The sequence below is a fragment of the Cibotium barometz genome, chromosome 10, assembly GCF_041138505.1.
Source record: "Cibotium barometz isolate CiBa-2024 chromosome 10, ASM4113850v1, whole genome shotgun sequence".
In the NCBI taxonomy this organism is placed as follows: domain Eukaryota; kingdom Viridiplantae; phylum Streptophyta; class Polypodiopsida; order Cyatheales; family Cibotiaceae; genus Cibotium; species Cibotium barometz.
Genome location: NC_141055.1, coordinates 49,615,145 through 49,759,323, shown reverse-complemented (window position 1 = coordinate 49,759,323; position 144,179 = coordinate 49,615,145).

Genomic DNA, 144,179 nt, shown 5'->3' with positions numbered 1-144,179 from the left:
AGGAGCTGGAGGTGCAGAAGAATAATCTAGCGGATCGTGTGCGCACAATAAATCAATTTACCGATAATTATGTTCGTCTTCAACACTCCACTCGTAATCTTCGGCGTCGTGTTCACCATTTCACTCATCTTCCCATGGGATATCACGCAAGGCAAAGAAAACGTAAAGCTGTTGGGTTGCTTTCAAAGACAGCAGGCGCATGCAAGAGGCGTAAACAAACAACCAGGTAAAAATTTTTGTAGGAATTATAGCAGCTTTGAGAAGCAATTAATGAATAAAGCATCTCTCATGGTTGACCATTGTGATTGTAGGGCTTGTGCAACAGCTATACTAGGATGTAACAACGCTGAGGACAATGTTAATGCCTCCCTTCTTCAGCATGTCCTTCAGGAGAAGGATATTATGGAAATGATAACAGGTTCTGGTAATGATAAGCTGCGGGAGACCCTTCGTCAACATTTCTTGAAGGAAATCAAAGAAATTGTCACCCCCAAAGAGATGCTTGATATATGTGACTCAGCAGGTATTAGCCAGAAAGGTTACAGAGCAATGTACAGGTCAATCACTTTAGGGTTGCGAGCAAAGGGAGTTACGCAATCCTTGCTTCCAACACTTTATAGCTTACAGATGGCAAAGAAGTGTGCTAATGGTGATATTGCATCCATGTTCGAGGGTGGGTACAAGTGGGTGGAGGATATTATGCCAATGCCAACAATCAAACCCTTTCAATACAATGCATATAACAATGTCTACATCGACATGGAAGTGCTACAAAAAGCAATGATTCAGTACTATGGCCTCACACTTGAAGAGACAGGTGGAAATGCCGTGTTTGTCTTGAAGCTGGATGAATGTCAAGTGGTTAAAGGTCAAAGACTGGAGCGTGTTAGTTTAACCTTGATGAGCCGAGCACTTAGAGGAAGGCCTTTAGAGACCCAAGAGTTGGATGCAACTGAAGACAGCAACAATAGGGGTCAAGGGCATAAGCAAGACTACTACGGCATTCAATCAGAGAAGAACATCTGGTGGCAAGCAGCATGGGTCCTCCCAAAAGAGAACCATGATACCTTGAGGTGGTATTTTGAACGGTCTGGCATTCAACATGTCGTCTCTTGTCAGGTCAATGGTCAGAAGCTTGATGTTCCCGGAATAGGCTGCTTTAACGTTGAATGGCACTTGGGTGGCGATCTAAAAACCTTAAAGTGTATGTTGGGTTGTAAAACAGGTGCGAATACTATATTCTCATGTGTTTACTGTTGTCATTCCAAGACAGCAGTAGACTCAAGAGTAAAAGGGAAACAACCTAGCAAAGGCAAAAGTCAAAAACAGGTGGGTGCAAAAAAAGCAATCGTTTTTGATGCTGAACAGAGGAAAGGATCAAAGGTATGGCATAATGGCATATTAAGTTGTGACCAGAGCAAGCCACCTAGTCGTGACCAGGAGGACAATGCTTGGAACCCAATCTTGGAAATTCCACTATGTCAAGTGCATGTGTGCACATTACATGCAAGACTGAGGATTTTGGATAAGCTATTGATGCTCCACATAAACTATGTCTGGAACATGGAGCCCGAAGATCGACGAGAAGAGTCAATACGTGCACTAGAGGGTGTACTTTCCTCTATGGGATTACATGCTGGAGCAGTGGTCTTGACAAAGGACAGAAAATCGAACCCTACACAAGACAACCCTAATAAAATTTGCATGGGTGGATCAAAGGCAAGACACTTGCTATCAAACCACTTGGGTTCTCATAGCCACACTGACTTTGAAATTTGGAAGAAGATATGTGATGTCACAACATATCGAGGAAATGATGCCAGGCTTGGCCTAAAACGTGCACATGTATGGGAGGTGTGTAATAAAATGGTCGATCTTCTAGAGCGACCTCACCTGGATGACCATGGTATTGAGGCACTTAAACAAGCCACTTGTAGATTCACAGAAGAAATGGTCGAGGCCTGGGGAGAAACACACATTACTCACTACATGGTAATGTTGTATTTATTGTGTCCTTGTAGTATGTTCTTCATACTGTTTGTTGACTTTTTGTAATTTTCTATGCAGCATATATTGTATGCACATGGGCCATACTTTCTCGATAGATATGGCTCTTTAGCACTTTGGAGCAATCAAGGCATGGAGAAATCACATTACCAAGCAAAGGCCGTGTATTTTAAGGGCACTCGCCATGGTGGTGGCAAAGTCAAGAGTAATGCACTCCATGAAATGTTCAACTGGTTCTATCGCGTTCTGGTTGGCAAAAAAAGGCAGAAAAGTCGCGGTAATTTGTCTCTTAGGCGTCAAATAATGAAAACTGTTAATGCAAGAAGAACTGAAGGATACAACAGATCAAATGCTAGGGAGAGACTACGGCAGTGGGTAGCAAGCAAGCGTCGGTGTGGTTCCTCATGGGCTTAAACTCTCTGATTATAATCTTTTTGTGTTTTTAAATTTTCTAAAAGTTTTAAAAAATTATATTTATAGACATATTTAAGTCATTTTTCATTTATAGAAACCACATTTCAATTTCTTCTTTGTGCTCTACTCTCTCTTGCCCTCCCACTATCTCTTGCACTCGTAAATACCTAGGCCATGCCAGAAGAACAGGAGCAAGACTTGCGGTTTTTCGATCAACTCGGCCCACTACCTGCTACAGCAAAAAGGACAAGTCTACCCATCGTAACAGAGCAAAAGGCAAAGGAGATGAGAGAAGAAGAGCGCAGGAAGGAGGCTGAAGAGGCACAACGCAGGAAGGAAGCTGAAGAAGCAGGGCCTAGTAGAGAAGCAGAAGAAGAACGGCGTCGAAAAGAAGCCGAGGAAGGTCAAGGGCAGCCACCGGAGATTGTTATTGAGGCCGACACCCTAGAACAGCTAGAGGTTATCTTACAGAACAGGGAGGTCGAGCTCTTGTCCTACGGCATCACGAAAGATACCATTGACAAAGAGTTTGCTCTTGTGAGGGCAGCTTGGGAGACAGAAATGCAAAAGAGACAGCAGCCCAAAGAGGACGCAAGGAGGGCAAGCCAAGCACAGCCACAGGCAGCCACAACATCCAGGCGGCCAGTCAAGAAGTGTGGTAAAAGAATGGAGGGCAAGTTTCGGGACCAACAAGAAGAGGAAGAGCGTGCACAAAAGAAGAAGAAGTTCAGGTCTGAACGACCACCGTGGGAGAATCAAAGACCACCACCGCCTCCACCAGTTACAAAGAAGAAGAGAAAATGGAGGCCAGGGACAGTCGCGCTACGAGAGATTAGGAAATATCAGAAAAGCACAGATCTTCTCATCCCCAAGGCACCATTCTCTCGACTGGTGAGAGAAACAATGGAAAAATATTCTGACAGGGTTGACCGCATACAGAGCACAGCTCTTGAAGCTCTTCAAGAAGCTGCTGAAGATATTGTAGTTTCTGTTTTTGAAGACTCAGTGCTGGCTATGGTACATGCCAAGAGAGTTACTTTGAAGCCTGTAGATATGTCCCTAGCCCTACGTCTACGTTTAGAGCGTAGCCTTCTACCTCAATAGGCTAACCCATTTTGTAATTCTCCCTACAAAATTTTGTAATGTTCCCAGATTCCTTTGTAGCTTTTTCACACATTAATGAAAACTTTGTGAGTTGTGTTACATTCTTTGTTGAGTCCATTTTTTTTGTATGCTTAGTGCCAATGAACATTTCATTTAAAAATTATAAAAGCACTATACACACAGGACAAAACACACACAAACACACACACACACAAATATATATATATACACACACAAACATATATACACACATATATATACATATACAAATATATATACATATGCACATATATATATATATATATATATATGTACACACACACACACATATATATGAATATTTATATATACAAAAAATGTAGATCCTATAAAGTCAACTAGAGAAACTTATAGAGTGCCTTATGAGCCTCAAGGCAAAAAAAAAAAAAAAAAAAATGCCATGTGCGCTACGGCGCGTTAATCTCTAGTTTGACCAGGTCAAAATGGAGATTTACGCGCCGTAGCGCACATGGCATTTTTTTTATTTTTTTTGATATATATGGTCTGGTGACCATTATAAATGCACCTAGAGACCCTTATAGAGTGCCTTTTGAGCCTCAAGGTCAAAAAAATAAAAAAAATAAAAAAAATTTACCATGTGCGCTACGACGCGTTAATCGGCACTTTGACCAGGTCAAAATGCCGATTTACGCGCCGTAGCGCACATGGTATTTTTTTTATTTTTTTTTGATATCAAACGGTCTGGTGAGGCTCATAAGACACTTTAGGTGCCCTAACAGCCCTAAAATCTTATATATTTATATAAAATATTATATATATGTATATATATCTGATAATAGCCTTAAAATCTTATACACACACACATATACACACACACATATATACACACACATATATATATATGTATATATATACATATATGTACATATATATATACATATATGTACATATATATATATACATATATGTGAGTGTGTTTACATCTATAAATACAATATTTTTTCATACCGCTCTAACCCAATCTCGATTACTTTTTTTAATCACGATCACAATTAAAAAAAATCCTAAACAATTTTTCCTATGAACACATGAACAAAATCTTAAAATTGCGAGGCTTGAAATGGTATATCACAAGTATGCCAGGAAAAATCACAACTTACAATGCACAACAAAAAAATTTTATTAAACTTGGAAGAGAAGTTTGCATTACATCTTTTTAATAAGCTCTTGGAAGAGCTCAGGAGAGAGAGTTCTAGAGGCTGGTTTCTGGCCTAAGCTTTGGAATACATCACTCGGCTCATTGATTCCTTGAGCCTGAGAAAGGGCACAATGGCCTAAAACTGAGCCGGGATGGTTGCCCGTGAAGCAATACAAGGCAGCTTCCCTAGCTACCAAAATACATTTATTTATGTTCAAGGCTAGGGGGTTCTCTGACAAGACAGCACTAAGTGCTTTACATTTTAGGAGCTCGGCATAGGCGATCTCTGCATATTCTAAATGAAAAACCCGCACTATGTCGGCCCTCAGGGCAGGTATGTAGTGCCAAAGGGATGCATCTCGACCCTCTGACTTTGGCCGCGTTCCTCCTACGCGCATAGCAAACTTGTCCACTTCAAAAGCAGTCTGTCAACATGTCAATATAGAAGTTAGGAAGCGTGAAATGATACAAAAAATAATTTGCTTTACAACTAAGAAGTAAGGACATACCTCAGTTGCCTCGTCACTTGCAACTAGTTGCTCATTCGTCAGGTTTATGCTTCCTTGGTCTTGAGCATCGCCAGCAACCAAGGGCATGTGTGGTTCAAAGGCAGCTACGCTCTCATAGAATTGCACTTCATTCTTTATTTCGACGAGCGCTTTGGCCACTACAACTTCCAAGGTACTGCTACCAATATCATATGCAAGCGCTTTTGTGAGGTTGTCATCTTCAAAAGAAATTTTTACTTTTCCTTTGTCTTGACCCCCAACATTCACGGCAATAATAGAAAGTGCCTCATCCTCACGTAACCCGAGTGTCTTGGCAATGTCATCCAAAAACAAAAACTCTTTCCCATCAATAATGATTGGATGCAAAGACATGATAACAAGGTCTGGGACCTCCTCGAGTACTTCATCGCCCTCTAGAACTAGGTCCGGAACCTCCTCGGGGACATTATCTTGTAGAGCCACCAATGCCATTGAGGCCTCCCATTGTTCTGTAACATTCTCTTCCTCAGCATGGGCCTCTTGGACCTGCTCCATTAGCTTTACTTTTCCCTTTTCTTTTTCCTTGCCACTTTCTTTCGCCACACCCTCTTGTAACAGAAGGACCAAAACCATGTCCCAGCTTAGGAAAGAAGTGCCGATGTTGCCCATCTGTAGTTCCAGGAGTAAGTCTTCCTCCTCATTTCTGTAGTCCTTTTCTGTGAGGGATTTTAAAAACCTGGATAGGCGAAATCTAAAATTCTTCTCTTCCCTGAATATGTACCTGATGAGGTCAACTGGAACCCATAAGCCCTCATCACCCTCAAACATGATGGAGTACGTGCTGACGTGTTCATCCATATACTGAATGACATCTGTAAAAGCATCCGCGTGTAGATGCATTGTTGCACGTACATCAATTGCCCCCTCAAACATAGGGACGATCTCATCAACCCTATGAAGTAACTCAAGCTTTCCTAGCTGTGCAATAAGTGCATCAAGTAGAGGTGCCATGCTATGAGTGATTGGAGGAAATAGAGAGTGTGCGATACAGAAAGGTGTGCGAAATTGAGAGCAAGTGTTAGGAGAGAACGATAATTGTCAATTGATGTAAATGAGTAAAGTATCGTTTATATATGGGCGACCTTGTTATAAAATTTTTAAAAACTTTTAAAATTTGTAAGTACCAAAAAATTTTAAAAAATGGTATGCGAAAGCAAGAACGTATCCTTCCATCGCAAGGTCATTTCCAATTTACTAGTGGCTCACGCCACAGATGCTTCTGTGACCAACCTTACACTATCACAAAAAAATAAAACTGCACAAGACAATTGAAAAACCTTAATAAGACAGTGAGGCAAAAAAATTGAAATTGTATTTACTTCAATTCAAGATTACATATCCAGTGGTTATCTGATAGCTACACAGCCAGGGAAAGTAATTTCTCTACAAAGAAAAGATCGTTCCTGCCTTTTACGCACTACTCTACCATTGATTATCAAAGCAAAATCACCACTGAGTGAGAATCGAAGAACTAAGTAGTCACGTAAGTTGGCAAGGGACCAGTCATCATTCACAGTAACATCTTCTACATCCCCACCTTGCATGGATATATGTAGCACACCCTGTTCTGTAGAGGTTGTGTCGGAGTCTAACGCCTCCCATTCTCCATTTGTAAGCTTCCATCGCCTGTAAGGAAACGCAATGGACAACTGTTGCTTAGCAATATGATAGCGCATCACAACCTTCTCAACAATTACTCCGCATCTGATGGTGTCTCCATTGTGTTGAACAACTTTTTTATCCCATGCAGGTGATAAGAAACAAGTCAGAGCTCTCTCCCCCTTTGCAATCCATAAAGTTGGGGTACGATGTGTGTCACTTGTACGGAACAGGTACACAAAGAGGTGTAGAGGTATGAAGCAGGTTATGGTTGCTCTGTGAGATCCATATGTGCACTTCATAGCATTTTGCACCTTGCTTTCGATCTGCAAACAAGCCATGGCCACTGAAGCATTGTCTGGAATTGGCCATTCAATAGATGTGAGAGTTGGCGTAGGTTTTGGAACTAATTTTCCAGTACCATTTGCTGTCGTGGGAACCACATATGTATCCTCATAGAAGAAGATGTTTCGTGCAAGAAGTTGTGCAGCTGGACACCCTCCAAAGATTAAACTACCAAGCTCCACATGGTATGCTTCAAAGGTTCCTGAAATTGCCTCCATAGGCTCCCATTCACTATAGTTTGAGGGAAAAATATCTACGCACAGGAACCCAAGAACAATCAACGCAGTGCTCAGTATACCATTATTAGCACACAATTGATTTAAAAACAAGAATATAAAGTGGTGAAATAACTTACAATTTGCAGGAAATCGTTGACGTTGGTCATGGTCTGCTAGTTTCAGCTCTGTTGCCTTGTAAACATGTTGGACCTTAGCTAGCTTTTTTCCATCACGATTTTGTTTGAGCTCCAATATCCGCCCTTTCCAATGGTGACTTTGTATATCAACGTATCGCTTTGACACCTTGTGGCTTCCTCTTGTACTAGGCTGCATCGTAATCCAGTTCCACTTCTCGTACTGTTTGATGTTCCAGTGCCCATCCTCATCTTGACCACTGCTACAAGAGAGAGATTGAATACTGATCGGAGGCCTTCGAGCTCTAGAAGAAGACATCAGATGTATATATTAGAGAGATTATAAACCTTGATGGCAAAGAAAAATAGAATGGTGAGAAAAAAACTTAGACTAGGGAGATGTAAAAAAGAGAAGGAGTTGTAGAGCAAGTTCCAAGGGCTTGGCTGTGCTATTACTGCACTTTGAAAGAGGATATTGGAGGGGATGAGAGGAGACAATGAGTAAGATTATGAGAGCCAAAGCATTTGCAACTCAAGCTTCCATAGCTTGGCTCCACTGTTACACTCTGTAAAAGGAGGTTGGACAAGGTAGAAGGATGTAAGTGAGGATCAAACTTCCCTAGCTTCTGAGAGGAGGTTGCAGATCAAGCTTCCATAGCTAAGCTCTGCTGTTACACTCTGTAAAAGGAGGTTGGACAAGGAAGATGGATGAAGTAAGGAAATGTAAGTGAGGATCAAACTTCTATAGCCTCTGAGAGGAGGTTGCAGATCAAGCTTCCATAGCTAAGCTCTGCTGTTACACTCTGTAAAAGGAGGTTGGACAAGGAAGAAGGATGAAGGAAGGAAATGTAAGTGAGGATCAAGCTTCCATAGCTTCTAAGAGGAGGTTGCAGATCAGAGGATCAAGCTTCCATAGCTTCTAAGAGGAGGTTGCAGATCAAGCTTCCATAGCTATAGATCTGGGTTTCTGAGTGAAGAGAGAGGTAGATCAAGATGTAGATAGCTAATAGAAGTAGTCTAGAGAGTGAACAACGCCTTGCTATGAGAAAGGGGGAAGAGAGAGCGTTTTGGAGGGAACGTGGGAGAGAGGGATAGTGGAAAGTGAAGGGGAATGTGCATTGAATGCATGGGAACTCGTTTTTGGGCCTCTATCACTTTGGAGGCCTTAGTTAATGATGGCTGCAGGCTGCTGGCAGGTTGTAGCTATCTTTTTCTATATAAAATAGGGGAAAAATGCATATACGTTTTGAATTTTTGAGTTTTAGTTGATTTTGAAAATTTAAAAAGAGCCTATTTAGCCTATTATTCTAAGTTTGACCACTACCTTCTAGGCTCTTACAAACCATTGGTGTCAGTCCACATGTAATCTCCCTATTTGTCTATTTCTTAATCACCTCCATTAGGCAATGGCAAATTAAAGGGCCCAAAAAGACTCCATTGAGTTCCTAATGTGGTTGCAAGAGGTGTGGATATATTGCCCTACGAACCACTTATGCTGTCGTCTCTCAGTTGGGTTTGGAAAATATAGCTCCTCGAAATGATTAGCAAGACTTGCCCTGCTTGTTCGAGTCGTAGTAGCGGAGGAGAGGATATGCTCAAAAGCAAAAGCAGTCATATCCTAATTTCGGGTAAGATCCGGGATACCATATAAATACGAGGCGTCCATCTATAAAATCCAATTCATGATTTATAAGTCTTTATCAATTAAACTTAATCTAAATGAAAATACAGCATGTGAATGCATCTTTCTAGGATTTTATTATAAAATTCAGACAAAATTCATCTTTGATTCTTGAGCTTTCAACAAAGCTCTGATACGAGCTATGAGACCCCTTCCCACTTTGCGCACCAGACTCTCGAGTTCTAGCAGCGAAAGTAGCAACCTCTCGCGCCATGGGACAGGGTTTCCCACTCAAGGCCTTGCCCACGGATGTTCGAGCAAGGGACTAGTCCGGCGGCTCTCCCGAAAATGAGATCAAAAAAACTTTCCTCGCCCAGAAAGTACAGATTCCTCCAGGAAAATCTTCTAATGAGCATCTATCTAACGGGGTCAAGAGCCTTAAGCTATCCTTTCTATTTCGATCCAACCTGTAGGTCACATGGCCAAATCAAGGAAGGGACTTGCACTTGGTTCATAGAAATCATTGCTTTTTTTCCCTTAAGTGAGGCACAGTTGTTGATTCTTTCCCATAGAAAAAGAATCTCCCTCGGACTTACTTTAACTATCGTAACTTAACCCTAACTGAATTTTGTTATAGGAATCCCACTGATATAGCCCATGGGTTAGCCAACCGCCCAACCACTGTATTGGTGGGATCCCTCTTTATAAAAATTAAGTTGTGTTTGTCCTAGGTACCGGGGGAAAAGAGTTCCCAGGCCCCCTAGCCGGCACTCATACAAAAATATCAATTAGACACACCACTTACGCACCCAATATGAAATTACCTTTTTCTCAGATTCAACTATCTTCAAGACAGAATTGGAATGAAGCCACAGTGTTTCCATCATAATCCTCAAAATCCCAGTTCCATTGTTTTTACAAACAAGTGTCATCCGGACTCTCTCTTGGTCAAGACCAGCTAGTCAACCAACGAGATCCAATTTCAAGTTTCTAGTTCATTTAGATAATTTCTTGCCAATCCATGAATATCTTCCTTGACATACGCATGGGTGTCCTAGCAACTGCCCCCGCGAGCGCGTGCATTGCCTAGTCATAACCCTCTAGGATCCTCCTTAGGTGTCCTAGCACTTCACTCGGGGACCGCTTCATCGGCCCTCACCCATTGTACTAGAAGCGCACCATTTTCAACCGTACCTGAGGCTAGTCAAGACCCTTCGCAAGATTTGCCACAAGAGACATCCTTCGATGACTCCCCGTAGCCGGTGCAACGTGAACTCTCCTTAGCTTAACAATAAGCCAAATGCTTTCTCCATCATTCTAGCGTAAGACAGTCGTTTACAAAAAATAAAGTTTCTATGCAAGTAAGAATTTCCCATTGAGTTTGGTTTCACCAGACTCCCTTATTTTCCACCTAGGCTTTCTCAATGAAAATCATGAATCACGTATCTCGATGATCCGTCCATTAATTACAACAAATTTCTAACTTGTTTCTAGACAATTTCAGGTCTTAGGGAAAACTTCTCTAAATTAGTATCCATTCTTCGTATACTCAAGAATTGGAATTGGTCATAAGTCTTTATTCAAGAGATGGGCAGGCATCTTACTGACCCACCTTTCTCACGTGGACATGGTCTAGCACCAAATTACTCGATTTTATTCCTAAAGATATTCTCTAAAAATAATTCTCCATTTATCTGATAAATTAACTGTGATTTCTAATCATAAAGGTAAATATCAAAATTATGAAAATTCATTCTTCCTTGGACATAATAGAATTATAAATAATTCTATTCGTGAATAATGGGATTTAAAAAGGATATTTCTTTTTCCAATGATCCTTTTTATGAATATGCATACATCATTTATTTAAAATATTCACATAGAATTATTCTAAAATATTCTTTTCTCCAATTTGGACCTAGGCATCAACATGCCCTAACTATCTATACAAAATATGGTGAGACTTTCTCTTTTTGATACCAAAATTAATTTATGCATTTTCTTATTTAAGAATACGATGAACATTTCTCTTTTGATAAATAAATAAAAATACCCATGTATATACATACCATGAATATACCTATTTTGAAATATGATAAAAATTTCTCTTTTAATATTTAAAATGTTTGTACATAGAATATCATGAAATATCCTCTTTTTGTATCTAGATTTTTATGCATGCACATATAATATACAAATATAACAAAAATCTTTCTTTTAGCATTAAAATGTTTATGCATAGAATATGATGAAAATTCCTCTTTTTGCATTATCAAATTTATGCATAGAATTACATTAGGAATTTTTTGGACCCAAAGAGGGCTTGTTGGATTAACTTTTGATTAGGAATGGACCAATAGGAAGAGGGCTGGGTGCACATTTTTGACTTCTTTGACCCTAGGGGGCCTAGGCTTTGGTTTGCTAATGGGGCCTAATTATTACTCTTGTCCCCCTACCTCTTGGGCCCAAACTTAGAGGTCCCCCCACCTAGAATCGCACAGATTAAAACCCTAAAATTTAAAAAAATTTATTTTTTTCCCAAAAGTGTGTTTTCCCTCTCAAACTTCCCCCCAACATACTCTAGGTTTGGAAAGCTCATTTTGAACCTCTTTCTTCCTCTTCTAAGCTCTCCATTGCTGTAGAAACTCCAAACCTCTCAAGCTCTCCCTCCTTGTCAAGCTCCCTCAGTCTCAAGCTCCCTCTCCCTCTTTCTTCCTTTTCTAAGCTCTCCATTGCTGTAGAAACTCCATCCCTCTCAAGCTCTCCCTCCTTCTCAAGCTCCCTCCCTCTCAATCTCCCTCTCTCTCTCTCAAGCTCCCTCCCTCTCCATTGCTGCAGAAACTCTATCCCTCTTTAGTCTACTCTAGTTTCAGGAAGCCTATTCTTAAACTCTAACCCTCTTTTAGGCTTTCCATTGCTGCACTGAAAACCCTAAACTTTCTCTCCTCTCCACTCCTCTATTGTAAAACAAGCTTTTCTTTTCCCTTCTTCTCTTTTCTTACCACCATGGCCTCTTCGAGTAATGTGAGAAGACCTAGGGAGAAGGTGGAAGAGCTTGTGCTGCATAACACAAGAGATGAGAATGGAGTTTGGGCTCCAACAAGATTAAGGGTTGGGGCTTGGGTCTACATGCAGCCAAGCTCTAAGGGACCACATCGAGTGTGTCAACAACTGGGAATATGCTACATCATTGGAAGGGGTGGCTACAAGGCTTCAAGCATACTAAGAAGGAACGACTGGTTGCCACCATAGTGCAACATGTGTATACCCTTGGAGACCTGTACATTCAAGGCCAACGACCAAGGTTTCCTTCAAATTGTCAATGTAACATAAACATAAACGGAGCTTTAACAACATGCTAATATTGGATTTTTTGTTTCAAATTTTCTTATGATTCTCCATTTTCTTATGTCTCTCTGCAGATATTTTCCCCTCTAATTATGTTGAGGAACAACCACTCCAAAGCCTCACTGGAGTTTTCTATGCTATGCATGCATCCATTGGAGAGGCAATGTTTGTATATCTCAAAGCCCCAAGTGATCTTGTACTAAACAATATCTTTTTCACCTTGTAGAATAAGATCACCTGTCTCCCACTTTTGAATTGCCTTCACTTGGCGAAGCCATGGCCTACCCAATATCAATGGGTAAGCCCTAGCATTAGGCTTTGTAGGAATGACCTGAAAAGTTGTAGGCACAGAAATACCACATACATCCACTTCCAAATTCCTGACAATTCCTAAGGTTTTTACCCTAGTATTATCAACAAGTTTGATGCGATAGGGAGAGTTGGTAGAAGACAACTTTAAATCAGCATCTTTCATTGTTTTTTCACTCATGACATTGATTGACGCACCTCCATCAATGTATGCATTAGAAATTGTTTGCCCCTCAATGATGACATCAATCACAGGCAAATCATCTCCTACATCAATATCCACTTTTTGAACCATATGAGTCCCATTATCCCTCTTCTTCTTTTTCTTAGATTCCCTTGTGCTAGCTAGCTTACCCCATTCCTTTCTGAGCTTGGGAGAGAGTGCCAAAAGCTTCCCAAATGTGATTTGTGTCGTTTTCTCCCTAAGATCTGTTAAGAGGTCATAACTAAGAGATCCTTGTCCGTTCTCCTCTTCTTCAGATTTATCTTCTTTCAACATTCTTCCTCTTCCTAGCTTCTAATTTTACGACCCCTTTTTGCCATTAATGGCATCAATGTTTCCTCTTCTTCTTCTGAGCATGTTTCCTCTAAAAGTGCTAGAGTTTTATCCTCTCTTTTCCTCAATTTCAGACACGCAGTGCGATAGTGCCCCTTCTCTTGACATTCATAGCATGTGACACTACTTCTATCCCTAGGTTTATCCTCAACTCGTGGAACCCTAGGTGGCCTTGCATTGACTAAGTGTAACTTCAAATCAGCAAATTCTGCCATAAGTTGTGCAATGTTATGATCCAAGGATGGAGCTTGTACCTGAGATGCTGAGACTATCTCTACTCGTGGTGGGGTTGGCACACTCAGAGAAGATTGGAATGTGGACTCAATATGAAGAGTGGCCTCCTTCTTCAAAGCAATACGAAGAGCCTCTTTAAAATTAGTGGGATCTTTGCTAAAAACTTTTCCATGCAAGCGGGGATCCAAATCCCTGATAAACTTGCTCATCTTAAGGTGCTCCATTGCTAAAGAACTCTTTGACTCTTCCATAGAAGGTGAAGAAGAAGAAGCAACAACATGTAAAGCAGCTTGTTGATATTTGATGAATAAGGCTTCATACCTCACTGAAAAGGCAGAAACTGACTCTCCTTCCTTTTGAAAAATTTGATCCAATTGCAACATGAACATGAATTTTTATCTTTACCCTACATGCTTCTGACATGTCTAAGCTAGGATTATACCATTCCTGGCTAGACAACGGTGGTAGTGGAATATAGTCCAAACTATGTCTCTCCACATCATACACTAAATCATAAAAGTAAACATTCTGAGATGCCAATTTGCTTGCACTCTTGTTGTCTCATATTTTTATGTAATTTTTAAGAAGAATTTTAGATAGATTTAATTTATGGTAAAAGAGGAATTCCCATGATAATTGGATTGCACTCATTAAATGAGAAAAAGAAGGATTTCAAGTTTATTCAAAAAAATAGGTATTGATATTTTAGTTAAAACAAGAATTTTTAGGATATTTAAGAAAAGATGGATTTAAATTAAATTTTAGTGTCAAAAGATGAATTTCCACCATAGTAAAGCATTTGGTGACTCCACTGTCCCAAATCTCTCCTTCATTGCTTTGGTCACCCTTTCCCAATCATTCTTGGACTCCTTTGGCGGCAAAGCCTCATACCAAGTTAAGGCCACACCCTCCAAGAAATCTGGAAGTATTTCTGCCCTCTCCTTCATAGACCAACCCGTTAAGCGGCATGCTCGGTTAAACTCTCAGAGATATCTCCCCGGGTCTTCTCCTTCCGATCCTTGGAACACCGGAATGTTGAACATCTTGCACCAAAAGATGAGTAGCAACAAGGGAAATTTACTTTTTTCAAAATAACTTTTCTTTAATCATGCGGGACCTTGAGGTTAAAATAGAATAATTCTAAGTAAAACCTGCCCACCGCCTCCACCAACAAAAGATGTGACACAAAGTTGGGGTTTTGACTTCGGTCACTTCTTAGAATCAAAACACATTTGTATGAAACCTCACAGCCTTCTCACCTCCCTTTCTCTCCCTAGGTTAAGATAAAGATATACACATCAAAGGTGAGATCATAATTCATGGAAGGAAAGATGAAAGGCTCCAGAGAAGCAAGAATTTCTGCCAGTCTTGCAGCTCCAAACAAAAGGGCGATTCTTTGTTGGAAGAAAATCTTCCGACTCAGGATTATGTGAACGGAAATATACGAGGAATATTGGTAAGGTTCATCCGTTCGAATTGGACAATTTGGTTGGAACATATTAAAGCAAATGAATATAGCAATCACTTACAAGAGGATAAGACACATGGGATTGGCCTTTTGATAAGAGATTAAGAGGAATTAATCATTAATAAGGAGAAAGAATGGCCAAAAGTCTATAAAAATAGAGATACATAGAGAAATGTAGTTTTAAATCCATATAGACTGTGCAAAAGAGGTTTACATAGCTGTGTAGAGCTTGAAGAGAGCTTCGCGTCCATATGAAAACTTTCAAAAACGGGCAACCGAGCAAAAAGTTATGAGCATTTTACTACAAGACTATAAAACTACCAAAAATCGCCTAAAAGTTATCAACTTTGGGAGAAATTCTGATCATCAATGAAGTAAAGGATTAAGAAATTAGTTACATGATTAGAAAGAGCATATAAAGAGCTTCCTAGACATATGATCAATTTTAGAAACCAATACCTGAGTGATGAGTAATTATCGATTGAAATTTGGGTATTGGACCACAAAAACTGCACTTCCCTCTCTTTCCATGAAACCTCAAATTTCACATAGCCTCTTGCCTCTCATCTCCTTCATGATTCAAGCTAGAGGGTAAGGGTTAACATTGCTCAGCACACAATCGTAAAGATTTACCTATGGTCCCCAAAGTCTTTCCAGATGCTCATTTTACCACTAAAACCATTGGTACCTCCAAAGGAGGGCGGCAATAAGGCAAGGGCTACCTTGAGAAGTCACAGGCCCGCCAAGATAATAACTCCTTATCCCACTTATCATGAATCATCAAAGAGGTCCAAAATTGGGTTAAGTATGAGGAGCTAATGCTAAATGAGACATTCACATGTAAGGAGAGTGTTTGAATAGGGGTTTGAAAGATAAGAGAATGGCAATGACACAAAATGCTCAATTGAGGAGGCTCATTCCTTGATTTGAAAGGGAGAGGAGGGCTCCTTTTATAGGTGGAAAATCACCCTCTCTTCCATTGTTACAAATTACAACATAAAATCTTCAACCCTTCAGTGACATAAGGATAGATGTCACCATCAATTGTCCTCTTAGGCTAAGTCTTCTATTGATTATTAAATTGAAGACTTTTTGACTTTGAAAGTGTGATGAGATAATAGCCAAGTCTAAGTGGCATGTAGGTGGAGATCCCACTTACACATGGCGGAATTCTCCTCTTCCATGTAGGCATTCTAGAAGAATCTTTCCCAATTATGCACCTACACACACTCCTCCACATGCCTTCCACACTCCCCAACTTGTAGCCTTATGGTGAATACCATATTAATAATACAATTAAAATCCATGTGAGCATGAAGGCCCACTTTTATTTTCCACATCACTAGCCTATCTACTATACCAAAGTATTTATCAAGCATACTTGTGGCATTTACAATGTGTGTACCCTAAATCAAGTAAAATCATTATATTTGAAGATAGAATGCTGTTATCGGGGTAGTCGCCAAGCCGCCGCATCACACGCCGTTATTCCATTGTGGGCGCCGCAATCTTCTTGGACAAGCTTCCACCTTATTACCATTGAGGAACCATCAAAATATGCACAAAATTGAAAATGAAAGATATCAATTTTTCATGTCACAGTATCACTGATCATAAACTTCCAAAATATCTAGTTGAATCCTAATTTCTAATTTTTCCTTCATCGGTGTACCTATGGCATCATTGGCAACCAGAATGCTCACCACCTATCCACTCAGGGGCCTTTTTGATAGTTTCTAGCTCATAGTAACTGGCAATATTTTCACTTATAAAAATCAAAATGGAATCTCCATTGAAGATCAGCAAGATCAACCAACAGATCCATATAAAAGAGCCATGGACTCATCCGTTGAGGATCAATGATGTCAGCAAGCAAGATGAAGACTCGCATTCGTGATTTATGCCATATAGTCTTCACCATGAATTTATGAATGCATGACATAAACTAGAACAAGAAAAGAAGGACCACATCGTCAATAAACTCAAGAGTGGCTTTAGGCCACTCCCAACAAGTAGTGAAGAGGTCCATCCCCCAGGTGGATTAAAGTTCACATTGAGAATTCCATGAAGCACTGGTGCAGTGATGTCACACACAGGGTGAAGGTAGGGGGAGAGAAGCCTTGGTATTGTCACCAAGATATTTGAGATGAGTGCAAGAAGCATAATGCAAACCCCAAAAAGTACCATGTGGATGGAGAGCACATGTGGGTATCTTCGGCGACCTAGAGCCCGAGCACCGTATGGTCAGCACCCTTTAGGTCCCCTTCGCAGGTCACCTAGCGCTTCACTCATAGGCCACTTCCTTGGTCCCTCATCCACTGTACCAGAAGCTCACCATTTAAATCGAACCCAGGCTGGTCAAGACCTCGGTCCACGACCTTGCTATGCGAGACATCCTCCATTGACTCTCCATCAACTGTTGCAACTTTATCAGATAGGTCTCCACGACCTCATCATTCACAAGATGGTCAAAATGCTTCCCTAGTATTTTTGACATAAAAGAGTCATTTAAAAATAGGTCATAAAGCAAACCAAGGTTGGTCAAGACCTCGGTCAACCTTGCTACACGAGACGTCCTCCATTGACTCTCCATCAACTATTGCAACTTTATCAGATAGGTCTCCACACGACCTCATTCACAAGACAGTCAAAATGCTTCCCTAGCATTTTTGACATAAAAGAGTCATTTAAAAACAAGTCATAAATACAATTTCTATAACAAACTCTCGTCTTTTCACATTGTTCCACATCAATCCTCATTTATTTCATATGTATTCCCATTAACATCATATCATTTTCCATCTCATCACATCTTTTCTCATTTATCCGCACGCATCAGTTCTCATCACTCTCATCTACCCATATCCACATCTCATCACATCATTTTCATTCACGTCACATAACACATCTATCCCAATTTACATCACATCTCATACACATCTATCCCAATTTACATCACATCTCATTCACTCACATCCCGATTTACATCACATCTCATTCACTCACATCCTGATTCACATGACATATGATCTCATTCATTCACATCCCGATTCACATCACATCACACCTATTCACATCCATCACATTCATATCCATCACATCCATTTACATCCATCACATCACATTCATATCCATCACATTCATTCATTCATATCCACCATCTTTATCCTCATAACCATCCCATCACATGTATTCTATCCACATTATATTACCTCACTTCTATCCACATCATTTTACATCAATTCTATCCACATCATATCTCATTCATACACATCTCATCTCATTCATCCATATCCATCCAATCCTTCACATGTACGACTACTCACATCTATCCATACATTCATATCTATCAAATCACATCCACATATATTCATGTCACATCACATTCTTTCACATCCACATCCACATCCATTCTTTCACATACATCCGCATCCATTCTTTCACATACTCATCCACATCCATTCTTCACATACACATTCACATCCATTCTTCACATACACATCCACATCCATTCTTCACATACACATCCACATCCATTCTTCACATACACACTCACATCCATTTTCATCACATATCATCCACTCACATCCCATATCAGGTGTTTGCTCTGGGGACTTGGTTGCACATGAGTTCTCTAAGCGCATGGATGGGGAGGAGAGGGGAGGCACATACTTGCTGCCACTTGAACATTTATGAATCTAGATCCATATAAATTTTTGTTATTAAAAATATAAATCCCTCATTGTTGCAATCATTTTGGGCTATGAATTTTTAGAGCTAGTAGAGCTAGTAGTAGTATAAAAAGTGTGTATTTGGGTTTAGAAAAAACTCTTTACAAGCATTCAATGTTGGGAAGTCATGGCTTGGGTGCCCACTAAGCACCATGTAAGATGACACCTAATTTCAACACAAGGAGCTTTAGGTGATTTTGAAAAACACATGTAACCTGTTAGAAATAAAGGGTTCATTTTTTTAAAGGCCAACAATAACAAGTAGGGGTTTTTATAAATACCCTTTCAACCAAGGCATACAACTTCAAGAACTACAATGATTTCTCTTACTCCAAATATGACCTTAGGATACTCATTGCACATGCAAAAGCATGCAACTTATAACAATCAAGGTGTTGATTTACTCATCTCAGCCCACAGGGTTATTGAGCAATGGATCGGGTGGTTGTTGTTTCTAACTCTACCACCTCATCAGTGATGGTTTGAGGTTGTTATATCCATTTAAAAGAGCACTCACACAAGGGTATCCTTCTCTTAGTGTTCACATCATCATTTTAATGGTTTGAGGTTGTTCTCCATTTGAAAGAGCACTCACAAAAGGGTATCCGTCTCTTAGTGTTCACATCATCATTTTAGATCTGAATTCTATAGTCTTAATATATTCATTTTATAATATTACATTTTATCTAATTTAATTTAATATAAGATTTATTATGGCTATTTTGTTTACAATTGTTTCAAAGAGAACTTGTAAAATTTACCAAGCGAAAAGTTCTCCCCAAACATTACCTTCACTTTTTCACACCCTTTCCTTTCCTCTCCCTTGCTCTTTCATTTACAAATAAACACAAACACACATGCATGGATGCATACACAACACATACAAGCTTTGATACACCAAAAACATGTCATTTTCTTAATGTCAATGTTCCTTGTAACACTTGCTATTTTCACTTTTAACATATGTCGCACTTTGATGAGTTCTCACCTATGTGATGAATTCCAATTTTCCTTAATCTTGTCTTTTTTTCCCTAGTCTTGTATGGGATTGTTGGGCCCCCTTCTATAGAACTCCCAAGATTTTTTTAGAATCATTTACAATGACTTTCATTTGTGCACAAATCTTGAGTCTTGATTTTTCTTCCTTTAAAGATGTATATGTTACAAGTTCAAAGATCCCTGCCCCCTCTGCGCAATGAATTAGGGGGTGCTAGCAGCAGAAGTAGTACTTCTTACACAGGGTAGGGCCTTTGTCTCGATGCCTTGCCCACAGATATCCAGACAAGAGACTAGTCCCTCGGTTCTTCCAGAATCCAACCCGAAAAAACTTTCCCCGCCTGAAAAGCACGGGTGATTTCTCCAGGGTATTTTTACTCTAACGTAGTCAAGAGCCTTAACTAACTGAACTGATCCGACCAAACCCGTAAGTTCCAAGTTCAGATCAAGGAAAAGACTTGCACTTGGATCATAGAGACCAACGCTTTTTCCTCATTGAGAGGCACAGCCGTTGATTCGTCATTTAGAACTTCATACCGAGTTTTTAGGCTTCATAGCCGCTTTATCCCTAGAGATAGAATTACAGCACCTCTTTCTGTAATGAATCGTGTGTACCATGGCATGTCTCCTTCACAATTTCGCTTCTTTATGCGAATACGATTGAGGCAGTGATTTTGGGAGCCGTGATGCTCTATGTATATATCGAAAACTTTTGATAATAAACGATGTTTTGCCAAAAAAAAATTCCCAAATTGTTTTCATGATTGTGAATATGGTTAATCTTGTTTCATGAAGTATGAAGAAATGATTATCTGTTTAAAGAATAAATTGTAAAAATTAAATAATCATAAATCTGTTGTCAAAGTTAAGTTGACAAAAATCTTGTTTTGTTAGAATCATGAGGCGCGCAGCCCGTGCAAGGCAACTGCATCCTCTAAGCGATGACGAAGAGTTAGATTCGGATATACAAAAAGCCCTGCATAGATCCCAAACCTGGTCCCTTCAAGGGTTAAGAGGAACAGTTAGGTGAAGTAGTGGAAAAGTGGATTGAAGCAATGGAGGAATACTTTGATGTAACTGGCTAAAATGAGAGAAGCAAGACGACTCTCACCAAGTTAAAGATTGTGGAAACAGCCAGGGTTGCTTGGAGGAATCACTGCGAGACTAACCATCTCGAACGGAATACCCACACCTGGACTGATCTTAAAGCTTACCTCAAAAAGAGGTTTTGTCCTCTAGGCTTCCTTGAAACTAAAATGAATGAATTCTTGGAATTAAAGCGGATAGCTGGAAAATTGCAGAGTAGTGTGACACGAAGTTGGGGTTTGGACTTCGGTCACTTCTTAGAATCAAAACACACTTGTATGAAGCCTCCACACCTCCCTTTCTCTCCCTAGGTTAAGATAAAGATATACACATCAAAGGTGAGATCATAATTCATGGAAGGAAAGATGAAAGGCTCCGGAGAAGCAAGAATTTTTGCCAGTCTTGCAGCTCCAAACAAAAGGGCGATTCTTTGTTGGAAGAAAATCTTCCGACTCAGGATTATGTGAACGGAAACATACGAGGAATATTGGTAAGGTTCATCCATTCGAATTGGACGATTTGGTCAGAACATATTAAAGAAAATGAATATAGCAATCACTTACAAGAGGATAAGACACATGGGATTGGCCTTTTGATAAGAGATTAAGAGGAATTAATCATTATTAAGAAGAAAGAATGGCCAAATGTCTATAAAAATAGAGATACACAGAGAATTGTAGTTTTAAATCCATATAGACTATGCAAAAGAGGTTTACATAGGTGTGTAGAGCTTGAAGAGAGCTTCGTGCCTATATAAAAACTTTCAAAAACGGGCAATCGAGCGAAAAGTTATGAGCATTTTACTACTACAAGACTATAAAACTGCCAAAATTCGCCTAAAAGTTAGCAAGTTTGGGAGAAATTCTAATCATCAATGAAGTAAAGGATTAAGAAATTAGTTACATGATTAGAAAGAGCATATAAAGAGCTTCCTAGGCATATGATCAATTTTAGAAACCAATACCTGAGTGATGAGTAATTACCGATTGAAATTTGGGTATTGGACCACAAAAACAACACTTCCCTCTCTTTGCATGAAACCTCAATTTTCACATAGCCTCTTGCCTCTCATCTCCTTCATGATTCAAGCTAGAGGGTAAGGGTTAACATTGCTCAGCAGACAATCGTAAAGATTTACCTATGGTCCCCAAAGTCTTTCCACATGCTCATTATCGCTAAAACCATTGGTACCTCCAAAGGAGGGCGGCAATAAGGCAAGGGCTACCGTGAGAAGTCACAGGCCCGCCAAGATAATAACTCCTTATCCCACTTATCGTGAATCATCAAAGAGGTCCAAAATTGGGTTAAGCATGAGGAGCTAATGCTAAATGAGACATTCACATGTAAGGAGAGTGTTTGAATAGGGGTTTGAAAGATAAGAGAATGGCAATGACACAAAATGCTCAATTGAGGAGGCTCATTCCTTGATTTGAAAGGGAGAGGAGGGCTCCTTTTATAGGTGGAGAATCACCCTCTCTTCCATTGTTACCAGGGATTTAATATTCACGTGATCACAAGATTTTTTGTGATAATAACACATGTGAACAAGTTATTCACATGTTCTCATGTTACCGTTCACAAAATAGCAGGTCACTTGCCATTTGGGAACCCCTTAAAAGTTTGGCTACACATGGGAATAAGCTATTCACATGTTCTCATGTTACCATCTTCACATAATAGCAGGTTAGTGGCCACCTAAGAAGATTTTTATGCCCGACAAAGATAAATTTTTTAGGCCCTTGTGAAAGCTTTGTGAATATAACATGTGATAAAAAGATTTTTTGTATTATTAACATATGTTATTAACATGTTCACATGTTCTCGTTTACGTCAGTGAAATCCCTGATTGTTACAAATTACAACATAAAAATCTTCAACCCTTCAGTGACATAAGGGTAGATGTCACCATCAATTGTTCTCTTAGGCTAAGTCTTCTATTGATTATTAAATTGAAGACTTTTTTACTTTGAAAGTGTGATGAGATAATAGCCAAGTCTAAGTGGCATGTAGGTGGAGATCCCACTTACACATGGCGAAATTCTCCTCTTCCATGTAGGCATTCTAGAAGAATCTTTCCCAATTATGCACCTACACACACTCCTCCACATACCTTCCACACTCCCCAACTTGTAGCCTTATGGTGAATACCATATTAATAATACAATAAAAATCCATGTGAGCATGAAGGCCCACTTTTATTTTCCACATCACTAGCCTATCTACCATACCAAAGTATTTATCAAGCATACTTGTGGCATTTACAATGTGTGCACCCTAAATCAAGTAAAATCATTATATTTGAAGATAGATTGCTGTTATCGGGGTAGCCGCCAAGCTGCCGCATCACCACGCCATTATTCCATTGTGGGTACCGCAAAATTCTTGGACAAGCTTCCACCTTATTACCATTGAGGAACCATCAAAATATGCACAAAATTGAAAATGAAAGATATCAATTTTTCATGTCACAGTATCACTCATCATAAACTTCCAAAATATCCAGTTGAATCCTAATTTCTAATTTTTCCTTCATCGGTGTACCTATGGCATCATTGGCAACTAGAATGCTCACCACCTATCCACTCAAGGGCCTTTTCGATAGTTCCTAGCTCATAGTAACTGGCAATATTTTCACTTATAAAAATCAAAATGGAATCTCCATTGAAGATCAGCAAGATCAACCAACAGATCCATATAAAAGAGCCATGGACTCATCCGTTGAGGACCAGCAAGGTCAATCAACCATATCCATGCCCGAATTCAGAAAACAACTCTTACTCCTTGTTCTCAAATCTTCCACGATGCACATGTGGGTATCTTCGGCGACCTAGAGCCCGAGCACCGTATGGTCCAGCACCCTTTAGGATCCTTCGCAGGTCACCTAGCGCTTCACTCATAGGCCACTTCCTTGGTCCCTCATCCACCGTACCGGAAGCTCACCATTTAAATCGAACCGAGGCTGGTCAAGACCTCGATCAACCTTGCTACGCGAGACATCCTCCATTGACTCTCCATCAACTGTTGTAACTTTATCAGATAGGTCTCCACGACCTCATCATTCACAAGATGGTCAAAATGCTTCCCTAGCATTTCTGACATAAAAGAGTCATTTAAAAACAGGTCATAAAGCAAACCAAGGTTGGTCAAGACCTCGGTCAACGTTGCTACGCGAGACGTCCTCCATTGACTCTCCATCAACTATTGCAACTTTATCAGATAGGTCTCCACACGACCTCATTCACAAGACAGTCAAAATGCTTCCCTAGCATTTTTGACATAAAAGAGTCATTTAAAAACAAGTCATAAATACAATTTCTATAACAAACTCTCGTCTTTCCACATTGTTCCACATCAATACTCATTTATTTCATATGTATTCCCATTAACATCATATCATTTTCCATCTCATCACATCTTTTCTCATTTATCCGCACGCATTAGTTCTCATCACTCTCATCTACCCATATCCACATCTCATCACATCATTTTCATTCACGTCACATAACACATCTATCCCAATTTACATCACATCTCATTCACTCACATCCTGATTCACATGACATCACATCTCATTCATTCACATCCCGATTCAAATCTTATCACATCCATCACATTCATGTACATCACATCCATTTACATCCATCACATCACATTCATATCCATCACATTCATTCATTCATATCCACCACATTCATTCTCATAACCATCCCATCAAATGTATTCTATCCACATTATATTACCTCACTTCTATCCACATCATTTTACATCAATTCTATCCACATCATATCTCATTCATACACATCTCATCTCATTCATCCATATCCATCCAATCCTTCACATGTACGACTACTCACATCTATCCATACATTCATATCTATCAAATCACATCCACATATATTCATGTCACATCACATTATTTCACATACACATACACATCCATTCTTTCACATACATCCACATCCATTCTTTCACATACTCATCCACATCCATTCTTCACATACACATTCACATCCATTCTTCACATACACATCCACATCCATTTTTCACATACACATTCAAATCCATTCTTCACATACACATCCACATCCATTCTTCACATACACATTCACATCCATTTTCATCACATATCATCCACTCACATCCCATATCAGGTGTTTGCTCTGGGGACTTGGTTGCACATGAGTTCTCTAAGTGCATGGATGGGGAGGAGAGGGGAGGCACATACTTGCTGCCACTTGAACATTTATGAATCTAAATCCATATAACTTTTTGTTATTGAAAATATAAATCCCTCATTGTTGCAATCATTTTGGGCTATGAATTTTTAGAGCTAGTAGAGCTAGTAGTAGTATAAAAAGTGTGTATTTGGGTTTAGAAAAAACTCTTTACAAGCATTCAATGTTGGGAAGTCATGGCTTAGGTGCCCACTAAAAGCACCATGTAAGATGACACCTAATTTCAACACAAGGAGCTTTAGGTGATTTTGAAAAACAAATGTAACTTGTTAGAAATAAAGGGTTCATTTGTTTAAAGGCCAACAATAACAAGTAGGGGTTTTTATAAATACCCTTTCAACCAAGGCATACAACTTCAAGAACTACAATGATTTCTCTTACTCCAAATATGACCTTAGGATACTCATTGCACATGCAAAAGCATGCAACTTATAACAATTAAGGTGTTGATTTACTCATCTCAACCCACAGGGTTATTGAGCAATGGATCGGGTGGTTGTTGTTTCTAACTCTACCACCTCATCAGTGATGGTTTGAGGTTGTTATATCCATTTAAAAGAGCACTCACACAAGGGTATCCTTCTCTTAGTGTTCACATCATCATTTTAATGGTTTGAGGTTGTTCTCCATTTGAAAGAGCACTCACAAAAGGGTATCCCTCTCTTAGTGTTCACATCATCATTTTAGATCTGAATTCTATAGTCTTAATATATTCATTTTACAATATTACATTTTATCTAATTTAATTTAATATAAGATTTATTATGGCTATTTTGTTTACAATTGTTTCAAAGAGAACTTGTAAAATTTACCAAGCGAAAAGTTCTCCCCAAACATTACCTTCACTTTTTCACACCCTTTCCTTTCCTCTCCCTTGCTCTTTCATTTACAAATAAACACAAACACACATGCATGGATACACAACACATACAAGCTTTGATACACCAAAAGCATGTCATTTTCTTAATGTCAATGTTCCTTGTAACACTTGCTATTTTCACTTTTAACATATGTCGCACTTTGATGAGTTCTCACCTATGATGAATTCCAATTTTCCTTAATCTTGTCTTTTTTTCCCTAGTCTTGTATGGGATTGTTGGGCCCCCTTCTATAGAACTCCCAAGATTTTTTTAGAATCATTTACAATGACTTTCATTTGTGCACAAATCTTGAGTCTTGATTTTTCTTCCTTTAAAGATGTATATGTTACAAGTTCAAAGATCCCTGCCCCCTCTGCGCAATGAATTAGGGGGTGCTAGCAGCAGAAGTAGTACTTCTTACACAGGGTAGGGCCTTTGTCTCGATGCCTTGCCCACAGATATCCAGACAAGAGACTAGTCCCTCGGTTCTTCCAGAATCCAACCCGGAAAAACTTTCCCCGCCTGAAAAGCACGGGCGATTCCTCCAGGGTATTTTTACTCTAACGTAGTCAAGAGCCTTAACTAACTGAACTGATCCGACCAAACCCGTAAGTTCCAAGTTCAGATCAAGGAAAAGACTTGCACTTGGATCATAAAGACCAACTCTTTTTCCTCATTGAGAGGCACAGCCGTTGATTCTTCATTTAGAACTTCATGCCGAGTTTTTAGGCTTCATAGCCGCTTTATCTCTAGAGATAGAATTACAACACCTCTTTCTGTAATGAATCGTGTGTACCATGGCATATCTCCTTCACAGTTTTGCTTCTTTATGCGAATACGATTGAGGCAGTGATTTTGGGAGCCATGATGCTCTATGTATATATCGAAAACTTTTGATAATAAACGATGTTTTGCCAAAAAAAAATTCCCAAATTGTTTTCATGATTGTGAATATGGTTAATCTTGTTTCATGAAGTATGAAGAAATGATTATCTGTTTAAAGAATAAATTGTAAAAATTAAATAATCATAAATCTGTTGTCAAAGTTGAGTTAACAAAAATCTCGTTTTGTCAGAATCATGAGGCGCGCAGCCCGTGCAAGGCAACTGCATCCTCTAACCGATGACGAAGAGTTAGATCCGGATATACGAAAAGCCGTGCACAGATCACAAACTTGGTCCCTTCAAGGGTTAAGAGGAACAATTAGGTGAAGTAGTGGAAAAGTGGATTGAAGCAATGGAGGAATACTTTGATGTAACTGGCTAAAATGAGAGAAGCAAGATGGCTCTCGCCAAGTTAAAGATTGTGGAAACAGCCAGGGTCGCTTGGAGGAATTACTGCGAGACTAACCGTCTCGATCGGAATACCCACACCTGGACTGATCTTAAAGCTTACCTCAAAAAGAGAGAACACACAAGGTGAGAGGCTGAAATCTTTTTCTTCTTCACTCAACACTCAACACACCATAGAATGAATTCTTGAAATTAAAGCGGATAGCTGGACAATTGCAGAGTACCGTGACACGAAGTTGGGGTTTGGACTTCGGTCACTTCTTAGAATCAAAACACACTTGTATGAAACCTCACAGCCACCTCACCTCCCTTTCTCTCCCTAGGTTAAGATAAAGATATACACATCAAAGGTGAGATCATAATTCATGGAAGGAAAGATGAAAGGCTCCAGAGAAGCAAGAATTTCTACCAGCCTTGCAGCTCCAAACAAAAGGGCGATTCTTTGTTGAAAGAAAATCTTCCGACTCAGGATTATGTGAACGGAAACATACGAGGAATATTGGTAAGGTTCATCCGTTCGAATTGGACGATTTGGTTAGAACATATTAAAGCAAATGAATATAGCAATCACTTACAAGAGGATAAGACACATGGGATTGGCCTTTTAATAAGAGATTAAGAGGAATTAATCATTATTAAGAAGAAAGAATGGCCAAAAGTCTATAAAAATAGAGATACACAGAGAATTGCAGTTTTTATATCCATATAGACTGTGCAAAAGAGGTTTACATAGGTGCGTAGAGCTTGAAGAGAGCTTCGCGCCTATATAAAAACTTTCAAAAACGGGCAACCGAGCGAAAAGTTATGAGCATTTTACTACAAGACTATAAAACTGCCAAAATTCACCTAAAAGTTAGCAACTTTGGGAGAAATTCTGATCATCAATGAAGTAAAGGATTAAGAAATTAGTTATATTATTAGAAAGAGCATATAAAGAGCTTCCTAGACATATGATCAATTTTAGAAACCAATACACGAGTGATGAGTAATTACCGATTGAAATTTGGGTATTGGACCATAAAAAGTGCACTTCCCTCTCTTTGCATGAAACCTCAATTTTCACATAGCCTCTTGCCTCTAATCTCCTTCATGATTCAAGCTAGAGGGTAAGGGTTAACATTGCTCAACAGATAATCGTAAAGATTTACCTATGGTCCCCAAAGTCTTTCCACATACTCATTACCGCTAAAACCATTCGTACCTCCAAAGGAGGGCAGCAATAAGGCAAGGGCTACCTTGAGAAGTCACAGGCCCGCCAAGATAATAACTCCTTATCCCACTTATCATGAATCATCAAAGAGGTCCAGAATTGGGTTAAGCATGAGGCGCTAATGCTAAATGAGACATTCACATGTAAAGAGAGTGTTTGAATAGGGGTTTGAAAGATAAGAGAATGGCAATGACACAAAATGCTCAATTGAGGAGGCTCATTCCTTGATTTGAAAAGGGAGAGGAGGGCTCCTTTTATAGGTGGAGAATCACCCTCTCTTCCATTGTTACAAATTACAACATAAAAATCTTCAACCCTTCAGTGACATAAGGGTAGATGTCACCATCAATTGTCCTCTTAGGCTAAGTCTTCTATTGAAAGATAAGAGAATGGCAATGACACAAAATACTCAATTGAGGAGGCTCATTCCTTGATTTGAAAGGGAGAGGAGGGCTCCTTTTATAGGTGGAGAATCACCCTCTCTTCCATTGTTACAAATTATAACATTAAAATCTTCAACCCTTCAGTGACATAAGGGTAGATGTCACCATCAATTGTCCTCTTAGGCTAAGTCTTCTATTGATTATTAAATTGAAGACTTTTTGACTTTGAGAGTATGATGAGATAATAGCCAAGTCTAAGTGGCATGTAGGTAGAGATCCCACTTACACATGGCAGAATTCTCCTCTTCCATGTAGGCATTCTAGAAGAATCTTTCCCAATTATGCACCTACACACACTCCTCCACATGCCTTCCACACTCCCCAACTTGTAGCCTTATGGTGAATACCATATTAATAATACAATTAAAATCCATGTGAGCATGAAGGCCCACTTTTATTTTTCACATCACTAGCCTATCTAACATACCAAAGTATTTATCAAGCATACTTGTGGCATTTACAATGTGTGCACCCTAAATCAAGTAAAACCATTATATTTGAAGATAGAATGTTGTTATCAGGGTAGCCGTCAAGCTGCGGTATCACCACGTCATTATTCCATTGTGGGCGCCACAATCTTCTTGGACAAGCTTTCACCTTATTACCATTGAGAAACCATCAAAATATGCACAAAATTGAAAATGAAAGATATCAATTTTTCATGTCACAGTACCATCAAGCTTTTTTACTTCTCCTCAAATATTCCCCTCAGTTGGATGAAGAGTAGCTGATGGCCAAGTTCATTCGAGGAATGAACGAGCCATTGGACACCTTAGTAAAGAATGTCAAACTTGTCTCAATTGCCGAAGGAATAAGAATAGCTCCCCCAAAGAGGCAGCAAGGCCCAATTTAAAATTAGCATGCGAGAAGATTCAGAACACCCTTCTGCCATAACACTTTCTCAGGAGCCCCACCTATTTCAAGGATTCAGAGGAATGAGCTCAGAAGTGAGAAATAACCGGTGTTTTGGATGCCAGGGTTTTGGTCACCAGCTGAAAGACTGCCTGACTCCTACCATGTCAAGGGGACAGGGAAGTCAAGGACCGAGAATAAAAGACCAACCCCTTCCTATCAGTCAAATCTAGGTCCATTTCACCCAAATGAGGGAAATCCCAGGAGAACTCCAGCTCAGCTGTCTACTGCCTCTGTCCAGAGTAGCCTCAAAACTCCTTCCCAGAACTGGGGCAGCTAAAGAGAAAGAGTCCCGCCTCAAACTGCACAGCAGCCCCACAGCAGTCACAATTGCAGAAGTAGTGGAAGAGGAAAGAGGACAGATTTATGCTGCAATTGAAAACCAAGGGCCAAACCACCAATTCCGTCATTCATACTCCAGCTAAGTATGAGGGTAAGCCTTTTAAGATTTTGATTGATTCAAGCAGTACTCATTCTTTCATTTCCCCTGGATGCTTGCATAAGCTAGTCTTGGATCAGAAATTAGGGAAACCTATGCAAGTTAAATTGGCAAGTGGGAAGATTCTTTTCACTCACCTTGAGACATATCGTATTCAGTTCAATCTAGATGGGAATTTAACTGACTGTCAGTTCAGAGCTACGGGATCCTTAGAATGGATTGGCTCCACAAAAATCAAGCTGACATTCATTGTCATAATGGAACCATCTCCTTCCGTGATCTTCACGGAAACAAAGTTCAAGGAACCGAAATTTCAGGATCCCCTATAGTCTGCAGTTAGTAAAAGCTTCTAAGTTACTAAAAGGACTTAGAAAGAAGCAGCGCATTTATCTTGTCAAAATGAATCCGGTAGACTCAAAGTTAAAAGCTAAAGAACCTGAAATTTAAGACAATATTAGATAATTTGGGAAAAATCTCACTTTGGGAATCAACTTTTCAATATAGTTTTGGACATATCTTGATCATATTAACTCCAAATTTGTCGGATATTGTAGATTTAGATTCTATTTATAAATATCTTTCCAATGATATGTCACATGAGGGGGTTTTAACAAAATCTTGGATAGGTTCACCTTGATCCCATTTTTCAAATGGGAATGGGATTTTTCCCAAATTATCTAATATGGTGTTGAATGGTTAAGTGAATATGATGATTTATTCCCAGGCAGAATTAACAGAGATGCCCTCAATATTCGGGAAGTAGATCATGTGATAAAATCAACCCCCGGAGCTCAGCCAGTAGCCTTGCGGACGTACAAAATGCCAGTTCTTGAAGCCATCAAACTCAAGGAATAGCTTAGATAGCTGTTCGAACAAGGGTTTGTAAGACCCAGTGTTTCGTCTTGGGGTACACCAGTTCTCTTTCAGAAAAAGAAAGATGGAACGCTAAGACTCTGTGTGGACTATAGAGGTCTCAATCAGCTGACAGTTAAGAATAAGTATCCTATCCCCAGAATTGATGAGCTTCTAGACAGGCTAAATGGAGCCCAGATCTTCACAAAGATAGATCTCAAATCAGGGTATTATCAGATCAGGATTAATGAGCAAGATATCCCAAAGACAGCCATCAATACTCGGTATGGGAATTATGAATTCACTGTCATGCCGTTTGGATTGAAAAATGCCCCAGTTACATTCAATCGCTTAATGTAGGACATTCTCAGAGAATACTTGGATGATTTCGTTCTTATTTTCTTTGATGATATTCTGATCTACTCAAAGAATGCAGCTGACCATGAAGCTCATGTCAGAAAAGTTCTTGAGATTCTAAGCACCAACTCTTTGCAAAAAAGAGCAAATGCACTTTCTCTGCCGAGACCATGTTGAATACTTGGGCTTTCTGGTATCCAAAGATGGAATTTCTCCAGACTCCGCAAAAGTCCAAGCAGTCATAGATTGGCCTGAACCAAAGACAATGAAAGAAGTCAGAGGATTCTTGGGATTGACTGGTTGGTATAGAATTTTTATACCAAAGTATGCTCTCATAGCTTCCTCCCTGACTAATCTTCTCAAGAAGAATATCCCGTTTCAATGGTCTGCCAGGTGCCCTCAGTAGAAAAGCCTCCTTGCTTGCAATTACTGTAGTGTCAAATACTTTGATTATTGAAGCAAGAGAGAAGATCATGCAGGATAGATTCTTTGGCCCTATTGCTACCCTACTTATGCAGGAAAGCAAAACTCCACAGGAGCTGAATCGAGTTCAAGGGTACAGCCTGGATGATAGAATTATGTATTATAATCGCAAGCTATGCATTCCCAATGATGAGGGAACTAAGGGTCGAATTCCGAATGAAGCCCATGACAGCCTTATTTTGCAGGACATCTAGGTTTCATCAAAACCTACATGTTTGTGAAGAAAAGCTTCTTTTGGCTTGGTCTAAAAAAGGATGTGCTTAATCATGTACGTCAATGTCTGACCTGTTAGAAAGTCAAAGCCAAGAGAGTAAAAATGCCTGGGAAGTTACATCCTCCAGATGAAGTGGGAATGCATCAGTATGGATTTTATTACTAGATTACCTTCAATGTCTGACCTGTTAGAAAGTCAAAGCCAAGAGAGTAAAAATGCCTGGGAAGTTACATCCATTAGTCATCCTCCAGATGAAGTGGGAATGCATCAGTATGGATTTTATTACTAGATTACCTTCACTGCAATCAGGTTACAACTCCATCTTTGTGGTAAGTTGCCCATGTGATTCCAGTAAAAGAAACCTACACTGCAGTGGATGTGGCCAGAGTGTTCCTCAAGGAAATCTTCAGATTACATGGCCTACCCGGAAGAATAGTAAGTGATCGAGATCCCAAATTTACATCAAGATTCTGGACTGCATTTTTTGAAGCAGTAGGAACTTTCTTGGATCTCAGCACAGCTTACCACCTGAGACCGATGGTCAAAAGGGTAAACCAAGTAATCAAAGATATACTTCGGTCATGCTGTGGTGGCAGGGAACCCAAAAAGTGGCTAAGCTATCAGCACCTAGTCGAGTTCGCCTACAATGCTTCTTATCACAAAAGTATTGGGATGAGCCCTTTCAAAGCTCTGGTATGGACAAGATTGCTTAACTCCATTAACTTGGTTCGACCCATTGATTAGGGTCGAGATGTCCAGACAGATGCTTGATGACATGGAGCAGCAGATGCAGTCAATTCGCAAAGATACAAAAGCTGCCCAGGATAGATAGAAGCAGTATGCAGATAAGAAGAGGATAGACAGAGAATTCGAAGAAGCAGATATGGTCTTTATTTGAGTATGCCCCAAAAGAAGTTCTCTATCTCTTGGGAAGTACAAGAAGTTATCCCCGAGATATTGTGGACCATATCTGATTACAAAGAAAGTAGGTGACTTAGCCTACGAGCTTCTTTTGCCTCCTCATCTCAAAGTACATAATGTATTTCATGTCAGCCTTCTTAAAAAGTATGTACCAAGCCCGAATCATGTGCTTGATGAGATGAAATCTTAACTTCTTCAACCCAAGGGCAGATGGAACTCCAACCTGAAGAACTCCTTGATGTTCGAGAAAAGGTTCTCAAGAACAGAATTCTGAGAGAATTATTGGTCAAATGGAAGTTCTATCCTTTTGAAGATGCCACTTGGGAAAACTTTAGAAGGTGCATTAGAAATCAAGTATAATCTGTTCAAGAGGCCTTATCCTAGGGGTCCGAATTTAATTTTAAATTAAGGTTTTGAGGTGCCAATCAGATTCATCCAAATGTGTGGAGAAGATAAATAGAAGAAATAAAGAAAATCCCCCCAAAAATGAGTAAATACTCACATAAGATGAAGAGTGGACTAAGGACCAAAGGAATTACTAAAATAATGGATTTTTGACACCTCACAATGGGAATTCCCCCCCTTAGGAAGGAGGCGCCTACTTCACATGTGTGGTGGAGTTTAAAATTATCAAAAATTGAGTTATTCTATCTCTCCTCTCTCCTAATTCAAGTCTAGTTCCGAAAAGTAAGCTAAACTGGCCTAAAAATGGTCAAAAATTGACCGAACTAATCTGAAAAATTCTAGAATCAGTTTGTTTGGTTAGAAGCTCACTTTTTCCCATAAATAGAAGCCTCCCCCTTTGTTGAAGCTTAATAGTGTTTTATGCACTGTTACTCTACTCCTCCCAAGAGCCAAGAACTGTGAATTTCTTAATAATTCTCTAGTTTTTGACAATTCCCTCTTCTAAAGAATTGGTGGCCACTCTTGTTGCAAACAAGAGTAGAACCCTCAAACCATCAAGCCAAAGGAAAGCTCCCATAATTTCATGTAAGTAAGAAATCTTACATTTTCTTATTCTTTTAATGGTTTTCTAAATTGTTTGTTATCTTAAAATGATAACAGATGCTATGCCTTCTTGGAAAGGGTTTCCCCCTCTCTCATTCTCTTAAAAGTGAAAATTGATTAGTTTAGAATGCTTTAAACCAATTGGGGATAAATCCTAAGTAGATTAAGGTTAGAAAAATTAAAAAATGGTCAGCCATACAAAGGAAGTTATGGCAAAATTTTCTAAAAATTTGTGAAATAAATTTCATCTTTTATTAATCAAAAAGAGTAATCCCCATAGAATTAAGTTCTATGCATAGAAAGATGCATATTGATGATTTTTTTATTAGAAAAGAGTGATTTTTAATAGAATAAAATTCTATGCATAGAAAGATGCATATTGATTAATTTTTTATTATAAAAGAGTGATTTTTAATAGAATTAAAGTCTATGCATAGAAAGATACATATTGATTATTTTTTTATTATAAAAGAGTGATTTTTAATAGAATTAAATTCTATACATAGAAAGATGCATATTGAAAAAAAATTTATTACAAAAGTGTTAATTTCATCAAAATGGATTTTATGCATAAATAGATGCATAAAAGAATATTTTTTTTAAATTATAAAAGTGTTACTTTCATCAAAATGGATTTTATGCATAAATAGTTACATAAAAGAATATTTTTTTAATTATAAAAGTGTTACTTTCATCAAAATGGATTTTATGCATAGATAGATGCATAAAAGAATATTTTTTTATTATAAAAGTATTACTTTCATCAAAATGGATTTTTATGCATAGATAGATGTATAAAAGAATATTTTTTTATTATAAAAGTGTTACTTTCATCAAAATGGATTTTTATGCATAGATAGATGTATAAAAGAATATTTTTATTATAAAAGTGTTACTTTCATCAAAATGGATTTTATGCATAAATAGATGCATATAAGAATATTTTTTTATTATTAAAGTGTTACTTTCATCAAAATGGATTTTTATGCATAGATAGACACATAAAAGAATATTTTTATTATAAAAGTGTTACTTTCATCAAAATGGATTTTATGCATAAATAGATGCATATAAGAATTTTTTTTATTATAAAAGTGTTACTTTCATCAAAATGGATTTTTATGCATAGATAGATGCATAAAAGAATATTTTTATTATAAAAGTGTTACTTTCATCAAAATGGATTTTTATGCGTAGATAGATGTATTAAAGAATATTTTTATCATAAAAGTGTTACTTTCATCAAAATGGATTTTATGCATAAATAGATGCATAAAAGAATATTTTTTAATATAAAAGTGTTACTTTCATCAAAATGGATTTTTATGCATAGATAGATGTATTAAAGAATATTTTTATTATAAAAGTGTTACTTTCATCAAAATGGATTTTATGCATAAATAGATGCATAAAAGAATATTTTTTTATTATAAAAGTGTTACTTTCATCAAAATGGTTTTTTATGCATAGATAGATACATAAAAGAATATTTTTATTATAAAAGTGTTACTTTCATCAAAATGGATTTTATGCATAAATAGATGCATAAAAGAATATTTTTTATTATAAAAGTGTTACTTTCATCAAAATAGATTTTTTATTATAAAAGTGTTACTTTCATCAAAATGGATTTTTATGCATAGATAGATGCATAAAAGAATGTTTTTATTATAAAAGTGTTACTTTCATCAAAATGGATTTTTATGCATAGATAGATGCATAAAAGAATATTTTTATTATAAAAGTGTTACTTTCATCAAAATGGATTTTATGCATAAATAGATGCATAAAAGAATATTTTCTATTATAAAAGTGTTACTTTCATCAAAATGGATTTTTATGCATAGATAGATGCATAAAAGAATATTTTTCTTATAAAAGTGTTACTTTTATTAAAATGAATTTTATGCATAAATAGATGCATAAAAGAATATTTTTATTTTAAAAGTGTTACTTTCATCAAAATGGATTTTATGCATAAATAGATGCATTAAAGAATATTTTTTTATTATAAAAGTGTTACTTTCATCAAGATGCATAAAAGAATATTTTTATTATAAAAGTGTTACTTTCATCAAAATGGATTTTATGCATAAATAGATGCATAAAAGAATATATTCTTATTATAAAAGTGTTACTTTCATCAGAATGGATTTATGCATAGATAGATGCATAAAAGAATATTTTTATTATAAAAGTGTTACTTTCATCAAAATGGATTTTATGCATAAATAGATGCATAAAAGACTATATTCTTATTATAAAAGTGTTACTTTCATCAAAATGGATTTTTATGCATAGATAGATGCATAAAAGAATATTTTTTTAATAAAAGTGTTACTTTCATTTTCATGCATAAAATGATGCATAAAAGAAATATTTTATTGTAAAAGTGTTACTTTCACTACTAATATTGATTTTTATGCATAAAATGATGCATAAAAGAAATGTTTTATTGGTAAAATTTTACTTTCACTACTAATATTGACTTTTATGCATAAAATGATGCATAAAAGAATTTTTTTTTTTATAAAAGTGTTGCTTTCACCAATATTGACTTTTATGCATAAAATGATGCATAAAAGAACTTTTTTTATCAAAATAAGAGTTCACTTTAATCCTATGTATAAATCCCATGAATATTGGAAAATTAAATAAGTAAATACTCAGTGAAAGAAAATTATACCGTTTTATATTCTCTAGGATGGTAATGAGGAAATTCAGAAAAATTATCGAAGTCAGAATTTTAGATAAATGACAAATAGGAATTCGTGTTTAGTTTTGAATTCAGTAAAGTAGTAATTGAATTATTACCTTCGAGAAAGATAGTTCAGGGAGAACCTTTCCAGACTCAAACCTTGAATCAGACTATGACCAAGACGTAACTCCTTCGTCAGTTTCAAGAAATGACGATGTTACCAGTTCAGTAATCTACACTCAAATCACCCACTAACTAAGTTGAGACCTTTGATTTTGATGTGAGGATCAAGAATTCAGAATTCGAGGAATTCTGCTTGGGAATCCAGAACTGTGATCTAGATATTGTTTTGTGAGAAACAAGGATTGAATGGAAATTTTGAGTTGTGACATCTGTACCCTTGTCAATGGATTGTTTTATAAATTAAAGTTTAAAGAGGAGTGTGTGAGTATCTGTATTCTAAAGCAAAAGTTAAGAAAGGCTTTCAATTATGGGTGGGTGAGTACTTATCTGGTTCTACTATTCCAGTGGTTGGATAGTGGTTGGGCAGTGGCTAACTCATGGGCCGGATGGGGTTAGGCTGGAATCAGTAGAGTTTTAATAATAAAATTGATTAATAAGATTTCGCTTAGAACTCGAATAGTTAAATATTAACCTGAAGACTTCTCAAATGAATAGATCAATGGCTGTGCCTAATTCAATTAGGAAAAAAGCGTTGATTCCTTCAAGTTAAGTCTGTTATAGTTTCCCTTCTATCTAGTTTATTCAGATGAAGGTTATATCAGTCTTGACTTTGTTAGAAAAATTCGTAAAGAAATTCAAAATGGTGGAATCATCCTCGCTTTTTGGGCATGGGAAATTTTATCGGTTTTCGTTTTCGGAATGACCACCAACTTAGTCTTGTGCCCGGACATTCGAGGGCAAGGCCCTGAGTGGGAAACCCTGCCCCGTACATGAGGGAGCTACTTCCGCTACTACCATCCGAGAATCCGGTGCGCAGAGGGGGCAGTGGGATCTCACAATGAGTGAGAGAGACTGTTAAAACTTTGCTGTTACAGGTTTAACACAAATCCGTTTTTCTAAGTATAAAATGATATTTTTGATATACAAATATACTGACATGGAGTTTTTCATCATCGATAAATTACATTTATGAGAAATTTTAAAAAATAATAATTTTTGGGGTCCCCACAATTTCGGGATCTCATGGATGTAGTGGTTTCTGACAATTAGTTATGCTTATGGGGTTTTGGGTTTCTGACAGCTAGTTATGTTTATGGGGTTTTGGGTTTCTTACAGTTAGTTATGTTTATGGGGTTTTGGGAACCTGACAGAGTTAGTTATGGATGTACTGGCTCTTGATGATGATGACAGGCTTCTGATGTGACCCTTGAATTACAAGCTTTTTGGAGGAAAAATTTATTTTCATCATACATATTGGTTGGGTGGTGTTTTTTCCACCTCAAAATGTAAAAAAAATAAAAAATAAAAAAATTTCACTTTTTGGGGCCCACCTAAATACGAGAATGTTTTGCTGATGTGGAAGGGAGATATGTTGGGAGTTAATGAGAAAGGAGATTTCAAACTGACAAGAAAGATTCAATTTGTAGAGAGTGAAGATAAAAATTTCAAAAAGTAAGAGAGAAAGTATGAGAAAAGTCAAAAAGGAAGAGAGAGAGTATGAGAATATTCCCTTTAAAAAGTGAAACTAGGGGGGTATGGCTGATGTGGCAAGGCAAAAAATAGGGGTCATCATAGCCTTTGTCTCCCTTAAGCCCACCAGCTTTTTAAGCTCTAATCCCTTAAAATTAGGAATCCTTAGGAGGCCCTTTTTGGGTCCAAACAATTCCTAATGAAATTCATTTTTTTAACGGTAAAAAATTTTGTCATAGCTTCCCCACATTTTTTGAGAATACTCCAAATTCTATTTTTAATATTTACTCATATTTACCTAAATATGGTGGGACTCTCCTCTTTTAATAAAAAAATTTATTATGTATAAACCTAAGCATAATTATATCTAACCACCTTGTTTATTTAAGAAAAATTACCCAATTATGACTTCTATATGAAAATAATAATGAGAATGTTAGCAAAAGCTCTCTTTCACTTTAGAATGAAAAATTATGAATTTTTCTAACATAACACAAGCATAAATGAATTAATCCTCCTTGTAATTAGATTAAAAATCATAAAAATGCTTAATCTCAATCTCTAGCTTGTTAGGCCTAGAGTTTTGGTTGAGAAAATGAGATCAAGACTAAGATCTATCCTTCCAAGAAGGATTAATCCATAAAGATGAGTATTCTTACAAAAAGAGAGATTTATAAATCAAAAACATTACATTTAGGCATAAAAGATTAGCATTAATCCATTTAAACAATATAAATCAATAAAAGAATGATTTTAAAGAAGAAACCATAGATTAAAATGCTTCCCAAGCATTAGAGAGGTTGGGAAGAAGATTACCATTGAAAAAGAAAGAAAAACAACATTATCTTAGGCTTACCCTTGGTTTTTGGCTTGATTCTTTAGAGAGAAGTGAAGCCCAAAAGAGAAAGCGTAGCCACCAAGAAGAAGAGGGTAATCTCCAAGAGAAGATGAGGATTAGTGAAGCTCCAAAGCTTCCCAATGGAGAGGCAAAGTAGAGGGATAATAAAATTACACTAAATTGAAGATTATATTGGCATGTAAATACACTAAGATGAAAATAAAAAGGAATGGGGTTCTATTTATAGGAGAGGGAGACCACTAACCAAGTCCAAATGGGATCTAGAGGCTTCCAGCTTCAGTTTGATCCATTTTGGACAAGTTTGGCTCACTTTATTGATCCACTTTGAGAAAGAGGAGAGACAAAATATCTCATTTTTTTGAAGTAAAAATGTAGAGTAGTGATGTGATTTAGGTGCCTCCTTCATGATCCCCCTCCCCCCTTCCTGAAAGAGGTGTCAAAATTTCTTTTTTTTATTAATAAATCTCATTTTTTCACTAACAAACCCTAGTACTAGTCAACTCTTTATCTTATGTGAGAATTTACTCATTTTTGAGAGATTTTCTTTTATTCTTTGCATTTTCGTTATTCCAACACTTGGATTAATCCTATTGGCTCTTTAGAACACTCTTTGGACCTTAATCAATAATTTCGCAAAATGTGGACCCTTAGGCTAAGGTGTTTAATACACATATTCAATTAATTTCTAATACATATTAGAAAACTCTTTTTGAACTTCTGTTTCAGGGGAATTCATCTTAAATAAAAGGGATAACTTTACATTCAAAAATATCTCAAAATTGTATTACCTCTTTCTAGAATATTTTCTCTCTCTAGACCAAAAATAAGGGAAAACAATGTTTTCTTGCATTCTGAAATAGGGGATGATTACACATGACTGAGAGGAGAGCTTATACATCTTTTAGGGCTGAGTAGGAGCCTTACATCAATAGTAAGAAGACTCAAACTTCTCACACTCAACACCACTTTTACGAATGTCGAACATAGAGTGTGGATACTATACCCTGCCCATCCGATTAGATATTTTCCGCTGCACTACATTAGCCTCCTTCTTCTCTCCAGTTGCTCTCTCCTCCATGGGAATCGTAGCCCCTATCCTCTCCAGTGCTTTCTTGATATCTACATTAAACTCAACGTGCAACACATTGACAAAGTAAATAGAATTTACCTCCAAAAAATATGAGCCAATACCCCAAACAAAGAAGAGGAAAGAAAAGGGACGTTGCTCTCACCTGAAATACAAGCTTTTGCTAAGTACCATCTACTTAAAGGGTACCAGCCTTACAGTTCCTTTCACCTCCCTCATTCTTGCATTATTTATAGCCTGACGCTCTTAGGGTCAGGGAGATCATGAAAGCTTTTGCTAATTACCACCTACTTAAAGGGTACCAGCCATAAAGTTCCTTTCACCTCCCTCATTCTTACATTATTTATAGCCTGACGCTCTTAGGGTCAGGGAGATCATGAAAACTTGAGCGTCCCATCACAAATGTTATTAGCATTTGTAAGTACATGCCTCAGACTTGGTTTGCGCATGCTCATTCAATCTACAAACATAAATTTTCAAAATTAAATGAATCAAAATTAAAGTAGACATAAAAATAAAGGAAAAAGAGAATCCTCTGTAGCCCTGCAAGCAGCGCAATTTCACTTGTCTTCCATGGGTCTATCAAAGTTCAACATGACCCAAATATGCCGTTGCTCGAGTCTCTCTGTAGGATTCTGTTGAGATATCGAGCTCATCTAGTGAGGCGGTGGACACTGATGACCCGCCTGGGGGATAGGCCCCACACTTACACCACTGGCATGGTTGGTGAGATCATGGGTGATATGCGGCCAGTGGGATGACAGGCTGTGTGATAGCCTGCCATTCTAGAGACTGGCATAGTTATAGCGCCAGCTCATTTAGTTGGGTTCATACTATAGAGAACCCTAGTATGTATTTGGTTGAGTACCTTTCATATGGTGTGTACTCTTATCTTTGTATATGGTGTGTTGAGTGTCGAGTGAAGAAGAAGATTTTCAGCCTCTCACCTTGTGTGTTCTCTATTAGGGTTTTGTGAGTGTGTGTGTGCTTGTAAGAGCTCAAGCTCTCTTCTCCCCTGCATCTTTTCATGGTATCAGAGCCTGGTTCATGCTAAGGGCTGAGCTGTAAGCAAGAGAAGCACAGGAAGTGGTAGGAGGGTAAGAGCTTCAACTACTCTTCCCTATTTGTGTTGGCCGACTACATCCTTGTCGGGAGCTCTACGGGAGGCACCGACAAACAATCTCTGATTGAGGAGCTTTCTTCGCGGGAGTAAAGCTATAGGGCAACTATATTATCCTATTAAACAAAGATTTTTTGGGCCAAAAATACGTTTCGGGCGCGTCACGACCTCCGTTTTTTAGAAAGCAGGCGATTTTGAGCACTGCGATAAGTCATCGATTCTCTGTAGAACTTTGTTTTAAGAACTGCAAGAAGAAAGATTGGTTGTGTGCAAACACTGTGTGTGCTGCAAGGAGATCAACAGTTGCCATTGGGTGTATGTATGCACATTGAGGTCACTGGTTGTGACATTTGAGTGTACTACAGTACCGCTGCAAAAAATACAACAGTTTGTGCAGGACAAACCAGAGTGCTGCTTCTGGTGAATTTGTGTGTCTGGCAAGATGTTAAATGATGGCATAAATCGGATTGTTGGTGAGAAGCTTGATAAGAACAACTTCCATGCTTGGAGATTCAGGTTGACGAATTTCTTAATGGGAAAGTGTTATTGGGACTACATAGACGGTGACCATGAAGAGGCATCGGAGATACTGGAGATCAATCCGACTACTGTAAATGTGAAAGAGTTCAAGGATTAGAACCAAGGAGCCAAAAAAGTTATGTATCGGCTCTGTATCAGTATACATGACACCATGATTAGGCACATACAGGATGCCAAGTCCCCCAAGGAGGCGTGGGGCACCTTGGTAAAACTCTATGAAACGAATACCAAGGCATAAAAGATACTGTTGAAGAATGAACTTCATACTGTGGAGAATAAGAGTATGTCTGTGAATGACTATGCATTGAAGATAAAGGGTATTGTGGCATCCCTTGCATCTATTGGTGTTTCAGTAGATGATGATGATAAGGTGGAAGTCTGTCTATGTGGTCTCGGGCCACAATACAAGGCGTTCAAGACGTCCATTCAGACTCGGGAAAACATTCCCAATTTCACAGATTTGGTGTCTATATTGATAATAGAAGAGAAGAGCTTGGGTGAAGATCAACAGTCTTCACAAAACAAAAATAGTTTAGAGCAACAGGCCTTCTACACAAGTTCAGGAAGAGGACAAGTAGAGGAGGCCATGGACGTGGTCAAGGAGGTGGCCGAACAGGTAATCAGAATTATGGCCAGCAACAGCAACAACAGTTCCAGAATTCACAGCAACAACAACAACAACACGCAGGTGGAAGAGGCCAATTCAGAGGTAGGGGGAGTCAAAGAGGTTGTGGAAATTGGCAAAGGCAGTATAATGATACATGTGGATGCTTTTATTGTGGTAAGCCTAGACATGTGCAGGCAGATTGTTATAAGAAGCAGGCTGACATGCAAAATGGGAAATTGCAGCAAAACAACTATGCATCCTCGAGCAGAAACAATGAGGATAATGAAAGGTTGTTTGTTATGTAGCATGTCGTTAATGCCATGTCTGAAAATGTTGAAGCAGCACATAAAGATGATGTATGGTACATTTTTTAGGTGCTTCAAACCACATGACAAGTCATAGGGAGTGGTTCAAGGAGATGAAAAACCTTAAAAGAACAGGTTTTGTGTTGCAGATGTACTTCATGTTCCGAACATAACAAAGAATCTGGTTTCAGTTGGCCAGATTGAGCAGGGTTTGCAGGTTCGGTTTAACCCTCTGATGGTTGTTATGTTGAAGACTTTAAAGACAAGTGCAGGCTGGTTGCAAAAGGTAACAGAGTGGGCAGAATGTTTACGTTGAATGTAAACATGCCTGAAGTGAGTGCTGCGATGTTTGCAAATGGTTCAAGAATTGTTGCAGACACAGACATTTGGCATAAAAGAATTGGACATGTCAATGTGCAGAGAATGAAGTCTATGCAGACTAAAGGAATTGTGACAGGGCTGCCAAAGTTTAAAGTTGAAGGTATGCAGAAAATATGTGAAGCATGCCAATTTCAAAAGCAAACAAAGCATGTATTTCCAGGTAACAGATATGTGATTAGAAATGCACTAGATGTTGTGCATTCATATGTATGGGGTCCTACAAAGACCATGTCTATGGTAGGCTACAGGTATTATGTGACATTTATTGATGACCACACAGGGAAAGTGTGGGTATACTTCATGAAGGAGAAGGGTGAGGTGTTCACTCACTTTCATAATTTCAGAGTTATGGTTGAAAAGCAAACAGGGAAATATGTAAAGTGCCTGAGGTCAGATGGAGGGGGAGAGTACTTCTCCAATGAGTTCTCTGAATTTTTGAAGAAAAATGGTATTCAAAGACAGTTTACATGCACATACACTCCGCAACAAAATGGAGTTGCTGAGCGGAAAAACAGGCACATTGCTGAGATTGCGCGAGCATTGATGGAAGAGAAGAATATGCCACATAGCTATTGGGCTGAGGCTATTTCTACAGCAGTTTACATCATGAATAGGACTCCAACTGCAGCCATACATGATGTAACTCTAGAGGAGAGGTTTACTGGCAGAAAACATGATTTGTCTCATCTAAAAGTTTTTGGATGCATTACATATGTGCATGTGCCAGATGAGCTGAGAACTAAGCTGGATCCAAAAGCTAAAAAATGTGTGTTTATTGGATATTCCCTTGAGCAAAAGGGATACAGGTGCTATAACCCTACTACATGTGAAATGAGGGCAAGTAGGGATGTTTTTTTTAATGAGATGAGCAGCTGGTATGCTACTGAAAAAAAGCTGTTGGGGCTGATGTGAGTGGAAATGTGGTTGCACAAAATGCAAGTCAACAATCACAGTCTTTGAATGGACCAGGAGAGTCCTCATCTAGTAGTTCAGTTGATAGACCATGGAGTGGCAAGCTGCATCATAATACCAGTCTTGCAAATGTGATTAGTACACCACATAAAGGCAAAGAGAAAGTGGTTAAGCCCCTTAGTATGCCTGACATTTCTGCATGGCATTCTCATGTTGATGGAGACTCTAGTGGCTCAGAGATGATCCTTGATGAGGAGCTTGGGATAATACCAACTATGAGAACACCTGGTGTAAAGAAGGCTATGGAAGCCATGAATGCAAAGCTACGAAGATCTAGGAGAGTAAAGAATCCTATGCAGAGGTTTACCTATGATGGTTATGTGGCACATCACTATGCATACATGGCAAAGGTTGTGTAGGTTGTAGAGCCCACATGCATTGATGAGGCTATTGGAAATGTGTGTTGGGAGAAAGCTATGGATGAGGAGATGGATGCACTATATGGAAATGAGACTTGGGATTTAGTGCAATTGCCTGAAGGCAAGAAAGCCATTGGATGCAAGTGGGTGTACAAAGTAAAATATAATAGTGATGGAAGCATAAGCAGGTACAAGGCTAGATTGGTAGCCAAAGGATATGCACAGACATATGGCATTGATTATGAGGAAACTTTCAGCCCAGTTGCCAAGATGGCAATAGTGAGAGTTGTGATAGCAGTGACTACATCAAAGCAATGGTCTTTACATCAGATGGATGTAAAGAATGCATTCCTGCATGGGGATTTGCAGGAAGAGGTGTATATGTTGCAGCCACTTGGTTATGAGAATGTGAGTCACCCCGAGCATGTTTGCAGGTTGAAGAAAGCCTTGTATGGCTTAAAACAAGCACCAAGAGCATGGTCTGACAAGATTTTTGAATATCTTGTCACTATTAGCTTTCATGTAGCCAATGCAGATTTCTCGTTGTATATGAGACACAGTGATAGAGAGGTTATGCTTGTTGTCATCTATGTAGATAACTTGATCATTACGGGGGACCATGATGCAGAGATCTTTGATGTAAAGATCTTGCTTAGACAGAAGTTTGAGATGAAGGATCTGGGGGAGCTCAAATATTTCTTGGGCATTGAGGTGATTAAGTCACCACATGGTATTGGATTACTGCAGAGATAGTATTGCTTGGACACGTTGTCCAAGTATGGTATGATAGGTTGTAAGCCTATCTCAGTGCCATTGGATCAGAATGCAAGTTGAGTGCAGATTCAGGAGAGATTTTGGAGGATCCTACTATGTATAGGCGCATAGTAGGAAGCTTGATCTACATGATGACGATCACCAGGCTAGATTTGAGCTATGCTGTTGGGTTGGTGAGTCAGTTTATGTAGGTTCCTCGAAAGTCGCATTTGGATACATTGAGATGCATACTGAGGTATGTGAGGTCTACTTTGCATTGTGGACTTTTTTATGAAACTGGGACAGAGATATGTGTACATGGATACACATATGCTGATTGGGCTGGTAGTATCTCAGATAGAAGATCTACTAGTGGCTTCATGTTTTCTTTGGGGAGTGCTGCTGTTACTTGGAGCAGCAAGAAGAAGCCTACGGTTGCTCTATCCAGTACAGAGGCCGAGTATAGAGGTGCTGATATGGCAGCATGTGAGGTAGCCTGGTTGAGAAAGCTACTTGCAGATTTGGGTCTATTAGTGTGGATAGACAAGTTGTCATTTTCTGTGACAACATTAGCAGTATACAGTTGGCCAAAGATCCAGTTTTTCATGCTCGCACAAAGCATATAGAGGTCCACTACCATTTTGTCAGAGAGAAGGTCTTGGCAGGAGATGTTGACCTTGTTTATGTCAGCACACAGGATCAGGTAGCTAACATCTTCACCAAAGCATTGGGTACAGAGAAGCTCCACAGATTCAGGGCTTCGCTTGGTGTACATGAGATGGAGTTGAGCTCGAGGGGGAGTGTTGAGATAAGAGCTCATCTAGTGAGGCGGTGGACACTGTTGACCCGCCTGGGGGATAGGCCCCACACTTACACCACTAGCATGGTTGGTAAGATCATGGGTGATATGCGGCCAGTGCAATGACAGGCTGTGTGACAGCCATTCTAGAGACTGGCATAGTTATAGCGCTAGCTCATTTAGTTGGGTTCACACTATATGTATTTGGTTGAGTACCTTTCATATGGTGTGTACTCTTATCTTTGTATATGGTGTGTTGAGTGTTGAGTGAAGAAGAAGAAGATTTTCAGCCTCTCACCTTGTGTGTTCTCTATTAGGGTTTTGTGAGTGTGTGCGTGCTTGCAAGAGCTCAAGCTCTCTTCTTCCCTGCATCTTTTCAGATTCTACAATCACGGACATCCAAGCCATGGTTCTATGGTTGCCCTCCTACACATAGAACGTCTTCCCAGAGAGGTATTCGAACTCTGGTTTAGCTTCTAACTCCTTCTCGAATAGTTCATCCACCTCTCTCCACATGGGTGACCAAGACTCCCTCAGTGCTGGTGTAGCTTGGGTCTCCTCCCCACTGCCTGTGTAGATAGAAATTATAAATCCACCCTTTTTTGGGAGGTATCCCTGATACTTGAACACACTCTTAAGTGCAGCGACATCACTTCTCAATCCCCTTACTCTAGTATAGGTAATGAGTCTACACGGGGATTCTAGGGCACTCATCTGAACTGAGTCGCCTACATCTCGAAATGATGTCATTCCCTCCCACAAGATCCAAGCTAATGTCCTTAATGAAAGAGTCTATCTCATCGACCCCCCTCCATCTAAATCATGGACATCTGTAGATGTGTCCTCTAGGCCTATAGGAGCCTCCATCTCGGATCTATCCCCACCATGATCACCATTCTCAATGTCTGCATGAATTGGAGGCTTTCTCTTTATCCCATTCTTATTTGGAGGTGTTAACGCTTTGTCTTTTCCCCTCCCTCTAGTATTTAAAGGAAGAGTTGTACTTTCTCCCATATCCATCTTTAGAAAAGAATTACATATGAAAAAAAGCCTTCGGGGGCTTTCGACGGGAGGCCGTGATATCACAACACAGTTTACCTTCAAGTATGCAATGCTTAGCCTCTTTGAAGGGCCCTAAAAAATGAGAAAAGCGGGCTCCCGGGCGGCCACAATATGCAATGCTTAGCCTCTTTGAAGGGCCCTAAAAAATGAGCAAAGCGGGCTCTCAGGCGGCCCATAATATTGTGGCCGCTCGGGAGCCCGCCGCTTTGCTCATTTTTTAGGGCCCTTCAAGAGGCTAAGCATTGCATACTTGAAGTTAAAGTGGGTTGCTATAAGGGGCTAAGAGAAGCCAGGGTTGCCAAGGCTTTGAAGGTAAAGTGGGTGAGAGAGTGGGTGCTTATTAGTGTTGTTGAGAGAGATAGCTAGCACCACCTTCACCTCCTCTTGGTTGCGCCTCATGACTCGAGAGCTTCTTTGAAGGGCTCTAAAAAATGAGCAAAGGGGGATCCCAAGAGGCCACGATATCACGGCCTCTTGAGAGACCCCTTTGCTCATTTTTTAGTGACCTTCAAAGAATCCCAAGACCCCCTTGCTGATAATGGCCCTGACTCACTTAGCCATGATGGCCCACCTTCATCTTGCTTAGCCCACGATGGCCATCACTTCTTTACTGCAGCACATTGTGTTTCTTTCTGCAAGGCATCTTCTCTGTCTCCTTACCATTCCTCCTCTTTTTGGATTTCTCATTTCTTAGCTCACAATGTCATCCTTCCTTTTTATCACTATGGTGCTCAAACTTTGAAAATCAAATACAACACTATTGTATTGTGAGGTTTTACTACTACTACAACTCACTGATTTCTTTTGTTTATAAAGTAGTGATATTGTCCTCCAAGATGATGAGACAAGACTTCAAGATGTAGGGATCATTCATCAACCACTTGAGATGGAAGCCAGAGAATTCGGATTCAAGGTAGAGCCAAAGTATGGAGAAGGTGCAAATTGGCTTCTTGCAGTTAGAACAATGTATAATGGTGGACCTAATAATGTGATGGATGTTAAAGAGAGAACATGTGGTTCTCATTGGGAAATCAGCATGATAGAGCATACAAGAAAATGCATTAGGCCTTCTTTTCAAGAAGAGCATAAGCAGCTATGTAGAAACTGGAAGAGAGTGACATCGGATGCTAGTGCAAATATTTTTAAAGATGCTTTAAAGAAGTGGTGGACACCTATGCATGTAAGATATGGTGAGTTGTCTACCCTTGAGACATGGTTGGCATAGTGGGATATACGGGTTTCCCAATGGGAGGGTCATTCATGCAACAACATAAGGACATATGATTTGTTCTTTCTATGAATTTATCAGAGACAAAGCATTCAAGTATACGAGGGTTTCTCATGGATATGCTAAACACATAAGCTTATATGAGGCCACTACTTCAGACATGGCAATGTCTGTGCTTCAAAGTGCACACTACAATACCTACATGTTTGGCAAACATTTGGGAACAAGACCTACTTTGGACAAACTAAGGGAGAGGATTATGATAGGAGATTCAAGCAATGTGTTGACAAAGAGACTAGTTGATATTGCCCACAGTGTTATAGAAGAGGCTGGTGGGCTTTAGACACCTAAAATGAAAAGGCCATCAATGGAGAAAACCCAAATTAGAAGGTGAAGAGGCTGTGCTACTCCTGCTGCAGTGATGGAGCATGACAATCATAGGCCGGAGTACATTTATGTTACAGGTAGGCGACCAATTGTTGGGAGGAGACCTACCTCTTCAAATGTACATGAAGAGGAGATTCTATGCAAGGAGAGTGTTGTTCATGACATTAATTGGGCCATCAGAAGAATAGAGCCATGTAGTGTGGGTGACATGCTTTGGGTTCATTACTGCGCAAAGGCTAGATGTGGAGCACTCATAAATACATTACGTCAAAGTACAACTGAGGGTGTCCCTGCACCTTGCTTCAACAAGGGGGGAAGAAAACATCCTAATGGTATTAAAGAGCAGTTTGTGTGGTTTTGCAACACCTTCGTAGCCCATACATGGAGTGTTGACCAATCTATCCTTGGTGTGCATGTCCATTCCCCTAGGGTGTGGAAGGTTTCTATTGGGACTTCCATTAAAAAACATGAAAAGGATAAATTGCAGCATGCAAGTTTTGTGCTTAAGGAGAATGAGAGTGTGCATGTGCAAGGATGAAACATGTAGAGGATGTGTAGCAACATTGAGTCATGTTTGCACTGGTTGAAGGGATAATAGGATTGTGAAGTGGAGATCCAAGCTAAAGAGAAGATAATAAGTCCAAATGAAATGCATCTTTTCTATGTGCTTACATAAAGTTCTATTATAAAGGGTCTGACATACACAGTGATAATATCAGAGTTTCCAGCTGCTCCTGCAAGGACTTCATGCAACGAGATGCAAATAAAGGGATGTATATTCCATGCAAACACATCTACTTTATCTTCATCGGTGTTTTGGGATTGAGTAATAAAGTGCACAAGTTTATGCACCAATCAGCTCTTACAAAGATGGAACTGTTCCAAGCACTAACTTATCGTAGAAACTAGCCAAGTATTGGCTGGCCATTTGGTTGAATTTTGAGACTGCATAGGATCATTTTGGACCAGCTTTGTGTATTTGGAATAGGTATGAGGATGCATTAGCTTATTTTGGGAGAAGAATTTGAGAAACGCTTATATATGTTCTGATGAATCTTCAATGTAATTTTGGGAATGTATAGAAGCATCAAAGCTACCCTTGATGTAATTTTGCTATTTTGAATTTGGGTAATATTCTAAGAACCCTTGCTTCTAAATGTGTATGGATTTCTTTGTATTCAATAAAATCATGTGGACTTTTGGATTTTACATTAAAGAATGGGAAATAACTATATTTGGACTATAAATGACTTAAGGATAATGAATTGAGTTGTACATATTGCCAATGATATAGATGCTCAAGTGGTTTGAGTTTTTTAATCTTTAAGATACTATTGTTGATTGAATGAAGGAAAAGTAATTACTAAAATTTTAATCCTTAAAGTTCTTGACATTAAAAATAACCCAAGAAAACATCAACCATAAATAAAGCAGAGAGGGCTATATTTAGAGATGTTTTCAATAAATAAATTTTAAATAGGGATATAACTACAATGTAATTTTAAATAGGGATATAACTACAATGTAATTTTTTATAACATATAGATGCAATCAGAGCTAACTAACCACACAAATTATACTTTTGATATTGGATATATGTTCTTAAGACCGTTGCTCCCATATTTCTATGGATTTTTCATATTCAATAAAATTCATGTACATAAGCTCTTCTCCGAAAATGAATGAGAGATACCTATATTTGGAACATAAATAACTTGCACTTTGTTGTGAAAATCAACAAAAGTCCTCACTTGAACCGCCACCTTGCTCAAACGCAGTCTCACTCATCACTCAAATTCTGCTAATTCTCTAGAAAGCTTTGTGTTCTGATCCATTGTCACTGAAATATGCTTACATATTGTCATATAATACTTGGATAAAATTTCCAAGTCATACTTCCTCTTTAGCAACAAAACTTCATGCATTGATCTCACCACCTCTATACGCAGGAAATACCTCAACTCATCAGAATCCTTCATCTCAAAATTTTACTTCAAAAGCATTCTAATATCATGTATGTCAGTATCACTATCACCAGTGATAATCAAGTCATCTACATAAATGACTAATAGCATGATGCCTCTATTTAATCTTTTCATATAATTGACTAATAGCATGATCCCTTTATGTTTTTCACATAAAGTGAAAAATCTACATTGGATATCTAAAATTCAATGATAACAATATACTGCTCAATCTTGTTTTACCATGCTCTGAGTATTTTATTCAAGCCATATAAGGCTTTGCATAACCTACAAAAAGAATATGGGTGCGCATCACTCTCATAATGTGAGACCCCTGCCCCCTCTATGCATCGAAGTCTGGAGTGCTCGCCTAAGCGAAGTAGCAACCTCACGTGCAGGGCAGAGCTTCCCACTCGGGGCCTCGCCCATGAATGTCCGGGCAAGGGACTAGTCCGGCGGCTCTCCAAAACCAAACCCGGAAAAAACTTTCCTAGCCTAGAAAGCATAGGCGATTCCTCCAGGAAAATCTTCTAGTGTAGTCAACAGCCTTAACTATCCTTTGTATTCCAACCGAACCCGCTGGATCACATGGCCGAATCAAAGGAGGAACTTGCACTTCGTTCATAGAGATCAACGCTTTTTTTCCCATCAAAAGAGGCACAGCCGCCATTGATTCTTTTCCATAGAACAATAATTATCCCGTGACTTACTTCAACTATCGTTACTTTGAACAGAATTGAACTTTATTATAGGAATCCATCAATCCAGCATCCAATCCCATGGGTTAGCCAACTGCCCACTAGTGTATTAATGGGATCCATTATAAAAATTTGGTTATGTTTTGTCCCGGGTGCTAGGGAAAAGAGTTCCCAGGCCCCCTAGCTGGCACTCATGCAAAAATTAAATAGACACACCACTTACACACCCAATATGAAATTGCCTTTTCTTAGATTTAACTATTTCCAAAACAGAATTGCAATAAAACCACAGTGTTTCCATCTTAATCCTCAGTATTCCATTTCCAAGGTCCAAGTTTCAACTTTTCCGATTTCCAACCATGAAATATAATTCCATTTATTCCTTCCTCAACGTACCTGTGCCATCATCAACAACCAGAACCCTTACCACCTGGTCAGTGCCTGTAGACTCACCTAGTACTTCACTCATGGGCCTTTTCAATAGTTCCTAGCTCATAGTACCCAAGAATATAATCTCATAAAATCCATATGGACTCTCTACTGAAGATCAGCTAGATCAACCAACAAGATCCATTTACCAAAAAGAGCCATGGACTCATCCGTTGAAGACGAGCAAGGTCAACCAACCCGATCCATGCTCATGTTCAGAAAACAACTCCAACTCAATGTTCCATTTTCTTCCTCGACACATGCGTGGGTATACTGGGTGACCCACAACCTCTGAGCACCATATGGTCAACACTCTATAGGCTCCTTCGTAGGTGACCTAGAGCTTCACTCATAGGCCTCTTCCTTGGCCCCTTATCCACCACCAGAAGCTCACCATTTTAACCAAACCGAGACTGGTCAAGACCTCGGCCAACCTTGCCACAAGAGATGTCCTTCTTTGACTCTCCATCACCTGTTTTGCAACCTTTTTCACACTTAGGTCCACGACCTCATTCTATAAGATAGCCAAAATGATTCCCTAGCATTCTTGACGTAAAACAATCTTTAAAAAATATTTTTTATATGAAAATATAGTTTCCAAACAAAATTCCTATCTTTCTATATCATTTCTCTTTGGGCTCCCTTAATGATCTGCTAGGGTGAGTCATCCCATATTCCATATGATTTCACATCATTCCTTATTATTTCTCTTTGGATGCTCTCTTAACGATCCGCCAGGGTGAGTCATCCCATATTCCACATTATTTCACATCATTCACGTCTCCCACATCATTCCACACATTCCACATCATTCCACATCAATCCACACATCAATCCACATCAATCCACATATCAATCCACATCACTCCACATCAATCCACACATCATCCACATCATTCCACACATCACTCCAATTTCTACAAACAAGATGGTCTCTTTTCGCTTTGAGCGAATCTGGTCTTATTATCAACTTTCCTTGATCTAGTAATCAGAATTTTTGTTCCATAATTAACCAGGTTAAGAGTACAGTTACTCTACTTTTCATACTAATAGAACTTTCTAAGTCTCGGCCATTACTTGGCTTTAGTTAAAGATAACTTTTTCTCAACTCAATTCAATTAAGTCTAAATTCTCGTTCATTTTTGGATCCTTGATCCTTTCAAGAATTCTAGAATCCTTTTCTCGGAAATCTAGGAATAAGTCAGTCTCACAAGTATTTACATTCATCCAACTAAGCATGTTTCTGGTTTTTTTCTAGGAAATCCTTTTCCCGTTCAGAATGTACTCAAGATTCTATTTTTTGAGACTCTAGACGTATACTTCATAATTCCCAAAGTTAAATATGTTCATGATTCCTCTTTCTAATTAAAATTTATCCATGTTTTCTCAAAGCGTTCCTATGACTATTTTCACATTCTTTTCTCTATTTTTCCAAAATAAAATATGCTCAATATTCTTCTTTTTGAATAAAAGATTTGTGCATACATCCTTATGGTATTTACAAAATCAATTATACCCATAATTCCTCTTTGAGCATAAAATTTTTATGCACATAATAATTTATTTTTATCTAAATGAATTATATTCATAATCCTTTCCATAATTCTCATAAATTGAATGAATCTAGAAAATATTGTGCATAACCTTCTTTATTTTTCTAGCAAATCAATAATTCTCAAAACTCCTTTTTTATCATAAAGTTTATTATGCATAAATTCATTTTCTAATGATAAAATTTTGGCCATAGCTTCCCCGCATTTTCTATGAAATGAGAATGCTCAAAATTCCACTTTTAGAATAAAATTTACTATGCATAAATTCATTTTCTAATGATAAAAATTTTGCCATAGCTTCCTCGCATTTTCTATGAAATGAGAATGCTCAAAAATTCACTTTTAGCATAAAATGTATTATGCATAAAATCATTTTCTAATGATAAAACTTTTACCATAACTTTCCTCTATTTTCTATGAAATGAGAATGCTCAAAATTCCACTTTTAATATAAAAATTAGTTTATGCATAAACCTAAGCATAAACATAAACATAAATCAAGAAGGGCATGGTTTTAAGAGGAAACCATGAGATAAAATGTCTCCCAAACAAGTATGTAGAGAGGTTGGGGGAAGAAGATTAACATCTAAAGAGAGAATAAACATCATTATTTAGGCTTACCCTTGGTTTGCTTGATTCTTTACCTTGCAAGAAGTTGTGTAGCCCTCAAGGAAGAGGCTTGACCACCAAGAGAAGAGGGTAATCTTTAAGAGAATAAGTGGTTTAGTGAAGCACCAAAGCTTCACAATGGAGAGGCAAGGAAGAGGGAAGAAGAAAATACACTAAAATGAAAATTACACTAGCATGGAAATACTCTAAGATGAAAATACAAAGGAATGGGGTTCTATTTATAGGTGAGGGAGGCCACCAACCAAGCCCAACTGGAATCTAGAGGCTTCCAGCTTCAGTTTGATTCAATTTGGACAGGGACTCATCCGTTGAGGACCAACAAGGTCAATCAACCAGATCCATGCCCGAATTCAGAAAACAAATCTTACTCCTTGTTCCAATATCTTCCTCGACGCACGTGTGGGTATCTTTGGTGACCCAGAGCCCGAGCACCATATGGTCAGCACCCTTTAGGATCCTTCAGAGGTCACCTAGCGCTTCACTCATAGGCCGCTTCCTTGGTCCCTCATCCACCGTACCGGAAGCTCACCATTTAAATTGAACCGAGACTGGTCAAGACCTCGGCTGACCTTGCTACGTGAGACGTCCTCCATTGACTCTCCGTTATCTATTGCAACTTTATCAATTAGGTCATCACGACCTCATTCACAAGACGGTCAAAATGCTTTCCCAGCATTCTTGACATAAAACAGTCATTTAAAAACATGTCATAAATACAGTATCTATAATTAACGAACTCTCGTATTTCCACATTGTTCCAGATCAATCCACATTACTTAATCCACATTCATTTCATATGTATTCCCATTCTCATCACATCATTTTCCATCTCGTCACATCTTTCTTCATTTATCCTCATCCACTCGCATGTACCCATATGCACATCTCATCACATCACATATCATCCATTCACATCTATCCCAATTTACATCACATCTCATTACATCCATTTCACATCACATCTCATTCATTCACATCCCGATTCATATCACATCACATATCATCCATTCATCACATCCCATATTATTCACTCCAATCCCGATTCACATGTCATCACATCTCATTCATTCACATCTTGATTCACATGACATCATATCTTATTCATTCACATCCTGATTCACATGACATCATATCTTATTCATTCACATCCCGATTCACATCACATCACATCTATTCACGTCCATCACATTCATTTACATCACATCCATTTACATCCATCACATGACATTCATTCATATCCATCACATTGATTCTCATCACCATCCCATCCCATACATTCTATCCACATTACATCACATCACATCTATACACAGCATATCTCATTCATACACATCTCATCTCATTCATCCACATCCATCCAATCGTTCACGTGTACAACTACCCACATCTATCCATACACATCCACATCCACATCCACATCCATTCTTTCACATACACATCCACATCCCTTTATATCGCATCACATCCTTTCACATACACATCCACATCCATTCTTGCACATACACATCCACATCCATTATTTCACATACACATCCACATCCCTTTACATCACATCACATTCTTTCACATACACATCCACATTCATTCTTTCACATACACATCCACATCCATTCTTTTACATACACATCACATCACATTCTTTCACATACACATCCAAATCCATTCTTTCACATACACATCCACATCCATTCTTTCACATACACATCAACATCCACATCCACATCCATGTACTTCCCATTTCACCCTTTTACATACACATCAACATCCACATCCACATCCATGTACTTCCCATCTCACCCTTTTACATATCCTCTCATCTCATTCTCATCTCATCATTCCCATTCACATCCATTTATTTCACATCTCATCCCCATTCATTTTCATCACACCACATCCTATTACATCCCATTCACATCTTATCGCATCTTATTTTCATCTTATCACATCCATTCACATCCTATTGCATCCCATGTACATCTTATCACATCCATTCACATCCTATCGCATCCCATTTACATCCATTCACATCTTATCGAATCCCATTTACATCTTATCACATCCATTCACATCCTATTCCCATTTTGTATTTTTTACTACCTTGATACCGATAATGGGACTTTTTCTAAATTTCTACCGATTACTTGGCCTAGATAAAGGTTCTTTTTCTCAACAACTGTTTTCGTATTCTTTCTCAATTTCTCAATTGAATTATATTAAATATTTCTCTTTTGGAATAGAAGAATTCATGGGATTTACAAGGATCAATTTCACCCATATTTTCACTTTTGATAAATAATCATAAATTGAATTATACTAAAAATTTCTCTTTTTCTGTAAGATTCCTCTCCAGCCTTCGAGGTATATAGGAGTAAGAATCTTCCTTTCGGATCTTATAATTATTCCCTCTCTAAAATAAAAGAAAGTTTCTGTTTAAAAAAAGGAATACCCTTTTCCTAAAATACTTCTCAGGAGTCACGCCTATTTTAAGGATTTAGAACAATGAGTTTAGAAGTGAGAATCGGTGTTTTGGATACCAAGGTTTTGGTTTTCATTCGAGTATGGCCCAAAAGAAGTTCTTTATCTCTTGGGGAGTATAAGAAGTTATCCCCCAGATATTGTGACCTTTATATCTGAATTCAATGAAAGTAGGTGACTTAGCCTACAAGCTTCTTTTATCTCCTCATCTCAAAATTCTTAATGCCTTCTATAGAAAAATGTGTCAAACACAAATTATGGAAAGACGATAAAACTTCAGTGGCAAGTTACCGTTGGCTTCTAGGTTACGCTAGCTCCTTCCTCTATATAAGTCGTAACTTTTACTTGTCGCTCACAGTAATCTTACTCCCATCAATCTCCTTTCTTTCTTAATCTCCTTCATGGCTTGGCAACAGGAATTAGTTTTATCCCTGATGATTTCTCACCTTCAAGACGCAAGAGAGTCTGTGAAGAAAGACTTTATAGAACAGTATGAGCGCTCACTTTTTCCTCACCTAGGAACTTCTGTAGCGCAGACCAAATGGCGGACCTATCAAAACATAACTAGGGTAACACCCTGGGGTCAGCAGCACTTTCGTAACAATGTCCGCTTGGCCATGGTTATTGAAGCTTTGGGTTTGGGTCCTCGATACTACTGCGTCATGAGATCAAGGCATCTTGGGTTTTCTGAGCGGGTCTTCTTACTGGCGTGTTTTCTTCCTCATGAGAAGATATGCCTTTATTCCGTTTTTGGCTTGCCTCTCAGAGGTCCTTTTGTTAGATCACCTCATACCACTGAGATAGGTGCGGCAATAACTAGCAGAATCATTCCCATAGATGAGTTACCCTATACTTGTGCAGCTTGTGAGGACTGCTTTTGTGACCATATGATGGACGGGCTTATGGAAGTGTAAAGAGTTCTTCTATCTTTACTGTATAAGTCCCGTGAATGAATAAAGTTTAAATCTTGTTCTTATTTTGAATCTTGCTCTCTTTAAGACTTTTCTTGGTGGTTAATCGTGATTAAAAATTTTTCTCTAAGTCTCATATTCGTGCATCTTGCGAAATTATTCCAAGTTGCGAGATGAGGACATCTCGCGTTTTTTAAGTGGGGTAAAATGTAAGATTCCTCCCCCAACCCCCTTTTTGATGTCTAGTATCTTCCCCCGTAATCAATCCCTCTTCAGAAATATAAAGACCTTGTTTCTAACTGTTTTAACCTAGAGAGAGAAAATATTCTAGAGAGAGAATATTCAGATTATGAATATTTTTGGATAGAAAAATAACTCATCTTATTAAAATAAGTTCCCCTGAAACAGAAATTCAAAAAGAAATTTTCAATGTGCAATTGGAATTAATTGGAAATAGGTATAAAGAACCTTAGTCTAAGGGCCTAGATTTTCATAAATCTTTAGACTATGGTCCAATTAAGGTTTCTATGGGCCAATAGCATCAATCCATGTGTAGGGAGGAGATAAATCCAAATTGTAAAAGAAGATACCCAAAAATGAGTAAATGCTCACATAAGATGAAGAGTTGAAAATGTACAAGGTTTATTAGTAAATAAACACATATGTAAGGAAGGGGAGTTCTTTAAAGGAGGTGCATATTTCACATAAGATGAAGAGTTGAAAATGTACAAGGTTTATTAGTTAAAAAAAAACTATGACACATATGTAAGGAAGAGGAGTTCTTTAAAGGAGGTGCATATTTCACATAAGATGAAGAGTTGAAAATGTACAAGGTTTATTAGTAAAAAACTATGAGCAATAAAATTTTGACACATATGTAAGGAAGGGGAATTCTTTAAAGGAGGTGCATATTTCACATGCTTGAATGAGTTTTAAACTCAAAAATAATGTGATATTTTTATCTCTCATCTCTCTTGAACCAAACCAAATCAAAATGGAACCAAACCGAATCAAAAAATAACCAAACTAGGTCCAAATCTAGTCCAAATTCAACCAAACTGACTTGGAAAATTCTAGAATCAGTTTGTTTGGTTAGGAGCTCAAATTTTCCTATAAATAGAAGCCTCCCCTTGTTGAAAAAAATATAATGTCTTATGCATTGTTACTCTACTCCACCTAAGCCAAAATATAGTCTCTTATGCTTTGTTACTCTACTCCACCTAAGCCAAAATATAGTCTCTTATGCTTTGTTACTCTACTCCACCTAAGCCAAATTATATAGAGTCTTATGCTTGTTACTCTACTCCACCTAAGCCAAAATATAGAGTGTCTATGCATTGTTACTCTACTCTACCTAAGCCAAGAGTTGTGAACTCTTTAATAATTCACTAATTTTTGATACTTCTCTCTTTCTTCAATCCCCATTGGTGGCTCCATCAACATACTAAACCAATTGATTGGTTGGGGGCCTCTACCGTGACTAAAGAATCAAGCAAATTATAAGGTAAGTATATTGAATTTTGATCTTTCTATAATTTCTCAATGATTCTCTCTTCTCAACCCCTCTCAAGCTTGAGAAGTTTAATTAGTATGGTTTTTTAAATGCTATTGAAGTTAATTGGTGAATAGTAGTGAAGAGTTACATAATTTAATAAATGCTATAGAAGTTAATTTCCATTTATGTTTAAAATTCTAATGGTTTTTATGTAATTTCTCTCTCTCACTCAAGAAATGGTCATACTCATGAACCATTCTCAATCCAAATGAAGCTTTTCATAAAGCTTTTCCTTAATCCAAGATTAAGCTATGCTTGAGGCCAAATTAATGGCTTTTTGCTATGCTTTTAGCTTATGCACATTGATGATTCAATCCATTATGGATTGATGGCCCAATTAGAGACCATTCTAATTGTTTTCTTAATGATCCAATTAGAGACCATTATGGATTGATGATCCAATTAGAGACCATTCTAATTGTTTTCTTAATGATCCAATTAGAGACCATTATGGATTGATGATCCAATTAGAGACCATTCTAATTGTTTTCTTAATGATCCAATTAGAGACCATTATGGATTGATGATCCAATTAGAGACCATTCTAATTATTTCTTTAATAATGAGCTTTATCCCTTAGAAAAAAATTGAGATTTATCAGTCATAGTAGCGGAGCTATGGCAAAAATTTTATAAAAATTACGCATAAAATAAATTCATTCAATGCATAAAAAGAGGAATTCCTACCATATTCTAGGAACTATCATCCTAGATTAATTAAAAGAATTTTATTATGCATGGAGATGTGAATGTTGCATGTAGATGTAGATGTATGGATGTGAGTGTGAATGTAGAGGTGGATGTATGCATGGGACGTGGATGTATGCATGTAGAAATAGATGTGTAGATGAGGATGTAAATGGAGATGTGGATGGATGCATGTAGATGTAGAGGTATAGATGTAGATGTGAATGGAGATGTGGATGGATGCATGTAGATGTAGATGTGGATGTGGAGGTAGATGGATGCATGTAGATGTAGATGTATAGATGTAGATGGGAATGGAGATATGGATGTATGCATGTAGATGTAGATGTATAGATGTAGATGTGGATGTGGAGGTGGATGGATGCATGTAGATGTAGATGTGAATAGAGATGTGGATGTATGCATGTAGATGTAGATGTATAGATGTGGATGTGGATGTATACATGTAGATGTAGATGTATAGATACGGATGTGGATGTGGAGGTGGATGTATACATGTAGATGTAGATGTATAGATGTAGACGTGGATGTGGAGGTAGATGGATGCATGTAGATGTAGATGTATAGATGTAGATGGGAATGGAAATATGGATGTATGCATGTAGATGTATAGATGTATAGATGTAGATGTGGATGTGGAGGTGGATGGATGCATGTAGATGTAGATGTATAGATGTAGATGTGGATGTGGAGGTAGATGGATGCATGTAGATGTAGATGTATAGATGTAGATGGGAATGGAGATATGGATGTATGCATGTAGATGTAGATGTATAGATGTAGATGTGGATGTGGAGGTGGATGGATGCATGTAGATGTAGATGTATAAATATAGATGTGAATGGAGATGTGGATGTATGCATGTAGATGTAGATGTATGGAGGTGAATGTGAATGTGGATGTGGATGTATACATAGAGATGTAGATGTATGCATGTAGATGTGAATGTACGCATATAGATGTGGATGTATGGATGTGAATATACGATATGCGATGTGAGGGAATCTGAAGTGATGAGATAGAAATGATGTGATGGGATGAGTATACATATAAATGGAATATGGAATAAGTAATGTAGATTGATGAGGGATAATGTGGAAAAATTAAAGTTAAAATAGAAATTGTGTTGTAAACTGTTTGTAAATGCTGTTTGTAAATGATTGTTTTATGTCAAGAATGCTGGGGGGAGCATTTTGACCGTCTTGTGATTAAAGTCGTGATGGTAAAGTTGCAACTGCTGACGGGGAGTCAATGAAGGACGTCTCGCGTAGCAAGGTCGGCCGAGGTCTTGACCAGCCTCGGTGCGATTAAAATGGTGAGCTTCCGGTACGGTGGATGAGGGGCCAAGGAAGCGGCCTATGCGTGAAGCGCTAGGTTACCTGCGAAGGATCCTAGAGGGTGCTGACCATACGGTGCTCGGGCTCTGGGTTGCCTAGGATACCCACGCGTGCGTCGAGGAAGATATTGGAACAGAGTTGGAGTTGTTTTCTGAAATCGAGCATGGATCTGGTTGATTGACCTTGCTGGTCTTCAATGGATGAGTCCATGGCTCCTTATATGGATCTGTTGGTTGATCTTGCTGATCTTCAACGAGAGTCCATCTTGTTAAGTGATTATATTGCCAAGTATTATGGGCTAGGAACTATCGAAACGGCTCCTGAGCGTTCTAGTTGCCAATGATGCCATAGATACTCTGATGAAGGAATGATGGGAAATTAAGAATCAATTGGATAAATTGGAAGATGGTGATCAATGATACTATGGTTTTATTAAAGGATTGTTTTAAACTGGTTGAATCTGATTGAAAAAGGGCAATTTCATATTGGGTGTGTGAGTGGTGTGACTAGTTTTATTTTGCATGAACATCCGGCTAGGGGGCCTTGGAACTCTTTTCCTTGGTACCCGGGACAAAACCTAACCAAATTTTTAATTGGATCCCATCACTACAGTGGTTGGGCGGTTGGCTAACCCATGGGATCGGATGGGGTTAGGCTGGACTGATGGATCCGTAAATCGAGACTCAAACTTTTGTTTTTACGATAGAAAAAAAATAAATCCCGGATAGTAACTGTTCTATGGATAGGAATCAACGGCTGTGCCTCTTGAATGGGGAAAAAAGCGTTGATCCCAATGATCCAAGCGCAAGTTTCTTCCTTGAACTGACTAAGTATCTTATAGATGTAATTGGATCATCTTGATCAGAAATGATCTTGACTACGTTAGAGTAAAAAGTTATCCTGGTGGAATCGCCCGTGCTTCCGGTTAAGAAAGTTTTTCCGGGTTCGGTTTTGGAACAACCGACGGATTAGTCTCTTATCCGGATATCCGTGGGCGAGGCCCCGAGTGTGGGACCCCTGTCCCGCGCGAGAAGCGCTACTTCCGCTGCCAGTACCCCGAATCCGTTGCTCGGTGGGAACAGGGATCTTACAGTTGGTATCAGAGCATTTGGTTAATAAAGATCACCTGAGAAGACAAATATATAAAAAATTTATCAAGAAACACAAAAAGGTTATAATTGTGTGATATAATTCATACAATTTGATATTCAAACTGAAACTCGTAATTTGGTAATTGGGTCTTCAGATGGAAGTACCGCAATTATATAGAATCCCCGACTTGCTTGAGGCCTAGACATGATAGTATTTACCTTATAATTCCAAGGGCCGTGACTACCCGTATATACCGAGAGTATACTGCAGCTCTTTACTGACAGTATATACGAGTAAATCTAAGACTTGAAATTATAAGCGTTAATGCTATCCAGATGATGATTTTGCATGTGATTGATATGATTTTTAACTCTGTTTGAGAATGGATGAATTGATTTGGATTCTGATTGAAAATGCTGATTGAAAATGCTGATTGAAAAATGTTGATTTTAAAAAAAAATTAGTTGAAATATAATGAAACCACAATGAGGGGGAATGGGACGAATCCCTGTGATGATATTCATAACTAGAATGATGATAATGAATTCAGCAAATCACTATGAGGTTAATGGGTGTGCTGTTAGATTGCTACTGTTAATATTTGACCGGTAGATCAAGTTAAGGGATGTCAAATTGAGAACTTGCTTGACTGAAATTTCCGTGGAGGAATGTTTCGAAGGAAACTTTTCGGTCTAATGGACCATTATCATGTTAAAGATATGAATGATATGATCTGAATGAATTGTTATTTAATAATGAGTTCTATATAAGGGATATTTATCCCAGTGTTCTGTTGGGTTGACCAGAATATAAGGAACCCCAGAATAAATTGGATCTTAAGAAAAAGAGTTGTCCTCTACTTGGCGAGATGAGGACATCTCGCATTTTTTTAAGTGGGGTAGAATGTAAGATTCCTCTCCAGCCTTCGAGGTATATAGGAGTAAGAATCTTCCTTTCGGATCTTATAATTATTCCCTCTCTAAAATAAAAGAAAGTTTCTGTTTAAAAAAAGGAATACCCTTTTCCTAAAATACTTCTCAGGAGTCACGCCTATTTTAAGGATTTAGAACAATGAGTTTAGAAGTGAGAATCGGTGTTTTGGATACCAAGGTTTTGGTTTTCATTCGAGTATGGCCCAAAAGAAGTTCTTTATCTCTTGGGGAGTATAAGAAGTTATCCCCCAGATATTGTGACCTTTATATCTGAATTCAATGAAAGTAGGTGACTTAGCCTACAAGCTTCTTTTATCTCCTCATCTCAAAATTCTTAATGCCTTCTATAGAAAAATGTGTCAAACACAAATTATGGAAAGACGATAAAACTTCAGTGGCAAGTTACCGTTGGCTTCTAGGTTACGCTAGCTCCTTCCTCTATATAAGTCGTAACTTTTACTTGTCGCTCACAGTAATCTTACTCCCATCAATCTCCTTTCTTTCTTAATCTCCTTCATGGCTTGGCAACAGGAATTAGTTTTATCCCTGATGATTTCTCACCTTCAAGACGCAAGAGAGTCTGTGAAGAAAGACTTTATAGAACAGTATGAGCGCTCACTTTTTCCTCACCTAGGAACTTCTGTAGCGCAGACCAAATGGCGGACCTATCAAAACATAACTAGGGTAACACCCTGGGGTCAGCAGCACTTTCGTAACAATGTCCGCTTGGCCATGGTTATTGAAGCTTTGGGTTTGGGTCCTCGATACTACTGCGTCATGAGATCAAGGCATCTTGGGTTTTCTGAGCGGGTCTTCTTACTGGCGTGTTTTCTTCCTCATGAGAAGATATGCCTTTATTCCGTTTTTGGCTTGCCTCTCAGAGGTCCTTTTGTTAGATCACCTCATACCACTGAGATAGGTGCGGCAATAACTAGCAGAATCATTCCCATAGATGAGTTACCCTATACTTGTGCAGCTTGTGAGGACTGCTTTTGTGACCATATGATGGACGGGCTTATGGAAGTGTAAAGAGTTCTTCTATCTTTACTGTATAAGTCCCGTGAATGAATAAAGTTTAAATCTTGTTCTTATTTTGAATCTTGCTCTCTTTAAGACTTTTCTTGGTGGTTAATCGTGATTAAAAATTTTTCTCTAAGTCTCATATTCGTGCATCTTGCGAAATTATTCCAAGTTGCGAGATGAGGACATCTCGCGTTTTTTAAGTGGGGTAAAATGTAAGATTCCTCCCCCAACCCCCTTTTTGATGTCTAGTATCTTCCCCCGTAATCAATCCCTCTTCAGAAATATAAAGACCTTGTTTCTAACTGTTTTAACCTAGAGAGAGAAAATATTCTAGAGAGAGAATATTCAGATTATGAATATTTTTGGATAGAAAAATAACTCATCTTATTAAAATAAGTTCCCCTGAAACAGAAATTCAAAAAGAAATTTTCAATGTGCAATTGGAATTAATTGGAAATAGGTATAAAGAACCTTAGTCTAAGGGCCTAGATTTTCATAAATCTTTAGACTATGGTCCAATTAAGGTTTCTATGGGCCAATAGCATCAATCCATGTGTAGGGAGGAGATAAATCCAAATTGTAAAAGAAGATACCCAAAAATGAGTAAATGCTCACATAAGATGAAGAGTTGAAAATGTACAAGGTTTATTAGTAAATAAACACATATGTAAGGAAGGGGAGTTCTTTAAAGGAGGTGCATATTTCACATAAGATGAAGAGTTGAAAATGTACAAGGTTTATTAGTAAAAAAAAAACTATGACACATATGTAAGGAAGAGGAGTTCTTTAAAGGAGGTGCATATTTCACATAAGATGAAGAGTTGAAAATGTACAAGGTTTATTAGTAAAAAACTATGAGCAATAAAATTTTGACACATATGTAAGGAAGGGGAATTCTTTAAAGGAGGTGCATATTTCACATGCTTGAATGAGTTTTAAACTCAAAAATAATGTGATATTTTTATCTCTCATCTCTCTTGAACCAAACCAAATCAAAATGGAACCAAACCGAATCAAAAAATAACCAAACTAGGTCCAAATCTAGTCCAAATTCAACCAAACTGACTTGGAAAATTCTAGAATCAGTTTGTTTGGTTAGGAGCTCAAATTTTCCTATAAATAGAAGCCTCCCCTTGTTGAAAAAAATATAATGTCTTATGCATTGTTACTCTACTCCACCTAAGCCAAAATATAGTCTCTTATGCTTTGTTACTCTACTCCACCTAAGCCAAAATATAGTCTCTTATGCTTTGTTACTCTACTCCACCTAAGCCAAATTAGATAGAGTCTTATGCTTGTTACTCTACTCCACCTAAGCCAAAATATAGAGTGTCTATGCATTGTTACTCTACTCTACCTAAGCCAAGAGTTGTGAACTCTTTAATAATTCACTAATTTTTGATACTTCTCTCTTTCTTCAATCCCCATTGGTGGCTCCATCAACATACTAAACCAATTGATTGGTTGGGGGCCTCTACCGTGACTAAAGAATCAAGCAAATTATAAGGTAAGTATATTGAATTTTGATCTTTCTATAATTTCTCAATGATTCTCTCTTCTCAACCCCTCTCAAGCTTGAGAAGTTTAATTAGTATGGTTTTTTAAATGCTATTGAAGTTAATTGGTGAATAGTAGTGAAGAGTTACATAATTTAATAAATGCTATAGAAGTTAATTTCCATTTATGTTTAAAATTCTAATGGTTTTTATGTAATTTCTCTCTCTCACTCAAGAAATGGTCATACTCATGAACCATTCTCAATCCAAATGAAGCTTTTCATAAAGCTTTTCCTTAATCCAAGATTAAGCTATGCTTGAGGCCAAATTAATGGCTTTTTGCTATGCTTTTAGCTTATGCACATTGATGATTCAATCCATTATGGATTGATGGCCCAATTAGAGACCATTCTAATTGTTTTCTTAATGATCCAATTAGAGACCATTATGGATTGATGATCCAATTAGAGACCATTCTAATTGTTTTCTTAATGATCCAATTAGAGACCATTATGGATTGATGATCCAATTAGAGACCATTCTAATTGTTTTCTTAATGATCCAATTAGAGACCATTATGGATTGATGATCCAATTAGAGACCATTCTAATTATTTCTTTAATAATGAGCTTTATCCCTTAGAAAAAAATTGAGATTTATCAGTCATAGTAGCGGAGCTATGGCAAAAATTTTATAAAAATTACGCATAAAATAAATTCATTCAATGCATAAAAAGAGGAATTCCTACCATATTCTAGGAACTATCATCCTAGATTAATTAAAAGAATTTTATTATGCATGGAGATGTGAATGTTGCATGTAGATGTAGATGTATGGATGTGAGTGTGAATGTAGAGGTGGATGTATGCATGGGACGTGGATGTATGCATGTAGAAATAGATGTGTAGATGAGGATGTAAATGGAGATGTGGATGGATGCATGTAGATGTAGAGGTATAGATGTAGATGTGAATGGAGATGTGGATGGATGCATGTAGATGTAGATGTGGATGTGGAGGTAGATGGATGCATGTAGATGTAGATGTATAGATGTAGATGGGAATGGAGATATGGATGTATGCATGTAGATGTAGATGTATAGATGTAGATGTGGATGTGGAGGTGGATGGATGCATGTAGATGTAGATGTGAATAGAGATGTGGATGTATGCATGTAGATGTAGATGTATAGATGTGGATGTGGATGTATACATGTAGATGTAGATGTATAGATACGGATGTGGATGTGGAGGTGGATGTATACATGTAGATGTAGATGTATAGATGTAGACGTGGATGTGGAGGTAGATGGATGCATGTAGATGTAGATGTATAGATGTAGATGGGAATGGAAATATGGATGTATGCATGTAGATGTATAGATGTATAGATGTAGATGTGGATGTGGAGGTGGATGGATGCATGTAGATGTAGATGTATAGATGTAGATGTGGATGTGGAGGTAGATGGATGCATGTAGATGTAGATGTATAGATGTAGATGGGAATGGAGATATGGATGTATGCATGTAGATGTAGATGTATAGATGTAGATGTGGATGTGGAGGTGGATGGATGCATGTAGATGTAGATGTATAAATATAGATGTGAATGGAGATGTGGATGTATGCATGTAGATGTAGATGTATGGAGGTGAATGTGAATGTGGATGTGGATGTATGCATAGAGATGTAGATGTATGCATGTAGATGTGAATGTACGCATATAGATGTGGATGTATGGATGTGAATATACGATATGCGATGTGAGGGAATCTGAAGTGATGAGATAGAAATGATGTGATGGGATGAGTATACATATAAATGGAATATGGAATAAGTAATGTAGATTGATGAGGGATAATGTGGAAAAATTAAAGTTAAAATAGAAATTGTGTTGTAAACTGTTTGTAAATGCTGTTTGTAAATGATTGTTTTATGTCAAGAATGCTGGGGGGAGCATTTTGACCGTCTTGTGATTAAAGTCGTGATGGTAAAGTTGCAACTGCTGACGGGGAGTCAATGAAGGACGTCTCGCGTAGCAAGGTCGGCCGAGGTCTTGACCAGCCTCGGTGCGATTAAAATGGTGAGCTTCCGGTACGGTGGATGAGGGGCCAAGGAAGCGGCCTATGCGTGAAGCGCTAGGTTACCTGCGAAGGATCCTAGAGGGTGCTGACCATACGGTGCTCGGGCTCTGGGTTGCCTAGGATACCCACGCGTGCGTCGAGGAAGATATTGGAACAGAGTTGGAGTTGTTTTCTGAAATCGAGCATGGATCTGGTTGATTGACCTTGCTGGTCTTCAATGGATGAGTCCATGGCTCCTTATATGGATCTGTTGGTTGATCTTGCTGATCTTCAACGAGAGTCCATCTTGTTAAGTGATTATATTGCCAAGTATTATGGGCTAGGAACTATCGAAACGGCTCCTGAGCGTTCTAGTTGCCAATGATGCCATAGATACTCTGATGAAGGAATGATGGGAAATTAAGAATCAATTGGATAAATTGGAAGATGGTGATCAATGATACTATGGTTTTATTAAAGGATTGTTTTAAACTGGTTGAATCTGATTGAAAAAGGGCAATTTCATATTGGGTGTGTGAGTGGTGTGACTAGTTTTATTTTGCATGAACATCCGGCTAGGGGGCCTTGGAACTCTTTTCCTTGGTACCCGGGACAAAACCTAACCAAATTTTTAATTGGATCCCATCACTACAGTGGTTGGGCGGTTGGCTAACCCATGGGATCGGATGGGGTTAGGCTGGACTGATGGATCCGTAAATCGAGACTCAAACTTTTGTTTTTACGATAGAAAAAAAATAAATCCCGGATAGTAACTGTTCTATGGATAGGAATCAACGGCTGTGCCTCTTGAATGGGGAAAAAAGCGTTGATCCCAATGATCCAAGCGCAAGTTTCTTCCTTGAACTGACTAAGTATCTTATAGATGTAATTGGATCATCTTGATCAGAAATGATCTTGACTACGTTAGAGTAAAAAGTTATCCTGGTGGAATCGCCCGTGCTTCCGGTTAAGAAAGTTTTTCCGGGTTCGGTTTTGGAACAACCGACGGATTAGTCTCTTATCCGGATATCCGTGGGCGAGGCCCCGAGTGTGGGACCCCTGTCCCGCGCGAGAAGCGCTACTTCCGCTGCCAGTACCCCGAATCCGTTGCTCGGTGGGAACAGGGATCTTACATTTTCTCATTTAATTTCTTGGACCTCAAATATCATGGAAATTTCTCTTTCTACATTTGATTATTTGCATTCCAATATTATGGGAATTCCTCTTTTATCATCAAATATTTCTCATAAAATAAATTCATCAAACATAAAATATTCATTAATTCAATATGCTAGGAATTCCTCTTTTTCCATGTAAATGATTGAATTCCAAATGTCATAGGAATTCCTCTTTTACCATTTAAATATTTCTCATAGATAAAATAAATTTATATAAAATTTATCTTTGAATTTAATTAAAATATCCAATAATTCCAATATGCTAGGAATTTCTCTTTTCCCATCTAAATGATTGAATTCCAAATGTCATAGGAATTCTTCTTTCACCATTTAAATATTTCTCATAGATAAAATAAATTTATCTAAAATTCATCTTTGAATTTAAATAAAATATCCAATTATTCCAATATGCTATGAGTTTCTCTTTTCCCATCTAAATGATTGAATTCCAAATGTCATAGGAATTCCTCTTTTACCTCATAGATAAAATAAATTTGTCTAAAATTCATCTTTGAATTTACATAAAATATCCAATAATTCCAATATGCTAGGAATTTCTCTTTTCCCATCTAAATGATTGAATTTCAAATGTCATAGGAATTCCTCTTTTACCATTTAAATATTTCTCATAAATAAAATAAATTTATCTAAAATTCATCTTTGAATTTAAATAAAATATCTAATAATTTCAATATGCTAGGAATTTCTCTTTTTCCATCTAAATGATTGAATTCCAATTGTCATAGGAATTCCTCTTTTATCATTAAATATAATTATCATAATGTTCTCATTTCTTAATTATTTAATTACACATAAACTTAAAAAATAGTTTTTCATTGAATGTGACAAAAACCATTCTTTTAACCTAGGATATTCAATCCTAGAAAAGTCCTCTTTTCACGTTGTGCATAAGAATGAATTATGCATCAATTTCTTAAAAATTTGGCCATAGCTCCGCTCTGCTATTACTAGCAGTTTTTAATTCTTATGAAAAGAATAAGACATAGTAAAATAATTATGATAGTATAACCGTTTTTAGCATTAAATCCAATTTATGGATTTATCCCATAATATTACCATATTTTTCAAGCATATAAGTATAAAACCCATTTTCTTAAAGCTCTAGCTTCACAAGCCTAAAGTTTGATTTGTGAATAGAGAATTTCTAAATGAGAAGCATTAATTGAATATAGAATAGGTCATAGGAATGTCCATTCTTTGGGGGAGAGAGAGATATGCTTTTAAACAAACATTTTAATTTAAGCATAAATGAAAACTTTATGTGTTTAATCACTAAAATCCATTAGAAAGCTTCAATTACATTAAAGAGCCATGCAATTGAATACTTCTCAAGCTTGAGAGGGGTTGAGAAGAAGTGAGAAACATTTAGAGATTAAGAAAAAGACCATGAATCACACTAGAATTATAGAGTTTTATGTACCGTGAGATTTCCTTGCTATCGAGTCTACAATAAATGAACTTGTGAGTGCTTTTTTTTTTTGGAAATGATTAAATCTACACATTGTGTATGTCTATCTAGTTGTAAATTGAAAACCAATGCACTTGTTTTGTTTTATTTCGCTTCAAGTTTGGACACCCATGCACTAGTGGCCACTAGCCTAAAAGATGAGATTATAAATTGTGCCAACATTTGTGCAGCAAGCTATAGTGACTACATGGATGGTTTGCCTGAGAGGGACATAGGAGATTGATTGGCTGAGATCAGAAAAAAGGATACATAAGGGTTGGAGCCATGGCATCCTCTTACAAGGAGATATTCGGGCAAACTAGTTTATAATATAAGTTTATGTGGTATGAACATTACGCATAATAATATTTTCTCTTGTTTCCATGACAAAAGTAGTTGATTGTTGTCAATTTTTTACTTGGTCATTTTATGCCAGGTTCAAATGACTCAAGCTCTTAATAAGAATCTTGAGCAAGCAAGGCACAATATGTCAGAGGAGGAGTAAAAAATATTGGAGGAGAAGGAGCTTAGTGAGCTTGCATTTAAGTTTGGTGACCGTATTTGGAAGGTATGTAAGTGTTAGCTTTTGCAAAATAGAAGCATACTGTGTGATATGAGAATGTGTCATAATAATGCAGACATGGTTTGTAGATACTCAACATTATTGATCCTAGGATTGGTGATGAATGGCGGAGGAAATATTGGGCTCTAAAATGGGATGCTTCAATTGAAACAAAAGTGTTTTGGTTGTCTCTCTTAGAGGCTAATAAGATAACAAAGGCAACTAATGGGCTTACTCGTGGGGTCATGTATTTAGAAAGTACGTACCTTAATCATTAAAGTGTATTTAAAAATCATTGCTTGACTTATACATTGCTGATTTCTCAATGAGTCTTTGCATTTAATGTAGTTGGTTACGAAGGGAGGGCTTTCTTGACAAAGTGTAGTAGAGAGCACAACATGTTCTTGGTGATTATGTCAATGTGCCTAGAGCAATTATTATTCCCCAAGTTTGACTATTTTGAAGAGGTGAAGCTTGAGGCTAGGAGGCACATTTTTCAAATTTTGAGGGTATAATTGAGACAAAGGAAAAGAGCCTTGAATTGAGAGCTCTTAAGAATCTTGACTTCATTCAAATGGCAACTCAAAGGCTAGTTTATAGGAACTTTTTTTCTATGGCAACCTAATGAGTCGTGTGCATCTTTATGGAAACTTAGTGGATTGTTCTTATTATTGTGCAAATTCTTTTTGTGGTTGAAAGAAAAGACCCACATTCCCTCAGTTGGGTTGTTGCAAGATCAAGGTGTCTAGTTTTATCCAGTTTATGCTGGACTGGGACAATGCTTGGAGAGCAAATTTTGGGGGCAAAGTACTTAAAATGAGATCAAGCAAATAATATAAAATACGCTTGCCCTTAAATTAACCAAATATAACTTAAAGTAATATAAATTAGTCTAATTAATTAAAATTAATCAGAAATATGATGAAATGATAAACAAATGATCTTTCCATACTTAGAGTGATCTAATTTATTTTTCCATAGATGCACCATGACAAGTACACTAGTCCCTATAGGTTTTAGATGATTCACATAAAAAATGTAATTTTACTAATTAGATTATTAATATTTACAGGCCTTCTGATAGTCTGGAAGAATTTTGAAAAAGAGATCATTAAAAATCCAACCATTGGATTTGCAATTTTTACTAACCACCACATTCTACTAATGTCTCAGTATCTACCCACTCTTTTGATCTACAAGATTGAGGATTTTAACTGGTAGCTATTGTGGGTACAAAAAGTGGTGTATATTATAACACTTTAAAGACCTTGAAATATTTAAAGAAAATAGACAAATATCTTAAAATTTTCTCAAAAAATCAAGTTAAGCTCCATATTATGTGAAGATCTAAGGTACAAAGTGGGAATCTCATATGAGTTTATATGTAAAAGATATTAGCATTTTATGGAATCAGTTCAAATTTGGGACAGGGTGTATACATTAACTTTGTACCTAAGAAAATGAGGACTTTTGACTATCTAATGCTTAATCAAATTATGCAACTATATTTCCAACTTTGAATATGATGTTCCAACAAAAGAACTTGAAACAAAATTTCTTCATTTACTAGGAGAGATTAGCCACTAAAGGTAAACAAATGCCTGTTTTTTTACTGTTTACAGGGTGCCTGAGTGGACAAAATTGGGCACCCTGATCTTGCAACCACCCAGTTCCTGTTAGAGAAAGAAAATGGCTCTTGCTCAACAATGAGGAGGAGTGTATGTATCCACCACACCCATGCACAACCTCTCTCATTGTTGGGAGTTGGATAACATCCCATGGTAGATAGATATGGTGCCAAGGCATGTGATTGAGAGAGAGAGAGGGAGCTTCATGACCAAATGACGCACAATGACTCTGTTGAAGATCCTCCTACAAGGATACAAACTCCTCGAGATACATGTTTTATAAATTCTTGTTTCGTGAGGTTTCTTGTTTCTTGTTTTGGTGTTGGCTGTATGTTCAAAAGGATGATGTGTGTGATTTCAAGGTCTTGAGGGGCAAGGTGAAGCTTGCCTTTCTTCATCTTATGCAAAGCAGCACGTCGATAATGTGCTATAGAATGTGCAGCCTCCAGATGGTATTGCTATTATGATTTATTGTATTGCTATGTGCTTATGTGTTCATTTTTCAATACTTTGCCCTTCTAGGTTATTTGGTTTTTATTTATGACTTAAAAGTCGTGTCGTTAATTCTAGGTTACTTGGTTTTTATGTGGTCCTTAAAGGCCCCATCGTTGTTAAAAAGTCCTCTTTTTTTGTATTTGTGTCGGAGCTTGCATATGGTGATCTACTACTACTTCGAGATGCGGAGTGCATAGCGATAGCCACTGACTACATTTCTATAAGCTGTGATTTTGCATCTAAAGGCCCCATCATTGTTAAAAAGTCCTCTTTTTTTGTATTTGTGTCGGAGCTTGCATATGGTGATCTACTACTACTTTGAGATGCCGAGTGCATATAGCGATAGCCGCTGACTACATTTCTATAGGCTGTGATTTTGTGTGTCTGACATGAGAAACCTTAGTTGGGTGGTGCCGATACATGAGCACATGATAAACACTAAGCGAGAAGGCAGAGAGTACATTAGGAAAGGTAGGCTAGTGGGTTGGGCTATAGATTGCATCTTCTTGGACCTCCCCTTTTTGGAGGGGTGCATCATGCACGAACCGCACACCCTGTTTGGGATGTGTGTACAAAGGACCATGTGCATTATGGTGTGGCCCTTTCTGCCTCAACACTATCATACTCCAGTTGGTTTCTTATTATGGCATCATTGGGAGATATGTATAAAACTTGTTTTTGGAAATTTAGTGTATTTGATGTTATGTCCGCACATGAATCATTGCTCCTCTCACTTATCCAAAGAGATTAGATAGGGTGGGTGGAGAGGTTCTATCAAGTTTTAGACTTGGTGATAGTATGTTGCGTTACCACAACGCATATGGTTACCTTGAGACTGTTGGGCTATGTACCGAGGTAAAATTGGTGTGTGCTTGTTTGCATCTTTTGTTAAAAATGTGTTAGTTGGAGTCATACTAATATTCATTATGTTTCATAACATTTCAGTGTGATACTTCTATGCTTTTGATGGTGCATCATCATGGGATGCATCCTCCATCTTACATTGGGTGATAGTCTGCCCTACTTTGATTTCTTCCACATATAGCTTGTAGACATGGTGCTGCATCACTATGCATACATGGATTTGGCCCCCTTAGGAGAGCCATGGCGAGGAAGTCTTGAGAGGAGCCAGAGATTTCTTAGTTGTTTTTTGGAGTTGTTGTGTCGATGAGGAGATATTTACCTTGATTTGGGATGTGGCCGCACATCTCCCATCCTCAAGGCATGTTTGCCTACTACAGGGCATGTTTGTGCATCCATTGACATACATGAGAGACTTATGACTTCTTATGTTCAGCCTTTGCTGTGCACTAGGAAGTGGCCTACGGAGGATGATTCTACATCTTTTGGAGATGAGAATGTGGACAAAAATGCGGGTGCAAACCTGTTCGGTCATTAATGAGCTTTGCATCTTCATTAGCTACACATTTCTTACTGTCTATGGATATTTATGATAGGGTTTTTATTGCCTACAAGTTTTTGATGTGATGAATGTTTTGAAATATCATGGATATATATGACACGGTTCTAGTTTTGATTCTATTAGTTTTCCTTGTGGGTGGTGATTTTTGAAAGTTAATGTATCTTTTGGTTTCTTGGAAAAGTGTGTTGTCGACGTATGTTGCTGCTGCAATGGCAAGATAAATTGGCGGATGCTAAATAGTGCAAGAAGGATTTCCAATAACATCGACTAAGGCACAACGTCTTCATTGATCATGAGTGTGACTCATCTTAGTCATTCAGATTAGCTCTTGTATTTGTGCTTCGATTTTGTTACGGGGCGATCGTTTTTCCTAGTATCTTGGTAGATTGTTAGTATTTTAATGTTAAACTCACATAAGCTGCAAATATACCAAGGGTCTTTTGTGCACAATGCATTCAAAAATAAGAAACTAAATTGTCTACTATAATCTATTTTTGTGGATGCAAAATCTTCATTGGGGCGATAGGTGCAACTTGTCTTTGTCTTTGTTTTTTGGTTTTGTTATATAACGATACAGTACCCTCGTATCTTGGTTAATTGAGCACACGCTATTTTGGCTCTTTTCTTTAATAATGCAATTTGATGAGTTATTTTGATGGGTTCCTCTAGGTTATTTTGGTTCACTCGAAAAATCTCGCTCAGTGTTTGGTAGAACTCTCCGGGCACGTGTGTTGGAGATGTTCAAGGTCTTGATAGAAATCCCTCACATATAAATGCATACATACATACATATGTACATATGTATGTATGTATGTGTGTGTGTGTGTTGTATATATATAATTATATTGATATATACTTATATATATATGTGTGATATTGTATTTATATGTATGTGTGTATGTATGTATGTATGGATGTTTGTATACATCCATACATATATCACTACAACAACAAAATTAGGGTCTAGCAATGAAAATAGCAACGCTTTTATAACTAAAAGGAAGATGTCGAACCTATTTCACTGCTAGAAACGCTGCTATTTTCACTGCAATGGGATCACTACTCCAGCAGAAAAACTTAGCAGCAAAAATAAACCTGCAAAAAAAAAAACAAAAGCTAGGACCAAGAGAACTCCACACTTTGTCCCAACTTTAAAAAAAAGTTGTCTACCTCAGCTTCATAAGTTTCATGAATCTACCGGCATACTTAGGTAGAACCCACCATGTATTAGATTCTCTTGGTGCATATGCCCATAGCTACCGGCATACTTAGGTAGCACCCAACATGCATTGGGTGCTCCCGGTGAATGTTAGTAGTTACTGGCATGCATTAGAAGCTATTAGCATGCCTACATAGCACTCCACATGCATTGGTGCTTCCGGTGTATGTCAGTAGTTATAAGCATGCATTGGAAGCTATCTGCATGCCTAGGTAGCACCTGGCATGCATTGGGTGCTCTTGGTGCTACCAGCATATTTAGAGGGAGCACCTGACATGGGAGCTCTCGATGCTGCATGATGAGTTACCGGCATGCATTGAAAGCTACCAACATGCTTAGGTAGCACTTGACATGCATGTATTGGGTGCTCCCAATACATGACGGTAGCTACCGAAATACTTAGGTAGTACCCAGAATGCATTGGGAGCTCCCGATGAATGTCGGTAGTTACCTGCATGCCTAGATAGCACCCGACATACATTGGGTGCTCCCAGTGTATGTCGGTAGTTATCAACATCATGCATTGGACGCTACCAGTAATGCTTAGGTAGAACTCGACATGCTACCTAAGTATGCCGGCATACCGGCATACTTAGGTAGCACCCAATATGCTACCTAGGCATGTTGGTAGCTACCAACATGCTTAGGTAGCACCCGGAGAGCTCTCCATGCATCCCGGTAGCTACTCACATGCCTAGGTAGAACTTGGATAATGCATAGGCCTTATGCATACTATGCATAAGGCTTATGCAAAGCATTCATAGCTTGCACAAGGATATGCATTCTTAGCCTGCATAAAACTATGTATAAGTCTCATGCATAAACCTTATGCATGAGCCGTTGCATACATCAGGCCTATATATTAGCCATGTGGATAAGCCTAATACATAAGCCTCATGTATATGGCTTAAACATAAGGTTTATACATGAGCTTATACACAAGCCTCATGTATGCGGCTTATGCATGAGGCTTATGCATAAAACCTCGTACATAACACTTATGTACCCGACTTATGCATAAGCTTTATACATAATGCTTGTGTATATTGCTTTATACATTATTCCTATGCATATGGCTAATGCATAAGCCTCATGCATAAGCTTATGTATAAGGCTATGCATAGAGGGTTATCTCTAATGCATAAGTTTTATACGAGGCTCTATGCACAAGTCTCATGCATAAGCCTCATGCATGAGGCTTATGCATATGGCTAATGCATAAGTCTCATGCATGAGGTTTATGCACTACCCTTATGTATGAGGCTTATGCGTATGGCTAACACATAAGCATTATGCACTAGACTCATTCATGAGAATAATGCATATGGCCACCTCTTGAGAGGAGCTATGCTATCCATGAGCTATACATATAGAGGGGAGAAAAAATAACAAATCCTAAAACTTACAAACCCTATAACATGTAAAAGCATAAGAGAGGTAACATAAAAGAGAGAAATCTCTTATCTTATGAGACTTGTATTGTGGATAACCTACAAAATCAAACCAAATAAAGAAAAAAAGTATTAATAACCCTAATCTTAATAGAAATTTAATGAAAGATTTTGCATACCATAAAAAATTTATTGAATCTTTCTTTTTCCATTCTCATTGAATCTTAACCCTAACCCTGGCATCTATATAGAAACCCTAATAGAGAGATTTCTTTAGAGAGCTCTCCATCAAAGCTCTCTATGAGGGTTTCTATATAGAAGCTATGGTTAGAGTTAAACGTCAATGAGAAGGGAAAAGAAGAAAATAAAAACTTAAAAGAGAGGAAAGATAAGGAAAATAATCACAAGAAAGCTTTCATGGAAAGCTTATTTGCATAGGAGATGAAGGAAAAGAGAAGACATACCTTGCTTGAGCTTAGGAGGATAAGGTAGGATAGGTAGAAGAGATAGAGTAGATATGAACCTATAAAAAAACCCAAGGTATCAAGGTTAGAACATTTGGATGATAAAATCGACGTGCGGCAAAAAAAGCAGAGAGGGCTATATTTAGAGATGTTTTCAATAAATAAATTTTAAATAGGGATATAACTACAATGTAATTTTAAATAGGGATATAACTACAATGTAATTTTTTATAACATATAGATGCAATCAGAGCTAACTAACCACACAAATTATACTTTTGATATTGGATATATGTTCTTAAGACCGTTGCTCCCATATTTCTATGGATTTTTCATATTCAATAAAATTCATGTACATAAGCTCTTCTCCGAAAATGAATGAGAGATACCTATATTTGGAACATAAATAACTTGCACTTTGTTGTGAAAATCAACAAAAGTCCTCACTTGAACCACCACCTTGCTCAAACGCAGTCTCACTCAAATTCTGCTAATTCTCTAGAAAGCTTTGTGTTCTGATCCATTGTCACTGAAATATGATTACATATTGTCATATAATACTTGGATAAAATTTCCAAGTCATACTTCCTCTTTAGCAACAAAACTTCATGCATTGATCTCACCACCTCTATACGCAGGAAATACCTCAACTCATCAGAATCCTTCATCTCAAAATTTTACTTCAAAAGCATTCTAATATCATGTATGTCAGTATCACTATCACCAGTGATAATCAAGTCATCTACATAAATGACTAATAGCATGATGCCTCTATTTAAGCTTTTCATATAATTGACTAATAGCATGATCCCTTTATGTTTTTCACATAAAGTGAAAAATCTACATTGGATATCTAAAATTCAATGATAACAATATACTGCTCAATCTTGTTTTACCATGCTCTGAGTATTTTATTCAAGCCATATAAGGCTTTGCATAACCTACAAAAAGAATATGGGTGCGCATCACTCTCATAATGTGAGACCCCTGCCCCCTCTATGCATCGAAGTCTGGAGTGCTCGCCTAAGCGAAGTAGCAACCTCACGTGCAGGGCAGAGCTTCCCACTCGGGGCCTCGCCCATGAATGTCCGGGCAAGGGACTAGTCCGGCGGCTCTCCAAAACCAAACCCGGAAAAAACTTTCCTAGCCTAGAAAGCATAGGCGATTCCTCCAGGAAAATCTTCTAGTGTAGTCAACAGCCTTAACTATCCTTTGTATTCCAACCGAACCCGCTGGATCACATGGCCGAATCAAAGGAGGAACTTGCACTTCGTTCATAGAGATCAACGCTTTTTTTCCCATCAAAAGAGGCACAGCCGCCATTGATTCTTTTCCATAGAACAATAATTATCCCGTGACTTACTTCAACTATCGTTACTTTGAACAGAATTGAACTTTATTATAGGAATCCATCAATCCAGCATCCAATCCCATGGGTTAGCCAACTGTCCACTAGTGTATTAATGGGATCCATTATAAAAATTTGGTTATGTTTTGTCCCGGGTGCTAGGGAAAAGAGTTCCCAGGCCCCCTAGCTGGCACTCATGCAAAAATTAAATAGACACACCACTTACACACCCAATATGAAATTGCCTTTTCTTAGATTTAACTATTTCCAAAACAGAATTGCAATAAAACCACAGTGTTTCCATCTTAATCCTCAGTATTCCATTTCCAAGGTCCAAGTTCCAACTTTTCCGATTTCCAACCATGAAATATAATTCCATTTATTCCTTCCTCAACGTACCTGTGCCATCATCAACAACCAGAACCCTTACCACCTGGTCAGTGCCTGTAGACTCACCTAGTACTTCACTCATGGGCCTTTTCAATAGTTCCTAGCTCATAGTACCCAGGAATATAATCTCATAAAATCCATATGGACTCTCTACTGAAGATCAGCTAGATCAACCAACAAGATCCATTTACCAAAAAGAGCCATGGACTCATCCGTTGAAGACGAGCAAGGTCAACCAACCAGATCCATGCTCATGTTCAGAAAACAACTCCAACTCAATGTTCCATTTTCTTCCTCGACACATGCGTGGGTATACTGGGTGACCCACAGCCTCTGAGCACCATATGGTCAACACTCTATAGGCTCCTTCGTAGGTGACCTAGAGCTTCACTCATAGGCCTCTTCCTTGGCCCATTATCCACCACCAGAAGCTCACCATTTTAACCAAACCGAGACTGGTCAAGACCTCGGCCAACCTTGCCACAAGAGACGTCCTTCTTTGACTCTCCATCACCTGTTTTGCAACCTTTTCCACACTTAGGTCCACGACCTCATTCTATAAGATAGCCAAAATGATTCCCTAGCATTCTTGACGTAAAACAATCTTTAAAAAATATTTTTTATATGAAAATATAGTTTCCAAACAAAATTCCTATCTTTCTATATCATTTCTCTTTGGATGCTCCCTTAATGATCTGCTAGGGTGAGTCATCCCATATTCCATATGATTTCACATCATTCCTTATTATTTCTCTTTGGATGCTCTCTTAACGATCCGCCAGGGTGAGTCATCCCATATTCCACATTATTTCACATCATTCACGTCTCCCACATCATTCCACACATTCCACATCAATCCACACATCAATCCACATCAATCCACATATCAATCCACATCACTCCACATCAATCCACACATCATCCACATCATTCCACACATCACTCCAATTTCTACAAACAAGATGGTCTCTTTTCGCTTTGAGCGAATCTGGTCTTATTATCAACTTTCCTTGATCTAGTAATCAGAATTTTTGTTCCATAATTAACTAGGTTAAGAGTACAGTTACTCTACTTTTCATACTAATAGAACTTTCTAAGTCTCGGCCATTACTTGGCTTTAGTTAAAGATAACTTTTTCTCAACTCAATTCAATTAAGTCTAAATTCTCGTTCATTTTTGGATCCTTGATCCTTTCAAGAATTCTAGAATCCTTTTCTCGGAAATCTAGGAATAAGTCAGTCTCACAAGTATTTACATTCATCCAACTAAGCATGTTTCTGGTTTTTTTCTTGGAAATCCTTTTCCCGTTCAGAATGTACTCAAGATTCTATTTTTTGAGACTCTAGACGTATACTTCATAATTCCCAAAGTTAAATATGTTCATGATTCCTCTTTCTAATTAAAATTTATCCATGTTTTCTCAAAGCGTTCCTATGACTATTTTCACATTCTTTTCTCTATTTTTCCAAAATAAAATATGCTCAATATTCTTCTTTTTGAATAAAAGATTTGTGCATACATCCTTATGGTATTTACAAAATCAATTATACCCATAATTCCTCTTTCAGCATAAAATTTTTATGCACATAATAATTTATTTTTATCTAAATGAATTATATTCATAATCCTTTCCATAATTCTCATAAATTGAATGAATCTAGAAAATATTGTGCATAACCTTCTTTATTTTTCTAGAAAATCAATAATTCTCAAAACTCCTTTTTTATCATAAAGTTTATTATGCATAAATTCATTTTCTAATGATAAAATTTTGGCCATAGCTTCCCCGCATTTTCTATGAAATGAGAATGCTCAAAATTCCACTTTTAGAATAAAATTTACTATGCATAAATTCATTTTCTAATGATAAAAATTTTGCCATAGCTTCCTCGCATTTTCTATGAAATGAGAATGCTCAAAAATTCACTTTTAGCATAAAATGTATTATGCATAAAATCATTTTCTAATGATAAAACTTTTACCATAACTTTCCTCTATTTTCTATGAAATGAGAATGCTCAAAATTCCACTTTTAATATAAAAATTAGTTTATGCATAAACCTAAGCATAAACATAAACATAAATCAAGAAGGGCATGGTTTTAAGAGGAAACCATGAGATAAAATGTCTCCCAAACAAGTATGTAGAGAGGTTGGGGGAAGAAGATTAACATCTAAAGAGAGAATAAACATCATTATTTAGGCTTACCCTTGGTTTGCTTGATTCTTTACCTTGCAAGAAGTTGTGTAGCCCTCAAGGAAGAGGCTTGACCACCAAGAGAAGAGGGTAATCTTTAAGAGAATAAGTGGTTTAGTGAAGCACCAAAGCTTCACAATGGAGAGGCAAGGAAGAGGGAAGAAGAAAATACACTAAAATGAAAATTACACTAGCATGGAAATACTCTAAGATGAAAATACAAAGGAATGGGGTTCTATTTATAGGTGAGGGAGGCCACCAACCAAGCCCAACTGGAATCTAGAGGCTTCCAGCTTCAGTTTGATTCAATTTGGACAGGGACTCATCCGTTGAGGACCAACAAGGTCAATCAACCAGATCCATGCCCGAATTCAGAAAACAAATCTTACTCCTTGTTCCAATATCTTCCTCGACGCACGTGTGGGTATCTTTGGTGACCCAGAGCGCGAGCACCATATGGTCAGCACCCTTTAGGATCCTTCAGAGGTCACCTAGCGCTTCACTCATAGGCCGCTTCCTTGGTCCCTCATCCACCGTACCGGAAGCTCACCATTTAAATTGAACCGAGACTGGTCAAGACCTCGGCTGACCTTGCTACGTGAGACGTCCTCCATTGACTCTCCGTTATCTATTGCAACTTTATCAATTAGGTCATCACGACCTCATTCACAAGACGGTCAAAATGCTTTCCCAGCATTCTTGACATAAAACAGTCATTTAAAAACATGTCATAAATACAGTATCTATAATTAACGAACTCTCGTATTTCCACATTGTTCCAGATCAATCCACATTACTTAATCCACATTCATTTCATATGTATTCCCATTCTCATCACATCATTTTCCATCTCGTCACATCTTTCTTCATTTATCCTCATCCACTCGCATGTACCCATATGCACATCTCATCACATCATATTTATTCACATCACATATCATCCATTCACATCTATCCCAATTTACATCACATCTCATTACATCCATTTCACATCACATCTCATTCATTCACATCCCGATTCACATCACATCACATATCATCCATTCACATCCCATATTATTCACTCCAATCCCGATTCACATGTCATCACATCTCATTCATTCACATCTTGATTCACATGACATCATATCTTATTCATTCACATCCCGATTCACATGACATCATATCTTTTTCATTCACATCCCGATTCACATCACATCACATCTATTCACGTCCATCACATTCATTTACATCACATCCATTTACATCCATCACATGACATTCATTCATATCCATCACATTGATTCTCATCACCATCCCATCCCATACATTCTATCCACATTACATCACATCACATCTATACACAGCATATCTCATTCATCCACATCCATCCAATCGTTCACGTGTACAACTACCCACATCTATCCATACACATCCACATCCACATCCACATCCATTCTTTCACATACACATCCACATCCCTTTATATCGCATCACATCCTTTCACATACACATCCACATCCATTCTTGCACATACACATCCACATCCATTATTTCACATACACATCCACATCCCTTTACATCACATCACATTCTTTCACATACACATCCACATTCATTCTTTCACATACACATCCACATCCATTCTTTTACATACACATCACATCACATTCTTTCACATACACATCCAAATCCATTCTTTCACATACACATCCACATCCATTCTTTCACATACACATCAACATCCACATCCACATCCATGTACTTCCCATTTCACCCTTTTACATACACATCAACATCCACATCCACATCCATGTACTTCCCATCTCACCCTTTTACATATCCTCTCATCTCATTCTCATCTCATCATTCCCATTCACATCCATTTATTTCACATCTCATCCCCATTCATTTTCATCACACCACATCCTATTACATCCCATTCACATCTTATCGCATCTTATTTTCATCTTATCACATCCATTCACATCCTATTGCATCCCATGTACATCTTATCACATCCATTCACATCCTATCGTATCCCATTTACATCCATTCACATCTTATCGAATCCCATTTACATCTTATCACATCCATTCACATCCTATTCCCATTTTGTATTTTTTACTACCTTGATACCGATTAATGGGACTTTTTCTAAATTTCTACCGATTACTTGGCCTAGATAAAGGTTCTTTTTCTCAACAACTGTTTTCGTATTCTTTCTCAATTTCTCAATTGAATTATATTAAATATTTCTCTTTTGGAATAGAAGAATTCATGGGATTTACAAGGATCAATTTCACCCATATTTTCACTTTTGATAAATAATCATAAATTGAATTATACTAAAAATTTCTCTTTTTCTCATTTAATTTCTTGGACCTCAAATATCATGGAAATTTCTCTTTCTGCATTTGATTATTTGCATTCCAATATTATGGGAATTCCTCTTTTATCATCAAATATTTCTCATAAAAAAATTTCATCAAACATAAAATATTCATTAATTCAATATGCTAGGAATTTCTCTTTCTCCATGTAAATGATTGAATTCCAAATGTCATAGGAATTCCTCTTTTACCATTTAAATATTTCTCATAGATAAAATAAATTTATAAAAATTTATCTTTGAATTTAATTAAAATATCCAATAATTCCAATATGCTAGGAATTTCTCTTTTCCCATCTAAATGATTGAATTCCAAATGTCATAGGAATTCTTCTTTCACCATTTAAATATTTCTCATAGATAAAATAAATTTATCTAAAATTCATCTTTGAATTTAAATAAAATATCCAATTATTCCAATATGCTATGAGTTTCTCTTTTCCCATCTAAATGATTGAATTCCAAATGTCATAGGAATTCCTCTTTTACCATTTAAATATTTCTCATAGATAAAATAAATTTGTCTAAAATTCATCTTTGAATTTACATAAAATATCCAATAATTCCAATATGCTAGGAATTTCTCTTTTCCCATCTAAATGATTGAATTTCAAATGTCATAGGAATTCCTCTTTTACCATTTAAATATTTCTCATAAATAAAATAAATTTATCTAAAATTCATCTTTGAATTTAAATAAAATATCTAATAATTTCAATATGCTAGGAATTTCTCTTTTTCCATCTAAATGATTGAATTCCAATTGTCATAGGAATTCCTCTTTTATCATTAAATATAATTATCATAATTTTCTCATTTCTTAATTATTTAATTACACATAAACTTAAAAAATAGTTTTTCATTGAATGTGACAAAAACCATTCTTTTAACCTAGGATATTCAATCCTAGAAAAGTCCTCTTTTCACGTTGTGCATAAGAATGAATTATGCATCAATTTCTTAAAAATTTGGCCATAGCTCCGCTCTGCTATTACTAGCAGTTTTTAATTCTTATGAAAAGAATAAGACATAGTAAAATAATTATGATAGTATAACCGTTTTTAGCATTAAATCCAATTTATGGATTTATCCCATAATATTACCATATTTTTCAAGCATATAAGTATAAAACCCATTTTCTTAAAGCTCTAGCTTCACAAGCCTAAAGTTTGATTTGTGAATAGAGAATTTCTCCATGAGAAGCATTAATTGAATATAGAATAGGTCATAGGAATGTCCATTCTTTGGGGGAGAGAGAGATATGCTTTTAAACAAACATTTTAATTTAAGCATAAATGAAAACTTTATGTGTTTAATCACTAAAATCCATTAGAAAGCTTCAATTACATTAAAGAGCCATGCAATTGAATACTTCTCAAGCTTGAGAGGGGTTGAGAAGAAGTGAGAAACATTTAGAGATTAAGAAAAAGACCATGAATCACACTAGAATTATAGAGTTTTATGTACCGTGAGATTTCCTTGCTATCGAGTCTACAATAAATGAACTTGTGAGTGCTTTTTTTTTTGGAAATGATTAAATCTACACATTGTGTATGTCTATCTAGTTGTAAATTGAAAACCAATGCACTTGTTTTGTTTTATTTCGCTTCAAGTTTGGACACCCATGCACTAGTGGCCACTAGCCTAAAAGATGAGATTATAAATTGTGCCAACATTTGTGCAGCAAGCTATAGTGACTACGTGGATGGTTTGCCTGAGAGGGACATAGGAGATTGATTGGCTGAGATCAGAAAAAAGGATACATAAGGGTTGGAGCCATGGCATCCTCTTACAAGGAGATATTCGGGCAAACTAGTTTATAATATAAGTTTATGTGGTATGAACATTACGCATAATAATATTTTCTCTTGTTTCCATGACAAAAGTAGTTGATTGTTGTCAATTTTTTACTTGGTCATTTTATGCCAGGTTCAAATGACTCAAGCTCTTAATAAGAATCTTGAGCAAGCAAGGCACAATATGTCAGAGGAGGAGTAAAAAATATTGGAGGAGAAGGAGCTCAGTGAGCTTGCATTTAAGTTTGGTGACCGTATTTGGAAGGTATGTAAGTGTTAGCTTTTGCAAAATAGAAGCATACTGTGTGATATGAGAATGTGTCATAATAATGCAGACATGGTTTGTAGATACTCAACATTATTGATCCTAGGATTGGTGATGAATGGCGGAGGAAATATTGGGCTCTAAAATGGGATGCTTCAATTGAAACAAAAGTGTTTTGGTTGTCTCTTTTAGAGGCTAATAAGATAACAAAGGCAACTAATGGGCTTACTCGTGGGGTCATGTATTTAGAAAGTACGTACCTTAATCATTAAAGTGTATTTAAAAATCATTTCTTGACTTATACATTGCTGATTTCTCAATGAGTCTTTGCATTTAATGTAGTTGGTTACGAAGGGAGGGCTTTCTTGACAAAGTGTAGTAGAGAGCACAACATGTTCTTGGTGATTATGTCAATGTGCCTAGAGCAATTATTATTCCCCAAGTTTGACTATTTTGAAGAGGTGAAGCTTGAGGCTAGGAGGCACATTTTTCAAATTTTGAGGGTATAATTGAGACAAAGGAAAAGAGCCTTGAATTGAGAGCTCTTAAGAATCTTGACTTCATTCAAATGGCAACTCAAAGGCTAGTTTATAGGAACTTTTTTTCTATGGCAACCTAATGAGTCGTGTGCATCTTTATGGAAACTTAGTGGATTGTTCTTATTATTGTGCAAATTCTTTTTGTGGTTGAAAGAAAAGACCCACATTCCCTCAGTTCCTGTTAGAGAAAGAAAATGGCTCTTGCTCAACAATGAGGAGGAGTGTATGTATCCACCACACCCATGCACAACCTCTCTCATTGTTGGGAGTTGGATAACATCCCATGGTAGATAGATATGGTGCCAAGGCATGTGATTGAGAGAGAGAGAGGGAGCTTCATGACCAAATGAAGCACAATGACTCTGTTGAAGATCCTCCTACAAGGATACAAACTCCTCGAGATACATGTTTTATAAATTCTTGTTTCGTGAGGTTTCTTGTTTCTTGTTTTGGTGTTGGCTGTATGTTCAAAAGGATGATGTGTGTGATTTCAAGGTCTTGAGGGGCAAGGTGAAGCTTGCCTTTCTTCATCTTATGCAAAGCAGCACGTCGATAATGTGCTATAGAATGTGCAGCCTCCAGATGGTATTGCTATTATGATTTATTGTATTGCTATGTGCTTATGTGTTCATTTTTCAATACTTTGCCCTTCTAGGTTATTTGGTTTTTATTTATGACTTAAAAGTCGTGTCGTTAATTCTAGGTTACTTGGTTTTTATGTGGTCCTTAAAGGCCCCATCGTTGTTAAAAAGTCCTCTTTTTTTGTATTTGTGTCGGAGCTTGCATATGGTGATCTACTACTACTTCGAGATGCGGAGTGCATAGCGATAGCCACTGACTACATTTCTATAAGCTGTGATTTTGCATCTAAAGGCCCCATCATTGTTAAAAAGTCCTCTTTTTTTGTATTTGTGTCGGAGCTTGCATATGGTGATCTACTACTACTTTGAGATGCCGAGTGCATATAGCGATAGCCGCTGACTACATTTCTATAGGCTGTGATTTTGTGTGTCTGACATGAGAAACCTTAGTTGGGTGGTGCCGATACATGAGCACATGATAAACACTAAGCGAGAAGGCAGAGAGTACATTAGGAAAGGTAGGCTAGTGGGTTGGGCTATAGATTGCATCTTCTTGGACCTCCCCTTTTTGGAGGGGTGCATCATGCACGAACCGCACACCCTGTTTGGGATGTGTGTACAAAGGACCATGTGCATTATGGTGTGGCCCTTTCTGCCTCAACACTATCATACTCCAGTTGGTTTCTTATTATGGCATCATTGGGAGATATGTCTAAAACTTGTTTTTGGAAATTTAGTGTATTTGATGTTATGTCCGCACATGAATCATTGCTCCTCTCACTTATCCAAAGAGATTCGATAGGGTGGGTGGAGAGGTTCTATCAAGTTTTAGACTTGGTGATAGTATGTTGCGTTACCACAACGCATATGGTTACCTTGAGACTGTTGGGCTATGTACCGAGGTAAAATTGGTGTGTGCTTGTTTGCATCTTTTGTTAAAAATGTGTTAGTTGGAGTCATACTAATATTCATTATGTTTCATAACATTTCAGTGTGATACTTCTATGCTTTTGATGGTGCATCATCATGGGATGCATCCTCCATCTTACATTGGGTGATAGTCTGCCCTACTTTGATTTCTTCCACATATAGCTTGTAGACATGGTGCTGCATCACTATGCATACATGGATTTGGCCCCCTTAGGAGAGCCATGGCGAGGAAGTCTTGAGAGGAGCCAGAGATTTCTTAGTTGTTTTTTGGAGTTGTTGTGTCGATGAGGAGATATTTACCTTGATTTGGGATGTGGCCGCACATCTCCCATCCTCAAGGCATGTTTGCCTACTACAGGGCATGTTTGTGCATCCATTGACATACATGAGAGACTTATGACTTCTTATGTTCAGCCTTTGCTGTGCACTAGGAAGTGGCCTACGGAGGATGATTCTACATCTTTTGGAGATGAGAATGTGGACAAAAATGCGGGTGCAAACCTGTTCGGTCATTAATGAGCTTTGCATCTTCATTAGCTACACATTTCTTACTGTCTATGGATATTTATGATAGGGTTTTTATTGCCTACAAGTTTTTGATGTGATGAATGTTTTGAAATATCATGGATATATATGACACGGTTCTAGTTTTGATTCTATTAGTTTTCCTTGTGGGTGGTGATTTTTGAAAGTTAATGTATCTTTTGGTTTCTTGGAAAAGTGTGTTGTCGACGTATGTTGCTGCTGCAATGGCAAGATAAATTGGCGGATGCTAAATAGTGCAAGAAGGATTTCCAATAACATCGACTAAGGCACAACGTCTTCATTGATCATGAGTGTGACTCATCTTAGTCATTCAGATTAGCTCTTGTATTTGTGCTTCGATTTTGTTACGGGGCGATCGTTTTTCCTAGTATCTTGGTAGATTGTTAGTATTTTAATGTTAAACTCACATAAGCTGCAAATATACCAAGGGTCTTTTGTGCACAATGCATTCAAAAATAAGAAACTAAATTGTCTACTATAATCTATTTTTGTGGATGCAAAATCTTCATTGGGGCGATAGGTGCAACTTGTCTTTGTCTTTGTTTTTTGGTTTTGTTATATAACGATACAGTACCCTCGTATCTTGGTTAATTGAGCACACGCTATTTTGGCTCTTTTCTTTAATAATGCAATTTGATGAGTTATTTTGATGGGTTCCTCTAGGTTATTTTGGTTCACTCGAAAAATCTCGCTCAGTGTTTGGTAGAACTCTCCGGGCACGTGTGTTGGAGATGTTCAAGGTCTTGATAGAAATCCCTCACATATAAATGCATACATACATACATATGTACATATGTATGTATGTATGTGTGTGTGTGTGTTGTATATATATAATTATATTGATATATACTTATATATATATGTGTGATATTGTATTTATATGTATGTGTGTATGTATGTATGTATGGATGTTTGTATACATCCATACATATATCACTACAACAACAAAATTAGGGTCTAGCAATGAAAATAGCAACGCTTTTATAACTAAAAGGAAGATGTCGAACCTATTTCACTGCTAGAAACGCTGCTATTTTCACTGCAATGGGATCACTACTCCAGCAGAAAAACTTAGCAGCAAAAATAAACCTGCAAAAAAAAAAACAAAAGCTAGGACCAAGAGAACTCCACACTTTGTCCCAACTTTAAAAAAAAGTTGTCTACCTCAGCTTCATAAGTTTCATGAATCTACCGGCATACTTAGGTAGAACCCACCATGTATTAGATTCTCTTGGTGCATATGCCCATAGCTACCGGCATACTTAGGTAGCACCCAACATGCATTGGGTGCTCCCGGTGAATGTTAGTAGTTACTGGCATGCATTAGAAGCTATTAGCATGCCTACATAGCACTCCACATGCATTGGTGCTTCCGGTGTATGTCAGTAGTTATAAGCATGCATTGGAAGCTATCTGCATGCCTAGGTAGCACCTGGCATGCATTGGTGGGTGCTCTTGGTGCTACCAGCATATTTAGAGGGAGCACCTGACATGCATTGGGAGCTCTCGATGCTGCATGATGAGTTACCGGCATGCATTGAAAGCTACCAACATGCTTAGGTAGCACTTGACATGCATGTATTGGGTGCTCCCAATACATGACGGTAGCACCCGACATACATTGGGTGCTCCCAGTGTATGTCGGTAGTTATCAACATCATGCATTGGACGCTACCAGTAATGCTTAGGTAGAACTCGACATGCTACCTAAGTATGCCGGCATACCGGCATACTTAGGTAGCACCCAATATGCTACCTAGGCATGTTGGTAGCTACCAACATGCTTAGGTAGCACCCGGAGAGCTCTCCATGCATCCCGGTAGCTACTCACATGCCTAGGTAGAACTTGGATAATGCATAGGCCTTATGCATACTATGCATAAGGCTTATGCAAAGCATTCATAGCTTGCACAAGGATATGCATTCTTAGCCTGCATAAAACTATGTATAAGTCTCATGCATAAACCTTATGCATGAGCCGTTGCATACATCAGGCCTATATATTAGCCATGTGGATAAGCCTAATACATAAGCCTCATGTATATGGCTTAAACATAAGGTTTATACATGAGCTTATACACAAGCCTCATGTATGCGGCTTATGCATGAGGCTTATGCATAAAACCTCGTACATAACACTTATGTACCCGACTTATGCATAAGCTTTATACATAATGCTTGTGTATATTGCTTTATACATTATTCCTATGCATATGGCTAATGCATAAGCCTCATGCATAAGCTTATGTATAAGGCTATGCATAGAGGGTTATCTCTAATGCATAAGTTTTATACGAGGCTCTATGCACAAGTCTCATGCATAAGCCTCATGCATGAGGCTTATGCATATGGCTAATGCATAAGTCTCATGCATGAGGTTTATGCACTACCCTTATGTATGAGGCTTATGCGTATGGCTAACACATAAGCATTATGCACTAGACTCATTCATGAGAATAATGCATATGGCCACCTCTTGAGAGGAGCTATGCTATCCATGAGCTATACATATAGAGGGGAGAAAAAATAACAAATCCTAAAACTTACAAACCCTATAACATGTAAAAGCATAAGAGAGGTAACATAAAAGAGAGAAATCTCTTATCTTATGAGACTTGTATTGTGGATAACCTACAAAATCAAACCAAATAAAGAAAAAAAGTATTAATAACCCTAATCTTAATAGAAATTTAATGAAAGATTTTGCATACCATAAAAAATTTATTGAATCTTTCTTTTTCCATTCTCATTGAATCTTAACCCTAACCCTGGCATCTATATAGAAACCCTAATAGAGAGATTTCTTTAGAGATCTCTCCATCAAAGCTCTCTATGAGGGTTTCTATATAGAAGCTATGGTTAGAGTTAAACGTCAATGAGAAGGGAAAAGAAGAAAATAAAAACTTAAAAGAGAGGAAAGATAAGGAAAATAATCACAAGAAAGCTTTCATGGAAAGCTTATTTGCATAGGAGATGAAGGAAAAGAGAAGACATACCTTGCTTGAGCTTAGGAGGATAAGGTAGGATAGGTAGAAGAGATAGAGTAGATATGAACCTATAAAAAAACCCAAGGTATCAAGGTTAGAACATTTGGATGATAAAATCGACGTGCGGCAAAAAAAGCAGAGAGGGCTATATTTAGAGATGTTTTCAATAAATAAATTTTAAATAGGGATATAACTACAATGTAATTTTAAATAGGGATATAACTACAATGTAATTTTTTATAACATATAGATGCAATCAGAGCTAACTAACCACACAAATTATACTTTTGATATTGGATATATGTTCTTAAGACCGTTGCTCCCATATTTCTATGGATTTTTCATATTCAATAAAATTCATGTACATAAGCTCTTCTCCGAAAATGAATGAGAGATACCTATATTTGGAACATAAATAACTTGCACTTTGTTGTGAAAATCAACAAAAGTCCTCACTTGAACCGCCACCTTGCTCAAACGCAGTCTCACTCAAATTCTGCTAATTCTCTAGAAAGCTTTGTGTTCTGATCCATTGTCACTGAAATATGCTTACATATTGTCATATAATACTTGGATAAAATTTCCAAGTCATACTTCCTCTTTAGCAACAAAACTTCATGCATTGATCTCACCACCTCTATACGCAGGAAATACCTCAACTCATCAGAATCCTTCATCTCAAAATTTTACTTCAAAAGCATTCTAATATCATGTATGTCAGTATCACTATCACCAGTGATAATCAAGTCATCTACATAAATGACTAATAGCATGATGCCTCTATTTAAGCTTTTCATATAATTGACTAATAGCATGATCCCTTTATGTTTTTCACATAAAGTGAAAAATCTACATTGGATATCTAAAATTCAATGATAACAATATACTGCTCAATCTTGTTTTACCATGCTCTGAGTATTTTATTCAAGCCATATAAGGCTTTGCATAACCTACAAAAAGAATATGGGTGCGCATCACTCTCATAATGTGAGACCCCTGCCCCCTCTATGCATCGAAGTCTGGAGTGCTCGCCTAAGCGAAGTAGCAACCTCACGTGCAGGGCAGAGCTTCCCACTCGGGGCCTCGCCCATGAATGTCCGGGCAAGGGACTAGTCCGGCGGCTCTCCAAAACCAAACCCGGAAAAAACTTTCCTAGCCTAGAAAACATAGGCGATTCCTCCAGGAAAATCTTCTAGTGTAGTCAACAGCCTTAACTATCCTTTGTATTCCAACCGAACCCGCTGGATCACATGGCCGAATCAAAGGAGGAACTTGCACTTCGTTCATAGAGATCAACGCTTTTTTTCCCATCAAAAGAGGCACAGCCGCCATTGATTCTTTTCCATAGAACAATAATTATCCCGTGACTTACTTCAACTATCGTTACTTTGAACAGAATTGAACTTTATTATAGGAATCCATCAATCCAGCATCCAATCCCATGGGTTAGCCAACTGCCCACTAGTGTATTAATGGGATCCATTATAAAAATTTGGTTATGTTTTGTCCCGGGTGCTAGGGAAAAGAGTTCCCAGGCCCCCTAGCTGGCACTCATGCAAAAATTAAATAGACACACCACTTACACACCCAATATGAAATTGCCTTTTCTTAGATTTAACTATTTCCAAAACAGAATTGCAATAAAACCACAGTGTTTCCATCTTAATCCTCAGTATTCCATTTCCAAGGTCCAAGTTCCAACTTTTCCGATTTCCAACCATGAAATATAATTCCATTTATTCCTTCCTCAACGTACCTGTGCCATCATCAACAACCAGAACCCTTACCACCTGGTCAGTGCCTGTAGACTCACCTAGTACTTCACTCATGGGCCTTTTCAATAGTTCCTAGCTCATAGTACCCAGGAATATAATCTCATAAAATCCATATGGACTCTCTACTGAAGATCAGCTAGATCAACCAACAAGATCCATTTACCAAAAAGAGCCATGGACTCATCCGTTGAAGACGAGCAAGGTCAACCAACCAGATCCATGCTCATGTTCAGAAAACAACTCCAACTCAATGTTCCATTTTCTTCCTCGACACATGCGTGGGTATACTGGGTGACCCACAGCCTCTGAGCACCATATGGTCAACACTCTATAGGCTCCTTTGTAGGTGACCTAGAGCTTCACTCATAGGCCTCTTCCTTGGCCCATTATCCACCACCAGAAGCTCACCATTTTAACCAAACCGAGACTGGTCAAGACCTCGGCCAACCTTGCCACAAGAGACGTCCTTCTTTGACTCTCCATCACCTGTTTTGCAACCTTTTCCACACTTAGGTCCACGACCTCATTCTATAAGATAGCCAAAATGATTCCCTAGCATTCTTGATGTAAAACAATCTTTAAAAAATATTTTTTATATGAAAATATAGTTTCCAAACAAAATTCCTATCTTTCTATATCATTTCTCTTTGGATGCTCCCTTAATGATCTGCTAGGGTGAGTCATCCCATATTCCATATGATTTCACATCATTCCTTATTATTTCTCTTTGGATGCTCTCTTAACGATCCGCCAGGGTGAGTCATCCCATATTCCACATTATTTCACATCATTCACGTCTCCCACATCATTCCACACATTCCACATCATTCCACATCAATCCACACATCAATCCACATCAATCCACATATCAATCCACATCACTCCACATCAATCCACACATCATCCACATCATTCCACACATCACTGTCAATCCACACATCATCCACATCATTCCACACATCACTCCAATTTCTACAAACAAGATGGTCTCTTTTCGCTTTGAGCGAATCTGGTCTTATTATCAACTTTCCTTGATCTAGTAATCAGAATTTTTGTTCCATAATTAACTAGGTTAAGAGTACAGTTACTCTACTTTTCATACTAATAGAACTTTCTAAGTCTCGGCCATTACTTGGCTTTAGTTAAAGATAACTTTTTCTCAACTCAATTCAATTAAGTCTAAATTCTCGTTCATTTTTGGATCCTTGATCCTTTCAAGAATTCTAGAATCCTTTTCTAGGAAATCTAGGAATAAGTCAGTCTCACAAGTATTTACATTCATCCAACTAAGCATGTTTCTGGTTTTTTTCTAGGAAATCCTTTTCCCGTTCAGAATGTACTCAAGATTCTATTTTTTGAGACTCTAGACGTATACTTCATAATTCCCAAAGTTAAATATGTTCATGATTCCTCTTTCTAATTAAAATTTATCCATGTTTTCTCAAAGCGTTCCTATGACTATTTTCACATTCTTTTCTCTATTTTTCCAAAATAAAATATGCTCAATATTCTTCTTTTTGAATAAAAGATTTGTGCATACATCCTTATGGTATTTACAAAATCAATTATACCCATAATTCCTCTTTCAGCATAAAATTTTTATGCACATAATAATTTATTTTTATCTAAATGAATTATATTCATAATCCTTTCCATAATTCTCATAAATTGAATGAATCTAAAAAATATTGTGCATAACCTTCTTTATTTTTCTAGCAAATTAATAATTCTCAAAACTCCTTTTTTATCATAAAGTTTATTATGCATAAATTCATTTTCTAATGATAAAATTTTGGCCATAGCTTCCCCGCATTTTCTATGAAATGAGAATGCTCAAAATTCCACTTTTAGAATAAAATTTACTATGCATAAATTCATTTTCTAATGATAAAAATTTTGCCATAGCTTCCTCGCATTTTCTATGAAATGAGAATGCTCAAAAATTCACTTTTAGCATAAAATGTATTATGCATAAAATCATTTTCTAATGATAAAACTTTTGCCATAACTTTCCTCTATTTTCTATGAAATGAGAATGCTCAAAATTCCACTTTTAATATAAAAATTAGTTTATGCATAAACCTAAGCATAAACATAAACATAAATCAAGAAGGGCATGGTTTTAAGAGGAAACCATGAGATAAAATGTCTCCCAAACAAGTATGTAGAGAGGTTGGGGGAAGAAGATTAACATCTAAAGAGAGAATAAACATCATTATTTAGGCTTACCCTTGGTTTGCTTGATTCTTTACCTTGCAAGAAGTTGTGTAGCCCTCAAGGAAGAGGCTTGACCACCAAGAGAAGAGGGTAATCTTTAAGAGAATAAGTGGTTTAGTGAAGCACCAAAGCTTCACAATGGAGAGGCAAGGAAGAGGGAAGAAGAAAATACACTAAAATGAAAATTACACTAGCATGGAAATACTCTAAGATGAAAATACAAAGGAAAGGGGTTCTATTTATAGGTGAGGGAGGCCACCAACCAAGCCCAACTGGAATCTAGAGGCTTCCAGCTTCAGTTTGATTCAATTTGGACAGGGACTCATCCGTTGAGGACCAACAAGGTCAATCAACCAGATCCATGCCCGAATTCAGAAAACAAATCTTACTCCTTGTTCCAATATCTTCCTCGACGCACGTGTGGGTATCTTAGGTGACCCAGAGCCCGAGCACCATATGGTCAGCACCCTTTAGGATCCTTCAGAGGTCACCTAGCGCTTCACTCATAGGCCGCTTCCTTGGTCCCTCATCCACCGTACCGGAAGCTCACCATTTAAATTGAACCGAGACTGGTCAAGACCTCGGCTGACCTTGCTACGTGAGACGTCCTCCATTGACTCTCCGTTATCTATTGCAACTTTATCAATTAGGTCATCACGACCTCATTCACAAGACGGTCAAAATGCTTTCCCAGCATTCTTGACATAAAACAGTCATTTAAAAACATGTCATAAATACAGTATCTATAATTAACGAACTCTCGTATTTCCACATTGTTCCAGATCAATCCACATTACTTAATCCACATTCATTTCATATGTATTCCCATTCTCATCACATCATTTTCCATCTCGTCACATCTTTCTTCATTTATCCTCATCCACTCGCATGTACCCATATGCACATCTCATCACATCATATTTATTCACATCACATATCATCCATTCACATCTATCCCAATTTACATCACATCTCATTACATCCATTTCACATCACATCTCATTCATTCACATCCCGATTCACATCACATCACATATCATCCATTCACATCCCATATTAGTCACTCCAATCCCGATTCACATGTCATCACATCGCATTCATTCACATCTTGATTCACATGACATCATATCTTATTCATTCACATCCCGATTCACATGACATCATATCTTATTCATTCACATCCCGATTCACATCACATCACATCTATTCACGTCCATCACATTCATTTACATCACATCCATTTACATCCATCACATGACATTCATTCATATCCATCACATTGATTCTCATCACCATCCCATCCCATACATTCTATCCACATTACATCACATCACATCTATACACAGCATATCTCATTCATACACATCTCATCTCATTCATCCACATCCATCCAATCGTTCACGTGTACAACTACCCACATCTATCCATACACATCCACATCCACATCCACATCCATTCTTTCACATACACATCCACATCCCTTTATATCGCATCACATCCTTTCACATACACATCCACATCCATTCTTGCACATACACATCCACATCCATTATTTCACATACACATCCACATCCCTTTACATCACATCACATTCTTTCACATACACATCCACATTCATTCTTTCACATACACATCCACATCCATTCTTTTACATACACATCACATCACATTCTTTCACATACACATCCAAATCCATTCTTTCACATACACATCCACATCCATTCTTTCACATACACATCAACATCCACATCCACATCCATGTACTTTCCATTTCACCCTTTTACATACACATCAACATCCACATCCACATCCATGTACTTCCCATCTCACCCTTTTACATATCCTCTCATCTCATTCTCATCTCATCATTCCCATTCACATCCATTTATTTCACATCTCATCCCCATTCATTTTCATCACACCACATCCTATTACATCCCATTCACATCTTATCGCATCTTATTTTCATCTTATCACATCCATTCACATCCTATTGCATCCCATGTACATCTTATCACATCCATTCACATCCTATCGCATCCCATTTACATCCATTCACATCTTATCGAATCCCATTTACATCTTATCACATCCATTCACATCCTATTCCCATTTTGTATTTTTTACTACCTTGATACCGATAATGGGACTTTTTCTAAATTTCTACCGATTACTTGGCCTAGATAAAGGTTCTTTTTCTCAACAACTGTTTTCGTATTCTTTCTCAATTTCTCAATTGAATTATATTAAATATTTCTCTTTTGGAATAGAAGAATTCATGGGATTTACAAGGATCAATTTCACCCATATTTTCACTTTTGATAAATAATCATAAATTGAATTATACTAAAAATTTCTCTTTTTCTCATTTAATTTCTTGGACCTCAAATATCATGGAAATTTCTCTTTCTGCATTTGATTATTTGCATTCCAATATTATGGGAATTCCTCTTTTATCATCAAATATTTCTCATAAAATAAATTCATCAAACATAAAATATTCATTAATTCAATATGCTAGAAATTTCTCTTTTTCCATGTAAATGATTGAATTCCAAATGTCATAGGAATTCCTCTTTTACCATTTAAATATTTCTCATAGATAAAATAAATTTATATAAAATTTATCTTTGAATTTAATTAAAATATCCAATAATTCCAATATGCTAGGAATTTCTCTTTTCCCATCTAAATGATTGAATTCCAAATGTCATAGGAATTCTTCTTTCACCATTTAAATATTTCTCATAGATAAAATAAATTTATCTAAAATTCATCTTTGAATTTAAATAAAATATCCAATTATTCCAATATGCTATGAGTTTCTCTTTTCCCATCTAAATGATTGAATTCCAAATGTCATAGGAATTCCTCTTTTACCATTTAAATATTTCTCATAGATAAAATAAATTTGTCTAAAATTCATCTTTGAATTTACATAAAATATCCAATAATTCCAATATGCTAGGAATTTCTCTTTTCCCATCTAAATGATTGAATTTCAAATGTCATAGGAATTCCTCTTTTACCATTTAAATATTTCTCATAAATAAAATAAATTTATCTAAAATTCATCTTTGAATTTAAATAAAATATCTAATAATTTCAATATGCTAGGAATTTCTCTTTTTCCATCTAAATGATTGAATTCCAATTGTCATAGGAATTCCTCTTTTATCATTAAATATAATTATCATAATTTTCTCATTTCTTAATTATTTAATTACACATAAACTTAAAAAATAGTTTTTCATTGAATGTGACAAAAACCATTCTTTTAACCTAGGATATTCAATCCTAGAAAAGTCCTCTTTTCACGTTGTGCATAAGAATGAATTATGCATCAATTTCTTAAAAATTTGGCCATAGCTCCGCTCTGCTATTACTAGCAGTTTTTAATTCTTATGAAAAGAATAAGACATAGTAAAATAATTATGATAGTATAACCGTTTTTAGCATTAAATCCAATTTATGGATTTATCCCATAATATTACCATATTTTTCAAGCATATAAGTATAAAACCCATTTTCTTAAAGCTCTAGCTTCACAAGCCTAAAGTTTGATTTGTGAATAGAGAATTTCTCCATGAGAAGCATTAATTGAATATAGAATAGGTCATAGGAATGTCCATTCTTTGGGGGAGAGAGAGATATGCTTTTAAACAAACATTTTAATTTAAGCATAAATGAAAACTTTATGTGTTTAATCACTAAAATCCATTAGAAAGCTTCAATTACATTAAAGAGCCATGCAATTGAATACTTCTCAAGCTTGAGAGGGGTTGAGAAGAAGTGAGAAACATTTAGAGATTAAGAAAAAGACCATGAATCACACTAGAATTATAGAGTTTTATGTACCGTGAGATTTCCTTGCTATCGAGTCTACAATAAATGAACTTGTGAGTGCTTTTTTTTTTGGAAATGATTAAATCTACACATTGTGTATGTCTATCTAGTTGTAAATTGAAAACCAATGCACTTGTTTTGTTTTATTTCGCTTCAAGTTTGGACACCCATGCACTAGTGGCCACTAGCCTAAAAGATGAGATTATAAATTGTGCCAACATTTGTGCAGCAAGCTATAGTGACTACGTGGATGGTTTGCCTGAGAGGGACATAGGAGATTGATTGGCTGAGATCAGAAAAAAGGATACATAAGGGTTGGAGCCATGGCATCCTCTTACAAGGAGATATTCGGGCAAACTAGTTTATAATATAAGTTTATGTGGTATGAACATTACGCATAATAATATTTTCTCTTGTTTCCATGACAAAAGTAGTTGATTGTTGTCAATTTTTTACTTGGTCATTTTATGCCAGGTTCAAATGACTCAAGCTCTTAATAAGAATCTTGAGCAAGCAAGGCACAATATGTCAGAGGAGGAGTAAAAAATATTGGAGGAGAAGGAGCTCAGTGAGCTTGCATTTAAGTTTGGTGACCGTATTTGGAAGGTATGTAAGTGTTAGCTTTTGCAAAATAGAAGCATACTGTGTGATATGAGAATGTGTCATAATAATGCAGACATGGTTTGTAGATACTCAACATTATTGATCCTAGGATTGGTGATGAATGGCGGAGGAAATATTGGGCTCTAAAATGGGATGCTTCAATTGAAACAAAAGTGTTTTGGTTGTCTCTTTTAGAGGCTAATAAGATAACAAAGGCAACTAATGGGCTTACTCGTGGGGTCATGTATTTAGAAAGTACGTACCTTAATCATTAAAGTGTATTTAAAAATCATTGCTTGACTTATACATTGCTGATTTCTCAATGAGTCTTTGCATTTAATGTAGTTGGTTACGAAGGGAGGGCTTTCTTGACAAAGTGTAGTAGAGAGCACAACATGTTCTTGGTGATTATGTCAATGTGCCTAGAGCAATTATTATTCCCCAAGTTTGACTATTTTGAAGAGGTGAAGCTTGAGGCTAGGAGGCACATTTTTCAAATTTTGAGGGTATAATTGAGACAAAGGAAAAGAGCCTTGAATTGAGAGCTCTTAAGAATCTTGACTTCATTCAAATGGCAACTCAAAGGCTAGTTTATAGGAACTTTTTTTCTATGGCAACCTAATGAGTCGTGTGCATCTTTATGGAAACTTAGTGGATTGTTCTTATTATTGTGCAAATTCTTTTTGTGGTTGAAAGAAAAGACCCACATTCCCTCAGTTCCTGTTAGAGAAAGAAAATGGCTCTTGCTCAACAATGAGGAGGAGTGTATGTATCCACCACACCCATGCACAACCTCTCTCATTGTTGGGAGTTGGATAACATCCCATGGTAGATAGATATGGTGCCAAGGCATGTGATTGAGAGAGAGAGAGGGAGCTTCATGACCAAATGAAGCACAATGACTCTGTTGAAGATCCTCCTACAAGGATACAAACTCCTCGAGATACATGTTTTATAAATTCTTGTTTCGTGAGGTTTCTTGTTTCTTGTTTTGGTGTTGGCTGTATGTTCAAAAGGATGATGTGTGTGATTTCAAGGTCTTGAGGGGCAAGGTGAAGCTTGCCTTTCTTCATCTTATGCAAAGCAGCACGTCGATAATGTGCTATAGAATGTGCAGCCTCCAGATGGTATTGCTATTATGATTTATTGTATTGCTATGTGCTTATGTGTTCATTTTTCAATACTTTGCCCTTCTAGGTTATTTGGTTTTTATTTATGACTTAAAAGTCGTGTCGTTAATTCTAGGTTACTTGGTTTTTATGTGGTCCTTAAAGGCCCCATCGTTGTTAAAAAGTCCTCTTTTTTTGTATTTGTGTCGGAGCTTGCATATGGTGATCTACTACTACTTCGAGATGCGGAGTGCATAGCGATAGCCACTGACTACATTTCTATAAGCTGTGATTTTGCATCTAAAGGCCCCATCATTGTTAAAAAGTCCTCTTTTTTTGTATTTGTGTCGGAGCTTGCATATGGTGATCTACTACTACTTTGAGATGCCGAGTGCATATAGCGATAGCCGCTGACTACATTTCTATAGGCTGTGATTTTGTGTGTCTGACATGAGAAACCTTAGTTGGGTGGTGCCGATACATGAGCACATGATAAACACTAAGCGAGAAGGCAGAGAGTACATTAGGAAAGGTAGGCTAGTGGGTTGGGCTATAGATTGCATCTTCTTGGACCTCCCCTTTTTGGAGGGGTGCATCATGCACGAACCGCACACCCTGTTTGGGATGTGTGTACAAAGGACCATGTGCATTATGGTGTGGCCCTTTCTGCCTCAACACTATCATACTCCAGTTGGTTTCTTATTATGGCATCATTGGGAGATATGTCTAAAACTTATTTTTGGAAATTTAGTGTATTTGATGTTATGTCCGCACATGAATCATTGCTCCTCTCACTTATCCAAAGAGATTCGATAGGGTGGGTGGAGAGGTTCTATCAAGTTTTAGACTTGGTGATAGTATGTTGCGTTACCACAACGCATATGGTTACCTTGAGACTGTTGGGCTATGTACCGAGGTAAAATTTGTGTGTGCTTGTTTGCATCTTTTGTTAAAAATGTGTTAGTTGGAGTCATACTAATATTCATTATGTTTCATAACATTTCAGTGTGATACTTCTATGCTTTTGATGGTGCATCATCATGGGATGCATCCTCCATCTTACATTGGGTGATAGTCTGCCCTACTTTGATTTCTTCCACATATAGCTTGTAGACATGGTGCTGCATCACTATGCATACATGGATTTGGCCCCCTTAGGAGAGCCATGGCGAGGAAGTCTTGAGAGGAGCCAGAGATTTCTTAGTTGTTTTTTGGAGTTGTTGTGTCGATGAGGAGATATTTACCTTGATTTGGGATGTGGCCGCACATCTCCCATCCTCAAGGCATGTTTGCCTACTACAGGGCATGTTTGTGCATCCATTGACATACATGAGAGACTTATGACTTCTTATGTTCAGCCTTTGCTGCGCACTAGGAAGTGGCCTACGGAGGATGATTCTACATCTTTTGGAGATGAGAATGTGGACAAAAATGCGGGTGCAAACCTGTTCGGTCATTAATGAGCTTTGCATCTTCATTAGCTACACATTTCTTACTGTCTATGGATATTTATGATAGGGTTTTTATTGCCTACAAGTTTTTGATGTGATGAATGTTTTGAAATATCATGGATATATATGACACGGTTCTAGTTTTGATTCTATTAGTTTTCCTTGTGGGTGGTGATTTTTGAAAGTTAATGTATCTTTTGGTTTCTTGGAAAAGTGTGTTGTCGACGTATGTTGCTGCTACAATGGCAAGATAAATTTGCGGATGCTAAATAGTGCAAGAAGGATTTCCAATAACATCGACTAAGGCACAACGTCTTCATTGATCATGAGTGTGACTCATCTTAGTCATTCAGATTAGCTCTTGTATTTGTGCTTCGATTTTGTTACGGGGCGATCGTTTTTCCTAGTATCTTGGTAGATTGTTAGTATTTTAATGTTAAACTCACATAAGCTGCAAATATACCAAGGGTCTTTTGTGCACAATGCATTCAAAAATAAGAAACTAAATTGTCTACTATAATCTATTTTTGTGGATGCAAAATCTTCATTGGGGCGATAGGTGCAACTTGTCTTTGTCTTTGTTTTTTGGTTTTGTTATATAACGATACAGTACCCTCGTATCTTGGTTAATTGAGCACACGCTATTTTGGCTCTTTTCTTTAATAATGCAATTTGATGAGTTATTTTGATGGGTTCCTCTAGGTTATTTTGGTTCACTCGAAAAATCTCGCTCAGTGTTTGGTAGAACTCTCCGGGCACGTGTGTTGGAGATGTTCAAGGTCTTGATAGAAATCCCTCACATATAAATGCATACATACATACATATGTACGGTAGAACTCTCCGAGCACGTGTGTTGGAGATGTTCAAGGTCTTGATAGAAATCCCTCACATATAAATGCATACATACATACATATGTACATATGTATGTATGTATGTGTGTGTGTGTGTTGTATATATATAATTATATTGATATATACTTATATATATGTGTGATATTGTATTTATATGTATGTGTGTATGTATGTATGTATGGATGTTTGTATACATCCATACATATATCACTACAACAACAAAATTAGGGTCTAGCAATGAAAATAGCAACGCTTTTATAACTAAAAGGAAGATGTCGAACCTATTTCACTGCTAGAAACGCTGCTATTTTCACTGCAATGGGATCACTACTCCAGCAGAAAAACTTAGCAGCAAAAATAAACCTGCAAAAAAAAAAACAAAAGCTAGGACCAAGAGAACTCCACACTTTGTCCCAACTTTAAAAAAAAGTTGTCTACCTCAGCTTCATAAGTTTCATGAATCTACCGGCATACTTAGGTAGAACCCACCATGTATTAGATTCTCTTGGTGCGTATGCCCATAGCTACCGGCATACTTAGGTAGCACCCAACATGCATTGGGTGCTCCCGGTGAATGTTAGTAGTTACTGGCATGCATTAGAAGCTATTAGCATGCCTACATAGCACTCCACATGCATTGGTGCTTCCGGTGTATGTCAGTAGTTATAAGCATGCATTGGAAGCTATCTGCATGCCTAGGTAGCACCTGGCATGCATTGGGTGCTCTTGGTGCTACCAGCATATTTAGAGGGAGCACCTGACATGGGAGCTCTCGATGCTGCATGATGAGTTACCGGCATGCATTGAAAGCTACCAACATGCTTAGGTAGCACTTGACATGCATGTATTGGGTGCTCCCAATACATGACGGTAGCTACCGAAATACTTAGGTAGTACCCAGAATGCATTGGGAGCTCCCGATGAATGTCGGTAGTTACCTGCATGCCTAGATAGCACCCGACATACATTGGGTGCTCCCAGTGTATGTCGGTAGTTATCAACATCATGCATTGGACGCTACCAGTAATGCTTAGGTAGAACTCGACATGCTACCTAAGTATGCCGGCATACCAGCATACTTAGGTAGCACCCAATATGCTACCTAGGCATGTTGGTAGCTACCAACATGCTTAGGTAGCACCCGACACGTAATGAGAGCTCTCCTTGCATCCCGGTAGCTACTCACATGCCTAGGTAGAACTTGGATAATGCATAGGCCTTATGCATACTATGCATAAGGCTTATGCAAAGCATTCATAGCTTGCACAAGGATATGCATTCTTAGCCTGCATAAAACTATGTATAAGTCTCATGCATAAACCTTATGCATGAGCCGTTGCATACATCAGGCCTATATATTAGCCATGTGGATAAGCCTAATACATAAGCCTCATGTATATGGCTTAAACATAAGGTTTATACATGAGCTTATACACAAGCCTCATGTATGCGGCTTATGCATGAGGCTTATGCATAAAACCTCGTACATAACACTTATGTACCCGACTTATGCATAAGCTTTATACATAATGCTTGTGTATATTGCTTTATACATTATTCCTATGCATATGGCTAATGCATAAGCCTCATGCATAAGCTTATGTATAAGGCTATGCATAGAGGGTTATCTCTAATGCATAAGTTTTATACGAGGCTCTATGCACAAGTCTCATGCATAAGCCTCATGCATGAGGCTTATGCATATGGCTAATGCATAAGTCTCATGCATGAGGTTTATGCACTACCCTTATGTATGAGGCTTATGCGTATGGCTAACACATAAGCATTATGCACTAGACTCATTCATGAGAATAATGCATATGGCCACCTCTTGAGAGGAGCTATGCTATCCATGAGCTATACATATAGAGGGGAGAAAAAATAACAAATCCTAAAACTTACAAACCCTATAACATGTAAAAGCATAAGAGAGGTAACATAAAAGAGAGAAATCTCTTATCTTATGAGACTTGTATTGTGGATAACCTACAAAATCAAACCAAATAAAGAAAAAAAGTATTAATAACCCTAATCTTAATAGAAATTTAATGAAAGATTTTGCATACCATAAAAAATTTATTGTATCTTTCTTTTTCCATTCTCATTGAATCTTAACCCTAACCCTGGCGTCTATATAGAAACCCTAATAGAGAGATTTCTTTAGAGAGCTCTCCATCAAAGCTCTCTATGAGGGTTTCTATATAGAAGCTATGGTTAGAGTTAAACGTCAATGAGAAGGGAAAAGAAGAAAATAAAAACTTAAAAGAGAGGAAAGATAAGGAAAATAATCACAAGAAAGCTTTCATGGAAAGCTTATTTGCATAGGAGATGAAGGAAAAGAGAAGACATACCTTGCTTGAGCTTAGGAGGATAAGGTAGGATAGGTAGAAGAGATAGAGTAGATATGAACCTATAAAAAAACCCAAGGTATCAAGGTTAGAACATTTGGATGATAAAATCGACGTGCGGCAAAAAAAGCAGAGAGGGCTATATTTAGAGATGTTTTCAATAAATAAATTTTAAATAGGGATATAACTACAATGTAATTTTAAATAGGGATATAACTACAATGTAATTTTTTATAACATATAGATGCAATCAGAGCTAACTAACCACACAAATTATACTTTTGATATTGGATATATGTTCTTAAGACCGTTGCTCCCATATTTCTATGGATTTTTCATATTCAATAAAATTCATGTACATAAGCTCTTCTCCAAAAATGAATGAGAGATACCTATATTTGGAACATAAATAACTTGCACTTTGTTGTGAAAATCAACAAAAGTTCTCACTTGAACCGCCACCTTGCTCAAACGCAGTCTCACTCAAATTCTGCTAATTCTCTAGAAAGCTTTGTGTTCTGATCCATTGTCACTGAAATATGCTTACATATTGTCATATAATACTTGGATAAAATTTCCAAGTCATACTTCCTCTTTAGCAACAAAACTTCATGCATTGATCTCACCACCTCTATACGCAGGAAATACCTCAACTCATCAGAATCCTTCATCTCAAAATTTTACTTCAAAAGCATTCTAATATCATGTATGTCAGTATCACTATCACCAGTGATAATCAAGTCATCTACATAAATGACTAATAGCATGATGCCTCTATTTAAGCTTTTCATATAATTGACTAATAGCATGATCCCTTTATGTTTTTCACATAAAGTGAAAAATCTACATTGGATATCTAAAATTCAATGATAACAATATACTGCTCAATCTTGTTTTACCATGCTCTGAGTATTTTATTCAAGCCATATAAGGCTTTGCATAACCTACAAAAAGAATATGGGTGCGCATCACTCTCATAATGTGAGACCCCTGCCCCCTCTATGCATCGAAGTCTGGAGTGCTCGCCTAAGCGAAGTAGCAACCTCACGTGCAGGGCAGAGCTTCCCACTCGGGGCCTCGCCCATGAATGTCCGGGCAAGGGACTAGTCTGGCGGCTCTCCAAAACCAAACCCGGAAAAAACTTTCCTAGCCTAGAAAGCATAGGCGATTCCTCCAGGAAAATCTTCTAGTGTAGTCAACAGCCTTAACTATCCTTTGTATTCCAACCGAACTCGCTGGATCACATGGCCGAATCAAAGGAGGAACTTGCACTTCGTTCATAGAGATCAACGCTTTTTTTCCCATCAAAAGAGGCACAGCCGCCATTGATTCTTTTCCATAGAACAATAATTATCCCGTGACTTACTTCAACTATCGTTACTTTGAACAGAATTGAACTTTATTATAGGAATCCATCAATCCAGCATCCAATCCCATGGGTTAGCCAACTGCCCACTAGTGTATTAATGGGATCCATTATAAAAATTTGGTTATGTTTTGTCCCGGGTGCTAGGGAAAAGAGTTCCCAGGCCCCCTAGCTGGCACTCATGCAAAAATTAAATAGACACACCACTTACACACCCAATATGAAATTGCCTTTTCTTAGATTTAACTATTTCCAAAACAGAATTGCAATAAAACCACAGTGTTTCCATCTTAATCCTCAGTATTCCATTTCCAAGGTCCAAGTTCCAACTTTTCCGATTTCCAACCATGAAATATAATTCCATTTATTCCTTCCTCAACGTACCTGTGCCATCATCAACAACCAGAACCCTTACCACCTGGTCAGTGCCTGTAGACTCACCTAGTACTTCACTCATGGGCCTTTTCAATAGTTCCTAGCTCATAGTACCCAGGAATATAATCTCATAAAATCCATATGGACTCTCTACTGAAGATCAGCTAGATCAACCAACAAGATCCATTTACCAAAAAGAGCCATGGACTCATCCGTTGAAGACGAGCAAGGTCAACCAACCAGATCCATGCTCATGTTCAGAAAACAACTCCAACTCAATGTTCCATTTTCTTCCTCAACACATGCGTGGGTATACTGGGTGACCCACAGCCTTTGAGCACCATATGGTCAACACTCTATAGGCTCCTTCGTAGGTGACCTAGAGCTTCACTCATAGGCCTCTTCCTTAGCCCCTTATCCACCACCAGAAGCTCACCATTTTAACCAAACCGAGACTGGTCAAGACCTCGGCCAACCTTGCCACAAGAGACGTCCTTCTTTGACTCTCCATCACCTGTTTTGCAACCTTTTCCACACTTAGGTCCACGACCTCATTCTATAAGATAGCCAAAATGATTCCCTAGCATTCTTGACGTAAAACAATCTTTAAAAAATATTTTTTATATGAAAATATAGTTTCCAAACAAAATTCCTATCTTTCTATATCATTTCTCTTTGGATGCTCCCTTAATGATCTGCTAGGGTGAGTCATCCCATATTCCATATGATTTCACATCATTCCTTATTATTTCTCTTTGGATGCTCTCTTAACGATCCGCCAGGGTGAGTCATCCCATATTCCACATTATTTCACATCATTCACGTCTCCCACATCATTCCACACATTCCACATCAATCCACACATCAATCCACATCAATCCACATATCAATCCACATCACTCCACATCAATCCACACATCATCCACATCATTCCACACATCACTCCAATTTCTACAAACAAGATGGTCTCTTTTCGCTTTGAGCGAATCTGGTCTTATTATCAACTTTCCTTGATCTAGTAATCAGAATTTTTGTTCCATAATTAACCAGGTTAAGAGTACAGTTACTCTACTTTTCATACTAATAGAACTTTCTAAGTCTCGGCCATTACTTGGCTTTAGTTAAAGATAACTTTTTCTCAACTCAATTCAATTAAGTCTAAATTCTCGTTCATTTTTGGATCCTTGATCCTTTCAAGAATTCTAGAATCCTTTTCTAGGAAATCTAGGAATAAGTCAGTCTCACAAGTATTTACATTTATCCAACTAAGCATGTTTCTGGTTTTTTTCTAGGAAATCCTTTTCCCGTTCAGAATGTACTCAAGATTCTATTTTTTGAGACTCTAGACGTATACTTCATAATTCCCAAAGTTAAATATGTTCATGATTCCTCTTTCTAATTAAAATTTATCCATGTTTTCTCAAAGCGTTCCTATGACTATTTTCACATTCTTTTCTCTATTTTTCCAAAATAAAATATGCTCAATATTCTTCTTTTTGAATAAAAGATTTGTGCATACATCCTTATGGTATTTACAAAATCAATTATACCCATAATTCCTCTTTCAGCATAAAATTTTTATGCACATAATAATTTATTTTTATCTAAATGAATTATATTCATAATCCTTTCCATAATTCTCATAAATTGAATGAATCTAGAAAATATTGTGCATAACCTTCTTTATTTTTCTAGCAAATCAATAATTCTCAAAACTCCTTTTTTATCATAAAGTTTATTATGCATAAATTCATTTTCTAATGATAAAATTTTGGCCATAGCTTCCCCGCATTTTCTATGAAATGAGAATGCTCAAAATTCCACTTTTAGAATAAAATTTACTATGCATAAATTCATTTTCTAATGATAAAAATTTTGCCATAGCTTCCTCGCATTTTCTATGAAATGAGAATGCTCAAAAATTCACTTTTAGCATAAAATGTATTATGCATAAAATCATTTTCTAATGATAAAACTTTTGCCATAACTTTCCTCTATTTTCTATGAAATGAGAATGCTCAAAATTCCACTTTTAATATAAAAATTAGTTTATGCATAAACCTAAGCATAAACATAAACATAAATCAAGAAGGGCATGGTTTTAAGAGGAAACCATGAGATAAAATGTCTCCCAAACAAGTATGTAGAGAGGTTGGGGGAAGAAGATTAACATCTAAAGAGAGAATAAACATCATTATTTAGGCTTACCCTTGGTTTGCTTGATTCTTTACCTTGCAAGAAGTTGTGTAGCCCTCAAGGAAGAGGCTTGACCACCAAGAGAAGAGGGTAATCTTTAAGAGAATAAGTGGTTTAGTGAAGCACCAAAGCTTCACAATGGAGAGGCAAGGAAGAGGGAAGAAGAAAATACACTAAAATGAAAATTACACTAGCATGGAAATACTCTAAGATGAAAATACAAAGGAATGGGGTTCTATTTATAGGTGAGGGAGGCCACCAACCAAGCCCAACTGGAATCTAGAGGCTTCCAGCTTCAGTTTGATTCAATTTGGACAGGGACTCATCCGTTGAGGACCAACAACGTCAATCAACCAGATCCATGCCCGAATTCAGAAAACAAATCTTACTCCTTGTTCCAATATCTTCCTCGACGCACGTGTGGGTATCTTTGGTGACCCAGAGCCCGAGCACCATATGGTCAGCACCCTTTAGGATCCTTCAGAGGTCACCTAGCGCTTCACTCATAGGCCGCTTCCTTGGTCCCTCATCCACCGTACCGGAAGCTCACCATTTAAATTGAACCGAGACTGGTCAAGACCTCGGCTGACCTTGCTACGTGAGACGTCCTCCATTGACTCTCCGTTATCTATTGCAACTTTATCAATTAGGTCATCACGACCTCATTCACAAGACGGTCAAAATGCTTTCCCAGCATTCTTGACATAAAACAGTCATTTAAAAACATGTCATAAATACAGTATCTATAATTAACGAACTCTCGTATTTCCACATTGTTCCAGATCAATCCACATTACTTAATCCACATTCATTTCATATGTATTCCCATTCTCATCACATCATTTTCCATCTCGTCACATCTTTCTTCATTTATCCTCATCCACTCGCATGTACCCATATGCACATCTCATCACATCATATTTATTCACATCACATATCATCCATTCACATCTATCCCAATTTACATCACATCTCATTACATCCATTTCACATCACATCTCATTCATTCACATCCCGATTCACATCACATCACATATCATCCATTCACATCCCATATTATTCACTCCAATCCCGATTCACATGTCATCACATCTCATTCATTCACATCTTGATTCACATGACATCATATCTTATTCATTCACATCCCGATTCACATGACATCATATCTTATTCATTCACATCCCGATTCACATCACATCACATCTATTCACGTCCATCACATTCATTTACATCACATCCATTTACATCCATCACATGACATTCATTCATATCCATCACATTGATTCTCATCACCATCCCATCCCATACATTCTATCCACATTACATCACATCACATCTATACACAGCATATCTCATTCATACACATCTCATCTCATTCATCCACATCCATCCAATCGTTCACGTGTACAACTACCCACATCTATCCATACACATCCACATCCACATCCACATCCATTCTTTCACATACACATCCACATCCCTTTATATCGCATCACATCCTTTCACATGCACATCCACATCCATTCTTGCACATACACATCCACATCCATTATTTCACATACACATCCACATCCCTTTACATCACATCACATTCTTTCACATACACATCCACATTCATTCTTTCACATACACATCCACATCCATTCTTTTACATACACATCACATCACATTCTTTCACATACACATCCACATCCATTCTTTCACATACACATCAACATCCACATCCACATCCATGTACTTCCCATTTCACCCTTTTACATACACATCAACATCCACATCCACATCCATGTACTTCCCATCTCACCCTTTTACATATCCTCTCATCTCATTCTCATCTCATCATTCCCATTCACATCCATTTATGTCACATCTCATCCCCATTCATTTTCATCACACCACATCCTATTACATCCCATTCACATCTTATCGCATCTTATTTTCATCTTATCACATCCATTCACATCCTATTGCATCCCATGTACATCTTATCACATCCATTCACATCCTATCGCATCCCATTTACATCCATTCACATCTTATCGAATCCCATTTACATCTTATCACATCCATTCACATCCTATTCCCATTTTGTATTTTTTACTACCTTGATACCGATAATGGGACTTTTTCTAAATTTCTACCGATTACTTGGCCTAGATAAAGGTTCTTTTTCTCAACAACTGTTTTCGTATTCTTTCTCAATTTCTCAATTGAATTATATTAAATATTTCTCTTTTGGAATAGAAGAATTCATGGGATTTACAAAGATCAATTTCACCCATATTTTCACTTTTGATAAATAATCATAAATTGAATTATACTAAAAATTTCTCTTTTTCTCATTTAATTTCTTGGACCTCAAATATCATGGAAATTTCTCTTTCTGCATTTGATTATTTGCATTCCAATATTATGGGAATTCCTCTTTTATCATCAAATATTTCTCATAAAATAAATTCATCAAACATAAAATATTCATTAATTCAATATGCTAGGAATTTCTCTTTTTCCATGTAAATGATTGAATTCCAAATGTCATAGGAATTCCTCTTTTACCATTTAAATATTTCTCATAGATAAAATAAATTTATATAAAATTTATCTTTGAATTTAATTAAAATATCCAATAATTCCAATATGCTAGGAATTTCTCTTTTCCCATCTAAATGATTGAATTCCAAATGTCATAGGAATTCTTCTTTCACCATTTAAATATTTCTCATAGATAAAATAAATTTATCTAAAATTCATCTTTGAATTTAAATAAAATATCCAATTATTCCAATATGCTATGAGTTTCTCTTTTCCCATCTAAATGATTGAATTCCAAATGTCATAGGAATTCCTCTTTTACCATTTAAATATTTCTCATAGATAAAATAAATTTGTCTAAAATTCATCTTTGAATTTACATAAAATATCCAATAATTCCAATATGCTAGGAATTTCTCTTTTCCCATCTAAATGATTGAATTTCAAATGTCATAGGAAATCCTCTTTTACCATTTAAATATTTCTCATAAATAAAATAAATTTATCTAAAATTCATCTTTGAATTTAAATAAAATATCTAATAATTTCAATATGCTAGGAATTTCTCTTTTTCCATCTAAATGATTGAATTCCAATTGTCATAGGAATTTCTCTTTTATCATTAAATATAATTATCATAATTTTCTCATTTCTTAATTATTTAATTACACATAAACTTAAAAAATAGTTTTTCATTGAATGTGACAAAAACCATTCTTTTAACCTAGGATATTCAATCCTAGAAAAGTCCTCTTTTCACGTTGTGCATAAGAATGAATTATGCATCAATTTCTTAAAAATTTGGCCATAGCTCCGCTCTGCTATTACTAGCAGTTTTTAATTCTTATGAAAAGAATAAGACATAGTAAAATAATTATGATAGTATAACCGTTTTTAGCATTAAATCCAATTTATGGATTTATCCCATAATATTACCATATTTTTCAAGCATATAAGTATAAAACCCATTTTCTTAAAGCTCTAGCTTCACAAGCCTAAAGTTTGATTTGTGAATAGAGAATTTCTCCATGAGAAGCATTAATTGAATATAGAATAGGTCATAGGAATGTCCATTCTTTGGGGGAGAGAGAGATATGCTTTTAAACAAACATTTTAATTTAAGCATAAATGAAAACTTTATGTGTTTAATCACTAAAATCCTTTAGAAAGCTTCAATTACATTAAAGAGCCATGCAATTGAATACTTCTCAAGCTTGAGAGGGGTTGAGAAGAAGTGAGAAACATTTAGAGATTAAGAAAAAGACCATGAATCACACTAGAATTATAGAGTTTTATGTACCGTGAGATTTCCTTGCTATCGAGTCTACAATAAATGAACTTGTGAGTGCTTTTTTTTTTGGAAATGATTAAATCTACACATTGTGTATGTCTATCTAGTTGTAAATTGAAAACCAATGCACTTGTTTTGTTTTATTTCGCTTCAAGTTTGGACACCCATGCACTAGTGGCCACTAGCCTAAAAGATGAGATTATAAATTGTGCCAACATTTGTGCAGCAAGCTATAGTGACTACGTGGATGGTTTGCCTGAGAGGGACATAGGAGATTGATTGGCTGAGATCAGAAAAAAGGATACATAAGGGTTGGAGCCATGGCATCCTCTTACAAGGAGATATTCGGGCAAACTAGTTTATAATATAAGTTTATGTGGTATGAACATTACGCATAATAATATTTTCTCTTGTTTCCATGACAAAAGTAGTTGATTGTTGTCAATTTTTTACTTGGTCATTTTATGCCAGGTTCAAATGACTCAAGCTCTTAATAAGAATCTTGAGCAAGCAAGGCACAATATGTCAGAGGAGGAGTAAAAAATATTGGAGGAGAAGGAGCTCAGTGAGCTTGCATTTAAGTTTGGTGACCGTATTTGGAAGGTATGTAAGTGTTAGCTTTTGCAAAATAGAAGCATACTGTGTGATATGAGAATGTGTCATAATAATGCAGACATGGTTTGTAGATACTCAACATTATTGATCCTAGGATTGGTGATGAATGGCGGAGGAAATATTGGGCTCTAAAATGGGATGCTTCAATTGAAACAAAAGTGTTTTGGTTGTCTCTCTTAGAGGCTAATAAGATAACAAAGGCAACTAATGGGCTTACTCGTGGGGTCATGTATTTAGAAAGTACGTACCTTAATCATTAAAGTGTATTTAAAAATCATTGCTTGACTTATACATTGCTGATTTCTCAATGAGTCTTTGCATTTAATGTAGTTGGTTACGAAGGGAGGGCTTTCTTGACAAAGTGTAGTAGAGAGCACAACATGTTCTTGGTGATTATGTCAATGTGCCTAGAGCAATTATTATTCCCCAAGTTTGACTATTTTGAAGAGGTGAAGCTTGAGGCTAGGAGGCACATTTTTCAAATTTTGAGGGTATAATTGAGACAAAGGAAAAGAGCCTTGAATTGAGAGCTCTTAAGAATCTTGACTTCATTCAAATGGCAACTCAAAGGCTAGTTTATAGGAACTTTTTTTCTATGGCAACCTAATGAGTCGTGTGCATCTTTATGGAAACTTAGTGGATTGTTCTTATTATTGTGCAAATTCTTTTTGTGGTTGAAAGAAAAGACCCACATTCCCTCAGTTCCTGTTAGAGAAAGAAAATGGCTCTTGCTCAACAATGAGGAGGAGTGTATGTATCCACCACACCCATGCACAACCTCTCTCATTGTTGGGAGTTGGATAACATCCCATGGTAGATAGATATGGTGCCAAGGCATGTGATTGAGAGAGAGAGAGGGAGCTTCATGACCAAATGAAGCACAATGACTCTGTTGAAGATCCTCCTACAAGGATACAAACTCCTCGAGATACATGTTTTATAAATTCTTGTTTCGTGAGGTTTCTTGTTTCTTGTTTTGGTGTTGGCTGTATGTTCAAAAGGATGATGTGTGTGATTTCAAGGTCTTGAGGGGCAAGGTGAAGCTTGCCTTTCTTCATCTTATGCAAAGCAGCACGTCGATAATGTGCTATAGAATGTGCAGCCTCCAGATGGTATTGCTATTATGATTTATTGTATTGCTATGTGCTTATGTGTTCATTTTTCAATACTTTGCCCTTCTAGGTTATTTGGTTTTTATTTATGACTTAAAAGTCGTGTCGTTAATTCTAGGTTACTTGGTTTTTATGTGGTCCTTAAAGGCCCCATCGTTGTTAAAAAGTCCTCTTTTTTTGTATTTGTGTCGGAGCTTGCATATGGTGATCTACTACTACTTCGAGATGCGGAGTGCATAGCGATAGCCACTGACTACATTTCTATAAGCTGTGATTTTGCATCTAAAGGCCCCATCATTGTTAAAAAGTCCTCTTTTTTTGTATTTGTGTCGGAGCTTGCATATGGTGATCTACTACTACTTTGAGATGCCGAGTGAATATAGCGATAGCCGCTGACTACATTTCTATAGGCTGTGATTTTGTGTGTCTGACATGAGAAACCTTAGTTGGGTGGTGCCGATACATGAGCACATGATAAACACTAAGCGAGAAGGCAGAGAGTACATTAGGAAAGGTAGGCTAGTGGGTTGGGCTATAGATTGCATCTTCTTGGACCTCCCCTTTTTGGAGGGGTGCATCATGCACGAACCGCACACCCTGTTTGGGATGTGTGTACAAAGGACCATGTGCATTATGGTGTGGCCCTTTCTGCCTCAACACTATCATACTCCAGTTGGTTTCTTATTATGGCATCATTGGGAGATATGTCTAAAACTTGTTTTTGGAAATTTAGTGTATTTGATGTTATGTCCGCACATGAATCATTGCTCCTCTCACTTATCCAAAGAGATTCGATAGGGTGGGTGGAGAGGTTCTATCAAGTTTTAGACTTGGTGATAGTATGTTGCGTTACCACAACGCATATGGTTACCTTGAGACTGTTGGGCTATGTACCGAGGTAAAATTGGTGTGTGCTTGTTTGCATCTTTTGTTAAAAATGTGTTAGTTGGAGTCATACTAATATTCATTATGTTTCATAACATTTCAGTGTGATACTTCTATGCTTTTGATGGTGCATCATCATGGGATGCATCCTCCATCTTACATTGGGTGATAGTCTGCCCTACTTTGATTTCTTCCACATATAGCTTGTAGACATGGTGCTGCATCACTATGCATACATGGATTTGGCCCCCTTAGGAGAGCCATGGCGAGGAAGTCTTGAGAGGAGCCAGAGATTTCTTAGTTGTTTTTTGGAGTTGTTGTGTCGATGAGGAGATATTTACCTTGATTTGGGATGTGGCCGCACATCTCCCATCCTCAAGGCATGTTTGCCTACTACAGGGCATGTTTGTGCATCCATTGACATACATGAGAGACTTATGACTTCTTATGTTCAGCCTTTGCTGCGCACTAGGAAGTGGCCTACGGAGGATGATTCTACATCTTTTGGAGATGAGAATGTGGACAAAAATGCGGGTGCAAACCTGTTCGGTCATTAATGAGCTTTGCATCTTCATTAGCTACACATTTCTTACTGTCTATGGATATTTATGATAGGGTTTTTATTGCCTACAAGTTTTTGATGTGATGAATGTTTTGAAATATCATGGATATATATGACACGGTTCTAGTTTTGATTCTATTAGTTTTCCTTGTGGGTGGTGATTTTTGAAAGTTAATGTATCTTTTGGTTTCTTGGAAAAGTGTGTTGTCGATGTATGTTGCTGCTGCAATGGCAAGATAAATTGGCGGATGCTAAATAGTGCAAGAAGGATTTCCAATAACATCGACTAAGGCACAACGTCTTCATTGATCATGAGTGTGACTCATCTTAGTCATTCAGATTAGCTCTTGTATTTGTGCTTCGATTTTGTTACGGGGCGATCGTTTTTCCTAGTATCTTGGTAGATTGTTAGTATTTTAATGTTAAACTCACATAAGCTGCAAATATACCAAGGGTCTTTTGTGCACAATGCGTTCAAAAATAAGAAACTAAATTGTCTACTATAATCTATTTTTGTGGATGCAAAATCTTCATTGGGGCGATAGGTGCAACTTGTCTTTGTCTTTGTTTTTTGGTTTTGTTATATAACGATACAGTACCCTCGTATCTTGGTTAATTGAGCACACGCTATTTTGGCTCTTTTCTTTAATAATGCAATTTGATGAGTTATTTTGATGGGTTCCTCTAGGTTATTTTGGTTCACTCGAAAAATCTCGCTCAGTGTTTGGTAGAACTCTCCGAGCACGTGTGTTGGAGATGTTCAAGGTCTTGATAGAAATCCCTCACATATAAATGCATACATACATACATATGTACATATGTATGTATGTATGTGTGTGTGTGTGTTGTATATATATAATTATATTGATATATACTTATATATATGTGTGATATTGTATTTATATGTATGTGTGTATGTATGTATGTATGGATGTTTGTATACATCCATACATATATCACTACAACAACAAAATTAGGGTCTAGCAATGAAAATAGCAACGCTTTTATAACTAAAAGGAAGATGTCGAACCTATTTCACTGCTAGAAACGCTGCTATTTTCACTGCAATGGGATCACTACTCCAGCAGAAAAACTTAGCAGCAAAAATAAACCTGCAAAAAAAAAAACAAAAGCTAGGACCAAGAGAACTCCACACTTTGTCCCAACTTTAAAAAAAAGTTGTCTACCTCAGCTTCATAAGTTTCATGAATCTACCGGCATACTTAGGTAGAACCCACCATGTATTAGATTCTCTTGGTGCGTATGCCCATAGCTACCGGCATACTTAGGTAGCACCCAACATGCATTGGGTGCTCCCGGTGAATGTTAGTAGTTACTGGCATGCATTAGAAGCTATTAGCATGCCTACATAGCACTCCACATGCATTGGTGCTTCCGGTGTATGTCAGTAGTTATAAGCATGCATTGGAAGCTATCTGCATGCCTAGGTAGCACCTGGCATGCATTGGGTGCTCTTGGTGCTACCAGCATATTTAGAGGGAGCACCTGACATGGGAGCTCTCGATGCTGCATGATGAGTTACCGGCATGCATTGAAAGCTACCAACATGCTTAGGTAGCACTTGACATGCATGTATTGGGTGCTCCCAATACATGACGGTAGCTACCGAAATACTTAGGTAGTACCCAGAATGCATTGGGAGCTCCCGATGAATGTCGGTAGTTACCTGCATGCCTAGATAGCACCCGACATACATTGGGTGCTCCCAGTGTATGTCGGTAGTTATCAACATCATGCATTGGACGCTACCAGTAATGCTTAGGTAGAACTCGACATGCTACCTAAGTATGCCGGCATACCGGCATACTTAGGTAGCACCCAATATGCATTGGGTAGCTACCTAGGCATGTTGGTAGCTACCAACATGCTTAGGTAGCACCCGACACGTAATGAGAGCTCTCCATGCATCCCGGTAGCTACTCACATGCCTAGGTAGAACTTGGATAATGCATAGGCCTTATGCATACTATGCATAAGGCTTATGCAAAGCATTCATAGCTTGCACAAGGATATGCATTCTTAGCCTGCATAAAACTATGTATAAGTCTCATGCATAAACCTTATGCATGAGCCGTTGCATACATCAGGCCTATATATTAGCCATGTGGATAAGCCTAATACATAAGCCTCATGTATATGGCTTAAACATAAGGTTTATACATGAGCTTATACACAAGCCTCATGTATGCGGCTTATGCATGAGGCTTATGCATAAAACCTCGTACATAACACTTATGTACCCGACTTATGCATAAGCTTTATACATAATGCTTGTGTATATTGCTTTATACATTATTCCTATGCATATGGCTAATGCATAAGCCTCATGCATAAGCTTATGTATAAGGCTATGCATAGAGGGTTATCTCTAATGCATAAGTTTTATACGAGGCTCTATGCACAAGTCTCATGCATAAGCCTCATGCATGAGGCTTATGCATATGGCTAATGCATAAGTCTCATGCATGAGGTTTATGCACTACCCTTATGTATGAGGCTTATGCGTATGGCTAACACATAAGCATTATGCACTAGACTCATTCATGAGAATAATGCATATGGCCACCTCTTGAGAGGAGCTATGCTATCCATGAGCTATACATATAGAGGGGAGAAAAAATAACAAATCCTAAAACTTACAAACCCTATAACATGTAAAAGCATAAGAGAGGTAACATAAAAGAGAGAAATCTCTTATCTTATGAGACTTGTATTGTGGATAACCTACAAAATCAAACCAAATAAAGAAAAAAAGTATTAATAACCCTAATCTTAATAGAAATTTAATGAAAGATTTTGCATACCATAAAAAATTTATTGAATCTTTCTTTTTCCATTCTCATTGAATCTTAACCCTAACCCTGGCGTCTATATAGAAACCCTAATAGAGAGATTTCTTTAGAGAGCTCTCCATCAAAGCTCTCTATGAGGGTTTCTATATAGAAGCTATGGTTAGAGTTAAACGTCAATGAGAAGGGAAAAGAAGAAAATAAAAACTTAAAAGAGAGGAAAGATAAGGAAAATAATCACAAGAAAGCTTTCATGGAAAGCTTATTTGCATAGGAGATGAAGGAAAAGAGAAGACATACCTTGCTTGAGCTTAGGAGGATAAGGTAGGATAGGTAGAAGAGATAGAGTAGATATGAACCTATAAAAAAACCCAAGGTATCAAGGTTAGAACATTTGGATGATAAAATCGACGTGCGGCAAAAAAAGCAAAGAGGGCTATATTTAGAGATGTTTTCAATAAATAAATTTTAAATAGGGATATAACTACAATGTAATTTTAAATAGGGATATAACTACAATGTAATTTTTTATAACATATAGATGCAATCAGAGCTAACTAACCACACAAATTATACTTTTGATATTGGATATATGTTCTTAAGACCGTTGCTCCCATATTTCTATGGATTTTTCATATTCAATAAAATTCATGTACATAAGCTCTTCTCCGAAAATGAATGAGAGATACCTATATTTGGAACATAAATAACTTGCACTTTGTTGTGAAAATCAACAAAAGTTCTCACTTGAACCGCCACCTTGCTCAAACGCAGTCTCACTCAAATTCTGCTAATTCTCTAGAAAGCTTTGTGTTCTGATCCATTGTCACTGAAATATGCTTACATATTGTCATATAATACTTGGATAAAATTTCCAAGTCATACTTCCTCTTTAGCAACAAAACTTCATGCATTGATCTCACCACCTCTATACGCAGGAAATACCTCAACTCATCAGAATCCTTCATCTCAAAATTTTACTTCAAAAGCATTCTAATATCATGTATGTCAGTATCACTATCACCAGTGATAATCAAGTCATCTACATAAATGACTAATAGCATGATGCCTCTATTTAAGCTTTTCATATAATTGACTAATAGCATGATCCCTTTATGTTTTTCACATAAAGTGAAAAATCTACATTGGATATCTAAAATTCAATGATAACAATATACTGCTCAATCTTGTTTTACCATGCTCTGAGTATTTTATTCAAGCCATATAAGGCTTTGCATAACCTACAAAAAGAATATGGGTGCGCATCACTCTCATAATGTGAGACCCCTGCCCCCTCTATGCATCGAAGTCTGGAGTGCTCGCCTAAGCGAAGTAGCAACCTCACGTGCAGGGCAGAGCTTCCCACTCGGGGCCTCGCCCATGAATGTCCGGGCAAGGGACTAGTCCGGCGGCTCTCCAAAACCAAACCCGGAAAAAACTTTCCTAGCCTAGAAAGCATAGGCGATTCCTCCAGGAAAATCTTCTAGTGTAGTCAACAGCCTTAACTATCCTTTGTATTCCAACCGAACCCGCTGGATCACATGGCCGAATCAAAGGAGGAACTTGCACTTCGTTCATAGAGATCAACGCTTTTTTTCCCATCAAAAGAGGCACAGCCGCCATTGATTCTTTTCCATAGAACAATAATTATCCCGTGACTTACTTCAACTATCGTTACTTTGAACAGAATTGAACTTTATTATAGGAATCCATCAATCCAGCATCCAATCCCATGGGTTAGCCAACTGCCCACTAGTGTATTAATGGGATCCATTATAAAAATTTGGTTATGTTTTGTCCCGGGTGCTAGGGAAAAGAGTTCCCAGGCCCCCTAGCTGGCACTCATGCAAAAATTAAATAGACACACCACTTACACACCCAATATGAAATTGCCTTTTCTTAGATTTAACTATTTCCAAAACAGAATTGCAATAAAACCACAGTGTTTCCATCTTAATCCTCAGTATTCCATTTCCAAGGTCCAAGTTCCAACTTTTCCGATTTCCAACCATGAAATATAATTCCATTTATTCCTTCCTCAACGTACCTGTGCCATCATCAACAACCAGAACCCTTACCACCTGGTCAGTGCCTGTAGACTCACCTAGTACTTCACTCATGGGCCTTTTCAATAGTTCCTAGCTCATAGTACCCAGGAATATAATCTCATAAAATCCATATGGACTCTCTACTGAAGATCAGCTAGATCAACCAACAAGATCCATTTACCAAAAAGAGCCATGGACTCATCCGTTGAAGACGAGCAAGGTCAACCAACCAGATCCATGCTCATGTTCAGAAAACAACTCCAACTCAATGTTCCATTTTCTTCCTCAACACATGCGTGGGTATACTGGGTGACCCACAGCCTTTGAGCACCATATGGTCAACACTCTATAGGCTCCTTCGTAGGTGACCTAGAGCTTCACTCATAGGCCTCTTCCTTAGCCCCTTATCCACCACCAGAAGCTCACCATTTTAACCAAACCGAGACTGGTCAAGACCTCGGCCAACCTTGCCACAAGAGACGTCCTTCTTTGACTCTCCATCACCTGTTTTGCAACCTTTTCCACACTTAGGTCCACGACCTCATTCTATAAGATAGCCAAAATGATTCCCTAGCATTCTTGACGTAAAACAATCTTTAAAAAATATTTTTTATATGAAAATATAGTTTCCAAACAAAATTCCTATCTTTCTATATCATTTCTCTTTGGATGCTCCCTTAATGATCTGCTAGGGTGAGTCATCCCATATTCCATATGATTTCACATCATTCCTTATTATTTCTCTTTGGATGCTCTCTTAACGATCCGCCAGGGTGAGTCATCCCATATTCCACATTATTTCACATCATTCACGTCTCCCACATCATTCCACACATTCCACATCAATCCACACATCAATCCACATCAATCCACATATCAATCCACATCACTCCACATCAATCCACACATCATCCACATCATTCCACACATCACTCCAATTTCTACAAACAAGATGGTCTCTTTTCGCTTTGAGCGAATCTGGTCTTATTATCAACTTTCCTTGATCTAGTAATCAGAATTTTTGTTCCATAATTAACCAGGTTAAGAGTACAGTTACTCTACTTTTCATACTAATAGAACTTTCTAAGTCTCGGCCATTACTTGGCTTTAGTTAAAGATAACTTTTTCTCAACTCAATTCAATTAAGTCTAAATTCTCGTTCATTTTTGGATCCTTGATCCTTTCAAGAATTCTAGAATCCTTTTCTAGGAAATCTAGGAATAAGTCAGTCTCACAAGTATTTACATTTATCCAACTAAGCATGTTTCTGGTTTTTTTCTAGGAAATCCTTTTCCCGTTCAGAATGTACTCAAGATTCTATTTTTTGAGACTCTAGACGTATACTTCATAATTCCCAAAGTTAAATATGTTCATGATTCCTCTTTCTAATTAAAATTTATCCATGTTTTCTCAAAGCGTTCCTATGACTATTTTCACATTCTTTTCTCTATTTTTCCAAAATAAAATATGCTCAATATTCTTCTTTTTGAATAAAAGATTTGTGCATACATCCTTATGGTATTTACAAAATCAATTATACCCATAATTCCTCTTTCAGCATAAAATTTTTATGCACATAATAATTTATTTTTATCTAAATGAATTATATTCATAATCCTTTCCATAATTCTCATAAATTGAATGAATCTAGAAAATATTGTGCATAACCTTCTTTATTTTTCTAGCAAATCAATAATTCTCAAAACTCCTTTTTTATCATAAAGTTTATTATGCATAAATTCATTTTCTAATGATAAAATTTTGGCCATAGCTTCCCCGCATTTTCTATGAAATGAGAATGCTCAAAATTCCACTTTTAGAATAAAATTTACTATGCATAAATTCATTTTCTAATGATAAAAATTTTGCCATAGCTTCCTCGCATTTTCTATGAAATGAGAATGCTCAAAAATTCACTTTTAGCATAAAATGTATTATGCATAAAATCATTTTCTAATGATAAAACTTTTGCCATAACTTTCCTCTATTTTCTATGAAATGAGAATGCTCAAAATTCCACTTTTAATATAAAAATTAGTTTATGCATAAACCTAAGCATAAACATAAACATAAATCAAGAAGGGCATGGTTTTAAGAGGAAACCATGAGATAAAATGTCTCCCAAACAAGTATGTAGAGAGGTTGGGGGAAGAAGATTAACATCTAAAGAGAGAATAAACATCATTATTTAGGCTTACCCTTGGTTTGCTTGATTCTTTACCTTGCAAGAAGTTGTGTAGCCCTCAAGGAAGAGGCTTGACCACCAAGAGAAGAGGGTAATCTTTAAGAGAATAAGTGGTTTAGTGAAGCACCAAAGCTTCACAATGGAGAGGCAAGGAAGAGGGAAGAAGAAAATACACTAAAATGAAAATTACACTAGCATGGAAATACTCTAAGATGAAAATACAAAGGAATGGGGTTCTATTTATAGGTGAGGGAGGCCACCAACCAAGCCCAACTGGAATCTAGAGGCTTCCAGCTTCAGTTTGATTCAATTTGGACAGGGACTCATCCGTTGAGGACCAACAACGTCAATCAACCAGATCCATGCCCGAATTCAGAAAACAAATCTTACTCCTTGTTCCAATATCTTCCTCGACGCACGTGTGGGTATCTTTGGTGACCCAGAGCCCGAGCACCATATGGTCAGCACCCTTTAGGATCCTTCAGAGGTCACCTAGCGCTTCACTCATAGGCCGCTTCCTTGGTCCCTCATCCACCGTACCGGAAGCTCACCATTTAAATTGAACCGAGACTGGTCAAGACCTCGGCTGACCTTGCTACGTGAGACGTCCTCCATTGACTCTCCGTTATCTATTGCAACTTTATCAATTAGGTCATCACGACCTCATTCACAAGACGGTCAAAATGCTTTCCCAGCATTCTTGACATAAAACAGTCATTTAAAAACATGTCATAAATACAGTATCTATAATTAACGAACTCTCGTATTTCCACATTGTTCCAGATCAATCCACATTACTTAATCCACATTCATTTCATATGTATTCCCATTCTCATCACATCATTTTCCATCTCGTCACATCTTTCTTCATTTATCCTCATCCACTCGCATGTACCCATATGCACATCTCATCACATCATATTTATTCACATCACATATCATCCATTCACATCTATCCCAATTTACATCACATCTCATTACATCCATTTCACATCACATCTCATTCATTCACATCCCGATTCACATCACATCACATATCATCCATTCACATCCCATATTATTCACTCCAATCCCGATTCACATGTCATCACATCTCATTCATTCACATCTTGATTCACATGACATCATATCTTATTCATTCACATCCCGATTCACATGACATCATATCTTATTCATTCACATCCCGATTCACATCACATCACATCTATTCACGTCCATCACATTCATTTACATCACATCCATTTACATCCATCACATGACATTCATTCATATCCATCACATTGATTCTCATCACCATCCCATCCCATACATTCTATCCACATTACATCACATCACATCTATACACAGCATATCTCATTCATACACATCTCATCTCATTCATCCACATCCATCCAATCGTTCACGTGTACAACTACCCACATCTATCCATACACATCCACATCCACATCCACATCCATTCTTTCACATACACATCCACATCCCTTTATATCGCATCACATCCTTTCACATACACATCCACATCCATTCTTGCACATACACATCCACATCCATTATTTCACATACACATCCACATCCCTTTACATCACATCACATTCTTTCACATACACATCCACATTCATTCTTTCACATACACATCCACATCCATTCTTTTACATACACATCACATCACATTCTTTCACATACACATCCAAATCCATTCTTTCACATACACATCCACATCCATTCTTTCACATACACATCAACATCCACATCCACATCCATGTACTTCCCATTTCACCCTTTTACATACACATCAACATCCACATCCACATCCATGTACTTCCCATCTCACCCTTTTACATATCCTCTCATCTCATTCTCATCTCATCATTCCCATTCACATCCATTTATTTCACATCTCATCCCCATTCATTTTCATCACACCACATCCTATTACATCCCATTCACATCTTATCGCATCTTATTTTCATCTTATCACATCCATTCACATCCTATTGCATCCCATGTACATCTTATCACATCCATTCACATCCTATCGCATCCCATTTACATCCATTCACATCTTATCGAATCCCATTTACATCTTATCACATCCTATTCCCATTTTGTATTTTTTACTACCTTGATACCGATAATGGGACTTTTTCTAAATTTCTACCGATTACTTGGCCTAGATAAAGGTTCTTTTTCTCAACAACTGTTTTCGTATTCTTTCTCATTTTCTCAATTGAATTATATTAAATATTTCTCTTTTGGAATAGAAGAATTCATGGGATTTACAAGGATCAATTTCACCCATATTTTCACTTTTGATAAATAATCATAAATTGAATTATACTAAAAATTTCTCTTTTTCTCATTTAATTTCTTGGACCTCAAATATCATGGAAATTTCTCTTTCTGCATTTGATTATTTGCATTCCAATATTATGGGAATTCCTCTTTTATCATCAAATATTTCTCATAAAATAAATTCATCAAACATAAAATATTCATTAATTCAATATGCTAGGAATTTCTCTTTTTCCATGTAAATGATTGAATTCCAAATGTCATAGGAATTCCTCTTTTACCATTTAAATATTTCTCATAGATAAAATAAATTTATATAAAATTTATCTTTGAATTTAATTAAAATATCCAATAATTCTAGTATGCTAGGAATTTCTCTTTTCCCATCTAAATGATTGAATTCCAAATGTCATAGGAATTCTTCTTTCACCATTTAAATATTTCTCATAGATAAAATAAATTTATCTAAAATTTATCTTTGAATTTAAATAAAATATCCAATTATTTCAATATGCTATGAGTTTCTCTTTTCCCATCTAAATGATTGAATTCCAAATGTCATAGGAATTCCTCTTTTACCATTTAAATATTTCTCATAGATAAAATAAATTTGTCTAAAATTCATCTTTGAATTTACATAAAATATCCAATAATTCCAATATGCTAGGAATTTCTCTTTTCCCATCTAAATGATTGAATTTCAAATGTCATAGGAATTCCTCTTTTACCATTTAAATATTTCTCATAAATAAAATAAATTTATCTAAAATTCATCTTTGAATTTAAATAAAATATCTAATAATTTCAATATGCTAGGAATTTCTCTTTTTCCATCTAAATGATTGAATTCCAATTGTCATAGGAATTCCTCTTTTATCATTAAATATAATTATCATAATTTTCTCATTTCTTAATTATTTAATTACACATAAACTTAAAAAATAGTTTTTCATTGAATGTGACAAAAACCATTCTTTTAACCTAGGATATTCAATCCTAGAAAAGTCCTCTTTTCACGTTGTGCATAAGAATGAATTATGCATCAATTTCTTAAAAATTTGGCCATAGCTCCGCTCTGCTATTACTAGCAGTTTTTAATTCTTATGAAAAGAATAAGACATAGTAAAATAATTATGATAGTATAACCGTTTTTAGCATTAAATCCAATTTATGGATTTATCCCATAATATTACCATATTTTTCAAGCATATAAGTATAAAACCCATTTTCTTAAAGCTCTAGCTTCACAAGCCTAAAGTTTGATTTGTGAATAGAGAATTTCTCCATGAGAAGCATTAATTGAATATAGAATAGGTCATAGGAATGTCCATTCTTTGGGGGAGAGAGAGATATGCTTTTAAACAAACATTTTAATTTAAGCATAAATGAAAACTTTGTGTGTTTAATCACTAAAATCCTTTAGAAAGCTTCAATTACATTAAAGAGCCATGTAATTGAATACTTCTCAAGCTTGAGAGGGGTTGAGAAGAAGTGAGAAACATTTAGAGATTAAGAAAAAGACCATGAATCACACTAGAATTATAGAGTTTTATGTACCGTGAGATTTCCTTGCTATCGAGTCTACAATAAATGAACTTGTGAGTGCTTTTTTTTTTGGAAATGATTAAATCTACACATTGTGTATGTCTATCTAGTTGTAAATTGAAAACCAATGCACTTGTTTTGTTTTATTTCGCTTCAAGTTTGGACACCCATGCACTAGTGGCCACTAGCCTAAAAGATGAGATTATAAATTGTGCCAACATTTGTGCAGCAAGCTATAGTGACTACGTGGATGGTTTGCCTGAGAGGGACATAGGAGATTGATTGGCTGAGATCAGAAAAAAGGATACATAAGGGTTGGAGCCATGGCATCCTCTTACAAGGAGATATTCGGGCAAACTAGTTTATAATATAAGTTTATGTGGTATGAACATTACGCATAATAATATTTTCTCTTGTTTCCATGACAAAAGTAGTTGATTGTTGTCAATTTTTTACTTGGTCATTTTATGCCAGGTTCAAATGACTCAAGCTCTTAATAAGAATCTTGAGCAAGCAAGGCACAATATGTCAGAGGAGGAGTAAAAAATATTGGAGGAGAAGGAGCTCAGTGAGCTTGCATTTAAGTTTGGTGACCGTATTTGGAAGGTATGTAAGTGTTAGCTTTTGCAAAATAGAAGCATACTGTGTGATATGAGAATGTGTCATAATAATGCAGACATGGTTTGTAGATACTCAACATTATTGATCCTAGGATTGGTGATGAATGGCGGAGGAAATATTGGGCTCTAAAATGGGATGCTTCAATTGAAACAAAAGTGTTTTGGTTGTCTCTCTTAGAGGCTAATAAGATAACAAAGGCAACTAATGGGCTTACTCGTGGGGTCATGTATTTAGAAAGTACGTACCTTAATCATTAAAGTGTATTTAAAAATCATTGCTTGACTTATACATTGCTGATTTCTCAATGAGTCTTTGCATTTAATGTAGTTGGTTACGAAGGGAGGGCTTTCTTGACAAAGTGTAGTAGAGAGCACAACATGTTCTTGGTGATTATGTCAATGTGCCTAGAGCAATTATTATTCCCCAAGTTTGACTATTTTGAAGAGGTGAAGCTTGAGGCTAGGAGGCACATTTTTCAAATTTTGAGGGTATAATTGAGACAAAGGAAAAGAGCCTTGAATTGAGAGCTCTTAAGAATCTTGACTTCATTCAAATGGCAACTCAAAGGCTAGTTTATAGGAACTTTTTTTCTATGGCAACCTAATGAGTCGTGTGCATCTTTATGGAAACTTAGTGGATTGTTCTTATTATTGTGCAAATTCTTTTTGTGGTTGAAAGAAAAGACCCACATTCCCTCAGTTCCTGTTAGAGAAAGAAAATGGCTCTTGCTCAACAATGAGGAGGAGTGTATGTATCCACCACACCCATGCACAACCTCTCTCATTGTTGGGAGTTGGATAACATCCCATGGTAGATAGATATGGTGCCAAGGCATGTGATTGAGAGAGAGAGAGGGAGCTTCATGACCAAATGAAGCACAATGACTCTGTTGAAGATCCTCCTACAAGGATACAAACTCCTCGAGATACATGTTTTATAAATTCTTGTTTCGTGAGGTTTCTTGTTTCTTGTTTTGGTGTTGGCTGTATGTTCAAAAGGATGATGTGTGTGATTTCAAGGTCTTGAGGGGCAAGGTGAAGCTTGCCTTTCTTCATCTTATGCAAAGCAGCACGTCGATAATGTGCTATAGAATGTGCAGCCTCCAGATGGTATTGCTATTATGATTTATTGTATTGCTATGTGCTTATGTGTTCATTTTTCAATACTTTGCCCTTCTAGGTTATTTGGTTTTTATTTATGACTTAAAAGTCGTGTCGTTAATTCTAGGTTACTTGGTTTTTATGTGGTCCTTAAAGGCCCCATCGTTGTTAAAAAGTCCTCTTTTTTTGTATTTGTGTCGGAGCTTGCATATGGTGATCTACTACTACTTCGAGATGCGGAGTGCATAGCGATAGCCACTGACTACATTTCTATAAGCTGTGATTTTGCATCTAAAGGCCCCATCATTGTTAAAAAGTCCTCTTTTTTTGTATTTGTGTCGGAGCTTGCATATGGTGATCTACTACTACTTTGAGATGCCGAGTGAATATAGCGATAGCCGCTGACTACATTTCTATAGGCTGTGATTTTGTGTGTCTGACATGAGAAACCTTAGTTGGGTGGTGCCGATACATGAGCACATGATAAACACTAAGCGAGAAGGCAGAGAGTACATTAGGAAAGGTAGGCTAGTGGGTTGGGCTATAGATTGCATCTTCTTGGACCTCCCCTTTTTGGAGGGGTGCATCATGCACGAACCGCACACCCTGTTTGGGATGTGTGTACAAAGGACCATGTGCATTATGGTGTGGCCCTTTCTGCCTCAACACTATCATACTCCAGTTGGTTTCTTATTATGGCATCATTGGGAGATATGTCTAAAACTTGTTTTTGGAAATTTAGTGTATTTGATGTTATGTCCGCACATGAATCATTGCTCCTCTCACTTATCCAAAGAGATTCGATAGGGTGGGTGGAGAGGTTCTATCAAGTTTTAGACTTGGTGATAGTATGTTGCGTTACCACAACGCATATGGTTACCTTGAGACTGTTGGGCTATGTACCGAGGTAAAATTGGTGTGTGCTTGTTTGCATCTTTTGTTAAAAATGTGTTAGTTGGAGTCATACTAATATTCATTATGTTTCATAACATTTCAGTGTGATACTTCTATGCTTTTGATGGTGCATCATCATGGGATGCATCCTCCATCTTACATTGGGTGATAGTCTGCCCTACTTTGATTTCTTCCACATATAGCTTGTAGACATGGTGCTGCATCACTATGCATACATGGATTTGGCCCCCTTAGGAGAGCCATGGCGAGGAAGTCTTGAGAGGAGCCAGAGATTTCTTAGTTGTTTTTTGGAGTTGTTGTGTCGATGAGGAGATATTTACCTTGATTTGGGATGTGGCCGCACATCTCCCATCCTCAAGGCATGTTTGCCTACTACAGGGCATGTTTGTGCATCCATTGACATACATGAGAGACTTATGACTTCTTATGTTCAGCCTTTGCTGCGCACTAGGAAGTGGCCTACGGAGGATGATTCTACATCTTTTGGAGATGAGAATGTGGACAAAAATGCGGGTGCAAACCTGTTCGGTCATTAATGAGCTTTGCATCTTCATTAGCTACACATTTCTTACTGTCTATGGATATTTATGATAGGGTTTTTATTGCCTACAAGTTTTTGATGTGATGAATGTTTTGAAATATCATGGATATATATGACACGGTTCTAGTTTTGATTCTATTAGTTTTCCTTGTGGGTGGTGATTTTTGAAAGTTAATGTATCTTTTGGTTTCTTGGAAAAGTGTGTTGTCGATGTATGTTGCTGCTGCAATGGCAAGATAAATTGGCGGATGCTAAATAGTGCAAGAAGGATTTCCAATAACATCGACTAAGGCACAACGTCTTCATTGATCATGAGTGTGACTCATCTTAGTCATTCAGATTAGCTCTTGTATTTGTGCTTCGATTTTGTTACGGGGCGATCGTTTTTCCTAGTATCTTGGTAGATTGTTAGTATTTTAATGTTAAACTCACATAAGCTGCAAATATACCAAGGGTCTTTTGTGCACAATGCATTCAAAAATAAGAAACTAAATTGTCTACTATAATCTATTTTTGTGGATGCAAAATCTTCATTGGGGCGATAGGTGCAACTTGTCTTTGTCTTTGTTTTTTGGTTTTGTTATATAACGATACAGTACCCTCGTATCTTGGTTAATTGAGCACACGCTATTTTGGCTCTTTTCTTTAATAATGCAATTTGATGAGTTATTTTGATGGGTTCCTCTAGGTTATTTTGGTTCACTCGAAAAATCTCGCTCAGTGTTTGGTAGAACTCTCCGAGCACGTGTGTTGGAGATGTTCAAGGTCTTGATAGAAATCCCTCACATATAAATGCATACATACATACATATGTACATATGTATGTATGTATGTGTGTGTGTGTGTTGTATATATATAATTATATTGATATATACTTATATATATGTGTGATATTGTATTTATATGTATGTGTGTATGTATGTATGTATGGATGTTTGTATACATCCATACATATATCACTACAACAACAAAATTAGGGTCTAGCAATGAAAATAGCAACGCTTTTATAACTAAAAGGAAGATGTCGAACCTATTTCATTGCTAGAAACGCTGCTATTTTCACTGCAATGGGATCACTACTCCAGCAGAAAAACTTAGCAGCAAAAATAAACCTGCAAAAAAAAAAACAAAAGCTAGGACCAAGAGAACTCCACACTTTGTCCCAACTTTAAAAAAAAGTTGTCTACCTCAGCTTCATAAGTTTCATGAATCTACCGGCATACTTAGGTAGAACCCACCATGTATTAGATTCTCTTGGTGCGTATGCCCATAGCTACCGGCATACTTAGGTAGCACCCAACATGCATTGGGTGCTCCCGGTGAATGTTAGTAGTTACTGGCATGCATTAGAAGCTATTAGCATGCCTACATAGCACTCCACATGCATTGGTGCTTCCGGTGTATGTCAGTAGTTATAAGCATGCATTGGAAGCTATCTGCATGCCTAGGTAGCACCTGGCATGCATTGGGTGCTCTTGGTGCTACCAGCATATTTAGAGGGAGCACCTGACATGGGAGCTCTCGATGCTGCATGATGAGTTACCGGCATGCATTGAAAGCTACCAACATGCTTAGGTAGCACTTGACATGCATGTATTGGGTGCTCCCAATACATGACGGTAGCTACCGAAATACTTAGGTAGTACCCAGAATGCATTGGGAGCTCCCGATGAATGTCGGTAGTTACCTGCATGCCTAGATAGCACCCGACATACATTGGGTGCTCCCAGTGTATGTCGGTAGTTATCAACATCATGCATTGGACGCTACCAGTAATGCTTAGGTAGAACTCGACATGCTACCTAAGTATGCCGGCATACCGGCATACTTAGGTAGCACCCAATATGCATTGGGTAGCTACCTAGGCATGTTGGTAGCTACCAACATGCTTAGGTAGCACCCGACACGTAATGAGAGCTCTCCATGCATCCCGGTAGCTACTCACATGCCTAGGTAGAACTTGGATAATGCATAGGCCTTATGCATACTATGCATAAGGCTTATGCAAAGCATTCATAGCTTGCACAAGGATATGCATTCTTAGCCTGCATAAAACTATGTATAAGTCTCATGCATAAACCTTATGCATGAGCCGTTGCATACATCAGGCCTATATATTAGCCATGTGGATAAGCCTAATACATAAGCCTCATGTATATGGCTTAAACATAAGGTTTATACATGAGCTTATACACAAGCCTCATGTATGCGGCTTATGCATGAGGCTTATGCATAAAACCTCGTACATAACACTTATGTACCCGACTTATGCATAAGCTTTATACATAATGCTTGTGTATATTGCTTTATACATTATTCCTATGCATATGGCTAATGCATAAGCCTCATGCATAAGCTTATGTATAAGGCTATGCATAGAGGGTTATCTCTAATGCATAAGTTTTATACGAGGCTCTATGCACAAGTCTCATGCATAAGCCTCATGCATGAGGCTTATGCATATGGCTAATGCATAAGTCTCATGCATGAGGTTTATGCACTACCCTTATGTATGAGGCTTATGCGTATGGCTAACACATAAGCATTATGCACTAGACTCATTCATGAGAATAATGCATATGGCCACCTCTTGAGAGGAGCTATGCTATCCATGAGCTATACATATAGAGGGGAGAAAAAATAACAAATCCTAAAACTTACAAACCCTATAACATGTAAAAGCATAAGAGAGGTAACATAAAAGAGAGAAATCTCTTATCTTATGAGACTTGTATTGTGGATAACCTACAAAATCAAACCAAATAAAGAAAAAAAGTATTAATAACCCTAATCTTAATAGAAATTTAATGAAAGATTTTGCATACCATAAAAAATTTATTGAATCTTTCTTTTTCCATTCTCATTGAATCTTAACCCTAACCCTGGCGTCTATATAGAAACCCTAATAGAGAGATTTCTTTAGAGAGCTCTCCATCAAAGCTCTCTATGAGGGTTTCTATATAGAAGCTATGGTTAGAGTTAAACGTCAATGAGAAGGGAAAAGAAGAAAATAAAAACTTAAAAGAGAGGAAAGATAAGGAAAATAATCACAAGAAAGCTTTCATGGAAAGCTTATTTGCATAGGAGATGAAGGAAAAGAGAAGACATACCTTGCTTGAGCTTAGGAGGATAAGGTAGGATAGGTAGAAGAGATAGAGTAGATATGAACCTATAAAAAAACCCAAGGTATCAAGGTTAGAACATTTGGATGATAAAATCGACGTGCGGCAAAAAAAGCAAAGAGGTCTATATTTAGAGATGTTTTCAATAAATAAATTTTAAATAGGGATATAACTACAATGTAATTTTAAATAGGGATATAACTACAATGTAATTTTTTATAACATATAGATGCAATCAGAGCTAACTAACCACACAAATTATACTTTTGATATTGGATATATGTTCTTAAGACCGTTGCTCCCATATTTCTATGGATTTTTCATATTCAATAAAATTCATGTACATAAGCTCTTCTCCGAAAATGAATGAGAGATACCTATATTTGGAACATAAATAACTTGCACTTTGTTGTGAAAATCAACAAAAGTTCTCACTTGAACCGCCACCTTGCTCAAACGCAGTCTCACTCAAATTCTGCTAATTCTCTAGAAAGCTTTGTGTTCTGATCCATTGTCACTGAAATATGCTTACATATTGTCATATAATACTTGGATAAAATTTCCAAGTCATACTTCCTCTTTAGCAACAAAACTTCATGCATTGATCTCACCACCTCTATACGCAGGAAATACCTCAACTCATCAGAATCCTTCATCTCAAAATTTTACTTCAAAAGCATTCTAATATCATGTATGTCAGTATCACTATCACCAGTGATAATCAAGTCATCTACATAAATGACTAATAGCATGATGCCTCTATTTAAGCTTTTCATATAATTGACTAATAGCATGATCCCTTTATGTTTTTCACATAAAGTGAAAAATCTACATTGGATATCTAAAATTCAATGATAACAATATACTGCTCAATCTTGTTTTACCATGCTCTGAGTATTTTATTCAAGCCATATAAGGCTTTGCATAACCTACAAAAAGAATATGGGTGCGCATCACTCTCATAATGTGAGACCCCTGCCCCCTCTATGCATCAAAGTCTGGAGTGCTCGCCTAAGCGAAGTAGCAACCTCACGTGCAGGGCAGAGCTTCCCACTCGGGGCCTCGCCCATGAATGTCCGGGCAAGGGACTAGTCCGGCGGCTCTCCAAAACCAAACCCGGAAAAAACTTTCCTAGCCTAGAAAGCATAGGCGATTCCTCCAGGAAAATCTTCTAGTGTAGTCAACAGCCTTAACTATCCTTTGTATTCCAACCGAACCCGCTGGATCACATGGCCGAATCAAAGGAGGAACTTGCACTTCGTTCATAGAGATCAACGCTTTTTTTCCCATCAAAAGAGGCACAGCCGCCATTGATTCTTTTCCATAGAACAATAATTATCCCGTGACTTACTTCAACTATCGTTACTTTGAACAGAATTGAACTTTATTATAGGAATCCATCAATCCAGCATCCAATCCCATGGGTTAGCCAACTGCCCACTAGTGTATTAATGGGATCCATTATAAAAATTTGGTTATGTTTTGTCCCGGGTGCTAGGGAAAAGAGTTCCCAGGCCCCCTAGCTGGCACTCATGCAAAAATTAAATAGACACACCACTTACACACCCAATATGAAATTGCCTTTTCTTAGATTTAACTATTTCCAAAACAGAATTGCAATAAAACCACAGTGTTTCCATCTTAATCCTCAGTATTCCATTTCCAAGGTCCAAGTTCCAACTTTTCCGATTTCCAACCATGAAATATACTTCCATTTATTCCTTCCTCAACGTACCTGTGCCATCATCAACAACCAGAACCCTTACCACCTGGTCAGTGCCTGTAGACTCACCTAGTACTTCACTCATGGGCCTTTTCAATAGTTCCTAGCTCATAGTACCCAGGAATATAATCTCATAAAATCCATATGGACTCTCTACTGAAGATCAGCTAGATCAACCAACAAGATCCATTTACCAAAAAGAGCCATGGACTCATCCGTTGAAGACGAGCAAGGTCAACCAACCAGATCCATGCTCATGTTCAGAAAACAACTCCAACTCAATGTTCCATTTTCTTCCTCGACACATGCGTGGGTATACTGGGTGACCCACAGCCTCTGAGCACCATATGGTCAACACTCTATAGGCTCCTTCGTAGGTGACCTAGAGCTTCACTCATAAGCCTCTTCCTTGGCCCCTTATCCACCACCAGAAGCTCACCATTTTAACCAAACCGAGACTGGTCAAGACCTCGGCCAACCTTGCCACAAGAGACGTCCTTCTTTGACTCTCCATCACCTGTTTTGCAACCTTTTCCACACTTAGGTCCACGACCTCATTCTATAAGATAGCCAAAATGATTCCCTAGCATTCTTGACGTAAAACAATCTTTAAAAAATATTTTTTATATGAAAATATAGTTTCCAAACAAAATTCCTATCTTTCTATATCATTTCTCTTTGGATGCTCCCTTAATGATCTGCTAGGGTGAGTCATCCCATATTCCATATGATTTCACATCATTCCTTATTATTTCTCTTTGGATGCTCTCTTAACGATCCGCCAGGGTGAGTCATCCCATATTCCACATTATTTCACATCATTCACGTCTCCCACATCATTCCACACATTCCACATCAATCCACACATCAATCCACATCAATCCACATATCAATCCACATCACTCCACATCAATCCACACATCATCCACATCATTCCACACATCACTCCAATTTCTACAAACAAGATGGTCTCTTTTCGCTTTGAGCGAATCTGGTCTTATTATCAACTTTCCTTGATCTAGTAATCAGAATTTTTGTTCCATAATTAACCAGGTTAAGAGTACAGTTACTCTACTTTTCATACTAATAGAACTTTCTAAGTCTCGGCCATTACTTGGCTTTAGTTAAAGATAACTTTTTCTCAACTCAATTCAATTAAGTCTAAATTCTCGTTCATTTTTGGATCCTTGATCCTTTCAAGAATTCTAGAATCCTTTTCTAGGAAATCTAGGAATAAGTCAGTCTCACAAGTGTTTACATTCATCCAACTAAGCATGTTTCTGGTTTTTTTCTAGGAAATCCTTTTCCCGTTCAGAATGTACTCAAGATTCTATTTTTTGAGACTCTAGACGTATACTTCATAATTCCCAAAGTTAAATATGTTCATGATTCCTCTTTCTAATTAAAATTTATCCATGTTTTCTCAAAGCGTTCCTATGACTATTTTCACATTCTTTTCTCTATTTTTCCAAAATAAAATATGCTCAATATTCTTCTTTTTGAATAAAAGATTTGTGCATACATCCTTATGGTATTTACAAAATCAATTATACCCATAATTCCTCTTTCAGCATAAAATTTTTATGCACATAATAATTTATTTTTATCTAAATGAATTATATTCATAATCCTTTCCATAATTCTCATAAATTGAATGAATCTAGAAAATATTGTGCATAACCTTCTTTATTTTTCTAGCAAATCAATAATTCTCAAAACTCCTTTTTTATCATAAAGTTTATTATGCATAAATTCATTTTCTAATGATAAAATTTTGGCCATAGCTTCCCCGCATTTTCTATGAAATGAGAATGCTCAAAATTCCACTTTTAGAATAAAATTTACTATGCATAAATTCATTTTCTAATGATAAAAATTTTTCCATAGCTTCCTCGCATTTTCTATGAAATGAGAATGCTCAAAAATTCACTTTTAGCATAAAATGTATTATGCATAAAATCATTTTCTAATGATAAAACTTTTGCCATAACTTTCCTCTATTTTCTATGAAATGAGAATGCTCAAAATTCCACTTTTAATATAAAAATTAGTTTATGCATAAACATAAACATAAATCAAGAAGGGCATGGTTTTAAGAGGAAACCATGAGATAAAATGTCTCCCAAACAAGTATGTAGAGAGGTTGGGGGAAGAAGATTAACATCTAAAGAGAGAATAAACATCATTATTTAGGCTTACCCTTCACAATGGAGAGGCAAGGAAGAGGGAAGAAGAAAATACACTAAAATGAAAATTACACTAGCATGGAAATACTCTAAGATGAAAATACAAAGGAATGGGGTTCTATTTATAGGTGAGGGAGGCCACCAACCAAGCCCAACTGGAATCTAGAGGCTTCCAGCTTCAGTTTGATTCAATTTGGACAGGGACTCATCCGTTGAGGACCAACAACGTCAATCAACCAGATCCATGCCCGAATTCAGAAAACAAATCTTACTCCTTGTTCCAATATCTTCCTCGACGCACGTGTGGGTATCTTTGGTGACCCAGAGCCCGAGCACCATATGGTCAGCACCCTTTAGGATCCTTCAGAGGTCACCTAGCGCTTCACTCATAGGCCGCTTCCTTGGTCCCTCATCCACCGTACCGGAAGCTCACCATTTAAATTGAACCGAGACTGGTCAAGACCTCGGCTGACCTTGCTACGTGAGACGTCCTCCATTGACTCTCCGTTATCTATTGCAACTTTATCAATTAGGTCATCACGACCTCATTCACAAGACGGTCAAAATGCTTTCCCAACATTCTTGACATAAAACAGTCATTTAAAAACATGTCATAAATACAGTATCTATAATTAACGAACTCTCGTATTTCCACATTGTTCCAGATCAATCCACATTACTTAATCCACATTCATTTCATATGTATTCCCATTCTCATCACATCATTTTCCATCTCGTCACATCTTTCTTCATTTATCCTCATCCACTCGCATGTACCCATATGCACATCTCATCACATCATATTTATTCACATCACATATCATCCATTCACATCTATCCCAATTTACATCACATCTCATTACATCCATTTCACATCACATCTCATTCATTCACATCCCGATTCACATCACATCACATATCATCCATTCACATCCCATATTATTCACTCCAATCCCGATTCACATGTCATCACATCTCATTCATTCACATCTTGATTCACATGACATCATATCTTATTCATTCACATCCCGATTCACATGACATCATATCTTATTCATTCACATCCCGATTCACATCACATCACATCTATTCACGTCCATCACATTCATTTACATCACATCCATTTACATCCATCACATGACATTCATTCATATCCATCACATTGATTCTCATCACCATCCCATCCCATACATTCTATCCACATTACATCACATCACATCTATACACAGCATATCTCATTCATACACATCTCATCTCATTCATCCACATCCATCCAATCGTTCACGTGTACAACTACCCACATCTATCCATACACATCCACATCCACATCCACATCCATTCTTTCACATACACATCCACATCCCTTTATATCGCATCACATCCTTTCACATACACATCCACATCCATTCTTGCACATACACATCCACATCCATTATTTCACATACACATCCACATCCCTTTACATCACATCACATTCTTTCACATACACATCCACATTCATTCTTTCACATACACATCCACATCCATTCTTTTACATACACATCACATCACATTCTTTCACATACACATCCAAATCCATTCTTTCACATACACATCCACATCCATTCTTTCACATACACATCAACATCCACATCCACATCCATGTACTTCCCATTTCACCCTTTTACATACACATCAACATCCACATCCACATCCATGTACTTCCCATCTCACCCTTTTACATATCCTCTCATCTCATTCTCATCTCATCATTCCCATTCACATCCATTTATTTCACATCTCATCCCCATTCATTTTCATCACACCACATCCTATTACATCCCATTCACATCTTATCGCATCTTATTTTCATCTTATCACATCCATTCACATCCTATTGCATCCCATGTACATCTTATCACATCCATTCACATCCTATCGCATCCCATTTACATCCATTCACATCTTATCGAATCCCATTTACATCTTATCACATCCTATTCCCATTTTGTATTTTTTACTACCTTGATACCGATAATGGGACTTTTTCTAAATTTCTACCGATTACTTGGCCTAGATAAAGGTTCTTTTTCTCAACAACTGTTTTCGTATTCTTTCTCATTTTCTCAATTGAATTATATTAAATATTTCTCTTTTGGAATAGAAGAATTCATGGGATTTACAAGGATCAATTTCACCCATATTTTCACTTTTGATAAATAATCATAAATTGAATTATACTAAAAATTTCTCTTTTTCTCATTTAATTTCTTGGACCTCAAATATCATGGAAATTTCTCTTTCTGCATTTGATTATTTGCATTCCAATATTATGGGAATTCCTCTTTTATCATCAAATATTTCTCATAAAATAAATTCATCAAACATAAAATATTCATTAATTCAATATGCTAGGAATTTCTCTTTTTCCATGTAAATGATTGAATTCCAAATGTCATAGGAATTCCTCTTTTACCATTTAAATATTTCTCATAGATAAAATAAATTTATATAAAATTTATCTTTGAATTTAATTAAAATATCCAATAATTCTAGTATGCTAGGAATTTCTCTTTTCCCATCTAAATGATTGAATTCCAAATGTCATAGGAATTCTTCTTTCACCATTTAAATATTTCTCATAGATAAAATAAATTTATCTAAAATTTATCTTTGAATTTAAATAAAATATCCAATTATTTCAATATGCTATGAGTTTCTCTTTTCCCATCTAAATGATTGAATTCCAAATGTCATAGGAATTCCTCTTTTACCATTTAAATATTTCTCATAGATAAAATAAATTTGTCTAAAATTCATCTTTGAATTTACATAAAATATCCAATAATTCCAATATGCTAGGAATTTCTCTTTTCCCATCTAAATGATTGAATTTCAAATGTCATAGGAATTCCTCTTTTACCATTTAAATATTTCTCATAAATAAAATAAATTTATCTAAAATTCATCTTTGAATTTAAATAAAATATCTAATAATTTCAATATGCTAGGAATTTCTCTTTTTCCATCTAAATGATTGAATTCCAATTGTCATAGGAATTCCTCTTTTATCATTAAATATAATTATCATAATTTTCTCATTTCTTAATTATTTAATTACACATAAACTTAAAAAATAGTTTTTCATTGAATGTGACAAAAACCATTCTTTTAACCTAGGATATTCAATCCTAGAAAAGTCCTCTTTTCACGTTGTGCATAAGAATGAATTATGCATCAATTTCTTAAAAATTTGGCCATAGCTCCGCTCTGCTATTACTAGCAGTTTTTAATTCTTATGAAAAGAATAAGACATAGTAAAATAATTATGATAGTATAACCGTTTTTAGCATTAAATCCAATTTATGGATTTATCCCATAATATTACCATATTTTTCAAGCATATAAGTATAAAACCCATTTTCTTAAAGCTCTAGCTTCACAAGCCTAAAGTTTGATTTGTGAATAGAGAATTTCTCCATGAGAAGCATTAATTGAATATAGAATAGGTCATAGGAATGTCCATTCTTTGGGGGAGAGAGAGATATGCTTTTAAACAAACATTTTAATTTAAGCATAAATGAAAACTTTATGTGTTTAATCACTAAAATCCTTTAGAAAGCTTCAATTACATTAAAGAGCCATGCAATTGAATACTTCTCAAGCTTGAGAGGGGTTGAGAAGAAGTGAGAAACATTTAGAGATTAAGAAAAAGACCATGAATCACACTAGAATTATAGAGTTTTATGTACCGTGAGATTTCCTTGCTATCGAGTCTACAATAAATGAACTTGTGAGTGCTTTTTTTTTTGGAAATGATTAAATCTACACATTGTGTATGTCTATCTAGTTGTAAATTGAAAACCAATGCACTTGTTTTGTTTTATTTCGCTTCAAGTTTGGACACCCATGCACTAGTGGCCACTAGCCTAAAAGATGAGATTATAAATTGTGCCAACATTTGTGCAGCAAGCTATAGTGACTACGTGGATGGTTTGCCTGAGAGGGACATAGGAGATTGATTGGCTGAGATCAGAAAAAAGGATACATAAGGGTTGGAGCCATGGCATCCTCTTACAAGGAGATATTCGGGCAAACTAGTTTATAATATAAGTTTATGTGGTATGAACATTACGCATAATAATATTTTCTCTTGTTTCCATGACAAAAGTAGTTGATTGTTGTCAATTTTTTACTTGGTCATTTTATGCCAGGTTCAAATGACTCAAGCTCTTAATAAGAATCTTGAGCAAGCAAGGCACAATATGTCAGAGGAGGAGTAAAAAATATTGGAGGAGAAGGAGCTCAGTGAGCTTGCATTTAAGTTTGGTGACCGTATTTGGAAGGTATGTAAGTGTTAGCTTTTGCAAAATAGAAGCATACTGTGTGATATGAGAATGTGTCATAATAATGCAGACATGGTTTGTAGATACTCAACATTATTGATCCTAGGATTGGTGATGAATGGCGGAGGAAATATTGGGCTCTAAAATGGGATGCTTCAATTGAAACAAAAGTGTTTTGGTTGTCTCTCTTAGAGGCTAATAAGATAACAAAGGCAACTAATGGGCTTACTCGTGGGGTCATGTATTTAGAAAGTACGTACCTTAATCCTTAAAGTGTATTTAAAAATCATTGCTTGACTTATACATTGCTGATTTCTCAATGAGTCTTTGCATTTAATGTAGTTGGTTACGAAGGGAGGGCTTTCTTGACAAAGTGTAGTAGAGAGCACAACATGTTCTTGGTGATTATGTCAATGTGCCTAGAGCAATTATTATTCCCCAAGTTTGACTATTTTGAAGAGGTGAAGCTTGAGGCTAGGAGGCACATTTTTCAAATTTTGAGGGTATAATTGAGACAAAGGAAAAGAGCCTTGAATTGAGAGCTCTTAAGAATCTTGACTTCATTCAAATGGCAACTCAAAGGCTAGTTTATAGGAACTTTTTTTCTATGGCAACCTAATGAGTCGTGTGCATCTTTATGGAAACTTAGTGGATTGTTCTTATTATTGTGCAAATTCTTTTTGTGGTTGAAAGAAAAGACCCACATTCCCTCAGTTCCTGTTAGAGAAAGAAAATGGCTCTTTCTCAACAATGAGGAGGAGTGTATGTATCCACCACACCCATGCACAACCTCTCTCATTGTTGGGAGTTGGATAACATCCCATGGTAGATAGATATGGTGCCAAGGCATGTGATTGAGAGAGAGAGAGAGGGAGCTTCATGACCAAATGAAGCACAATGACTCTGTTGAAGATCCTCCTACAAGGATACAAACTCCTCGAGATACATGTTTTATAAATTCTTGTTTCGTGAGGTTTCTTGTTTCTTGTTTTGGTGTTGGCTGTATGTTCAAAAGGATGATGTGTGTGATTTCAAGGTCTTGAGGGGCAAGGTGAAGCTTGCCTTTCTTCATCTTATGCAAAGCAGCACGTCGATAATGTGCTATAGAATGTGCAGCCTCCAAATGGTATTGCTATTATGATTTATTGTATTGCTATGTGCTTATGTGTTCATTTTTCAATACTTTGCCCTTCTAGGTTATTTGGTTTTTATTTATGACTTAAAAGTCGTGTCGTTAATTCTAGGTTACTTGGTTTTTATGTGGTCCTTAAAGGCCCCATCGTTGTTAAAAAGTCCTCTTTTTTTGTATTTGTGTCGGAGCTTGCATATGGTGATCTACTACTACTTCGAGATGCGGAGTGCATAGCGATAGCCACTGACTACATTTCTATAAGCTGTGATTTTGCATCTAAAGGCCCCATCATTGTTAAAAAGTCCTCTTTTTTTGTATTTGTGTCGGAGCTTGCATATGGTGATCTACTACTACTTTGAGATGCCGAGTGCATATAGCGATAGCCGCTGACTACATTTCTATAGGCTGTGATTTTGTGTGTCTGACATGAGAAACCTTAGTTGGGTGGTGCCGATACATGAGCACATGATAAACACTAAGCGAGAAGGCAGAGAGTACATTAGGAAAGGTAGGCTAGTGGGTTGGGCTATAGATTGCATCTTCTTGGACCTCCCCTTTTTGGAGGGGTGCATCATGCACGAACCGCACACCCTGTTTGGGATGTGTGTACAAAGGACCATGTGCATTATGGTGTGGCCCTTTCTGCCTCAACACTATCATACTCCAGTTGGTTTCTTATTATGGCATCATTGGGAGATATGTCTAAAACTTGTTTTTGGAAATTTAGTGTATTTGATGTTATGTCCGCACATGAATCATTGCTCCTCTCACTTATCCAAAGAGATTCGATAGGGTGGGTGGAGAGGTTCTATCAAGTTTTAGACTTGGTGATAGTATGTTGCGTTACCACAACGCATATGGTTACCTTGAGACTGTTGGGCTATGTACCGAGGTAAAATTGGT